Consider the following 136,188-nt stretch of genomic DNA (forward strand, 5'->3'; position numbering starts at 1 on the left):
GTGTACTATGAACGCTAGGCCACCACCGTTGTCTCGCTCGCGGTCCGTTCTGTACACATTGTAGCCGTCCCTGGTAATCAGGGGGGAGCTAGCGTGCAGTTTTGTCTCCTGGACCGCAGCCATCTTGATTCCGAACCGGCTCATGAAGTCGACTATTTCGTCAATCTTGCTCGTAAGTCCGTTGCAGTTTAGTTGCAAAAGCTTGAAGCTTCGCGGGAGAATTATCGTAACTCGGGGGGTGAGGAATGCGTGATGTTGTCTGCGTTGGTCCTACTGTGCGTTCCGCAAAATGGGTTGAGGCCTGATGTTGATGGCCGCGCCACTGGGAGCGGTTGCGGGTGCAGAGCTCTGCAGCAGGGGGCAACGTAGTCACGTGTCCACTCACGGGTAGTGTGCAGGCCGGAGCACCTCCGAAAATGGCACCAGCCACTGCAGAAATTGCATTGGACAGTTGTCAAGTTCCGCGGAACTACGGTCTGACACACGGAGCACACTGTACGGGGGACCAAGAGTTGCTGGTTTGTCCCCGCACGGGGGTAGGAGCAGGGGGGTTGTGGGTTAGAGAGGGAGTTGTGTTTCTCGTGGGGGCTCCTTACCGTTGAGGTGTTGTTGGTGGCGGCAGTGTGATGTGCCGGCACTGAGGGCAGTGTAGCCGTAGAGGCGGGGGCCGACTGTGAGCGGGAGCAACACGTGACCACATGCCTTGTGGACCACTCCCTGTGTGTCTTAAGGCCTGAGCAGGTCTTAAGATGGCACTACCCGTTACACTGGTTACACCTAACCGAGGTGGAGTTCGGGTGGAGCCGTTTGTGGCAAATGCAGCAGTAGAATACCTCTGGTCCGGGGTTGGGTTCGACGCCAGCCCGGAAGAGAAGTATTTGGAGCAAACTAGCTGCAATGTGTTGCTCCTGTGACGAAAGATTGAGGGTACACTAGACAGGGCTAGTATACTGGGGCGGCAGCCCTTGGTCGGGAAAAACCCGAGTCATTCCGGTAACGTAGAACCGGCTGCCATGGGAACAAATAATTGTCACCCATCCTGCATAGAGCACTGGCGCACTGCCTGAATAATGTAGAAAACTTGTTTTCATTGTTGATTTCAAAGATTATTAAAAAAAATCACGTAACCTCAGTCTTTCAAGACTCAAAAAATCCAATGTTTCTGCTGATGCATTTCGGCAGTTATTCTTGGTTTACGTTCCAGCTATGAAGCGGAAAAATGGGCGTTATGGTACACAGATGGCTCCAAATCTAAAGACTTGTCCCTCAGTTACGCAGTTGTCAATACATTTGGTCAAAATGCAAATACTACCAGATTTTGCATCTGCGTTCACCGCAGAAGCGACCGCCCTCCGCAACGCAATCATCATGGTGTTAAAGACCGTTAAATTCCTATGGATACCTGAACACATTGGTATCATGGACAACGAAGCAGCAGATCGTGTCGCAAAATCGACTTACTCAACACCTGTAACAACAAAGAACACAGTCGAAAAAGTACGGAATTCGGTTAATTTCAACCACCATTACACAGCCATAAATCGAGAACTCACGACGCCTACTTATCTAGCAAAAGTTTCAAAAACGCACATTCAAACTTCCATAAGACGCCGCTTAGGTCACATTCTGATGGGTGCAATCAACGCCTTCTAAGAGGCAATCCACCACCAACTTGCCCGCTCTGTTCACATGTTTTGACTTTGAAGCACATTTTTTTCTGAATGCACTGCTCTCGAAGAAACCAGAAACCGTCTTCTCAAACACAATTGGATTGAACTTCTCAAGATACCCAATGAAGTGAACATAATTTCGATCAACAACTTTATCCAAGCTGTTAAAGCAACAATCCAAAATTAGTATTAAAAAAAAAAATTATATGCATTATATTCATATAAGAAAAGCTGATAGTCCTGGCAGCTAATGCTCATTAGTAAATTTTGAGCAAGTTAATTGATTAAATTTTGCTAATAAATTATTATAATACATAATAATAAATTCTTACAATATTTTGCTTTTAAGGAATAATTTTTTAATGTTGGTCTTTTGAAATTACAAACGTTGCGGTTAATAATGGAACACTATTTCATTCAAATGACTTCATCAAAGTATTTTAGTTTACACATTAAAAACAATCAGTAGTTAAAGTTTCAAAGGTTAGATGGCCCACCGTATATTTACGCGAAATCCTTAACTGTCTAACAAAAAAATACTATTTAAAAAAATACTTATAGTCAGTCCACTGTTCGATGTTCATGAATAATAGAAAAAGTTCTTTCTAATAGAGGTAATAACTCGGCAGGCAATGGCAAATCTTCGAGTTATTTCTGCCATACAAGACTTTTCAAAAAACCGGGATAAAACTGTGAGACATACCGTAAAACAACATCAACACATTACCGAAAATGGGAGAAGAAAACTGACCAAACACCTAAACAGCTGCACACGAATTATTCAAATACAATGATAAAATCATATTGAAATCAAGAAACATAACCGGATGTTATCATAAAGATTGGTTTCATTATTTTATTTCTTAATCTTTCTAAATGATTCGCTTTAGTTTTTAAATTTCTGGGCCTGGAAAGCCCTAAAAGGCTAAAAAGATTAGATGCAAACAATTAAGTCTACTTTTAGGCAACTTCGCATAATAGTAAAAGAGGTGTGTAATGGCTAAAGTTTTCTATATATTATATATACCCATTAAAAAGTGTCATCTTAGTAGGTGACGAAATAACCAAAATTATGAAAACATTGAATAATGAAGCCGAGCATCCCGGCACGGTTCTTCCTCTGTGCACCCCCCTGAAGACCTATATGGACTTCTTTTTTGCCATTCACATGAACAGAAGGTATTGCTAAGGTCTTTGAAATTATAGTTGAGTCGATGGAGGGTATGCGGAAGGCCCAAACCACCTTCACTTCGAACAATAAACTGACGGAACAGCAAAGGGCCGAAAAAGTTTTTCAAAATTACAGTTTAGTAAACTGCGATCTGAAAAATTACTCTGAATGAGACCAACAAGTACTGGACCTCGTTCAGTCACAAAACTAGTCTACTCAGCCCATAATGTGTGCGTGTTTTTATCTCCGTGTATACTCGGGCTTTCATTGAGCAGGCAAATATTATAGTACGTAGACCAAGAAGATCTCGTTTTGGGCCAAAACAAATTTGACCAAGGTTTACAGGGACTTTTTACCCCGGGCCCGGAGTTTTCAGAGTGAATTAGACATAATTGGAAAGGGCCCGCATTTGCAATTTTCCCCCGGGGCCCGGATATGCTCTCTACGGCCTGTATATACTTATAAAGTGTTTTTCAGTAAGAGCGCTTCAACTTTTTTTTTTAATAAAATACAAACGGTTTGATTTTTTTAACTAATATATTTTTTATTATCGAGTTTGAACATATACATTTAAGTATGAAATTCGATTTTTTTGCATGACCACCGCGTGCACTTTTTACGAAGTCCAATCGTTGATCCCAATTTTCGACCACTCTTTTGCATAAATCGGCCGACATTCCAGCAATTTCGCGTTCAATATTGGCTCTGAGCTCACAAATCGTCGCCGGCTTGTTACTGTAGACCAATGACTTCACATAACCCCAAAGAAAATAGTCTAGAGGCGTCAAATCACACGAGCACGGCGGCCATTCGACCGGTCCATTTCTGGAAATAATGCGCTCATCGAACTTACTCTTCAACAAATCAATTGTAGCGTGTGCTGTGTGGCTTGTGGCCCCGTCCTGTTGAAACCACATGTCGCCTAAGTCCATACGATTCAATTGCGGCCAAAAATAATCGTTTATCATGTCGCGGTATCGATTTCCATTCACAGTAACGTGGCGATCGTTCTCGTCAACGAAAAAATATGGGCCAATTACGCCGCCGGTATGTAAACCGCACCAAACAGTGATTTTTTCGGGATGCAACGGTGCCTCATGAACCGCGTGTGGATTGCTTTCTGCCCAGTAACGCATATTTTGCTTTTTGACGAAGCCATTGAGCCAAAAGTGAACTTCATCACTGAAGATGATTTTTTGGAAAAAATCTGGATTAAAGTAGCAGCAACAGAACGATTATTTTCATAAAAAATTTGCACGATTTGCAATCGTTGCTCAAGTGTGTAGCGTTCCACGATGAAATGTATACTAATGAAGTTTATAAATGACAAGCGAAAAATAAAAAATATTGCGTCATTCGCCCTCCCTATCGGAAAAAAGTTGAAGCGCACCTATTGAAAAACGCTATATGTATTATAAATATATGTAGAAAAGCGGAAACATTATTATTCGACGAAAAAGATGAATATCGACTCCATGAAAATATTTATTGTTGTCAAAAAGTACTTACGCTTTCCTCTGTTATCGTTTTTTGAAAATAAATACTCGCACTTCAATTCTGCTTTTTCACCCACTTGCACAAAAGTGAGGTTATGTGAAAATTTCATAAAATCATAGACAATTTTTTTGCGTTTTATTATTGCTAAATATATATTTAATGGATTCAAATAGTTTGAATTACTTTATAGTACTTAATTTGAAAATAATATTGAATCAAACCTGCTATCCCAATATGGGCTCTTATGCAGTAAAGAGTGAAAAGCATTTAGTAGCGGTAAAAAGTATATTTCCGTACAAGTATACATTTTTGCAGACCTAAAAATACTCCATAGTCGGAATATTTCAATATATAAACTGCATTTCAATTAATGTTGAAAAAATACCCTTTTCCGACTTTTCTTACAAAATTTCCGCCAGAGATGTAACAAAATAGGGGAATTTTAATGTTTTGTGAGAGGCAAGTTTGTTTTCTTTGCAATCCTACAATTTAAGTAACTCTTGAACAATAAATATCCAAATAAGTGGCCTTTTATGGTTTATCTTAAAAGATGACGTGGGCTTTTGAAGGATTAATAGAGAGCATAACTCTGATAGACTACTTTATAAGCTCGTAAAAAATACGCCCGCTTTTAGCCGATACCGAAATATGTCAACTTAACTGGTAAGTCGATCTGATATTAACAACTAAACATAAATCAGTGACGAACTTTGACTACAGTCTAAATTAAGTTAACGCAACAATTCAATTATCCAGACAAGAACTATCACTCCCAAAAGTTTATGGTGAACATTTTTTAAACAATAATGGCACCAGTTTGTCTTTGGCTACTCTATACGAGGATTAAAACAAGTGTTTAAAATAAAATAATGAAGTATTATTAGGGAAGGGAAGCCCCTCACTTTATTTAAAAGTCTACTGTAAAGATGTAGACAATGCCAACTTTTTTCATAAATATTTGCTTATATTTTATTTAGTAACAATCACTTAAACTACTGTACAACTAAATTTGTGTGATTTTCTGATTTTCTGCTTACTAAGTATTCCACAGCCACAAAAAATAAGGTGATGACGCTCGCCGTAATGAAGTAAAATGCATACACAGTATACTGACCGCGTGTGTTCAAAACAAAACCAGTGTTTGAGACAATTATTATCGTTAGCAGCGTTTGGATTATGAGCGCCAAAAATGTATTAACTCCAAAAACTAATCCAAAACTTTCCTCTTCTAAGTGACGTGCCACCTCGGAGCTGAGTGGAAAAATAATATTTTGTTATCAATAATTAACAAGCAACAACAATTAACGAAATGCACATACCTGGCAACTGTTATGCTAAAGGCATATAATGCTCCAAAAAGAATATAACCAACATAAGAAACATAAATATTAGATGTGCGACAGCAGAGTAAAATTGCACCGCCCTCAAGTGCCGCAAAAATGGATAAGACCAATAAACTCTGCAGTGGTTTCAAACGTCCGGCATGTATATAACCAGCTGCCAAAGCCATCAGCGCCGACAATGCAGTCAATACAGCATCTACAGAACCGTTCCAAGCGATTTCCGAATGCGGTTCAATTTCTATCCACAACACTTGAATATATGAAATGATTTGTAAGTAGCCAGCCAAATTAACTGCATACCAAATACTCCATTGAACCACCTTCAAATTGCTATAGGCGTTGTAGAAATGTGACCAGAGCAACTTAAATGGTTCGGTTGGGGTTATATTTTCACTGATCCCACTTTTAATTGATTTTGTGTCCTGCAAATCCGTTGATGAGGAACCTACAACCGACGTTGACTGTGCATTATCGAAGTAATTCTTTCGGTGAAAATATAAGCTTTTGTCGACTTTTGGCAAAGTGAAGGCCCACAACATGGTAAAAATTTGAGCTGTAAAAATAACAATCAGCTGCAGAGTTTTTTTTTTTTTGACATAAAAACTAACACACTTACTGCTTAATGTTATGTAATTCAAAGATTTATAGGTCATTAGCTTCAAATTAATTAGGATCTGTGCGGAAGAGCCAGCGACTAGCTTGCCCAAAAACATAGCGGCTCGTGTGTGCGCGGTGACCTTGGGATAATATTGTTTATCTACTTTGGCGTAAATATAAGTGTAATAAGCCACTTCAGTGGCCATATAAAGACCGTAGAAAAACTCAAGTGTTTGTAGTGCGGCAATTGATTTGGTCCAGAGCAACATAGAAGACACCACAGTGCCACAAGCACCCATTACAATGATCAAGGGCTTGTATCTGTTCGAGAAGATAAGAGATTTCAATAAGTCGTTTAATTTTCATATTCTTTTGGAAATTACAAAGCCAATATTCGAGCTTGCATACACAAAACACCTGATTGCATACAGTGTGCCACTTAAGTCACCGTACTCTTGTTATATTTGCACAAATCACCCTGTAAATTAAAAAAAAACTTTGATGTAGGCTAATAAAACAATATATTTTCTTCCAAGCTACAAAAGAAAAACACTTACTTTTAATTTTGGTCTTATATTATTCCAACGAATGTAAACATACTCAAATATTTGCGTCAACAAAAGTCTAGGTAGATACTCTTAATTTCCTGTGCTGTCTAGCGACAGCGTTCTTCTTAGAAATAACGAGGATTTTTGAAAAATGTGGGCAGTAATGAGTAAATTCATTATATGATAGTTGGCTGATCGTGGAGAGATCCTGCATCTCTACACAAAAGAGCAAAAATCTTATGCAGAGATAGCTAAGATTATGGGTAGAAGCAAATCCACTATTCAGACTGTCGTTGGGCGAATCAAATACGAAGGGTGTATTAAAAATAACAAAAGATCCGGCCGGCCACCTGCACTTTCCGATCGTGAGAGACGCACAATAAGCATCTGCTGGACAAGGATCCGTTTTGTAGCGCAATGCAGATTGCGTCAGAGTTAGGTCGCAACATTGACAAGGAGGTGCACCCGGAAACAGTCCGTAGAGCGATAGAAACATATAACTTTAGGTCCTACACTCCTCGCAAGAAGCCGCACGTAAATTTAATTAATAGAAGGAAGCGCTTAGAGTTTTCCAAAGCGTATGTGGACAAACCAATTGACTTCTGGCGGAAGGTCATCTTCTCAGATGAGTTGAAGTACAATATTTTTCGCTCAGACGTATGGAGGAGACCAGGTGAAGCTCTAAATCCAAAAAATATCATAAAAACCATAAAACACGGCGGCGGAGGTACAGGGTGGCTGATGAAAGCCGCTACCAAAAAAAAATTGAATAACTTTTTTTCTTTTTAAGTTATCTGTTCCATTTTTGTTTTAATTTGCAGATTGATCTTTAAAATTTATTAAAATGGATAACTGGGACACGCAAACAAGAATTTGGATAGTCCGCCGCTATCACGCACTAGAGTCCGTAGTTTTGGTACAGAGAGAGTACAGGCGGATGTTTGGCGGCGATCCCCCGAGCAGATGGACCATAATGAGACTGGTGAATAATTTTGCTGAGCAAGGAACAGTCGCAAGAAGGCCTTATCATCGAAACCCACCAGTTCGGACGGAGGAAACGATCGCTGCTGTAGCTGCAGCTGTACAAAGCAATCCAAGGGTTTCAACAAGAAGCTTATCTGCTCAACTTGGTGTCAGCCGACAGTCTTTGCAAACAATAATGCACAAAGATTTAGACTTATTTCCCTACAAAATTCAAATGGTTAACAAACTGAATGCAGCAGACTTGCCGATTCGCTTGGAATTTTGCCAGAAGATCCTGCAAATGGTGGAAGAAGACCAAAACAAACTGCCTTTTCATGTCTGATGAGGCCCATTTCGATTTAAACGGCAATGTGAACAAACAAAATTGTCGAATATGGAGTACTTCTAACCCACAGATACTCCACGAGACGGAATTGCATCCTCTTCGCGTGACAGTGTGGTGTGCGGTTTCTTCACGCTGTATTGTCGGGCCTTATTTTTTTGAAGAAAATGGTCACACCGTTACGGTTACTGGAGACCGTTATTTGAAAATGCTGAAAGAATTTTTCTATCCAGAACTACGCCGAAAGAGAGTCCCTCCGTCTCACATAGCCCAGACTGTTATGACAGAGTTGCGACGAAAATTTCCCAATAAACTGATTTCAAGAAACTCCGAATTTCGTTGGCCCCCCAGGTCGCCTGACCTTACTGCACCTGACTTTTTCTTGTGGGGTTTATGTAAACAAGAAGTTTATAAAACAAAGCCAACAAATTTGGATGAACTAAAACAATCCATTCGGGCAATAATTGCGGCTATTCCTGTCGCAACTCTCAAAGCAGCAATGAACAACTTTTTACTAAGATGCCGCACTTGTGTCAACGAGCATGGGGGGCATTTAAATTCAATTATTTTTAAAACTAGTTAAGCTACATTTAATAAAATTTAATGACCTTCAACTTGAAAAAAAATAAATGAATTCCATACACTAAAAAAAAAGTTATTTGAGTTTCTTAATGTAGCAAAATCCATCAGCCACCCTGTATTATGGTTTGGGGTTGCATAGCTGCAACAGGAGTTGGAAATTTGGAATTTATCGATGGAGTGATAGAGCTATACATGTACATTGATATTTTGAAAAACAAAAATATGTAGAGCAGCGCCGAGAAATTGGGAAGAGGTTCCGATTTCTATTTTCAGCAAGGCAACGACTCTAAACACAAAGTAATGAACACCAGGCTGTACCTCGCGTACAACACTCCACACCTTTTGGAGACGCCACCACAGGCCCGGATATCAACCCGATTGAACCCGTGTGGAATATACTGGAAAACAATAAGAAAGCACCACCACAAGCAATAAAAACCTCCTGCGGGAGACATTGCACCAAGAGTGGTGCGCAATGGATCCCAATTACATTGAAAAACTAGTGATGTCAACGCCAAATCGCCTCAGAGAGGTGATTAAGATGAAGGGTTATCCTACTAGATACTAAGTTAAAAGTTGTAATGAAAAGAATGTTCCTTATAGTTAATAAGTTAATATTAGTTGGTAAGAATACGTAGAATTTTGTTGACGCAGATATTGAAGTTCCTTTTGTTTTTAATTAATAATATTACATTAAGTTTGAAATCTTACTATTTTTATTTCATTACTTAAAAGAAAATATATTATTTTGTTAGCCTGCATCAAAGTTTTTTAAATTTAATAAAAATTTACCCAAGTTACAGGGTGATTTGTGCAAATATATTATAACAAGTGCACGGTGACTTAAGTGGCACACTGTAAATATACACGTGATATTCAAAAACTCAAGTGTGCTAGATAAATACAAAATACAACAAATAAATTTTCTGATAAGATGTCTGTGAGCAGCATTTTAGTGTGACAAAACGCCAGATTTTATGACTCCAGCAAATATATACTTAATTTAAAATACATACATATATACATATAGCCGGTTAACTAGACAAGCATTTAATTTGTTTATTTGTATTTTACAAGAATACACTAAATAACTGTCGACTTAACTGTTAATGAGATCTCAAGCAAATTGCAAATTAATAGAATGTAAATATTTGAGGTCACAGCTCAATGTCAACATACTTTTGGTTTTTGTATTTTTTTTATACAATTTTTTGGTATTTTTATTTATAAATAGACATTGCGCAGAAACACAAATGCTGCACCATAAAATTTTGTATAAATTATGAAAAGTTTTTTTTTAGCCGTTTTTGGACTAAACGAAATGTGACTTGTCTGATAATGACATCTCGTATATTTTCAGCCAGAAAATATTTTCAAACAGAATTGAAATTTGCAAGATTATATAGGGGTTTTTTTATAGAGCTTGAGAACGTGAAATTGTGATACAAAATATAAATATTGTTGGAATGCATGTTTTACGTATGCCAAGATCCTTGTGTAAAATTATCTACGTAGTCGAAGGACAAATGCCAACAAGTGGAGAACGACGACGAATCGACATTTCGGCGTCTCCTCCAACACTTCGCGAACAGATTTATGTTTTTCAAAGTAAATTTCCACACTTTGGAAACGTTGTTCTGGCGTCAAACGATTCATGATGACTTGCCAAACCTTGCTGAACAGAATTGAGTAGTGTGAGAATTTTGTAGTTTGTCATACTCAGCCGTCAAACCAGAGTTATCGATAACGATAGTTCTCATGCAGTTAAAAAACACCCTATACTTGAAGTCTCAACTTAGGTTCAACAAACTTTTATTAACGAATTTTTTTATTTGGAAACATAGATTCCAACAAAACGTTGAATTAAATATTGCGCTATGCCTTATACGAATATCTATGCCTTATCATATATTTATATATGTATGTATATGTACATATATGGCAATAAATATAACAGCTTTACTGCTTTGAAAAATACTTGTTTGTCCAGTATATTAGTTAATGAAAAAAAGTAATCTCACCTAAGAAAATCCGTGATGAGAAATATTACCACAAGTGTCGACAGGTACGAGTAGGTTGCAACAGGATAAACTTCACGGCTAAGCTGAAAAATAAATTATTAAAATTTAGTTTATACGATTATATTTTGTATAAATTGCAATATTTTACCTCGTCCTGTGTAAGATTTCGGGTACCACTTAGCAAATACTCCGTTATGTATGACTCGGAAGGACGAATCTCGCGTACGAAGCCACATATGCACAATAGGCATGAAATTCTCAACCACTCCTTCATAATGACGTGCTGTGTTTATGTTGTTTATGTACTTGTATGTAACCGCAAGAGTCCGTTCTGTTAAGATAATACCTAAGCTGCGAGGCCACCGTCGATCACTGAATCAATCGACCGCGTGCGAATGAATAATGAATTGAGCGAGCGGCCGAGTGTGTCGTTTGGAAGGAAATTTGTCATGTGTTAGCGTCCGTAGACGAATACGAAATGTCACATTTTTAGTTATCCGTTAGCAGATATTTATAACTACTTCCCAGAAGTGAAATAATGAGAATATATCCACACTTAGCATTGTTTTTTCTTTAATGCTGACAAAAGATATTAGATAGCAGATATTTATAACTATCAGGTCAGTCCATAAGTTCGTGCGTAATTTACCCATAATTTAACTTTTGTACGATTTTTGCATACACAAAACTATTCGCGGAATATAACGGAACTATTTATATTTTCTTTGATATATTGTGCATTCAACAAGTGATTTTAATCGCGGATAGAAGCACGTGTTGTTAAAAAATAAAATGTAATTTTCGAACGCGTATAAGAGGCATATTTTGTATTTTTTTATAAAAGTGGTAAAAATACAACAACTGCTGCTGCAGAAATAAACACAGTTCACGGAGAGGATGCCGTGAGTGTAAGGACTGCGCAAAAGTGGTTTTCAAAATTCCGAAGTGGTAACTGCGACGTGGAGGATGCCCCGCGCGCTGGTCGTCCTGAAGTCTTTAACTCCGACGCCTTGCTCGAACTCGTGGAAGCTGAGCCAAATTTGGCAGTTGATATGATGGCTCAGAGGTTAAATTCATCGCATGGAACAGTTCACAGGCATCTGGTTCAGTTGGGAAAGGTTTCAAAGTTTTTTTAACCGTATCGTTACTGGTGATGAAAAATGGGTCCTTTACAATAATCCTGTTCGCAAACGCCAATGGTTAGATAAAGATCGATGGCCTTCACCCTAAGAAGATTCTCCTGTCTATTTGGTGGGATTGTTTATTATGAACTTCTGGAACCAAACCAGATGATAACTGCTGATTTTATTATTCCCATCAGCTATCAAACCTGAATGAGGCACTTAACAAAAATCGACCGTCTTTAGACTCAAAGTTTTGTTTCACCACGACAACGCAAGACCTCATACCACAAGGCAAACATTATGCAAGCTGAACGAGCACGGATGGAAGCTAATGCCGCATCCACCATACTCTCCGGATATTGCACCTTGTGATTATCACCTTTTCCGTGGACATCAATCCCATATGAGTAACAAGAACTACTCCTCAAAAGAAGCTATAAATAGGGATGTCGAAGCGTATTTTGGCTCCAAGGACAAACAATTTTTAGAGCAGGGAATTAAAAATTTGCCTAAACGTTGGGAAGACATTGTAAATAATGAAGGAAAATATATTATTGATTAATAAATACTTTAAACATCTTTTTTATTAATTTTACAACCCCCTTTAAAAAACGCACGAACTTATGGACTGACCTGATACTACCCATAAGTGAAATAATTAGAATATATTCACGCTTAGCATTGTTTTTTCTTTAATGCTGATAAAAGTGCAAAAGTAACTGCACCTCATGCAGACCCAGCTCTCTAAAGAAACCTAAGAAACCTTATTATAAAATGTAATATCGAATTTCGAATGCGTATTACCGCCATAATTGTTTGAAACTACAGTAAACGTCGTTTACGGATATCCTCCAACTGTTCATTATTAACGGTCAATCTTCTTCTAAATTAGCTATCGTTAATCTTTTAATCATAGAACCAAACCAAAAACACCGAAATATTCCACCAAAATAATTTCTATGAAGAAAAACCTCTCAAAGCAATATTGACAGCTAATTGTCAATTTTGCAGGTTATCTGGCATATATGAACGGATAGAGTAATTTTGTATTTATTGCTGATTAATACATATGTGAACGTACTTTAAGATGTGTGTTTTGTATGCGCTTCCTTTATTGTGCTCGGCACATATGTATGTGTGTATGCCACTTAAACTTTCTGCGATAGACTCTCCAGTATAGTCGAAATTTGTCAACCTAACTGGTTAGTCGATCTGATATTAACAACTAAGCATAAATCAGTGACGAACTTTGACTACAGTCTAAATTAAGTTACCGCAACAGCTCAATTTTTTATTCAGACAAGAACTATCACTCCCAAAAGTTTATGGTGAACATTTTTTAAACAATAATAGCACCAGTTTGTCTTTGGCTACTCTATACGAGGATTAAAGCAAGTGTTTAAAATAAAATAATGAAGTACTATTAGGGAAGGGAAGCCCCTCACTTTATTTAAAAGTCTACTGTAAAGATGTAAACAATGCCAACTTTTTTCATAAATATTTGCCTATATTTTATTTAGTAACAATCACTTAAACTACTCTACAACTAAATTTGTGCGATTTTCTGATTTTCTGCTTACTAAGTATTCCACAGCCACAAAAAATAAGGTGATGACGCTCGCCGTAATGAAGTAAAATGCATACACAGTATACTGACCGCGTGTGTTCAAAACAAAACCAGTGTTTGAGACAATTATTATCGTTAGCAGCGTTTGGATTACGAGCGCCAAAAATGTATTAACTCCAAAAACTAATCCAAAACTTTCCTCTTCCAAGTGACGTGCCACCTCGGAGCTGAGTGGAAAAATAATATTTTGTTATCAATAATCAACAAGCAACAACAATTAACGAAATGCACATACCTGGCAACTGTTATGCTAAAGGCATATAATGCTCCAAAAAGAATAAAACCAACATAAGAAACATAAATATTAGATGTGCGACAGCAGAGCAAAATTGCACCGCCCTCAAGTGCCGCAAAAATGGATAAGACCAATAAACTCTGCAGTGGTTTCAAACGTCCGGCATGTATATAACCAGCTGCCAAAGCCATCAGCGCCGCCAACGCAGTCAATACAGCATCTACTGCACCGTTCCAAGCGATTTCCGAATGCGGTTCAATTTCTATCCACAACACTTGCATATATGAAATGATTTGCAAGTAGCCAGCCAAATTAACTGCATACCAAATACTCCATTGAACCACCTTCAAATTGCTATAGGCATTGTAGAAATGTGACCAGAGCAACTTAAATGGTTCGGTTGGGGTTATATTTTCACTGATTCCACTTTTAATTGACTTTGTGTCCTGCAAATCCGTTGATGAGGAACCTACAACCGACGTTGACTGTGCATTATCGAAATAATTCTTTCGGTGAAAATATAAGCTTTTGTCGACTTTTGGCAAAGTGAAGGCCCACAACATGGTAAAAATTTGAGCTGTAAAAATAACAATCAGCTGCAGAGTTTTTTTTTTTTTGACATAAAAACTAACACACTTACTGCTTAATGTTATGTAATTCAAAGATTTATAGGTCATTAGTTTCAAATTAATTAGGATCTGTGCGGAAGAGCCACCGACTAGCTTGCCCGAAAACATAGCGGCTCGTGTGTGGGCGGTGACCTTGGGATAATACTGTTTATCTACTTTGGCGTAAATATAAGTGTAATAAGCCACTTCAGTGGCCATATAAAGACCGTAGAAAAACTCAAGTGTTTGTAGTGCGGCAATTGATTTGGTCCAGAGCAACATAGAAAACACCACAGTGCCACAAGCACCCATTACAATGATCAAGGGCTTGTATCTGTTCGAAAAGATAAGAGATTTCAATAAGTCGTTTAATTTTCATATTCCTTTGGAAATTACAAAGCCAAAATTCGCGCTTGCATACACAAAAGATTCAACGTAATATTCAAGTACCGAAGTGTGCTAAATAAATACAAGATACAATAAATTTTCTGATAAGATATCTGTGAACAGCATTGGAGCGTGATAAGACACCAGATTTTATGACTCCAGCAAATATATACTTCATTTAAAATACTGTCTGTATCAGAAAAAAGGAACCGCGATTATTCATGAAGCATAAAAGATATATATTTAAATTTTTTTCATGAAAGTATGTATAAAACTAGGAGTCGAAATTACTAATAAGCCGCGTAATCTTCATCGTTGTCCAGTATAGCCTGGCATCTTCTTCATGCTTTGAACCAGCTCTTCTGCGTAGCTCGTCGACAAACAGGACTAGATTTTGCGAACTTTTTATTTTTTTTTTATTTACCTTTTTAACTTACAATCTGTTAAATTTAAACAATAAGTAATTATTTTTAAAGTAGTATTGGAATTCTTTGTTCTCTAACCAATGCTAGATAAACATTCAATTTTGCTTCAGATTATGGTACATTATATTATTTTCTAAGTGTTATAATTATTACTATTACTAATTATAATTTTTTTTCTTTATTGTTTTGTTAAATTATGAGCTCTGTTGGAGTTAATCGTTTTAATCTTTGTTTTCCCGCTTTCTCCGATTGTGGTAGTTTGCGCATTTGTTCATTTTGATGATTTGTTAGTCGTTTTATATGCCTGATGCTGTATTTTCTAATTGTGTCATCTATTGTGTCGATATTGAGGTCGCTGTGGATCACGTCGTTTGGTATATACCAGCCTGCTTTGGTTATTGTTCGAAGTATTTTAGATTGGGTCCTTTGAATTATTTTAATATTGGATTTTTTTGATGTGCCCCAGATTTCTATCCCATATTTCCAAATGGGTGAGATTATAGATTTATACATATATCACTACTTTGTTGTTAAGGCTTAGTTTTGAATTTTTTGCCAACAGCCAGTACAGTTGTCTGAACTTGTTTTTGATTTCATTTCGCTTGTTTTCTATATGTCGTTTCCAATTTAGTTTTTCATCTATAGTTATGCTGAGGTACTTTGCACTAGGGTGGATTTTTATTTCATTGCTTTTTATTGTTAGCTTGTGTTTCTTAGGCTTTCTATTTGTATAAATTACTTGTACCGTTTTATCTTTCTTGACCTCTATTCCCCATTTATCGAACCATGATACAGTGTCAAACTTGGCGCACGAATTGCTCTATCATGGACTGGCTTTCCGGCAAGATGTGTTTTCATAGTTCCTCACACATTTTCAATGGGGATGGCGTCTGGGGACTGGGAAGGCCAGTCCAATACTGTGACGCCTTTTTTTGTTTTGTTGCTTTTCAATGCGTTTTTCTGAGAGCAGTGGTTTTGATGATGTGGCACGGTAAGATATGTTCGCCTACTTCAGCCGGCGTTCAACGGTGTTGATACTTATATCTATTCCCTTTTTAGCAAGAACTGATCGAGCTTGGTCGTAGTCACAAAGAAGGGTCCCGCTTAAAAAGTTGAACGATCAGTTTATTCTGCTTTTTTGTCGTCACTCGCTTCAAGCCGCGCTCGGAAAAGTGATCAACATTTTTGTACAACTTATACCGCTGATTCCACATCACAACAAACTTTTTTGATTTTTTACTCTCTTTTGCAGCAGCGGCGTAAGATAATTTCGGCCCCTTCGAATGCGTGCGTAAAAATACGGCCTCGAAAAGCTTCGCGTACTTCTCTCTCATTTTTGTTTGATTGCGTTTACGGGAAAAAAGCAGAACAAATATATCTTGAAGTTACACGAAAAAAACCGGTTCTTTTCTTCTAACACAGACTGTACATACATATATACATATGTATACCAGATTAACTAGAATGATTAGTATTTTACAGTGAAAAGTCGATATAACGAATCTGAAGGGAACCAGAAAATTTTTCGTTATATCTATTTATTCGCTATAGGTACTTATTTGTAAAAGCTTGGCAAAAGGAAATTTAAAGAAATCTGAAAGAAAATTCGTTATAAATACTGTTTTTACCTGTTTACATGAAAATAATGATAAAACTGCACTGAAATGGGGTGGATATAAAAAATAAAAAGTTATACATTTTTTCAATTCGATTTTATTAAAATAATTGGCTATTTTTGTTTTTTTTGCGCAGGTTTCGAATGCAGCCATCAATACTTCGCTCAACAGATGCTAAGCTATCGAATGCACTTTTTGGTATAGCTTCCTGTGCCTCAAGAAAAGTTTGGAGCTTTTCAACCATTTGTTTAGCTTCTTTGGCAGTGATAACGTTCTCGACCTCTTCATCCTCCTCAACAATGTCGACTGTATTTCTGTTCAAAACACTATCAACAATGTCATCATCAGTAATAAGACCCGTGGTACTGACGTTATCATCGAAAGTAACAAAATCATCAAATCGTTCATCCAAATTGAAATGGTTTTTAACGACAAGCCATTCTTCGCTGTATTGAATACAATCATTTGTGGTCAAAGTGTTTGGACTGTCGACAAAGCTACATGTCGCAAAACAGTTGGCAATCGTTAGTTATTTTACGTTTTCCCATGCTTTATGGGCCATTTTGATGCCTTGTAGAACGTTGATATTACTCTTGCGCCCCTCTTCAATATCATTGATTAAAATTTTGACCATCTCTTTGCGATAGAATTGCTTGACACTTTTAATTATTCCCGGATCTAGAGGTTGTAGTTTCGATGTTGCGTTTGGCGGCAGAAATTGTAATTTAATAGATTTCAGTGATGTAGGGATTTTGTGCGCCATGCAGTTATCAACGAGCAATAACACTTTGTGGTTAGCCTTAGTCATTTCGTTGTCAAATTGTTCTAAGTAATCCAACCATATTTCAGTAGTCATCCAAGCTTGTTTGTTCGCAAAGCAGTCCACTGGTAAGCTTTTAATATTTTTAAAGCATCTTGGATTAGCCGATTTTCCGATTACCAGCAATTTTCTCTTCTCAGTGCCAGAATTATTTACCGTAAATAAAATTGAGAGTCTTTCCGTGCTTTGTTTTCCGCCGTGGCATTTCTCAGATTTAAGTGCCATTGTTCGATCTGGTGCGCATTTAAAAAATAGCCCAGTTTCGTCTGCATTAAAAATATTGTGGGGCTGATATTCTGCCAACAGACATGGTATAAACAGAACAAACTCCCTATTTTTTAAAATTGTTGAAAGAGTAAATTGGTTAGCAATTTCTTGCTTCGATTTATCAGTTGATCAACGGAATCAATTATTAATTTTTTCTCGTAAATAGAAATTGAATTACGTTTTAATGAACTCATTTTGGCAAAAGGCAAGGCACGAGTGACTACAATTTCACACAGTTTTGTGTACACGTAACATAATTACGGGACTTTCGCTTATTTTGCTTTGTTCTTAGACTAAGAGCTGGCAGCCGCGGAGGTATTACGATACATCTCCGGCTAGAATTTTGAGAAGTGGTTGGGAGAACCATGAAACAGTGCCATTTGCAAGGATTTTGCTCAAAACCCCTGCAAAAAAGACGTCAGACAACTTAAAGTTGCAAAAAAAAGTTGCTAAAAAAATTTTCGTACCTCCGGCTGAAAATTTGTAGGCTTACTGTTTGAAGGTCACAAATGCTGTATATAAATCGTCAGACGTCTAGATCGCTGCAAAAGTAGTGTCAGACGACCCCAAATTTGTAAATTTTTTTTGAAATTTTTTTTTTTTTTTACCTCCGTCTGACGTTCTCACATATTATAGTGGGCACTATTTTAAGTGTATATTTAAATCGTCAGACGGAAATACCGCTGCTAAGTCATCCTACAATATCCGTGAAGCTCCGGTCTGCCTGAATTTTTTTTTTTCGGAATTTATTTTTGTTACCTCCGTCTGACATTTTTACATACTATTGCAAAAAGCATTTCAAGTACACATGTAAATTGTCAGACGAAAATACCGTTGCAAAATACCTCTGCGATATCGCGAACTTCCAGTCCAGATTGCTGAATACAGTTTCATCATTTATTTAACTTATTGAAATACTTTGTTGAGTTACTATACGCAATAAAAGAATATCAATTGAAGGGAAAATTTTACGCATGTGTCGTACATATAAAAAGTAAAAGATTCTTCGTCTGAATAAAATAAAAATGTTGATTTCGGTATATTGTAGAGAATTATTATTGAATAGTTTTCAAGCGAATATCACTTTAAATCAAAGAGCGTATTTGTACTACTGAAGTCAAAGAATTGTACTTGTATTATCACTTATTAAAATGAGTGTAGTTGATGTAGTTTTTTTAATTTCTAAAAGTAAACGGGGTTATTGATTATTAAATAAATTCCGTGCATTTGTTTTTGTGCGCTTAGTAAGTTTGTTTAAGAAAAAAAAAAATATTATGACTAAGTACATGACACAAAAAAAAATAGTTTCATCCCAATCTTATTTGAAGAAAAGTAATTTTTTTTCTATTTTATTTGTAAAAAAAAAATAATTTCATTTCAATCTTATTTTGAAGAGTAGTAGTTTTATTTTAACAAAGTAATTTTATTTCTATTTTGTTTGTAAAAAAAGATAATTTCATTTCAATTTTATTTTGAAAAATGTAATTTCATTTTAATTATATTTAAAAAGAATTTTTAAATAGTAATTTTTTTTTCAGTTCTCGTCATTATCACTGTGAATGTTGCTGGTATCGGAGTCGTTGCATTCATCATCGAACTCGTCGTCTTCGATGATTATATCCTGTTCTTCATCCTCATCGGATGCGTATTGTCTTTCTGCCTCTGCAACATGATCGAAAAAATTAAATAATTAGATTATCATTAGAATTCATGTGATATCGATGATAATGACTAATAATATTAACATACCTAAATTTGTTGGCTGTTGCTGTGTGTCATCGAGAATAATATCATCAATTGCTGACGGCAACTGATCACCTTTAAACCATGTAAAATCATATTTTCCATCCTCGTTAATAAACCATCCATGTTCCTCGGGATGTTTAGTTGATGGATTATTTTGGTCCGCATTTAACCATAATTGCGCAATGTAACTTGTCCGTAGCAAGTGTTGATTTAATTCATCGGCACACAGTGGAAAATTCGACGCGTCAGTGGTGCTAATTTTTTTCTTGAATAACTCGGATTGGTCATGGTGTTTGTAGTTGGCTTCGAACATTACCAGACGACCCTCATTCACTTTCTGCACTCCTTTTATATTGTATATGCTGCAGACGAACTCCTCTATTATTTGGTATGTTGCAGGATCAACATTATTCTCTCCCAGATCTGCGAAGGCTTTCTGGATATTCGGATACTTCTTTAAAACCTTCCACGGTCTGATCTAGGCTTTGCCATAAAAGGCGGGATTATAATCACACCCAGTGAACGCATGTAATCCAGGTAGAGCTTTACAAAGTTGTTCTCCTAAGTTGGCATGTGACTGAGTAACATTGATGTAATGTTGAGAGGCACCAACGCCGACATGCATCCATATTTTCAGTGATTTATCCAATTTATACATATTACCTAATAATATAATCAATACATCCGTATCAGCGCTACGAATTTCAATATTACACGTCATTTGAATTTTTGATACGTGATAAGTGATTTTAGTATCTGCCTCTTCATGCAAAGGACAAGACAAATCCGTGTTGATGCATCGTACAACTTTGTTATTAACAACTTCGAAAGAATAGCATTGATCGAAGTTTATATTCAAAGTTTTGTTTCTGATTAAAGGGATAAACGAATCGTCCGTCCAATAATTAATTAGAAATTCGACCAATGCTTCTTTAAAATTACTACACCTCAGATCTTTGGAAAAATCTGGTGACCTTACTTGATGTGGCCCTGCAATTTCATAACCAGAGGAACTACCTCCACGTAAATCACGTTCGCAGTCCTTGATTGACGGATGAAAATATCTATCAAATACGACGTCCACTCTTTGGGCATCATTGCTTGTCAATGTTCGTAATACTTTTAGCGCGATTTTTCCATAACTAGCGGGGAGGTCTTTCATTAAGTGCAGCATAAAAAATCCATCGAAAATGACGACATCCATGTGTGGTGGTTCGGAATTATCATCTATTTCCTTCATCAACGTTTTCATCAGCGTCGATTTGTCTGTTTTACATATAGTGCCATCAATATGACACAACGACATAGGTATTGGTGTCAAAGGATAGGTTAAAATTTTTGCCAAATCAATTTTTTTCTCCATGGAAATGGAATTTATTAACGGTATTGAATCACTTTCGTCACTAAGTTGACAAATCACACACTTTTTATTAGACGCCATTTTCACATAAACGTTCTCTTTTCCCGACATTTCTACACTAAGCGTGCCCAAGCCTATTTTCCTCTCCCCCTTTCAATATACAAAGCGGGCATAACGGCTAGGCCCTAAGACACATTTGCGTATGTTCGTGACACATACACACACACACACATTTATGGCTACGTATTTATATATTTGACACGATTTCATCGTAATTTCAAATGCGATTTTCGCCTGTTTTTTCCCGCATTCTATATAAAGTATATACTAGCTTGAGATAAGTACTTTGCAACGGTATTTTCGTCTGACAATTTAAATGTGTATTTGAAATGCTTTTTGCAATAGTATGTAAAAATGTCAGACGGAGGTAACAAAAATAAATTCCGAAAAAAAAAAAAAATTCAGGCAGACCGGAACTTCACGGATATTGTAGGATGACTTAGCAGCGGTATTTCCGTCTGACGATTTAAATATACACTTAAAATAGTGCCCACTATAATATGTGAGAACGTCAGACGGAGGTAAAAAAAAAAAAATTTTCGAAAAAAATTTACAAATTTGGGGTCGTCTGACACTACTTTTGCAGCGATCTAGACGTCTGACGATTTATATACAGCATTTGTGACCTTCAAACAGTAAGCCTACAAATTTTCAGCCGGAGGTACGAAAATTTTTTTAGCAACTTTTTTTTGCAACTTTAAGTTGTCTGACGTCGTTTTTGCAGGGGTTTTAAGCAAAATCCTTGCAAATGGCACTGTTTCATGGTTCTCCCAACCACTTCTCAAAATTCTAGCTGGAGGTGTTATCGTAGTACCTCCGCGGCCGCCAGCTCTCCGTCTATCTCACTTTGTTATGCTGAGATTTGGGATAACGGAACTTTAACGGCTTGCCACAAATTTGATTTTGCCTTATTTTATTTTCGTTGTATAAAGGTGTTCGAAAAATTGCTTCGCTGTATAGAGGCTTTCAGACTCAGAAATTCTTCGTTATAACTATAGAGCATTTTTGTATGAAAAACTTCGTAAAAGCGAGGTTTTTTCAAGGGACTTAAAGAAAAATTCGTTATGTTGAGTTTTTCGTTATAACGAAGTTCGTTATATCAAGGTTTCACTGTATTTGTTTATTTGTATTTTACAAGATTATACTAAATAAAATTCGACTTAACTGTTAATGAGATCTCAAGCAAATTGCAAATTAATAGAATGTATTTGAGGTCACAGCTCAATGTCAACATATTTTTGGTTTTTGTATTTTTTTTATAAAATTTTTTGGTATTTTTATTTATAAATATGCATTGCGCAGAAACACAAATGCTGCACCATAAAATTTTGTATAAATTATGAAAAGTTTTTTTAGCAGTTTTTGGACTAAACGAAATGTGACTTGTCTGATAGTGGTATCTCGTATATTTTCAGCCAGAAAATATTTTCAAATAAAAAAATGCAATTTAGCAAGATTGTATAGGAGCTTCAGAACGTGAAATGGTAATACAAAGTAGAAATATTGTTGGAATGCATGTTTTACGTAGGCCAAGATCCTTGTGTAAAATTATCTACGTAGTCGAAGGACAAATGCCAACAAGTGGAGAACGACGACGAATCGACATTTCGGCGTCTCCTCCAACACTTCGCGGACAGATTTATTTTTTTCAAAGTAAATTTCCACACTTTGGAAACGTTGTTCTGGCGTCAAACGATTCATGATGACTTGCCAAACCTTGCGGAACAGAATTGAAAACACAGTTTGTCATATGTCATACACAGCCGTCAAGCCAGAGTTATCGATAACGATAGTTCTCATGCATTCAAAAAACACCCAATATTTGAAGTCTCAACTTAGGTTCAACAAACTTTTATTATTTCACGCGAAATTAAAAACGAAATATTTTATTTGGAAACATAGCTTCCAACAAAATGTTGAATTAAATACTGCGCTATGCCTTATACGAATATCTATGCTTTATCATATATTTATGGTATATACATATGTATGTATATGTACATGTATGGCAATAAATGTAACAGCTTTACTGCTTTGAAAAATACTTGTTTGTCCAGTATATTAGTTAATGAAAAAAAGTAATCTCACCTAAGAAAATCCGTGATGAGAAACATTACCACAAGTGTCGACAGGTACGAGTAGGTTGCAACAGGATAAACTTCACGGCTAAGCTGAAAAATAAATTATTAAAATTTAGTTTATACGATTATATTTGGTATGAATTGCAATATTTTACCTCGTCCTGTGTAAGATTTCGGGCACCACCTAGCAAATACTCCGTTATATATGGCTCGGAAGGACGAATCTCGCGTACGAAGCCACATATGCACAATAGGCACGAAATTCTCAACCACTCCTTCATAATGACGTGCTGTGTTTATGTACTTAGTCCGCAAGAGTCCGTTCTGTTAAGATAATACCTAAGCCGCGAGGCCACTGCCGATCACTGAATCAATCGACCGCGTGTGAATGAATATGAATTGAGCGAACGGCCGAGTGTGTCGTTTTGAAGGAAGTTTCTCATATGTTTGCGTCAATAGACGAATACGAAATGTCACACTTGTATTTATCCGTTAGCAGATATTTATAACTACTTCCCAGAAGTGAAATAATAAGAATATATTCACACTTTAGCATTGTTTTTTCTTTAACGCTGCAAAAGTGCAAAAGTAACTGCTCAGCGATTTTGCGATTTACTTACTTTTAAATTTACTTTACTTTTTACTTTAATTTACTTTTTACTTGACTCAGTACACTTGTGGATTGTGCATGTGCAATGGTGATGAATGCATATCGTCAATACTTAAAATACTCTATCCATCACTTCTATATTAAAATATAATTATATTCATACTTTAATACAAAACATAATATAAGTACTTGAATTATATATTGTTTATTTAGGTGCATACCTACCTGCACACTTCACATCACTTCATAATTTAACAGATGACATGATGTCTGGCTGATAATTGAATGTAGCAACTTCAGCGCTTTAATCAGGTAATTTGTGCTATTATAGAGCGGACGTTGTTTATTATTGTTTAAGATACTTTCGCATTACTTTTTTGATTAAGTCAGAACTTTTCAGTTACCAATTGAAGTGCATTTCTCTTTTTTCCTGCCGTCGCTGCTAATTTGCATTAGATAACAAATGTCAGTGACGGTTGCCAGCTGCATGTACCACATTGCTCTTTGAGTTTTATTCTTACGAAATTGTTTATTTATTCTCGATACTTGGCTAAAAGTAAATTGAAAAAAGTTCTCTCATTTACTCTTCTCACGTGTTTCTCCAGCCCGTTGGTTAGATTCGGCTCCGCTAATTTGTTGTAGAAAGTGTTTTGTTTTATTGCCGAGTAGAGTGTTTTTCTTTTCTTTTCACTTCATATGAAAAGCAGTGTTGCAAACGCTGGCCTTTTACGCTTACCTAAATTCATTAAGTTTTTTGTGACTCACGGAAATTTACTTTGGGATTTGTAACGTACAAAACAACTTTCACAGAGAGCGCCATGCGCACTTCATACTGTATATTATTGTTGTTATAAAGCACTGATAATATCCCTTAAAGGAAAAGCTGCTGCAGTGACAATTTCTGGTTGGATATATGTAAATACGATTCTTTCGAAAAATATTAGACTTGGCTATATTGGGCACAACTGGACACTGTCTTTTGTATCGTTTCCGTGCTTCGTAGAATCCACCTAACCTAATTGAAAAAACCGTATCCCCTAAAGTGGGGAAAATAAGATAATATAAGAAAAGATGACGGCGAGTTTAATTTTATCAATCAGTTCGCGCTTCCAAGAAAAAACTCGTTACGTTTTGATCTACTGATTTGGCTCAATCGATTTTTTACTATTGACCTAGGACAAAAATAATTTATAGTTTGTCGCTTAAGTCTTTCGTTTTTACACTACTTAGTGCTAGTTTTTTAGTACAAGTTTGACTTTGCTGTTCAAATATTCACCGTATTAAACTAGCACTGAAAAATTGGGCCTTAAAGAATCTCTAGCCAATACAGAAAATCGGGGAACAAAGTGTTTACATATTAGATCGTGTTTCATGGCAGTATTTCATTTATAGGCTTATACTGCTTTTTGGATGGGAGAAAATATGACGACCAATCTAGCTTATCTAGTTAATGTATTTATATATATATATATATTTTTTGTATAAATTTGCTCTAAAAAGTCCAAAAGAACCTCTACAAATGGCAACTGTCAGATACGTCCGCAACTGTACGTCCGCCATAAAAAATTACTTATAATACTTTAAGTGGGAACTTTTTTGATGAGCTTGCTTCTACGTTTTTTGTTTTTTTTTTTTTGTGTGCAATAGTTTATCGGCGTTGCTATAGGAATTTTAGGGTATTTGTTTTGCTTTTCTACAGAGTCCTGAATATTTTTACCATTTATATCATTATACATTTCCAAAACATAAAAACCAAAATATATATTTAAGTATTTAATTAAAAACATTAAATATTAAAAAAAACTTAATTATCGGCTTTTTTACTGGCAGCATTTGGTGATACTGCGATAGATTGTAGCATTCATTACAGCAAATACTTTATAATAATTCTCTATTTTCCTCTTAGTGGAAAAGCTTAGACTGTCACTTAGAATTTGTTTATAATGGTTGTTGAAAAATTATAAACTTCTAAAAAGCCTTCGTTGAATAATTAAATTACGAAACTTCCCGCTTCAACACCACATAGTTATGTTTGCGGCGTTGAACTCCCATGTGTACCTAAGTATATACACTTAACAGAGCCTAGTTAACACCAAGGCGAATCTATACAAGGTGTTAACACTAGAGCAGCTGATTTGTTTTTTTTGTATCTTCCGATCCTCATATAAATTATGAACTTTAAGTTTATATATAAGATAAAATCTGGCCGGTCCGATCTTCTAAGCCGCGCACATTTTAGTTAAATTTTATTTCGGATAACTGTTAGTTTTTGGAATCAAACAAACAAACCCATGAACAATGAGAGTTGTCGCTAGTAAAATCAGACAATCAGGAACGAAAATTTAGTCTAAACATATTGTATTATTGTGTTAACTGTGTAAGCTTCCGTCTAAAAATACATTTTTGCGAAACTATGCAGGGAAAACAGACTGGGTAGCGTGTATATAAAGTTCGGCCCCGACCGAATTTAGGCACCATAAATTACCTACACGGAGACCTAACCTAAGATACCCAAAAAACATACCTCCCCAAAGCAAGATCAGAAGATCATGGTTTTGTTTGTGACAAAGCGGAACTTATCGTTGCGTAAAGTTGCAGCAGTTTTAAGGAAAAGTGGTTTTAATGTATCCGAAAACATGGTTCGAGTACGCCTACGTGCAGAAGATCTAAAATTCCTGAGCACATTGAAAAAACCGCTGCTCCCATTATCACACATTGAAAAGAGACTTTTACATGGGCTTAGGCAAATTCGAAGCGGAATTGGGCATGCGTAATGTCCTGTAAATGTTCATGCTTGGGGCTGCTTCTTTCGAAATAAGATTTGGCTATTTGTTTGCGTTTACCGCCATATTGAATGCAGTTTTGATAAATAAAATTATATTAAGTGTGTGAACATTATTGCTGTCAGCTGCGAAGAGAAGACTAGCCAACCTCGGATTTTATAAGACCACGATTTCAAGCATCGAAGCTGAAGGTGTGTAGAGGGGAAACAACAAAACGGAATTGAAATGTTGGATTGGCATTCACAATCGCGCGATGTAAAATTTTTGAGGAATATAGTAGTTAAGAAAAAATCCAGAAGAAAACAAATATGGACGATCAAACAGTAATCAAGGCAAATTCGGCTGATTTGGAGCCAATCAACCTTCACAGCTTGCGCAGAAATTAACACAAAGTATGAAACGAAGATGTGAAGCCATTATAGCTAACGGTGGTGACTATACATTTTATTGAATATATTGAGTATTATAATTATTAAGAGCTCAAAGAATGCAGTTTCTTAGAATCGAATTGTTCAAATAGTTTCTAAGCTATGGCGGTCACGCTTCTATTAGACAGACTGTATATTATATTCTAAGATTTTGTATAGTTGATTAACCGTCAACGTTTTCAGTCACGTTTTGAGTTTCATTCATTTTGCATGGAATGCCAATAATAACAAAATCTGGTTCTTTAAAACGTACATATGCACATGTGTATGTATATGTATGAAGATGTAATTTAAATTGATTTCAAGTGACGCACATTAGACTTAATTGTTCACAGTTTTAGATTTTATTAATTAATATTGATCAGCAGTACTTGACTTTGACTGTGAAAAGCACACACAGGGAAGTCACTGAATATATTATTTCGATATAAGTATAACAGAAATTTTTATCAACTTACCTACATTAACAGTGGCCGTCATAGCTGATTGTATATACCGGCAGAAAGTACCGGGTACGGTTGCCACTGTGAAGATGGAAATATCAAAACGATTTAAAAATTGTTTCTAATAGCGTAATTTAAAAAACTTGATCCCGAATTCATGTCCACAGTGGGGCAATGGTATTCACGCACAAGCAAACTCGGCCACTGCAGCTGAAAAAGGCAGAAAAAGTATTCTAAAGGGTATTTCAAAAGACGCGTCTAGATTTTGTTTTAAAATGTTTTCGAATTTCACTAATTTTTAGTTCTTCTTCTTGATTGGCGCGATAACAACTTACGAGAGTTTGACAGAGTTTAACAAAGCGCGCCAGTCATTTCTTTCTCGTGCTAACCGTCGCCAGTTGCACACATCAAGTAAAGCCAAGTCCCTCTACACCTGATATTTCCAACTCAGAGAAAGCCTTCATCTTCCTCTGCTACCACCAGCTGATACCGCATCGAATACTTTTAAAGCCGGAGCGTTTGTATCCATGATCAATCGAACGACATGACCCAGCCAACAAAGCTGCTGGATATTTGTTCGCTACGCTAAAGCTCATACAGCTCATTGTTCCATCGCCTACGATACTCGCCGTGATCAACGCGCAAAGATCCAAAAATATTCCACAAAAAATTATAGAAATCATTTAAATATCCACTATGATCACGTCTACATACAGGTAGAATCCGCCAAACAGTCCGATTCATAAATGCCTAATTGGTGACAAAGTCGAGATATCGTTTTTGAAGAGTGTTCAGCAACACAGCTAGTCCTTTTTCTATACGCTACAGAGCCAGTTTCTTGACATTTTTTCACCAACCTTTAATTGTCGGCTCACACGGATCATTATTTCCACCAAAAAAATTACAAATTTTGCGATATGTTGCTCTTAAAGAACGACGATTTTCATAATAAGTTTCAATAACTTAAACGCATTGTTCTATCGTGTAAAATTATAAAACTGTCTAGTTGACAAATGCCCAAGATGACATCAGAAAGAGGTACCGTCTAGAAATTATTCATTACCGAAATCTAGGCGTCACTTTTGAAAGACCCTTTCAATTTCTAAAGAAACCCCGTTACTTGTTGCAGTTAAGTAATCCTTTTTCGTCAAATGAAACCCAATATTTTGTATTTTATCAAAAATACCATCATTTATTTGTTTTATCAGATTAGAAAAAAACAAAACAAAAACACTATTTATATACAAAATAATTGACAGCTGTTAATTAGCCAAGCAAGCAAGAGTTATTTAGTTTTATCATGAGGCTAATTGACTAATCGTGATAACGAATTTAAAATCATAACTTTACATATTTTATACGTAGACACATAAGTATATTTGGTATACATTGGAATTGTGTGGCTGCAAAAAAAATTTAATTCAAAAAATCTAAAAGATCGCATTTAGCTGCTTAATGGTTATTTTTCTCTTAGCAAACAACAGATTGTTAGTTAGAATTTAGTTAAAATATATTGAAAATTACAAATCTTTTATTACTTTTATTTTTGTTTTAATTGTTTACTATTATTAACTAAGCATTTCTTTTGCATATTTCTACCTGCTCTCCTTGTAGTTTTTACTTGTTATTTAAATACAATAATAATATTTGGCCACACCCAACAGTCAGCAATTTGGCTTTTTTACGCTTTTTTGTTTTTAATAAAATTCTACTATTTCAATTTTCAGCATAGTCTCTCTGTAATCTCTGACAAGCATCCATCAGATCGTTGATATTTGTACCGTTTTCTCGTTTAGTGTATCGATATCGTGCGTCGTTATTGTTGCGCAATGGGCGTGGCGGTAGGTGTGGGCGCACTCGTAGCACTAACACCATTGGCACCATTCAACTCGTCAACCGAAACGAAAACGACCGCTGCTGAATTAATACAATAGCGTTTACGTGTCGGCTTTGGTCCATCCTCAAAGACGTGGCCCATATGAGCGTTGCAGCGGGCGCAGCGTACTTCTGTGCGTATACGTTCTGGATGTTTAATTAGTAGTAAAATATTACCCCCTTTTTAATTGGATTGTTTTGCACAAGTGGAATATATGCATATATATTTATAAATATATAGTTACGAGATATTATTTTGTATAATTCATTTTAGATAATTGGTGATGGGCAGGTAAAATATACACAAGATATTATTTAGGCACATTCCGTAAGGGAGATGTGTTTTGAACAGTTTTTCAATTAAAAATATGTTTTAGTTAAATTAATTGGCAATTGGATTATAATTGGTTTTAGAGGTTTTTTTTGTTTGGTTACAGGGATATTTCGTTATAGTAATTGTAATTGGTTGTGAAAGCATAGCAGAAGAATTAAAAATAATAATAATAAAAAAAATAAATAAATAAGTGCAAAATCAACAAAAAATGATGTACAAAAAAGTAGACGAAAGAGTAAAAAAAGTGAATATAACCGTACATAAAGTGAATAACAAAAAATAAACATAAACATATATGGAAGTGGCAATGAACAAGGTATATGTATGGGTAAGAACAAAACATAAAAACAGCAGCATATGAAATATGAAACAAAGAGAGAGAACCGGTAGAAATTGAGCGAAGGAAATTAAATCAACAACGAAGCAGTGAGAGCGAAATGTAGAGTCGAGAGCGAAGTTTTGGAGTAAGATATTAACGCAAAAAGTGAAGTGTTAAATTAAAATGTTGAAACAAAAAATCGATGGAAAATTGAAGTAAAAAAAATCAACGAAATGTAGGTGCATAAGGCAATGAGTGAATGATGAAAAAGTTTATTATTTTGTTATAGAATTCGCGCAAAGTTAAATTATGTTTGTGATTTTTTGTTAAATTTATGTTTACATAAGAAAAATATAAGCGATGTTTATTAATATTTAATATATGCATGTAAGCAATTTGTAAATCAATAAAAATACAACAGCGCTTAATGAGAAGACGTGATGGTTAACGGTTGTAAGTGTGTACGTATGCAAATACAGCAGATGTTGCACGAATGATGTATGTTACGGTTTTTGTATGCATTTATGTTTCATTCGATGCGTGAGCAAACATTTTTGTGTTTCATTATTTAATAACAATATGTATGTAAATGTTGTAATGAGTGTTTCAATTCAGACCCCCGTACAGGCACATGTATATAAAAAGCGAAAAAAGAGAGAAATAGAAAAAATATATAAAAAAATTCATTATTTTAAATGTCGTAATTTTATTTATCAACTTTTATATATTTATGTATGTATGAATGCTTTATTAAAATCAGCATTATTTAATTACTTATTGCTAAGCTGCAATTAGTGTGAAACATGCGATTTTGAAAATTGAACAAAAAAATTAAGAAAATTGAAAAAAATGCTGCTTTAGTTAATAATTATTTTGACATACATACGCAGCGACGGTGTCAAAATTTAAGAAATTTAAGCGCATTTCAGCTGCTTTGCAATCAATGGAAAGGACGTAGAGTTCATTAAAAAGCTTAATTACGTTATTCAACTAAGTACATACGAATGTACATACATACATACTCTTACAAACATACATACCAATGCATGTTGCATTGCAAAAGAAATTTAGTTACTAACTACTATGTGTACGTATGTATGCGATTGAGGCATTAAGGAAGCAGACAAACTTTTGATTTGCAAGCAAATTAATCTCAAAATACAACTTCGGCGCAATTCCTTATATTTCCACATTGGAGTTTATAATCACCTACATAAGTCTACTTGGAGTTAATTATAATAATATGCAGAGAAACAAATTTTTTTGTTTTTAGTGTTGCGTTTTGAAGTAAACCAAGCCCGCAGGAGCTCACTCATTTTTCCTAAAAGTTGCCGTATGTAGGACTTCATTAATTTTAATTGAAGGCTGTTTTCTTTAATAAATATTGGGTTGGCAACTAAGTACTTGCGGATTTCACTCATAGATGGCTTGAGTTGAATTTTTAGGTTTGCAGACGTAGTAAAAATATAAAACACATTTTGTTATTTGATAGTTGACAATTCAGCTGTCAATCAGTAAACAAGTTTTTGATCAGTTGCGTAGTTTTCGCTGGGCGTTCGTTGAAAAATCAAATGATCAAAAAATCAAAAGGATCATTTTCGTCATATTTTGCTTTTCTTATGTCCGCAAAGGGAAAATTACATCGCAAGCTCATAAAAAGTTATGATGGTGACGAAGCCTTAAAAGAACGGCAGTGTCAAAATTGGTTTGCTAAATTTCGTTCTGGTGATTTTTCACTCAAAGATGAAAAACGCTCTGGACGCCCAGTTGAAATTGACGACACCCTAATCAAAGCAATAATCGATTCGGATCGTCACAGTACAACACGTGAGATTGCAGAGAAGCTTCATGTATCACATACCTGCATTGAAAATCACTTAAAACAATTTAGCTATGTTCAAAAACTCGATTCATGGATTCCTCACGAACTGAAAGGAACGTATTTAACGCGACGCATTAACAGCTGCGATTTGCTAAAGAAACGTAATGAAAATTATCAATTTTTAAAACGACTGGGAGCAGGCCAGGTGAACCAACTCAAATAACATCAAAAAAGTATTAATATTCTGATTACAAAGGAATTGTCTACTTTGAACTCTATCGAGCGATCAATTTTGATGTCTACATTGAACAACTAATGAAATTAAATAATGCAGTTGAAGAAAAGCTGCCGGAATTGACAAATCGAAAAGGTATTGTATTCCATCATGACAATGCAAGGCCACACACACATTTGGCCACTATGTAAAAATTGTTGGAGCTTGGTTGAAATATTTTGCCACACCCACCATATAGTCCTGACCTTGCACCATCTGATTACTTTTTTTACAAAACTCCTTGAATTGTAAAAATTTCAATTATGATTCAGTTTTTTGCTAATAAAAACCAGAAGTTGTATGAACGTGGGATTATGATGCTGCCTGAAAGATTGCAAAAGGTCATTGATCAAAATGGACAATACTTTCCAGGAGAAAGATATTTAGTTCCATGAAAAAATTGTCTTTAATTTTCTACAAAAAATCCGCAATTACTTAGTTGCCAACCCAATACTTGCCATAACCACTATTAATTCTTCATTTTAGGTGTTTGGCCTTATTTTGTTATATTTCCCTAATCTTATTTGTGGCGTGCGTCTTGATGTTTTTCCACAAATGGAGGTATCAACAGTTTTAAGCCGATGGTTTGCATGAGAAGCTTTTTCATGGCAGAAATTCACTCGAAGGTTTGTCATTGCCTACCTATTAATTTTTGTAGAGAGTTAAAATTGCCATCAGAATAGGCGTTTTTCATAGCTGTAAATTAGCATACTAGAGAAAAAAAAAGTTTATTCCAAAAAGTACCAAAATCCCATGTTATGTACATGGGAAATATATCGTGTTTGGGGCAAGGTTTATTCTGAATATTAAGAGCTGATTTTGATCTGATAATTTTTCTTAGATGGAAAACTAAAAGTTTAGGGGGCGTCGCAAGAAAAATAATCAAATTGGTAAATAACGGACACCCTAGTGTGCATACCCAATGGTAATTCTAAAGGCTCATTTATGCAGATGATTTATTTTAAGCCAGCTTTATGAAGTTACTTAATAACAAAGTTATGCAATTTTATTTATGTTTTTAATTGCGTAATTCCTACTTAAGTTCCCACCTGTTTACCAAAATAAATAATCATAATAACCACTCTGACCACATGAACATTTAGACTTCAAGCAAATCATAACACCATCAAGCGGTAATGCAAATCTAAGTTGAATGTATTAGGTTTTTTGATGTATTCATGTATGAATGGATATGAAGTTGAAAAATACATAGACATAATAAATAATCATATTCAAAAGAAATTATACCAAAAGAGAATATGTCCTTGAGATATGAACGATACATTTTCATAAAATGTATTGCAAAAGATAAACCAAATTGAAAGTAAAAAAAAAATTACTTGTGCTATGCCTGATTTATGCAATTTCTCCTTTGTTTACGGAATGAAGGCAATTGCAGGTAAGCGCAAATCCGGCCATTCGGTGAGTTCAATCAATATAAGCACGCGAGGTTGAATATAAATATATGCTTCAATAGACCTATGCATGTAAATTAATTCAATTTTCTACATAAAATTAAATACACATATACATGTATATTTAAATGTGTATATGTATATACATATATAAACTAAATAATTCAATTAGGGCAGAACCAAATATATTCCTCTTACACTGCACACAAATGTTTACATAAGTTAATCCACCTTACTAACTTTCTTTGCCGTTATCAAAAATACAGTCGCTCTTTTCATTTTACATATATATATATGTATATTGTAAATAACAAGTCATTTTTATGTATAATATCAAATGTGTATGTAGTCTACATATTATTATTAATGAAACAAGAAACTTTAAATTTTTATTACTTCGAGCAAATTGTACACTTTAATTATTTTTTCACGTGTCCTTTTGAGAAGGAAGCAGTTGTGGCGGAGGAACCAGAGGCAATGTTGCTGTTCGCCTTTAGTGGTACAAAATCAATGGACGCCGAATTGATGCAGTATCGCAGATGTTTGGGTGGCGGGCCATCATCGAAAACGTGTCCCATGTGCGCGGAACATTTGGAGCAGCGCACCTCTGTTCGCACCATGCCTAACATTTTCGAAATTACTACTGTTTTTATTCACACGTTTATTTTTGATATGTGTGGGTGTGATTGGTTTTTTCAAAATGTGTGGGTAGGTGTCAGCAAAAAGCGCAAAGTGTAAAAATCAATGCACGAGTAAGTATGTAGTAAAAAAGATAGTTATATTTCATTTCAATTTTTTCGCAATTCGCGTTAAATAAAATAATTCATTTAGATAAAACTCATTTATTGCAGCATTCAAGTTGTTCAGTATTTCGTTTGCGTATACGAACACAAATATGAATTTCGATTATAAAAGTTTGTGTGTTTTGATAACACAAAGATTTTAGAGAATAAGAGATGTTGCGGCGAGTTAAAAAGTATAGAAGGAAAAGAAAACTTTAATTAGGAGCATACCTTGGTATAGTTTGAATAGATACAATACATGTACATACACATGTACACAAATGAACGAACGAACGAACGTACAAACGAACAAAGGATTGGACAAACGCATGAACTAAACTGCAACAATTCTTTTAAAATTTCGCACTTTTATTGAAATTTGGACAAAAGAACAAAACAAAACAAACATACGAGTATATGCACTTACATATATACGCACACGCACAATATGTAGGTAGGTACTTAAGAGTATTTATAGCAAGCTGGATTGTAGTTTTAGATGCAGACACTTTAACACAACGCTCGTTAAAGATTTTCTACTTACACTATTAGTACAAGACAGTGAAAGCTGGCAAATAAAGATATGCATATCTAGGTACACTTACTCATGTTATTACGACAAAGACAAAACAAAAAAATAATAACTTATGAAAAAGCTCTATAAGCGTTAGCAACGGGCTAAGCCCATTTTGTTCGATAGAAATATAAATTAGTGGGAAAACAGTATTTGCATAAACTAAAATGACATAAAAATTAGTAAAATAAACGAATAAGAACTTCTCTGTATTTGACTATTTTCAAAATTCACTATAATTGGCTCATCGCTCTGGTAAAAGTAAAAACAACTGTTCTTGTTCGAGTAGAACCCCTAGTCGCTCAGTTACGTGGAACTGACTGTTGTGGGAAGGCACCACAGTTCACATGAAAACCATTTCGGCATAAGCGGAGAAGATAAAGACCTACCATAATGGCATAGGTTTCTTAGGCAAATCAAAAGTAGAGATATAAAGAGCTTAAAGCCTCATCACATACAAAAAAAAAAGTTTATGTGTATTAATTTTCGGAGCTATTGAAACATCTGACTGCTATTAACTAGTTTTGGATATATTTCGGTTTTTATGATTTACAAAAATTATCTTTTCATCTTTCAGAACACCTGATGCTGTCATTTGCTTAATAAATATACGTATATATACCTATTGTTCTAATCTGAATAGAGCCTCTTCTTTGCCCTTAAATACTTCTGTCTAAGCTAATCTTATCTTCCATCTTCTGATGGTAAAATTTGTAAGATGAATAAATAATAAAAAAAAGATTGGAAACAATTCAGAGAAATGGGTTTTATGCATAAAAAATTACGCAGCTCAAACACAATTTTCAGATTAAAAGATAAACAAAAGGTAAATTTTAAAATCAAACCTATTTAAAAGGCAGATAGTGAGGCTTTGACAACATTATTCTAAGTGAAATATATGATTAATTTTGCTCTATGCGCTTTATTATTTTAGTTACATCTCAGTTTTGTTTTGCCATTTAAAGGATAATAAATGCCGAGATTGAGGAATCAGCGATTTACTTCGGGTCTATATGAGAAGGTTAAATTTTAATTTTTAAATGATATCGGGCGTTTTTTTAAGAACTTGAGTACTTAAAATGATAATACAAAACAGAAATATTACTTTTTTATTGTAATCTGCTAGATAATTTCATGCCACTAATTTCTTTAATATGATATCCGGCATACGTTCGAAGCGACTACGTGTTACATGGTCAGTCCAATTTTCCAATAAGTCTGGCTACTCTGAATCTACTGTTTGCAATAAATCTGGCCGTATGGCCTCACTTGTGGCTTGAATATTGCAATAAACCAACTGTTAAGCGCGCTGTATGACAAGTTGCGCCGTCTTGTTGGAACCAAATGTCGTCGATATTTAGCTCATTCAGAGTCAGCATGGCTCGATAGCGCTCGCCATTCACGGTAACGGCAGCTCCTTCCTCACTTCCAAAGAAGTAAGGACCGATGATGCCGCCAATGCTCTATGAACTTCGCGAATTGATTTGGGGATTTTTTTTTTTTTCAAAGTGCTCGCCAAACATACCGAACAGAAATGTCATCACAATTTGTCATTATCAGCTGTCGAACCATAGTTATCGGTATCGTTAGTTCTCATGCAGTTAAAAAAACACCCGATATTTGAAATTTCTAAGCATACCATTCATAAATTTCTATATTCTATAGATGAGCGTTCTGATATAATTTAAAAAGTACATATGTACATATATGCATAATAGCGAACTATCGAACTTTGACTAGTTTAACACAGGTATTAAAATCATAAAAGCCCTACAATAACTAAGCAAATATTAATGTAACATAGCTCGTTTGCAAAGCATTTAAAACCAATTCTGCAATTATCGAATGCACTATTTGCAATGTGAACTGCATTTGCCACCGATGCGTGCAACCAAATTATGCACAAGTGTGTGCATACATACGTACTCGTGCACGAGAGCACGCTCGCATCTATAGCAACAACAGCAATAGTTGCAGACAAACAGTTAATTACCTTAAGTTGGATTTTTCTTTACCTGGGATACTCGCATCACGATGTAATGTTATTTTGCCCTTATCAAGCACATCATTGAATGCGGGCCAACCGCAACCTGAATCATATTTGGTATCGGAACTGAAGAGGTCCTGCTGGCAAACAATACAACGGTATAAACCCTTTTCATAGTGTTTGTTGTAACAACCTAGCAGATCGTATAAATTGTATTGTATGAAAAAGGACTAAATACAAGAAATTATTCGTCACACACCTGTAAATGGTCGCTCTGTAGCAGCCTCCTGTGTCACTTGATACTGCAGTGGTGTTAGGCGCTTCTTCAACTCTTCCTTATTTACATTTATTTTTTCGGCTTTATTTTCCATTTTCTTCAAACTGTTTGCGGTTTCCTGGTCGTAAGGTTTATCTGTAATTGGAGATAGAAAAGCTCTTTGATAAATAAACAAAATAAGTAAATTACAGTTGTATATAGGTAAATGCATAAACATATGTATTTATCTGTGGGCATGAGGCATAGTAGCTTAAGTCGCGTAGGAGGAGATATGAGTTATTGCATTGGTGGCACAATAGACACTAAGGCGTTGCAATAAAATTATTAGAGTTTACATGGCCAACTTGGCATTACAGTCCGGGGTGGACCAATGCCTCCTCTACAATACGCCTTCATTCTTCTCGGCAGTCCGCTTTCGCTCTATATTTTGAGATTACAGTCCGGGGTGGACCATTGCCTCCTCTACAATACGCCTTCATTCTTCTCGACAGTACGCTTTCGCTCTATGTTGTGAGATTCTCATCTTTCGTATATCGTCGTCTACGTCTTGCAAACATCGTCTCCTTGGACGGCCTCTCCTTCTTGCTCCTTCAGGGTTTGCTTCAAATACTTTTTTGGTCGTTCTTTCGCTGCTCATTTTTAAACTGCATACCACCGTAATCTTTGGGACATTATAAACCGCGTTACATTTCCTCACGCGATTAAAACACTGATCTTGTGGTTCCACTCGTATAGGGCCGAATATTCTTCTAAGGAATTTTACTTTCAAATCGCATCAGTAAATTCACGTCATTAACTTTAAGGACCAATGCTTCACAGCTGTAGGTGAGAACCGGTCTTATTATAATTTTGTACATCTGTAGTTTTTGTTTGATAACAATGAAGACTTCATAAGTGTGATATGGCCAAAGTATGCTCTGTTAGCTGTCTGAATACGGTCTTGTATAGATAAGCCCATATCCTTATTTATGCTGCGTACTACGCCTAAGTATTTAAACTCTTGCATGAACTCAAAAATATAACTTCCGATTCTGATGTGATTATCATGAAAGGATTGTGTCATGTACTTCGTCTTTTCTTCATTTTTATTGAGCCCCCCCTGGTCTTGTAGCGCATGAAAACGTTATGAAGAGTCGGTTCTACGTAACCGGAACGACCCGGATTTATATCCGGCCAATGTGTTTGAATGAATCTTTATGCTGCAACAACAACAACAACAACAACAATAAAGCCGGATTTCATTTCGAATTCGTCAGATATTTTAGAGTTACATATCTTTCATAGAAAAAATGTGTCTTCATCTTATGTGCGCGTGTCATAAAATCATCGTACAACTACATAACTTAAATTGACATGAAGATTCAATAAATATTCATAATTAAATTCATATGATATGTGGAATCTGTATTTAATTGTTTAAAACTATTTCTTTTACTCTTTATTGACATTAATAAAAATGCTTTAAACTTATTTTTTTAATGAATCAAGCTAGGCTGAAAATTAAACTGGCCGCATCTCTAAATTGTAATTTTCGACATAAGGGGTTAGGGGTAGTCAGAATTAAAAAAAAAATTGGATTTCTGTTTTGCATTTTCTTAAGGTATATATATATGTATATAATTGGCGCTTACACCCTTTTTGGATGTTTGGCCGAGCTCCTCCTCCTATTTTTGGTGTGCGTCTTGATGTTGTTCCACAAATGGAGGGGCCTACAGTTTCAAGCCGACTCCGAACGGCAGATGATTTTTATGAGGAGCTTTTTCATGGCAGAACTACACTCGGCGGTTTGCCATTGCCTGCCGAGAGGCGACCGCTATTAGAAAAATGTTTTTCTTAATTTTGGTGTTTCACCGGGATTCGAACCAACGTTATCTCTTGTGAATTCCGAATGGTAGTTACGCACCAACCCATTCAGCTACGGCGGCCGCCTAAATTATAATATCTTAAAAATATTACGTGAAAATTTGAAGTTATTCAACGTTTCGAGTTTTCAAGTTATTCAACAATTAAAAAAGGGCGCTCGGGCGCCCCAGAATCGATAGCAAAACTTTAAGGGGGAACACCACTGTGATTTAAAAAAAAAAAAACATTTTTTTTGCATTTTGCATTTTGATTTTAATTTTTTTATTTTTGTACATGTATTGGCTACAGTCATACATAACTGTTTTTAAAAATTCCAAAAATTAATATTTTTTCAAGCCTTTCGAAAACAAAAAATGGTAAAAACACAAACTCATTTTCAAGCCTGCACCATTTTCTCAGAAAAAAACCATTGATACCTATATAATATTAGATTAAGAATTTTTTTGGTTTTTTGCTTTCAGATGATTTTTCACCGCTGTATCGTGGCCACCAGGTGCATCAGTTTTTTATGTCGTCATTACATTATATTAATATTAATAAAAATTGTAATTTTTAAAATTTTTTAATAAAAAATTGTGTCAGTATAGTTGAATATATGTTAAATTAATTATAATTTGTCCGATCCTCAAATAATCATCCCTACTTATAAAAAAAAATTCATGGAAATCACTTAATTTTCACGCTTTCACAGTGGTGTTTCCCCTTAAATGCGTTTTTCTCAAAACTATGTTTTTTGAATTTGCGATCACTGTAACTTAAAAACCGCTTAGTAGATTTCAATAAAATGTATACTGCTTTTGAAAAACATAAAAAACTCATGCCTGATAGAATATTTTTTTTTTTCAAAAATTTCGATTTTTTTAACACTTAGTTGTCGGTGTTTTTCTCGAAAATCTGAAAATCTGGGGTCGTCATATTGTTAATTTTGAGGAAAATAAAAAAGCTTCGATCAGGCACAATATTATCTATTAATAAAACTAATTTCTTTTGTCCGATTGATTTTAGATGAATCTCCAAAGTCTTGTGATGATCACCGCAAGGGACTTGTGGAGAAACGGGCTCCACACCAATAGCGTTAACTTTTCAATTATTAATTTTTTTCTTAAATTTTGCTAAAGTCAAGTCGAAACGTGATGTATTAATGCTATGTTTTTATTTTTGTAAAATAAAGCAACTAACTAGCAAAAAAAATATTGAAAATCATCATAATTTTTCAGGCCTCTGACTACCCCTAACCTTATAAGCTACTATGCCGCACGTGCACAAGTACTTACATATATGTTTTTAGGCAATATTTTTACAAAAAATTTTAAGGTAAAACGCGCCAATTCAATATAATATAATTTTCATTCTTTATGCGAAACCATTAAGTTATCAAATTACTTAATGGGACAACCATCTAGCTTTTATCAGGTCGGTGTAGTTAAGATAAACTAATCTAAATTTTGATTGCATACAACGTGACAGATGGCAAACTGAACAACAGTCTATACTAAGTATGTAAATACTTAAGCTGATTATAAGTCTGAATGAGTGGACATTTTTTATTCAAAATAAAAAGGCAAGATCTTTTAGAAAATAAATAAATATTATAAGGACTAATATAAGAAGCTCGTTTCTATAAATTAATTCTTCAATGTACATACGTATTTAAAATATATCTATGTGTGTATATATTGTGCATATGTACACATATACACCTCTATGTACATACAACTATGCATAGGAGACTACGCAGTCCAACGATTTCCGATTGTTTACCTCAAAAGCTATCACGCACAGTGATGATGCTGAATAAAAAAAACTATTGCTTTTTTGAGCATCGAAACTTTTAAACAATATGTACTGCCACGATCAATGGCGAATTAATAAAATTAAAAGTTCGGAAGCGAACAATGCTAATACACTTGGGTGAAAACAAGAATCGTGTGGAATTAATGAACATCTGTGTAATTTAATGAACACTCTAAGCTTCCTTAGATCACTACGAAAAAATTTTAATTTAAATGTGAAGAAAAATGTACCCAAAATATTGTCTCTTGTAAAACTAGAGCACTTTCTTAGACATAAAATAAATAAATAGATTTAAATAAAATAAACACTTAGAGATAAAACCTGGAGAATTCGAATAGGAAGCAATAAACTAGACTTATAGTAGATATGGTTTACGAAGATTTTACGTGTAATAATGGCACGTAAATATTAGTATGTATTTTTCATAAGATGCATACAATCGTATTTGCATTCATTAAAATGTACGTACTACATGCATACATAGCCATCCGAACAATGTAAATAATTGTTTGCTTAATATGGCTTTGCTTTTGTAATTCATAGGCACTTGTTTATTTCTTAAATAGCCACCAGTTGAGACATCGAATAGAGCGGAATTTTAAACACTAAAACGAGGCACGCGTAGATTAAATGCTGATACTCGCAATAAATATACGCGCATACATACATACGTGGAAAATTGGGTTTTCCAAACTATTCATGAAAACTTTCACTGCGTTCAACGTTTTTCCGTCCAAATTGAGGTGCAACATCCAAGCGAACTCTTGCTTTATTTATTTGTATATAAAAGCAAATAATGCCTTCAGTACAGGTGGGTTACATCGATTTGGCGGATGGCGCAAGCTGGTATGGCTATGCGTGTGTCCGCCCAGCTAGCCAGCGTTGGATTACTATAAAAAAATCGGCACTACAAACAGCACACAACGTCATCACTTACCCGAGAAGCTTCTTTGATTTATGAACGCAGATGCACCAATAATTGATGCAATTGGTTTCCCGACCGAAAAATGGTTCACATCAGCGCCCTGAAGTATTCTGTATATAACAGTTGCCAACTGAAATCGTGGTGGCGTGATATTACGTATAATAGAAAACATTTCTTAAAAAATTTTGGATATAAAGAAAAATTTGTTTTCAGTGTGCCTTAAAAGGAGATGCGTTAGGTCCACGCTTTCCAATGATTACTTAATCAAGCGTTTGATTGAGAAATGCAAGGCGAAACAGAAAAAGCTTTCCCTATTAGGAAAATTGCGCAGCTTTTCCAAAAACAGACTCGCTAATTTACTCGCACTTTAAACATCAATGAAATGTCAACACAAAGCAATACCTAGATGATATATAAACGATAATTAATACAAAACTATTTTGTTGGTCGCTTTTTCACACGCCCGTTCGCAACGACCTGTCCTTGAGCCATGGCCAACACAGCAACATCATAGCAATAGTGGTCGTTTACAAAAGCAAATTTACTCACCTGTTTCAGCCTTTTATTCACTTTTCGCCAATATGCGTTTAACTTTGCAATCTTGCTGTCTCGCTATTTATATTTTGATATTATTATACGTTCTAAATTTGTACACAACTTCCTAAGGCAAATTTTGCAACCGTTTAGTGTTATGAATTCCACGCCACTCGTTAGAAAACTGACAGCCACAAACGACCAGTTGGCCAAGCAAAGTGGAGAAACAGCATAACTAGTGAAACGTCATACACGGGCGCATTGATTACTAGTGGGCAACGTATGTGAGAAGTTGGCTTTTAAATATGTAATGGTAGTGGTAAGGAGCGGTATAAAAAACCTGAACGCCCCCTGATGATTGCTTAGCCGGAAAATGTAAACAATGGAAAACGAAAAGTTTGTTGACAGAGAAGTCAAAATCAGCTGTTTCATAGGGATGGCATAACACACTATTCGCAAACTCGAATAACTAACCTACGTCGTGCACGCATGTTTGTTTTTATAGAAGTTTTAGTTTCATTTTGATGCATACCAAATAATATTTTTTTGCTTGTAATATATATATTTGTTTTTAATAAATATTAAAAAATAATTATACCCAATTTTCGAGTTACTTTTACTTTGTAACGTGGACAGTTTTATCATGAGCCGAAATTAATATAATTGAAAAACATTTTTTTATAAGCATCACCGTGAATATTAGATGGCACAACACAAACAGCTGACAACGAGCAAGTGAGCCGCTCATGTTTCGCACGTTTGCCATATCCATACCCATATCTTAATACGCGTGAAAAGACAAACACCTGAAGAATTTTCGATGGATCCAAATTTACGCAACGTGAGTACTGTTTGTGTATATAAAATATGTTCTAAGCAGGGAATATCTACTTATTTATTATCGCCATAGCTTAAAGATTTTCTGACGTTGTATAACAAAGTTACTGAATTGTGCTTCTCGAGATGCGTTGAGACCCTCTATGAGAGGGACCTAACCGATAGCGAAGTAAGTAAATAATTGTGAAGTATCTGCAATCCAAAATACTTTTCATAATTTCCCCAGAATACCTGCATAGATCGATGTGTAGTAAAATTTGCGCGTTTTAATCAGAAAATGATGAACGTTTACGTTGAGGTACAATCAGACATAAACCAAAAACGTATACAAGAGCTGGAAGCGAACCAAAAACAACTGAGTCAAGGGCAGACGTCAACGTCGACGACATCTTCTGGAGGGGTATCAACATTGCCAACAGCACCGGCTGGTGCACAAGCGTCTGCATTCTCCTAAAACGAAGAAATATTTTAGCTATATTCACATATGGCAAACTTTCTTTCGAGGAAGCCGCATACCATTAATATAATTAAACATAAGCATGCCGACACGAATTTGTCTCTTGGCACTAATTGGTTTGCCTGCTAGTGGCAAAACGATGTTCAGTAAATGGCTTTTCGAATTACCACAAACAGCTTTCAATGTCATACACATTTGTTATGATGACCATTTTCCACAGCCAACAAATGAAACCTCATCGGAGACCAAATTTGAATTTAAAAAAGAGCGTACCCAAATTTTTTCAATTATAAGGGAACTTATTGATGCATTAAAAAACACCAACAGATTCCCAAACCATCTTAACACAACAGTGAAATCATCTCTACATGCTGACTGCTATGACTTTTTGATCATTTGTGATGACAATAATTACTATCGTAGTATGCGATATAAATTGTATCAGTTATGCAAGCAAACAGAGTGTGCTTATGCGCAAATTTATTTCGAAGGCCACTTGGAAATGGCGTTGCAACGAAATAGTGAACGCCCTGCTGTGGAGCGAGTGTCCCAAAAAACCATTCAACAAATGGCAAAGCGACTGGAGGCACCAGATTCTGCAACGCAAAGGTGGGAATCAAACACCGTTATTTTGAATGAATACACGTACAAAGATTGTAGCGCAATGAAAATTAAAATTTTGGAATTTCTTGGTAAAACGTTTAAAAATACGCTACGCCCATCTCCGGTACAAGAGAAAGCAAAAAATGTGCAGTCACTCGTGCATCAGCTTGATCTGCTATTGCGACGACGAGTTGCTGAAATACTGCACACGGAGCATGCTAATACATTAGAGAGACAAGAAAGGGCTAGGAATTTAAATACTAAACGCAAGGACATTCTGCAAAACTTTAAAACAATAGCCGAAGAGGGAATGAGTGTCGATGAGTTGAATGAATATGCCAATTTGCTTCATTAATATGTATATGTATATTTATTTACATATGTAATTATAAGAGACATGTAGTTATGTAATATCTTTACCCAAATTATAAACATTAATTGATTTAACTGCGAATACAAAACGCTCAAAACTTACCTTATTCACAATTTTCATTTGACTAAAAAAAACCTAAGATTTTTGCATTTTATTGAATAAAAACAAACTCTATAGTTAGTTCAAATATGTTGAGTATTGTTCGTATATATTACATTGGTATGTATCATATTGTATATATGTAAATGTATTGAATATTCAAGACTTTGTTTTTGTGTACAACGGTTTTAGTACATACAAATGCATGTGCAAGTATAATACACGCAAGTCACTCTTACTTGGGCTCAATTTCATAGCAAAATGCACAATTTTTCGAGTGTCTACTTTAAAACCAGACATAAAAAACCAGATAAGATTGATTTAAAGCAAATAATTTCTATAGCGTTTACGCTCGACAGAACAAAGCAAATGCATCTGTGAATTCCCTTCATGAACGGTTATGTTAACAAACACCTAACCACTTAAGGCGGCATGCAATTGCAGAGGTCTACATTGCTAAACGATCCTTAAAGGTATTATTTTGTTTCGTTATTTTTTTTTTCAGTGACAACATATGTAAATGCATTTAACTAGAAACTCACAATATTTCACAAGTTTTATTTTTTTCCAAATAAATATAAATTATATATATAAATGAAATATTTGCTTGCAGGTCTTAAATTTTCTTAATTTTACGTATAAAATTGCTAATTAAGTATGTACAGTGGTGACGACTTTTGTAGGCTGCAAAAAATTTGAATTTATATTTGTGAATATTTAATGTTAACGGGACGCGTCGTTTTGAAGCCAAGGCATTCGAATCAAGACGCTAAAAAAATAGTTTGAAATGTTAGGTAAGTTCACAAATAAAACTGAGAGAGCAGTATTAAATTGCAAATTATCAGAAATTACTATTTATAGGAGATATATACAATATAACCCTAACTTAATTAGCACACTGGCTACCAGGGCATTCAGTGCTATCAGACATTATTATTGAGTAAAGAGTTGCATCACCTCTTTAAGGGAGAGAGTTGTAGATTTACGAAACAGTAGCAATATTCCATACCAAATAGAGACGCTCCAAAACCTTTATCAACGCGATCGATTCGAGGAAGATTATGCGAAAATTAACTTTATAAAAGATTTGGAAGGCGGAAATTGTTGTTAAGCAAATAGCACCTAAGCGCCAGAGATCACATGGCCCATAAGGATTGGAGAGTTTCACAGACAGTTTCAAACTGTGATAAACAGATTTGGTTCAGAGGTCGGCAGTATAACAGGCGTCCAAAAAACAAAGAATTTCACCACAAATACACTTTGCCTACATTAAAGCACACTGGTGGAAGTCTGATGATATGAATGATGAAAAATATAATGCCGTATTATGCTGAAAAAGAAATAACCTTCATTCGGAAATTTTTTCAAGACAATTGTCCAAAGCATACGGCACTCTCCAGACACTTGGTTTTCTCTTAATAGTGCTAATGTTTTCTAGTTGCCATTGTATTCCCGAACTTACCCCGGTTGGAAACATCTGACACCTACTTTAGATGGATAGTTCGTGGAACAAAAACCCACAAGTGGGGGAATTAGAGAGAGTGACTAAAGATATCTCAGGCAAAATCCTAAAAATTAAGTACCTCTATGTCAATCCAATGTAAAGCTTGAATAGATTAAAGATTTTCCCCCAAAATATTAAAGGAATATTAAAGCTTTTTAAAGAAAAATATATAATTTTTTAATCAGTTTTAATTACTCCGCCAGTGTGACTCACATGTTTTTCTTATGTGATTCTTTTGATTTAAAATTCAGCAAATAAAACATCATTGAATTTTCTATTAAATGTACTCTTTTTTGCGTAAGCAACATAATAAAAACAAAAAACCGCATCTATAAACCTCTTTTAATATTATATATACAAGCATAAAAGTACAAAGAAGGAATAGAGGTTGTTAATTAGTTCGCCACCACTGTATGCATGTAGGAGGTTACAATGCAAATTGTCTTTTTCGGTTCATTTACTTTGTCAAATAAAGATATATATATAAATCGGACACAAAATGTAGTTCAATAAAATAAAGTACAGCTTAGCTAGGCTTTTTTTATAGTATATAAGATTTAATTTTTGGAAATATGTATGTGATGCTGGGGAGTTAAGATTTTAGTTTCCTTGAATTTGTTAATACAATTTTCTATAATTTATTATTAAAATATTTGTTTAGCTTCTCATTTCTAAGTCTTGTTGGAAAAAAATGTTGAGTCAAAACATGAGATTCCTTTCACATTTTTTTTTTGTTCGACTTTTTAAATTTCAACATTTGGTAGTCATATTTTCTTTTGTTAATAAAATTTTAATACATAATTATAAAATTGTTCAAATGGCAATGTTTTGGTGTCTGCATTTTCAGTACGCAGCGCTAGTAATAGCAGTTAGAAATACTTAAAAATAATATTGCATTTTTTAACTTAAAAACTGCGACAAATTATTCCGAAGCTTATGTACGAATCTAATTAAAAATCTCATTAATTCATCCAAGGTATTACATGTGCTTTCATTGATTGAAGAACTGGAAGAGCATTTTTATTGTGAACACACTTTTATCTGAAGTTAAAATAAATACGAACACTTTAATTTTTATTTTGAAATATCCTTTTCCATCCAACTGTGCGGCAAAGTAGTTGAAATACTGATGAGCAAGTCTTTTTTTTCGTTACACTAATTTAGTTCTGGAAAAATGCTTTTCAAACAGCACCAACAATTTCCCGATTAATAACAACGTATCTATGCAATTGTTTAATCGGCAAATGCAGTTTTGTACGCTGAATACAATAAAATTATAATTTGTTATTACTTCTTAAGATTTTGTCGTTAAATAATCACTCGTATATTAAATGCATTTTAAATTCGATATTATCTATTACTTTTTGAACGTCAACAGCAAGATATACACACTTCCAATTAAAACTTTGATATAAAAACTTTGAGCACACAAAACGTACAAAATGACTTTTAAGAAAGCACGAATAATATATATTGAAAATATATGTATGTATATACTATTTAAAAAAAAAAATGTTGGCAACGCACCATTCAATCTTTGCTTAATTAACAAACTCACGCAGTCCATCGAGATTTTTGCAGATCAATTTGGCCTTCCAAAGTTTTAGCCAAATATATTATAAATAATTGTATTAATGCAATGCCCAGTGCTATACCAGCTATGGTATATAGATTGCGCTCTGCCCAAACTCTAACAATCTCAATGCAACCACTGGTCCATATACGTTTGCTGGCAGCAGCCACGGAATGCTCTTGAACACCATAACCGCACATAATATTAACCAAGCCCGAACTAATATCAGTTGCATTAATGCAGCAACTGTATGGGACCCCACAGCGTTCCACGGATGGTGATGAGCAATTGAAATACTCATTCTTGCCTGTAAGAATAAAAAAAATGTTTTTCAATTGTAAATCTATTTTGTTTCATATAAAATATGCTTACTCCAGTCTTGATATCCAGAATTGCTCAGTCCACAACACTTAAATTCGAGTTGTGCAAAATCGATAAGATTTTGCAAATCTGGGTCATCTCTATACGAATGTATAATTTTATCAGTAAATTTGTCCTCAAGGAAAGAATTCATATTGTGTGGGAAAACAAATCCCATTATGGCAATAGCTAGCTCCAGTAGGAAGAACATCAGTAAGCACATAGTGTAAAATTTAAGCAAGCAAGTGTTTTCACGCAGTGCACCCAGGCAGCCAGCAAAACTGACCATAGATATAAGTACTCCAGTGAGCATCATTACCAAAGAGATATTGAGTATTACATCGTAAAAAGTTTCCAGACGAACCCAACCCGTAGATTCCCATTTGTCCATAAAAGCATAAAGGCCAATACCGAGCAAAAGACCACCCGATAGCCAAAATATGAAATTTAGCATAAATATCAGATATTTAACGCACGAGCTAACGTAAGTGAAATTTTGCGAAATGCGTGGATGCATGTTACGTATTTCTATACCACTGTAACCACCGCCACCTCCATGGTGACGATAATTACTCATTGCTGTAATGGGATGATTTCTGTTGTCAAAGATTCAAGGCGATCTAGAGATAGTTTTTTAATTGTTTAATTCCCCAGAATGGGAGTAGGGTCACTTTGTTTTAAAACATAATACAATTCTCCCTTAAATAATAATGAACACTGATTTCATTCACAAGCAATTAAACACCCAAAATAATACTTAATTTTTATGCTCCTTTCTATTCCGCTCACAACTTTCAGTTATGAAACTTTATACACATTTTTGAATATATCAAAACGGCTATTTGATATGCTTTTATTTTAAATATATTTCAATTATTTTTTAATCAATTATTCGTAAAATCATTCGCAAAATTCACTTCACAAAGGAAATGGCTCTTCTATCTAACAATCTTTAGATGTATTTTATTTTTTATACCGAGAAACATCGAAACACCTAGCACAGGGTGTTTGAGTATACAAAAGTTTTTTTACTTAGTGTTTGCCAAGGCGAATTTATTACAGGTGACAGCAAACACATATAAGTAAAACCCTACATGTATTTGTTGTTGCGTTTGGTGCAAGCATCATGTCAAAATCAGCAAGCAAATGTAAACATACGAATGTAAACATACCAATACATACAAACAAAGCATATCATTTTGACGTAAGCCATCCCTACGGCGAAAAATTCAGCTGGGTGAATGCTGTCACCTTATTAAATCCACCTTGGTGTTTGCACTGTGTAGTTTTCATTTAATTTGTCTTTTTCATTTCTAATTTCCAACATGAGCTTGTAGGCAATTTTTAGTACAATTTCGAAGTCCACCTTGTCTTTGTCCCAAAAGTTTAGATTGATGTTAGTAGGGTACGATATACTAGGCAGAGGTAGTTTACCTGGGCGGCAGCCCTTGGTCGGGAAAACCCCGAGTCATTCCGGTAACATAGAACTGGCTGCCATGGGAATGATTGATGTTATATATATATATATATAATTGGCGGGTACACCCTTTTTGGGTGTTTATTTGTGGTGTGCGTCTTGATGTTGTTCCACAAATGGAGGGACCTATAGTTTCAAGCCGACTCCGAACGGCAGATATCTTTATGAGGAGCTTTTTCATGGCAGAAATACACTCGGAGGTTTGTCATTGACTGCCGAGGGGCGACCGCTATTAGAAAAATGTTTTTTTTTTCTTAATTTTGGTGTTTTACCGAGATTCGAACCGACGTTCTCTCTGTGAATTGCGAATGGTAGTCACGCACCAACCCATTCGGCTACGGCGACCGCCATGATTGATGTTACTATATTATATTTCCTAGCAGGGCCGTAGAGAGCATATCCGGGCCCCGGGGGAAAATTGCAAATGCGGGCCCTTTCCAATGATGTCTAATTCATATAAATACGTATAATCTCGAGTCCGGGCCCCTCTGAAAACTGCGGGCCCGGGGGAAAAAGTACCCGATCCGCCCCCCCCTCTCGTCGGGCCTGTTTCCTAGCAATGATAATTTTCCTTTCATGAAAATCACATATTCATTCATTGATTATAGCCGTATGAACGTATTTAACAACCGAAGTTTCATTAGTTAATGATTCTCCACCATAAGCGCAACCATTGCTTAATTAGTCACCAGCTTCGGCTCTTATAACATTTGACTATGAAAATACTCCATAACTGTGTTATATAGGTAATTTCAATGTTATCGGAATGATCCGGTGCTAATTTGTGCCCAAGACTATTATAATTTTTTTCACATACCTGTTGTAGGTATGTATGTCACAGCATAGTGAAATAGAGAAAGATTTAGTCATATGCATACCCAGCAGCTTAGAATGATGAGAGAAGTCGATTTAGCCATGTATGTCCTTCCGTCCTACGCACATAATCCTGAATATGGTACTGAAAATGGGGAAATTCCGTCAATAATAACGCTCACCTCCCATATAATGGGAGCTTTCAAGATTGAAAAAAGCACTTATCTCTGTTATAAATGCCGAAAAATTACTAGATTTGATACCAATTATGAACCCAAAAACAAAGTACGATCCCAATAAAATTTCGAAAACTGGAAGCTGCCACACCCACTTTTCAATAAATGTGGGTATCTCGATAAGGACTTAATAAAACTCGTGGGTTTTGCGATTGGTTGTCTTTTGTTGTTGCTTTGTTTCTTTATTTACATTCTGGTGAAAGGTTTGGCAATAAGTACACAAAAACATGTAAATGTTATTGTTGCTCTAGCATCACCACCTTTATTAGATTCGCATTGGCACCCCCAAATCGCAAGAAACAGAACAAATCAGCTGCAATACCGAGGTCACCTTATATGGATTCGTATTGAACACATCCATGCGAATTCGTTTTCATGATATGTGGACCGACGTAATCGATACACTGTTGAAATAAATAAATCGATCCTTTTTCATCCACCGTCATATTTATTTCAACGAACCGACAATTCGTAATGGGCTTTTGAAGAAGCTGGGATAAAATTTACCCAGTCTATAAGATACGCGTCAACGACCTTTGGAATAGATGCACAATTCCACACGGAAATTGAATGACCCGTTCTACTGCAATATAAACAGTATAGTACCGTATTTAAAAATATATAAAAGGGAGCAATGAAGAGAGAAGAGTGTATTGCACTCTGTCCGAGGAAACTGATAAGAGACAATAAAACTGATAGCCGTAGCAAATTACCAAAAATCTAATCGAAACTATAAAAAATTAGAGTCGAAGGTTCGCATATGAGCCATACACAGTCTGCACTATAGCGGTGGCTCGATTAGTTCCCACACGGATTTCAACCTATCAACAAACAATAGTTCTACACTTGAGGCGTTTATATACGAAATGAATTTTCTGCTGCGATTCATAGTGTTTTTACTAGACCCCTCGGGTTTAGGACGTCGTTTACTGATACGTCCTGTGCTCAAGATAGGACACAATGTCTACGACGACCTCAAGAGCAGAGCTGATGAAAAGGTTGGCACACTCAAGGAGTTAGTTTTGCGTGTCGGATTAATTGCATTTGCTGTGGTGTTGATAATTTGGATAGCAGTGTTTATGTATGTCGCCTTTTATTATACATACATGCCGGCTATATCACACACACGCCCAGTTCACATGCAATTCAAGTGAGTAAATATGTTTTAACCTATTGCTTTTAAACAACTAACTTCTCTTTATACCAGATCCTGTTTAGACTCTGCAACACCTTGCACATTTCCGCACGCGCATGTTTCACTTACGAAAAAACAGCAGTTGTTAATGGTAGGTCAGGCATACCGCGTAGTTATGCAAATCGAAATGCCTGAATCGCCGCAAAACTTAGAATTGGGCATGTTCATGGTTTGTGGTGAGATGCGCGATAATAACGCTCTACTACGTGGACAGTCTTGCCGTTCCGCTATGATGCGCTACCGTTCACCTCTCATACGCTCTTTAACCACATGGGCGCTGAGTCCACTTTTTGTGCTTGGCTTGAAAGAAGAATTTCAGCGCGTGGCAGTGGAAATATTTGCACACTATTTAGAAGAGCGACAACATCCAATAACTGACGTCTTCGTAGAAATTCAATCGCAAAAGATACAATTTTACACAGTCTCGTTGTACATAGTCGCTGATTTTACCGGCCTGCGGTACATTATGTACAATTGGCCAATACTTTCGGCTATTGTTGGTAAGATAAATTTTATATTTCAGAGAAAGAAAACATTTTATTTACCAATCTAAATTTCTTATTCTTTAACAGCAATCAGCACCAATTTGTTCTTTATTTTGGTAATATTCCTACTCAGTTGGTATCATTGGTCTGACACAACTTGGTTGCATAATTTGCGCAAAAAATATGGACGCATTACTGAAACTTTACAGAGCAAAGCTAGCAAGGCGATTGAGTCGAAAACTGGCTTCAGGGATGACGAGGATTTAAGTTTCTTGGATGACAAATCCAACGCCTCAGAAATAGATGAGATTGGAGGCAGCAGTGATAGCCGCAGCAGTAGTAAAGAGGAACTGTTGGGTAGTAAGCCAAGCAAGGGCAATGAGGGACAGGAGCTGCATCAGCGTAGTTCCCAAGAATTGTTTTAAGTTATCAAATGTTGTTAAGCTCAAAGAATTTTTGCCGGAGGGATATTGAATATTTAATATTAAATCGAAGGGCACATATAGCTTTACTATTGTTTTAGATAGTTTTAAGCTGAAGTCCACATTCATATGCACACGGTATTGCTATTCCAATATTTCAAAACACATTATAAAACTTAATAATATTAATTGATAATAAATAAACAAATATAAAAAAAAAAAAACACATTATAAAGCTAAAATATACATTTCCACTTATACACATATTATACAATAAATAATACGTTAATTAACAAGAAAATATTATTTAATCTGCATTATAAAAATGACTGGCACAATATATGCGCTTTACACTGGACACAAATTTCACTTGCGCAAATATTAAATATATGTATGTGTAAAATGTATTGTAGAAAAGATCATATTTTATTTTCTTTAGTTCAAAATACAAATATTACTGATGGGAGTAGTATTGTATTTAACAACAAATTATAGGCTTAAACGTGTTTTATTAAATGTATTATAATTTTACAATGGCACGGATGCTTTTGCCGGCATGCATCAAATCAAATGCCTCGTTAATGGCTTCTAAGCCCATAGTGTGCGTAATGAATTCGTCAACCATCAATTCCTTGCTCAAATATTCTTGCACCAGTTTTGGTACGTCTGAGACACTCTTCCAACCACCAAAAGCGGTGCCTTTCCATGTACGACCGACCACTAATTGGAAGGGCCGCGTACTGATCTCCTGCCCAGCTGCTGCAACGCCAATAATAACAGACGTGCCCCATCCTTTGTGTGTCGCTTCCAGTGCGGCACGCATGGTGTTCACATTACCAATACACTCAAAGCTGTAATCGAAACCGCCATCCAAGAGGTCAATAATATAATTCTGAATGGGTCCTTTATCCGCGACTTCTTTGGGATTAATAAAATCGGTAACTCCGAATTTCTTGGCAATTTCGAATTTATCGGAATTGATATCAATGCCGTAGATTTTAGCAGCACCAGCTTTGCGGCAACCCATAGCGGTAGCCAGACCAACAGCGCCTAAGCCCCAAATTCCGCAAATGCTACCCGGTTCCACTTTAGCAGTATTGATTGCAGCACCATAACCTGTAGGGATGCCGCAACCTAAAAGTCCGATCTTGTCAAGTGGGGCCTTTTCGTCAACCTAATGAAACAAAGATTAGATTATGAAGATTTTGAAAATGTACACTATTTAAACGAAATTGTCAACGCACCTTGCAGAGTGAAATATCGGCAACTACGGTGTATTGTGAGAATGTCGATGTGCCCATGAAGTGAAAGAGTTTCTGTCCTTTACAAGTGAAACGCGTAGTGCCATCCGGCAAAACTCCTTGGCCTTGAGTAGAGCGCACCTTTTGGCAGAGATTTGTCTTATTGCTCTTGCAAAATTTGCACTCGTTGCACTGTGGAATGTACAATGGAATAACATGATCACCCTGTTTGAATGCGGTAACACCTTCGCCAACACTTTCTACAACACCTGCGCCTTCATGTCCAAGTATAACAGGAAACACTGAAGAAAATAGAAAAACTTTAATTCTATTCATATAAAAGTAGTAGCAGATATGAATGTACGGAAATTAGAAATGGAGGCGAATTTAAAAGGTCAATTTCAAGAATTTAAAAAATCACTACATATCGTCCCCTTAGTATAACAATAGCCTATGTGCTCATAGGCTATTATTTTTTTATTGAATTTTTGGATTCTCCATCGTCGATTTTATATGTGGTCAAAATTTTGTCAAATTCTAGTTCCACAAAGTGGGTCAAAACGTCAGTCAAAAAATAATAAATATTTACAGACATAACGAGATTTGAGTGAGAGCTACTTTCGACAAAAAGTTTGAAATTCATTTTCTCAAAACATCAAAAAATTTATAGGCTATTTTAATACTAAGGGGACGATATTTAAATGGACTATAAAACTGCATACTCAGACAGTTTAGGGCTAAAAAGCTGAAAATTTTCGTGACAGTTTTTCGAAATTTCCGAAATTTTTACGTGAAGACACCAGAAGGCATAGGCGTTGGAATATATGGCCCCAGAACCAAGCGTTCTGTGCCAATGGGTAGTTTTACGAAGCATCTTCCAAGCATATATGTATGCCATCTGTCTATGTGCAGAGATGAACTTGGACAGAAATTTCCGGAATGAGTGAATTGTCATTCTGAGCTGCAATCAGGCGGCACTCAAGGCTCTGTCATCCTGTAAGGTTAAGTCCCCACTGGTTCTTGAGTGTATCGAAAAACTGATTCTACTAGGAACACACAATCGCATCCCGCTAATTGGGGCCCAGGACACAGGGGTATAATTGGGAATGAAGTAGCGGACGCATTGGCGAGAGGCTGCGGCTCGTCATTAATAGGACCGCCTCGAGTCCTTTCTTGCTATGGAACAGCACACCATCAAGGAGAAGCTTAGGTGTGACGACGTTTGGGATACGCCAGGCGAAATCCTTACTGGGAGGGTACAAGCAAAAGAGGTTTACAAACTCATAACCCCCTCAGGAGACTGCGTAGTCATCTGCACATGATCGGGAAATGGTCCACAGATTCTTTTTGCTATTTCTGCGACTAATCACAGGAGAAAGGCACATACGCTCAATCCAACCCAGCTCTATCTTGAGTTTAATAAGGAAACTGGGTGTGGATGGGTACTGTGATGAATATCGGGCACAAAAGACTATGAGATCGAAGTGCGAACCTGAAGTAATCTAATGTCATATATTGTATATACATATAGTATAAATATATAATTGGCGCGGATCCCCTTTTTGGGTACTTGGTCGAACTCCTCCTCCTATTTGCGGCGAATGTCTTGATGTTGTTCCACAAATTAACTATACTTGTATAAAAAATTTAAAAAAATAGTTGGCTTTAAAGATATTGCGAATATTGGAAAAAGATAAAGGGATTTAATAACGTGAGCACAAGTGTATGTACATATGAGTGTGGTCTACTAACCTCCTTCTGGATCAAATCCACCCAAAGTGTATGCGTCGGTATGACATACACCGGAAGCTACGATCTTAATACGTACTTCATGCGCCTTGGGAGGTGCAACGTCTACGTCTTCGATGACAAGCGGTTTTTTCGCCTCCCATGCAACAGCTGCTTTGCAAGTGATAACCTTGGGATTGCAGAGATAATATGATTATTACACACTTATAATTTACTTAGGAATGTATGCATATGTATGTATATTATATTAACTGGCGCTCGCGTAAATGTATATATAAAGACACACGTTATATGTATATATATATATATATGGCAGGCAATGGCAAACCTCCGAGGGTATTTCTGCCATGAAAAAGCTCCTCTTCTCCGAACGGCAGATATTTTGGCTGGAATTTAGAACAATGCCGATCTTGGAATTTCTGGCAAACTATAATGTTTTTTTTAATGAAACTTGGTGGAGATGTTAGTGAGGTGTTAAGGAACACTCTTTATAACTTTAAATTAATCGGGAAATAATAATTTTTTAATTATTTACATTCAAAATGCCCTTGGGAACATCACTATAATTTGCCACATTACACTCTATATTTTTTAACATTTCACTATAAATCACCAAATATACACTCACACGCGTGTTTGTACCGATTTTTATGCTAATATTCTAATTATATCTATTAAAATTAAATGCAAATTCATTTGCCTATGCAATCACATTCCAATTTTAAGCGCGAACAAGAAGAAGATTGGAATTACAACAGTATGGTGTTGCCGTATGCCTGCAAATGAAAACAAAAATTAAGTACTTGAGTTTAGTGTTAATGATGGGAATGGGGGTTATTGTGCCTGCTTACTACATACACGCATATGACGTTTTAATTTTGGGTTCAATGGTTTTAACACGGAAAGGAGTTTTACGCAAAAATACTGTGAATTGCGTAGCCGGAGTAGGACTGATGAGGGTTATTTTTTTGAAGTGCGGCCGAAGGCCGCCCACGCGAAAAGGAGTTCTACGCAAAAATACTGTGGATTGCGTAGCCGGAGTTGGACTGATGAGGGTTATTTTTTTGAAGCGCGGCCGAAGGCCGCCCACGCAAAAAGAAGTTCTACGCAAAAATACTGTGGATTGCGTAGCCGGAGTTGGACTGATGAGGGTTATTTTTTTGAAGCGCGGCCGAAGGCCGCCCACGCGAAAAGGAGTTCTACGCAAAAATACTGTGGATTGCGTAGCCGGAGTTGGACTGATGAGGGTTATTTTTTTGAAGCGCGGCCGAAGGCCGCCCACGCGAAAAGGAGTTCTACGCAAAAATACTGTGTTAATTAATTTAATTTAATTTTAATTACTTTATTATTTTTTGTGATACGCTTAATATCATTGTTTTTAAGTTTAAATGAGTTGTATGTTTTTATTTTCAAATTCATTTCTCAACTTTAAATTACAGCAAAAAATACTGCAGTTTTACAATGAACCTTCCACTGAACATCCCTGCGTGCGAACTTCGTTTTCATTTCAGGTGTATGGCAACACCAACTTTTCGCTAAATTATAGAACTTTAACATTAAATTACTTAAAAACTATAAGCCTCCGCAGGTTCTGTTTTCAGTTTTAAGATGGGGATACACCCCTCTATCACCCCCTTTTTACCGTTTTTTCCAAAGCGATCGGCATTATACTAAATTCTAGCCGATATTTTTTATGAGGAACTTTTTCATGGCAGAAATACCCTATTAGAAAAAAATTTTTCTTAATTTCTCTTATGCCTTTAGAACAGGACATTTTCTTACTTTCCCTTCAGTTGATGACATTTTCCAGAATAATTTACTGCAGCTTCTAATTTATTCACAATTAAACGAAGTCCTTCAACACAAAGAAAGAATATCACTACAAACAAGACGATTGTTCTACTAACGATAAGTACAAAATTATGCCAATGTATATAAAAATCAATCAGTAAATCTACTCTTCACCGCTTGTTATCTATGACCGGCTGTCAAAAAATGCTCCCAGAAAAGATCACCAAAGATCGCAAAAAAACGTAACAAAAAGTTTAAAAATGTTTGGCAAACGTAGCCATTTCTCAATAAAAGCCAAGAAATTATGTGTTATTTATTCTAAATTTTCTTAATTAAAGATATTATTTGTAGTTTTTTGTTGACATTTTATCGTTTTAAAGGTACCATAAAATACAACATTGTAATATAAGGTTTGTTCATGCTGCAAATAATTTGTAAGAATTGTTACAAACGGCAAGTTTTGGTGTTCATGTATCCAAAAAACTTGCAAAGTAGTGGAAAGTGAGAGAGCAAAGAGACCTTTCATTTTGTGGGGAACTTGCAAGTTTTTACTGGGTAAATTTTTACTTGGAAGAATATGCAAGTGAGAAAAACAGCTGATCGCAAAGTAAAAATAAACATGAATTTAAATTTGCGAAATAGTTCCAAGTTCTAAATTTAAACAAAAATGGTGATTAAAATGGATAATGTAAGTAAATATATTTTAGATAAAATTTATAAAGTTTATTTGAAGTCATTTATTAAATAGGAATCGGGCAATGATATAGAGGTATGTACTTCTTTACCAAAGCCTGCAGTCACCGTTGCTGTAGTTTCCGAAATACAAATCGAAAGCATTGAAGGTATCTTTTGTGTTTTATGCTTGTACTTCTAGATTATTAATTACTTTGGCAATAGGCGGAAAGGAAAATATGAAGGAAGCTGCAACAATGCAATTGCCAATGGAATGTTCTTATCTGCCAGCGATGATGAAATGAAAAAAAAATATTGTGCAAAATAAAATCATGTAATGCTAAGCTTGTTATTTTCCATTTTATTTGCGAGCGACAATGGAGAGTAAAATTTCAAGGCCAAGCAAGGTTTTGGGGATTTTCGTTCCGCGAGAGAGAAAGAAAATATAACGTAGAGGAAAAGGAGAGAGAGATCTATACCTTATATATATCTTAGATACACTTTAGGCTATTTTTCCTGAGTTTTTCCTTGTATTTGCTAATTTCTAGTGAGAAATAACACTGCCTACTTTTTGGCGCTTGTTTGTAGAAAATTTTGGCAAACTTGTAGGTAATATATTTTTGGTGCCTACTTTTTGGCGTTATATTTCCTGGTGCCTACCGTTTGGGGCGTTTTTTGGCCCCAATTTTTTTTTTCTTTACTTTTTGGCGCTTATTTCCGTTTCCTGGCTAGTGCTTGTGCGTACTATAAAATGCATCCGGCGTCGGATTTATTGGTATTGCCTTGCGATAATTTGTGTCGTTGCCGCGGTCCTGGAATAGCTGCGTTTGTGCGGGTGATAAACGCTCGGAGTAGTGCGCGTTGTTGCCACGGTTTATGTCCGGCAATTACCTACACCGGTCGACCCTTCTCCGTTTTTTGCAAATTTTGTCTATTTGTATTTTCTGCAAATATTGTGAATTTATTTAGATATATATTCCAGAGAACGTTTAACGTTCTCTGTATATTCTTTCTCACTCTCTCTCTCTCTCTCTCTCATTCTCTGTCGGATCTCTCCTCTTTCTTTGTCTGACTTGAAAGTTTCACTTTTGTTATGTGTACTACGCTACACGCACTTTTTTTTATTTAATACGAGGTGGCTCATCTGAAATCTTTTATATTTTTTTGTTACTTTTTCCCCGCCAACAATCAGCTGTTCGTAAAACTTGCAAATTGTTCTGGTTTTGCGTTCATGGACTTTTTTGGTAATTTTCTCTTTGAGATCGAATTCTCGCAAATTAAGTTACTGGCAAGTTAATGGATAAGTTGAGCCATCTTGTTGGAACCAAATGTCGTCGATGTTTAGCTGATTAATTTTTGGAAACAAAAATTTAGTCAGTATGGCTAAATAGCACTCACCATTCACCGTAACGGCAATTTCTTCATTTCGAAAGAAATAACGACCGATGATGTCACCAGCGCGAAAAAATTAATTTTTTTAAAAGTATATTTTCACAATTTGGAAGTGTTGTTTTGATGTTAAACGGTGATAACTTGAAAAACCTTACTCAACCGAAATTTCAACACAGCTTGCCATTCTCAGCTGTCAAACCATAGTTATTGCATCGATGGTACTCATGCAGCATGGTTCAATTATTAATAATTGAATCAAATACAGAAGAACTTTTGGCCGTTTTGTCCATTACTCTTCTTGTTACAATCCCTAGAGCTATTGCGGTATGCGCATATTATAGGAAATATTGGCAAAATGTGTACATACAGTAAATATAAAACTGTGGAAACAGTACTTTAGAATTATGATGAAAAATTTGTTGAGAAATGTTCAGCCAGGGTGAGTGTGGGGTAATCCCATCACTACTGTGTAATCTTTGCGGTCAACACGCTCCTCCTTGAAGATGTTGATGTAAATATAATTTGCAATTTCCGGATCAGAACAAATGTTAGCAGCATGAACTTTGCATTGAAACTCAAGATCTGAAAAGCACAAATAAATAACCTTTACATATTCGATTTGCAATGTCTTCTGATGTTTCTCCTGCTGGCGTTATTTTGCTCCCGAGATACAAAAAAATCCTGCTGTTGTAGCAGCACAAACATTCCCCGTGCATATACGAGGAATAAAAAAAAAATAATAAATAATTGGCGCTTACACTTCTGTTAGGTGTTTGGCCGAGCTCCTCCTCCTATTTGTGGTGTGCGTCTTGATGTTGTTCCACAAATGGAGGGTCGTTCCGGTTACGTAGAACCGACTGTCGTGGGAACGAAAAAAAAACCTTCTTGTGATTGATTTACCTGCTGCCTACGGTGAAATGTGGGACATCATTCTCTAAACTGCTCGAGATGAATTCGGTTTTGTTTAGATGTATTTTGCACGTGCACTGAGTTTAGTTTGTAGGAGTTTATACGGAATTTTAGATGGGAGTACCTGTTTTAGGTACTTTCATCAGTATGCTCGTCATACACTCATCTGGTGATTTCTCATCACGTATTTCTGGCTAGCATAAACTCCACTTAACTTAGAAACAGAATAATGCCATCACGGTGTATAGAATATTGTCTGGGCCATTACATGAAATAAATTGTATTGTGGACAAACAGAGCAAAATCTGCTCTAATCCTAGATAAAATAGGCCTTAGATTACTCTGTAGAGCACTTATAGGCCACATTGCGTGCAATAAATATTTCAATACAATACGACTATCTAGCACCAGTTTATGCAGGTTCTGCTGTGACGAAGAGGAGTCCATGGAACACTCAATCACCAATTGTGAAGTATTAGGTCACAGGAGACACCGAATTCTCGGCTCGTACCTACCAGAGGATGAAGACTTACAAATGCTCCCTCCCAAGGAGCTGGTTCCATTCCTCGCAATACTAAATAATTAAAATTAAGGACTTAGGGGTGCCCCATTGATTAATCTGGTCGCAGTGCATTAAGGCCTTAACCAAACTCGTACAACCATTACCATTACAAATACAGTGTGAAGAGTGTCCAACAGGACAATAAACCAAAGCACTCGGCTAAAACTGTTAAGCCATGGTTTAGCGCCAAATATGTCAATGTGGCCGCCGTAACCGAATGGGTTGGTGCGCGACTACCATTCGGAATTCACAGAGGGAACGTCGGTTCGAATCTCGGTGAAAACACCAAAATTAAGAAAAACATTCTTCTAATAGCGGTCGCCCCTCGGCAGGCAATGGCAAACCTCCGAGTGTATTTCTGCCATGAAAAAGCTCCTCATAAAAATATCTGCCGTTCGGAGTCGGCTTAAAACTGTAAGTCCCTCCATTTGTGGAACAACATCAAGACGCACACCACAAATACGAGGAGCAGCTCGGCCAAACACCCAAAAAGGGTGTATGCGCCAATTATATATATATCCCTGCAGTCCGGGGATCTCAACCCAATTGAGAACATTTGGGAGCTGGTCAATAGGCGGTTAGGAGTAGCGTAAGAAATGGTGATGATCTCTTCAATTGATTTCAAGAGGCCTGACAATGAATTCCGATGAAAACCATCTATAACCAGTGACAAAAAGAAATGTATTTACTACAAAATATTAGTTTAACATAATTTTCATTTTGTTTTGAAAAAGTTGAAGTTGTTTTGTCCAGACATTTTTGAGTTTTTCTTAAAAATTGAATTGATTTTGTTTCTAAGTATGCAATTAAATGTGTTTGCAATTTTATTTAATAATAATTCGAAAAATATCATGAGACACTACTAAAAATGTTAGCCGATTTTCAAATTGTCATGGCCACATATTTAATAAAGAAGTCTTAGCCAGGTGCGGGCATTTTTTACACACCAAAAATATTTTTCCGTTATAGGTTGAGGTAAAAACCATTCGTGACTTGATCTAAGATGGATGTAAATTCAAGAAGGAAACATGAAATCATTTACGGCTATAGCATTACAGTACATATATTGTAGTATATGTGAGCAATTACTTAATGAAGATTATATAGAGTTAGCGACATATTTTGTATAGTTTATGATGGCGGCACTACGGGTGGTGCTCCACATGGAGGAATGGTTGGTTGCACATTTGCTAGTGGTGCATTTGCACATGAGGGTAGTGATGTACCAGCTGATACACCGACTGGTGGCAAAATTGTCTGAGCAGTGATCGTAGCGCCGTCTCCAGCAGCTGACGGTACAGCGATGGATGTCGATGATGTGTCTGTGTAAAAAATTATTCCAATTAGTTAACATCAGCTTATTGCGTTTATTTATCCCTTGAAACCTACCCATTGGAGTGGCTATTTGCTGCTGTATAGAAGCCGATGCTGCGACAGGTAAACCAAGCGGTGCTGTTGTAGTTTGTTGTGCATTGCCACCTATAGATGCAGATGTGGCTGTACTTTGATTCGTCGCAGTTGCGCCTTGCGGTCCAACACTGCCTACACCAGTTGATGGCGCTGCATTGGCATTTGTGGTGGTGGCGCCAGTTACTATAGATTGACCGGTTGCAGACGGTAGGTTACCGGTACTTCCGAGAGAGGCATTGGGGTTACTGGCTGGTGGCGCACCGCCTGACGCATTTGATCCAGCTGTTCCTTGCCATTGTTGTTCTTGTTGCAGACGATGGTGGGCTTGCTGACGGGCTCGGAATTCTGCAGCTTTCAGTTGCTCCAAATGGAATTGCTGGCGCTCGGTTATTAGTTGTTGCCGCTGATACTCTAGTCCCTCTCGTTCACGTTCCATTGTTGTTTCTAGCTCTTCGAAATGCCGAAGTTTTATTTCTAATTTTTTCATTTGCGTCTCGACCAGCAAAGCCACTAGCGACTTGATTTTACGTTCCTCCAAAGCAGCCAAGTGCTTGGCTTTAACAGCAGCCGAGGCCAGGGCTGCGGCCGCAGCGGTCTGAACATTCGTTTCATTAAATACTTGTTGCTTTGCGGCCTCAGTATCTTTTGAACTGGTATCTGTGTCATTGGTGTCTTCAGTTTTAATTTCAGCACCATCTGCAGGAGAGGCCAAAATAAATAATTAGTAGGTGGACTTAGTACTTAGAATGGGATATGTGTAATAAGCAGTACTTTTGCAGACATTATCTGATTTCTTTTTGGACTCTGTTTCACTATTTTTCGTCTCGGCCTTATTAGCAACGTCTGAAGTTTTGTTGAATGGTTTGATGTGGAAGATTTTCATATTTAACATGCAAGAAGGTGGATACACGCAAAAGAACATAACAAACGAGAACGATAGGATGATCAGGATACAGGTGTAGGTGAGCAAATACAAAGCCGAAAATAGAAAAAAGGAAATTTTGTATAAGTATATTCCTTGAATTAGATATAACTTTAAACGTGAGGCGTGGAACATATAAATTAGTCTGCACATTTTAGAAAAATAAATAAACCTAAAAGCACAAAGAATAGCGCGTCACCTTTCTTCGAAACATCCCTCATTTCTTCATCTATCGCACCTGTGTTCACTGGCATTGATCCTGGTACTGCACCTACTCCATGAACGTCTTCGTCTTCCTTGTCAGCGCCAGTGCCGGCTATGCCGCTGTTCGCTAGCCCGAAAGATGGATTGAATTTACCACTCGCAGAAGCTTTTTCCACGTTCTTCATATGATTATCCATAATTGTAGCGGGTACTTCGTCCTGAAACAGAAATTCCATGATGTAATTTCTCTTTTCCAGCACAAATAGTTCCAATAAAACCTTTATAGCAGCAAATTCTTCCATTGCAGCTTTTGCAGCTGCCGCGGCTACGCGAGGATCTACTACTGAAGCTAAGAACGCCACTGTCGACATTATAGGATTGCCAGATTTACTAAATGGTATTGGTTGACAACCCAGCGGTCCCAAAAATCCACCATCATCTTCTAGATATGGGTCTTCGATAGGCAATCGAAGAAAATGCAGTATGCACTCGTCTTGGGTGCGTGTTCCTACATGTTCGCAAACCTTATTCCAGTCGTCCTTATGCATTTCGAGGCCCTCGAGCAAAAGCAAAGTTTCCTGATCCGTCCACTCGCGCGTCATGTTAGCTGCGGTTCGATTTTTCATTGCAGCTGGCTTCTTTGCATATTGATCTAGTTTCAAGCCGAATTGCTGGCCAGTGGTTGCACCATTCTCCAAAGCTTCGCTTTTGATACTTATACCGCCAGGTAAGAGTGGCGGTTTATCACCTTCCACCGAACCTTCTTTACCATCTTTAATAACCTTTGGTTTGTCCAAGTCAAGCAAAGCTTTTGCTGCTGATGGCTGTTGTGTTTTTTGTGGATTTAATGGTTGCAAACCAGATGGTGTGTCTGATAATATATGGAAATGAGAAGTAGGCGGTGGACCCATTGGAGTTGGACGCAGCTCAGCGTCTATTTGATAGTTAATTAGACCCCACTGCTCCAAGAACGCGTGGACACGCATTATAGCGCAAACATCACCAGCAAGATTCCTGCGACATGCGGTGCTGGTTAAATACTCAGTGGGATTTAATCTGGCAGAAAATACTATGTTAAAACTATTTTACAATTAATGTATTGATGTCTGTTACCTGTATGTGTCAATCATAAAATTTCGATATGCCATATAGATTTCCGGTGTTTTCGACTTATTTTTGCCATTGAAAAATTCGGACATGGCTCGTTTTTCAATGACATGGATAGAATTGTAGTCAAACCAGGCGGAGTATGACGGCACAATGATGTGGTGCGTCTGTTCGGTAACATTATCCTCCATATCTTCTTTAGCAGAGGAAGAAAATTCCTGAGTATTACTGTTGTCACTTGTTTTGCCAGTTTGTGAATTTTCACCGTCACCGGTGGAAAGAGCTTGCACTGCACTGCCGCCTGTCATCTCATCATCCAAATCCGTCATTGTACCACCTAAGTGATGGTTTAAATTTTATAGTGTTTCAATATATTTATATATTTCCTGATGTTCAAAAATATTGATTTACCTTTAATGGGTATCATATCATTGTCGGCTCGCGACTTTCCGCCAGGAGCTGGACTGGCAGTTGATTGCAGCGACGATGACTTTACAACCTCTTGCACATTTGGCTCTGCTGGAGGATCATCCATATCCCGAGTCAAGTCTTCATCGTCTTCATCATTACGCGCCTTCTTGTGTAATACGGCGGGTGATCGTTTACGCTTACCAGGCTTTGAAGTGTTTGGAGAAGGGGAGCGGCGGCGCTTTTGTTTAGTGGTGGTACCACTAGTACCAGGAACGCGCTTTTTCTCGTCGGCTCCAAACGACATTATATCATCAACGGACATACGGTGCTTGTGCGTTTTCTTTTTGCCTGTTTCATCTACTTCGTAGTCTTCTTCGACCATCCACTCATTATATTGTTCCAGATCTAAAACCCAAGATGCCGACACGAGCCATGGTTCGGCTGGTTGTTCAGGATTCTCAGGCACATATTCCGGTAAATCAAATGAGTTGATAGCCCACGAATCATAAGATTCCGGGAAGTAATACCAATGCAACATTACATGATTTCCTCGTTTAAAAACTGGACGTGCATATTCATCCGGGTGTGGATCAACCACTGGGTAAATAATGTGTGTAGCTTCTTCCTCGTCGGTAACGATCTGTACCCGCCTGGTAATCAAAATATCACGCAGTCTTTGAGCCAATTCTTTGCTTATTTCCGGTCGTATATAAATATAATGAATAGGATAAAGATTTGCCTCAACGAGAGCCGTTTCAATATCAATCAATAACTGGATATTTGGATCTTTACGTGGAGGGTTTTTGCCAACAGAAAAATCAAATTTTTTGCCACGTTGTTCAGCGCGGAATCGAAACATTGCGCTAAAGATGACACATAAGCCACCGCCAGGTTTAAAATCCATGAATAAACGCATCTGCATAAGATATTTTAATAAGATTTATTTTTGCTTTGCATTCATAGCGAGTATACAGAAAATATTTGCAAGTGCTTTTAACCACCCTGTACCCTTGCTACCATTGCTACTTACCGGGATTCGAGTCGCCGGTGGCTCTTGTGCATTTTTGCCTAGTTTGGCTTCCACATACTGCAAAAATTGAATAAGCAATTGCGCAAGCGATTCCTTCGTGATTGTTTCTGTATTATTTGCTAAATACTAATGGGAAAAATAATAGAAAGCAATAGAATCGTTTTCATTTGATTGCTAGGGGAACGCCATTTTTGTACATCGCCGCGTTGTTGTACTTACTTTTTTACAATTCTTCTGTAGCCACAGACGAATTGTTTCAAAACCTTGCAATGATTCCGTGGATTGGAAAAATTCAACATTAGGACTTCCGTCCTTTTTGGGCCCTAGAGTGTTCATTTCTTAATACAAATAACTTGCACTTGGGCTTTCCAATATAGATTTTTAACGATTGAAAAATTATTTTCACGACTCAAAAATAATGCACGCACAGACAACAAAAAAACTACTACAGAAAACAAGCGAGGGAAAAGAAACTACGAATGACAGTGCAAGCACACACTAAAATAGGGTTGCTTTGTTCCAAATAAACTTATCTAAATTAATACTTGTTCCATATGTAATGACAATAAAAGTTTTTCATGAGAATGAAATGGGTTTGAAAAAAATTGAAAAATCTTTAATATACCAATAGAAAGAAGTCTCTGGGCATGCAAATAGTGAGAATATCATATCAGAAATAAGAGGACCTTTTGTGGTGCCTGCAGTGTAGCAGTTTGAAGCAACCCTGTTGTTTGACATTTCATTGGCTATTGAAGGCATCCGTCAACCGTCAACCGTCAACCGAGAACCGAGAACCGACAGCCGAAAGCTGAGCGCAACGCGATGGTGCGCTGCAATAAATCGCCCATCCAATCAAGAAACGCTGACAGTATAAATTTGACCGCTCAGCGAGATGGCTTTCCCAGGAAAAATCAAAAAATCGAAAAAAATAAGTGAAAAAGTGGAAGTGTTTAGTGAAAAGCCAAATGTTAAATTAAAGCGCTCAGAAAATTGTGATAAATTACTATGTGCATTTAATGGTAATTGTTGCGGTAGTAATAGCCTGATAATAAAGTGCTATTGAGCCGCTTTGGTGGTGTGAGAAGCTACAATAAAGGGGTTAGCAAGACGCCACGAATTAATGAAAAATCGAATGCGACCTGAGTTTTTTATCCGACGCCAGCTGAGGCAGCGACCTAAGCAGAATTGTGTGTAGTCGTTGGGAAAGAATTGTATTGCGTTGCGAGGTGGTGGGGTGAAAATTCCGTGTGGGAGAGCATTAAAGACGTTGAAAGTGGACTATTTAGCAATATTATATATTGCATATATACATGAATGTAAAGTTTTATTGAAGTAAAAAGGTTAAGTCAGAACGGAAACAAAGAAATACTTGGAAAGAGACAAGAAGCGAATGTGGAACGTCTCTCTCCGTGGAAGCAGCGCAGCAAAAAAATTCAACGACTGCGCGAATCATACAGCTAGTAAAAGCTTGAGAAAGAGCAGCAGCAGCAAGGTAAGTCACTGACGTCACAGTGGTAGTTAACTATTGCAGTACTGAGAAACTGCATGGCGTGGACAATGCCGGTCAAATTATTATAACACAATTTTATAAACGTAATGAAAGATTTAATGAATTTACCTTTGAGTGCAACTGAGTTAAATTGTGTATGAATGTAGACCGTCACATTCGTTACGTGTGCGTTGCCATATAATATATAAAAGTGGGATAACCCAATTGTACGGCAGGTATTTTTTTCAATTAATTTTATTGTTAAAATTGAAATTTTTTTCGCATAATCATACGTGTGGTAGCACTCGAACAACAACACTTGCATTCACATATTTTGTTTCTTCAATTTTGTGTCAAACTGTCAAAATTTTGATGAAAATATAAACAAACATACTAAACAACCAAGAAGTAGACCACTTTGACAAACAAAACACAAAATCCGCGAAATAAGTTGATCTAGTGCCGCCACCTTGAATGATGCTATGTTATTACGGCACGTAATTCACTCTCTCATTCGTAATTCACTCTCCCATTAGTAATTCACTTCCCTATTACTCTTCGATTTACGTAATTCGCCATACAAAGTTTTGGGGCAAATTAATTCATTTGGTATATAGTTCAGTCTCAATCACCTTTGAATTAAAACAAATCCGTTGTCTTCCCTATTTTTTATTGGAAATTTATCGAAATTATCTGACAAATCAGAATAAAATTATCAAACGTTGATTAATAACCAGAAACAGTTAAATTTTAATAACGGAAGCAAAAAAGATAATGCAAACACCAAATTGCTTTCAGAAGTACTTTGAACTCAAGTTGTGCCTTTTCGTATTTACCTCCACCACCAAGTACACAAATCCTTGCATCTGCAACTCTTGCACAATTTTTAAAAGTCGAAACTGTTTTTTCGGTGTCCCTTCGCCGGCCTACTGTCACTTGCTGGTACTCTTTTTTATTGCTGGAAAATGGAGGAAATAAATTAATACTTTATAAAATACAGTAAATTTTTATTCCGTACACGAATAACCTACCGTCGGACATAGCATAAATTCGCCTTGATTTCTTTCGGTATTCGATTTCGAAAAAGTAGCTTGCATAGCCTGTTGTTGTGGTTATAGATGTGTCGATAAAATTAAATAAAGTACTTTAAGCATCGATACTTTCACCAAGTGTATAAAGCATATAGTGATGCATATTATAATCATACTAAAAACTATAGAAATGCTTAGAGAGTGAAGGAACGGGCAAAACTTTACTACCACGATATATTTGAATGGGGGGCGGAGAGGGAGGGGGCGTGGCACCACCCACCACGCCTATTAGAAAGAGCAAGGTCACACCATTATAGCTGTGAAAGTCCCAACCTCCTAGTGTCCCTATGGAACCCCCAGGAGAAGTTTAAAAATTAGGTTTTTTCCGACCGCATTTGCAGTTTGTACTGAAATACAGTTGAAGAGAAGAGTATACAGCAGTCGTCAACCCAGCAAGCATTTAAATTAGGTTTTATATTTCATAGCACTTATTAAAACGTGGTTTAATCGTAAAAGTTATGAGTGCCGATGGCGAAAATTTAGGTCGAAAATTGACCGATTTTGCATTATTTCACTATTTATAAAAATTTTTTTTTTTTGTAAAAATATTTGGTTTTGTAATATACCTACATGTATATTTGAAATCAAAAAAGCGCCGCAGGCGAAAATTTGGAATAAAAATCGCGCCACATTATAAGCAACTTAGCATTATAAGCAAATATATCGTGGTAGAAAAGGAAAGCACAGCCAAGGAACGATATAGGAATATATGTAATTAAAAAAAGAATTAAGGTAAATAACAATTTCCATGACAGTTTTGAAAATTTAAAAAGATCAAAAGTTAAAGTATATCTAAGTGCAAAAGCGTCCTACATAAACTACATATGTACATAGTTGCAGTATAAAGAAATTATAAACATATTAGTTATGGTTTATAAGCAATGGTTTATAGCAAATGGTTTAAAACTGTATTATGGTCGATTTTTATTTGCTTGGCGATGGTACGACTATTAACATGCCGGCAAACTTCGATTATTCCAGTGCTTCTATCGACATTTTCTTTAACATCAAAAATGCCTGAACGGAATTGGTGAAATCAAAACTGCACCTAATTAGCTGTTACAGTATCGGCACCATAAACACCATTCACAATTTCAGAGGCCATGGATTTCTTTTTTTCTCAAACTATTGTAATATACAGGTCAAAGTGGATGGCCACCTATCCGATGAATATGTGGCTAACTCGGGTGTTCCGCAAGGTTCTCACCTCGGTCCGATTCTTTTCAGCATATTCGTGAATGATATTGGTAACGACTTCAACTCGGAATACCTACTTTTTGCAGACGATCTTAAAGTTTATCGATCAATCACTAGTGTGCTGGATAGTCATCTACTACAACAGGACGTCGATAATCTCTCTGGCTGGTGTGCAAGGAACAAACTGGATCTCAACTTTAAAAAGTGTGCTGTGATGTGCTTCTCGAGATCGCGCACTCCCTTACCTGCAGTGTACACACTCAATGGTGATAAAATAAGGGAGGTGGATGACATCAAAGACCTCGGTGTCACGATTGACACAAAACTAACTTTCCACAAGCATATAGACGGAATAACTCAGAGAGCTTTTAAGATACTCGGTTTTATAACTAGGAATAGCAAGGACTTCAAGAATCCCTACTCCCTGATTTGTCTTTTCAAAACTCAAGTTCTTCCAATACTGGAGTACGGATCCATAATCTGGTCTCCATACACTGAAGCAGGCATTACTAGACTTGAAAGAGTGCAGCGTAAGCTCTGCAAAACCTTAGCCTTCCGACATTCATCATCAACCGCTTCAGCTACAGAAGATATCTACATTCGGTACAACATCAACAGTCTGCGGGCTCGCCGTCGCATAACTGATCTGGCATTCTTCTATAAAGTGGTAAATGGTATTATTGATGCCCCGGAAGTACGCAGCTCCTTCGAGCTTGCCCCGGCTGGTCTCACTCTTAGGAATAGTCGTCTACTGAAAACAGTCGCTTCTTACAAAAGCTACGTCTATCACGGCCCGTGCAATAGAATAGCCATCAGTGTCAACTCACTTCATGGTGTTCTCGACTTCTATGGTGGAACCTACGATACTTTTCTGCGAAATGCCAAAAATATCATCCTATAGATTTTTCTCAAGAACCGTCTGGCCCATTTTCTTTATCATTGTATTACATACCAGCCCTCTATAAGTTCTGTTTCTGTACCCTCTTTTTATTTGTATGTATATTGCCGATTGGCGTTTGTTAAATAAATAAATAAATAAATATAAGTCTCATATTACAAGCGCCGAAGTAAATACATAATGAACATAATTGATAGCTCCAAAAATGAAAAGGATATGTGGGAAAATAGCAAGTGTCTGGTGCTAAAACAAAAAACAAATACTATCAAGGGAGTGATGTTTGATGGTGCAGAAAGCTGTGATATCGCTAATAAATTTAACACCTTATTTCATAAATACTATTGTCAATATACTCCATACAAAATATCGAATATGAAAATGTGTTAACGAGAACTGAAAAAAAATTAAGTTTTTAAATTATGACAAACAATTAAGAGTTTGAAATCAAGGTGAAGGTGGTATCGTTAAATCAGCTGACTTTGTCTTTTTTTCTTTCGCCGTGTCCATGTGGCTGCCAGCCCAGAATGAAACAAGGCGAATTAATTCTTTGTTTTCTACTTTGCCAATACTTTGCTTTGATATTCTAACGTACAAAACATTGTTCTTGGTCTAGTACCACCACCCTTAATGAATACTCCTCCTGAAAATTATTTGGTCATTCAATCACAAAGATTATTAATAATTCACTCAGTTGGCGAATTTCCAACATTGTTTATTTTTTTTTTTATAAAAAAAAGCGTTGCGTTGATAGGGATAAACCCTAAAAAAAAACACTTTTTTCATGAATTTATTGTAGCGAAACGGTTCAAGTCAGTTTATTAAAAGTTGTTGCATATTATAAAGTAACATTTCAAGAATATTAGATAAAATTTTCATGTAAAAATATTGCAAAATGAGCGAATGAGAGCACATTTACGTAGACGTCTTTTCAAAAATACATTTTGCAGTAGTCAGCATATCTCAGCCTAGAATCATCTGAAATCAAAAAAATCGAATAATTTAGTTAAAGTATGAGTTAAACTTCCCCCCAATGTTTATTTTGACGATTTATTTTCATATTCAGCCATTTGGTAGTCGTTTGAAGTAAAAAGTGATTTTTGACGAAAAAATGCCGCCATTTTGTAGGTGTAAAACCACCTTAATATAAAAAAATGGCGAAAAAACGTTGGGGGGAGGTTTTTTATTTTGAGGCGGCTCGGCTTTATGCTCTATAACTTAAAAAGTTTTGCTCGAATTGACTTAAAATTTTAACACGGTATTTTTGAAATGTTTTACTACAATAACATGCAAAAAAAAAAATCGATTTTTATCCCTTACCCCCCCTTAAGTCGTTTTCGTGATTCACATATTTACCCAAAAATGGATATGGCACCGCCGGTTTTTGCTAACATTTTGCGTTCATCGTATTCAAATGAATACTGCTTTCAACAAGACAACGACCGCAGGTATACGGCTCATAAAGTAAAGTTATGGCTTCTCAATTATGGCGCCACGCTATTGCCTACACATCTACAATCGCCAGATTTAATCCCTATTGCAAACCTATGGGCGCTTTTGGAAAGAAATACAAGGAAGCACCAAATTATAAGCAAAGAGGTCTTGAAAGATGTTATATGGGAGGAGTGGAAGAAGATTACTGTCGAAGAGGTTACCAAATGTGTAAACTCTATGCAAAATAGGCTTAGGGAATTGTCGTGGGTACCACTAAAATCGTGCTTATTTATGAGAATTTGAAAATTATTTTTTGTGGAGTCCTATTTACGCGTTTCAAATAAGATCTATTATTTATTTGTTAAATGTTGTGATTTACAGTAAATTATGCGTTTTAAAAAATTGCGTTTAATAAATTTAATTTCGTTATATTAATTAAAAAAGAAAAAAAGTATTGTATATTTCAAAAACTTAAATTTTTTTTCATGTAACTTTCTCACTTACTCACAAAGGAGCGCAGACTTATGACATACATATTTCATGTACAAATGTATATATGTACAAGTATTTGCCGATTTAGTAGTGCAAATATGTATGTAAAACATAATCTTTTCAAACTGTTGATGATATACGATAGTCGACAATATGGCGATTCGATTGTAAACCACATAAAGAAACAGTGTTTTGACGTCATCGTTTTTATAGTATTCTTTGAACCAAGAACGGTAGATTACTAGGTTTGGCCAATCTGCTATGGTGACAAACAAAATTGTGCGAGCAACTTCGGCTGCCACGTCCCCGAGCACTCGGCAGTCGAATTCTGCCCGTTTCACACGTATTCAAACACTCGTCAAATCAGTGGTTCGGACGGTAACGAAGCAACATGAGCGAAGGCTGTGCTAATTGTTTTCGTATATCACTAACACAATCTCAGATTTTTCGTATACAAATTGTTGTCATGACCCCGGTGAATCAGCTGATTCTTTCAAATTCGCTGAGAGCCAGTTAACGGTCTGATATTGGCCATATCTTTTGAACTCTTTCCACCATGGTTTGAATGATCGTCTCTTCAAAGTAGCGGAATGAATGCCCAGGTTGTTTTCTTTTTTGAAAAGTACCGTTATAGGGGAGGTGGTCGTGGTTACTGATCGATTTCGTCCATTTTCAATGCCAAACTAATATAAAATAAAAATTACGTAGTTATTTTGCACAAGGACGACATGGCTGAATCGACTCCTCTCCTCATTCTAAGCATTTTGGTATGTATACATTTCTATATATCTCGATTGTTTTGTGCTGTTAGATACAATGGTTATGTGCACAAAATTATAATATTCTTGGCTGTTTCTCTTGCCTACAAACAGAATAGTTCTGGTGCCAGAAATGCTCTAGTGGGGAACCGCCCATTCACTAATTTTTACAACCTTCATCGTAATTCATTTCGTGTTTTCTCTACTTTTTGAAGTGAAATAAACATGAAAAACTTGCAGTTGTTGCGGCATAGAGGGCATTGGGGCCAAATAACTTCAGCTGATAACGCAATGGCATTTACTACTAATCTTCAATTATACACACTTACTTGATATTTTCTTGCATTGTGTTCCTGCCAGCTTTTTAACTACATGCATACGAAAGTGCGTTCGTTTGCCTTTGTCGTTTTGAGTTATTTTTTGTTGTTGCCATAGTGTTCATTCAAGAATGATAGATTACAAGATTTGGCCATCCCAGCAAAATTGTGAGAGTAACTTTGGCGGCTACAATTGTGCCCGTTCATTTCACACGTTTCTTATGATCTTCAAATCAGTCATTGTTCAGACCATAGATGGCACAATGCGAGACTCTCTTTCTGGCCATGTGCAGCGATCAAATTGGATAAAAATCTCCGCAATGAGTGAATTGCCATTCTGGCGACAGTTAGGCGGCACTCAAGGCACTTTCATCTTTTGAATGGAAGTCCTCATTAGTCCTTGAGTGTATCGGAAAACTAAATTTGGAGTTCACAATCACATCCGGCTCATGTGGTTCCTAGACCACATGAGTATACCTTGAGACGAAGTAGCGAGTGCATAGGCTAGAGAGGTTGTGGTTTCGTTATTAATAGGACCCGAGCCCTTCCATGCCGTGGGACAACACACCATCAAGGGAGGAGTTTAGCAGTGAAGAGCTAAGGCTACGAGATGTATGGTAAGCTGGTACCCTACTATGCTATCTGCATAGGCTTGGTGTATAAACCACTGACTTCTTCCGTTTCTGCGACCAATCCCCGAAATCTGCAACACACTTTCTCGAATGTAATGCTATAGTGAGAAGAAGGATTAAACAGATACGGCCAGATACGGCTGGAGGAAAGGCACATACGGTAAGACTAGCCCAGCTAAGGATGGAGTGCAAACCTTCATTCCCTAAATGTATCTAGGTAAGAGCTCTGTTAAGTTTCAGAAATATTCAGCCAGCTCAAATTGGTCGTAGGAACACCGATCATGCACAACGCAATGGGCGTCCAAATGAGGCCGTAACACTAGAAAACATAAAAAAATCCACAAAATTGTTTTGAATGATCGATAAGTGAGGCAGCGTGAGTTAGTTGACATCGCAGATCAAAAAAAAATCTCGCAGGTAAGAAATTTCGCTTTCGGTTATTGCTGAATCTGAGGCCTACTTTGAGGCAAAAGATAAATCGTTCTACAAAAGTGGTATTGAAATGTTAGAGCGGCGCTGGAATGATTGCGTTGTTCTTGATGGAAATGAGGTTGATAAACAAAGCTAATTTTGAACAAAAAAAAAACGTGTTTTCTTTGTTAGGCCTGGGACTTTTCAGCCCATATGTTAGCATGCTCGACGCAAAGTAAACATCGTGATATGTGCCTCACTAAAGACATCTGCCAGAAGAAATTCGGAACTGTTTTACTTTACCTAATATTATTAAACACAACATATGATGAAAGACTTTACAATGACTGAAGCGAACTACGTAGTGCAAAAACTACATACATACCTGTATGTAAACGTATTTTTAGAATTTATTATTTTTATTGTACATCGGTATTTTATCGCTGACATGTGGGTTTCTCTGTATAATTAGGCCAATCTAATCGATTACCTGATAAAACTGTCTTCCATTCATGAAAAAGGCAATTTCACTATTTTGGTAAATAAGAAAAAGCTTTGTATTCTTTGAAAATGGCTATATGGACGTACATACTATTTTGTTCGGCAGAGAAATTTTAAATGCATTGTTTTTCTAATGGTTTCTTTTTAAAGTTAAGATTTATAAATTTGGCACCTAACACTAACCGATAAAAAACAAAAATAACCATGACATTTTACACTAAACTATGTAAAATTTTCCAGTGGATCCAAATACCATAGTCGCATATTATAAAAGTAGAATGGTTTTAGAGAACGGTTTTTAAAATTTCGGGTTTTTGAGATTTAAAAAAATAAGGCTACTTAATTTTTAATATCGTTGCCATTAATCAACCCATATTTCAGTAAGTAAATTAAAAATAATTAAAAAGCCTTTCAGGAAAATTCAAATTATTTAATTCGGCTGAGAAGTCACGAAAGTTATGGAGGATCAAGGTTTAAGTTTGATCCAAATTTTTACTATTTCGCGTCAGTCCAAATATTAATCGGATGATTACAATGTTGTAAAAGATATAAGGCATCTTCTTTTCGCCACTTCTCTGCTCGCTATCTTTATGCTCGATTAACTTGACGAAAAATTTAATTTATTACCGCTCTATTCCAGCGTTGCCAAGATATGTTCATTTATACCAGTTCCTTAATCTATTCGCCACTGGCTAACGCTTGGTGAAAGGAAGAGGCATATAGTGAGTAAACCTATATTTACTTTTACATTCTACTTTTATATACAGGGTGTTCGGCAGTGGTATTACGTTTTAAATTAAAAGTTTCTCCCAATGGTGAAAAAAGTTCAGAACGTGTGACCCAAGGATGATAGATTTACAAGGTTTGGCCAATAACTATGGTGAAAAAGGAAATCGTGGGGGTAATTTTGGCTGCTACGTCAAAGGGGATTCTGCAGCAGAATTATTCCGGCTTGTTTCACATGTATGGACACATTCGTCTAATCAGTCGTTCAGACGTTAACGAGGCAACGTGGACGAAGACTATTGATTTTCTCCGTATATCACCAACACAATCTCAGTTTTTCCGTATACGAACCGCTGCCATGACTAGAGTTGGGTTTCGGGAATTTCCCGACGGGAATTCTCGAGAAATTCTCGATATTTTTCCATCCCGAATCTCGAGAATTGAAATTTTTAGCATTTCGGGAAATCCCGAATCTCGAGAATGTTTCAAGATTTCTCGAGAAATCCATTTTTTTTTTTTAATTTTTGTTGTCAAATATTAAGAGAAAAAACAATTCTTTCAAAAGTAAAAGAATACACATACATATGATTAATACCTGGAAACACCAAACTGTACCGGCCATTATGTTACAAAGAATCGCACACTACATACTGTTTCGCAGAATCACATACAATTCACACCATAGTTTCAATTGCTATGCGAAAAGCCACAACAGTATAACTGTTCCATTTGTTTGTTTGTTTTTTTTTTGTTTTAGGGTGACTACAGAGTAAATGCTAGATGCGTTGCTATGCTATGTCGAGGGAAAGCACTGTAACATCAAGCTAATGAAGTTTAGTTTTATGTGTTTCTTATATGTAGCAGCAGTTAAGCAATTAGAAATGCTTTGAAAATAGTCAAGCAATTTCAATTTGTTCGCAGACTGCACAGACGACGTTTGTAAATTTATTTTTTGTGGTGAGCGGGTGCATTTCATTTTGTGGTACCTGATTAAGTATAAATTATACACCGTATAATAAAATATTTTGTGGTCCAAATATTACTTATTTTTAAGTTTTGAATTTTGACTGTGAGTACCGGTTATTTACTTCCTTTAAAAAACAAAATTTAAAACAAATTTTGAATTTTTAGCATTAAAAATCGTGAGTTCAGAATACGAATACGACCAAGTATGGCAGCTTTTCAAGCGATTTGACGACGAAGCAACATATTTGAAATGCAATAAAATCATTAAATGCAAGTCATCGTCAACATCTGGACTTCACCGTCACATGGAGAGGATACACAACATGAAGCGAAGGGAACATGAGGCTCCAAAAGAACAGCCACCAGCCAAGAAGACCCGAACTCTTCACAACTTTTTCAATACTTCTTCCTCGCCTGAATCGCTTGAACAAATTGTTGCAAAATTGGCTGCAAAAGATGGAATTCCAATAAACGCGATAACAAAAAGTGAGTTCATTCGTAATAGTATCAGCCGCTTAAGATTTCATCTTCCAAAGTGTCACAAAGCTGTTCTGGGTTTGGTTATGAAGTACTGCACGAAAATAAAAAGCGATTTGAAGATCAAAATTGAAAATTTTAAATCTGCACAGCGTAAGTTCAGCTTGAGGATTGACGAGTGGACAAGCGTGCGAAACCGACGTTACATGAACATCCATATATATTATGACGATGGAGAATCTGACAACCTTGGCCTGGTTCGCATTCAGGAATCATGTCCCGCTGAAAAAGTATATGAGCTCGTAAATGCAAAGCTTTCAGACTTCAATATAAAACTACAGTCCGACATCGTGGCTATTACAAGTGATGGTGCCAGTGTCATGATCAAATTTGGGAGACTATCACCAGCGCATCAACAGATTTGCTACAATCACGGCATACATTTGGCGGTCATGGAGGTAATGTACCAGAAACGAAAAGTCGCAAACAGGATATACGATAGTGACGTAAGCGATGGAGACGATTCGGATGATAGAGGCTCCGATGAAAATGAAAACAATGCAGCCAGTACTTCATTTTCCGACATTAATGCGGAAAACCCTTCAGATGACGAGGACGACAATATCGTATTTGTTGCTGACAAGACGGTCACTATAAAGTCAGCATTTGAAATCGTAAAAAAGGTTCGCAAGATAGTTTTGAAAATCAAGAACTCGCCTGTACGGAATGCCATCTTGCAGAATTATGTTAAAGAGGTCGAGAAGAAAGAGCTTTTCTTGCTGTTGGATTGCAAAACACGTTGGAATAGCCTGGAAACTATGCTGGCCAGATACATTTGCATCAGCAAGCATGTTCGTAAGGCGCTCGACACTCTTAATTTAAATTTTATAGCCACTACTGACGCAGAAGAAAAGTATTGCGAGGATATCATAAATGCTCTTAAACCTATACGTGTTGCTGTAGAAGCACTTAGTCGCCAAAATGTGAATTTTCTTGCTGCGGATTCTATTCTCAAATTTTTGTTCACAAAATTGGAGAATCAGCACACCGAATTGGGCAATGAATTCTTATCCAGCCTAAAAAAAAACTTAACAGCTCGTAGATCTAGCCGTTTGTTATCGTCCTTTAAATATTTACACGATCCAGTTAACAGCTCTAGTGACAAATCTGAATTTTTCCACACCTGTTCTAAAACAGAATTGATAAAAGAAGCCGAAAACTACTTGGTTCGTCTATTTTCTACGAGCATTCAAGAAGACCAAGCAGTGTCTAGTTCTGACGATGATGACGTATTTGCAACCAACAACGTCGATGAAGAAGATATGGCGAAACAGCTTGAAAAATACGTTCAGCAATGCTCAAAACCGAAAGCAGACATTGCGCAACATGCGGCGAACCAGATGTTTTCGTCGCTTAGAAACGAGCTAAAACTATATGAAAAAACTGGAGAGAAAACACAAAATGTTGAAAGACTGATCGGGGCTTTTAACACTGTTAAGCCAACAACGACTCAAAATGAGAGGAATTTTTCTACAGCGGGTAATTTTGTGTCCAAAAAGCATACCCGATTGTCAGACGAAGCCATTGACAGTCTGTGTTTTTTAAAACACCATTTTGGGAAATAATGTTTACAATCACTTTTTTCCCCTATTTTAATAAGTATAATCTTGAATTATTTTTGTTTTGAATTTTTTTGTAATTATTTTTGTTTCACTTTTTTGTTTGCAATAATTGAAATAGTAATATTTTCAAATATTTTTTTATGTAATTTATACTTTAATAAAAATAAATAAAAATAATATTTCATGAAATTCATTGCTCTTACACTGGTTTTAGATATTTTTTTTTAATTTTTTGGAATTTTTCCCGAATTTTCGAGAATTCTCGAGAAATCTCAAAAATTATTTTCGGGAAATCCCGCATCTCGAGAATTGAAATTTTCGTTATTTCGGGAAATCCCGATTCTCGAGATTGGGATTTTCTCGGGAAATACCCAACTCTAGCCATGACCGCTGTTGCGTCAGCCAATCAGTTGATTTCTTTCTTTCAAAGTCGCTAGGAGCCGATTAACGATCTGATTTTGGCCACAGCTTCTGATTTTTTATTGATTTAAAGTTTTTCCGTAATCCCTGAGCGTATGAGTGGGGAGGGAACCACATTAGTTTCAATATTCGTGCGTATTATTAAGCTACGATCATAGATAACTGGATGCGAAGCTTTTTTCCTTGAAAGCGCTGTCAAAATGTGCATTTTTTATAGCATTCGTCAGTAATGCCACACCGGAAGAAACATTGAATGAGTATGATTAAAACAAAAATTGAGAATTTTCAGTTTCCCATATCACCTGGATACACCTACATATTTGTATAGTAAAAATCAAAATTCGTTATTTAAATAAAATTATTGAAAATTGAAACACAAAAGTAAACAAATAATAATAAAGTAATGAACACGAAAAAAACAAAAAAAATTAAGAAAAAGTTTTTTCTAATAGCGGTCGCCCCTCGGCAGGCAATGGCAAACCTCCGAGTGTATTTCTGCCATGAAAAAGCTCCTTATAAAAAATATCTGCCGTTCGGAGTCGGCTTGCAACTGTAGGTCCCTCCATTTGTGGAACAACATCAAGACGCACACCACAAATAGGAGGAGGAGCAGGTGCTCGGCCAAACACCCAAAAAGGGTGTACACGCCAATTATATATATATATATAATGAACACGAAAAAATTAAACTAAAAAAATAAATACATCAAATATTGCAATTTATTAATATAACATAAAAAGGGACTAACACAAAAACAAATTTGTGAAATAATAATAATAATAAGTTAAAGCAAAATAAAAATTATAATAACGATTACTGAAGATAACCTTCAATTTTTTATAACTTTAAAAGTAGTTAAGAAAAGTGTTTGTAATTCAAATTCACCATAAAATATAATATTTACATATTAACATCCATAATCCAACGCTTAGTTTTTAATAGAATTACGTATATAAAAAATATATTTAGCAAAGTGTGATTGTATTTGACAGTGCTCTCATAAAAACATTTTATAACGCAAAAAACATATTTTATTTCAACACAAATAATTATAAATATTAATATCGCGACATTTTTCCATTAACGTAAAAACAAACTGTTTTCGTCAGAAAGAGTTTCGCGTCATATTACCCATGGTCACGATGTCGCAGTGGACGGGTGAACAACGTGCGCTCGCAATCGAATCGTATTTCATGACCAATGATTCATGTGCATCTGACGATACCAAAAGTGTACCCGACGTTACGATCGTAAAATAAAATACGCACTTGTTTTCTTTGTAATAGTTATTGAAATAAACTTTATAATTAGTAATATTTTTTGAATTAAGCGTATACCCTATACTGGATTCCACTTTTACCTCACTTCCCCTTAACATTTTCTTTATCAGTCTTCTGAATTAAAAACTTGTCAAAATGAAACTGGCAAGCTATGTTGACATTTAGTTGATGATCCGTTTGGTTCTTTTGATTTGGGCAAGAAGGATAAGAACCTGCGGCGAATGCGAGAAAGGCTTATAGGCCCATCACAATGAGTCCGTTCCATCCGTTCCGGCAACGAATTTGATTGACAGCAAAATAGATTATGGGTATTTGAATCAAAGGCCGTACGTCATGCCGGGCCGCACAAGAACTGCCAACTTTCTACTTTTGCCCTACGGCAAGTGCGGCGAAAATGACAACTCTTTAAGGCAGCTCGAAAATTTAGTGTATTTTCAGGAATTTTTTTTTACAATAAAAAATTAAAAACTATGTACATACAAAAATGAGAATTTTATTTAATTTTAATAATTTAAAAAACGGCCCTCCCGAAAAATTGGACCTGGGCGGTGTTGTCCATTTTGGCTCTGTTATTTATCTGAAACACAAAAACCAAAAAAATTATTAATCAGTATGACTGTAGCTAAGTCCCGCAACTAGAATATAAAAAAAAATTGACAAAATGGCGCGGTTTTGAATTTGGCACTAAAAATCGGGGTTTTTTTTTTCAGTTATTTAATCAAAAAAGTACGAAATAATTGACATAATAATATTTATGATTCTAGTACGGGTAATAGCCATTGATGTTGTGAACAACATATTAAACTTTCAGACGATTCGGTTGAAACCTTTTTCTTTTTTACAGCACCAGGCTGAAAAAGTCGTTTCGAGATAAATGAGTTTAAAGTTTAAGGTACAGGAGCGCGCGGACCGCTCTCTACCTAGTTAATGAGCTGTAGAAGCTATAATATTGGGAATTTACGCATGAAAATTTCATACTATATTCTTACTATATTTTCGGAATATCGAAAAAACAAAAACTCGATTTTTTGAAATATCTAGACCACCGGGTCCCCTTAAATAACAATTTTGTATCGCGCATATTTTTATCGATGGTGTTTTTTATTAATTCAATTTAAATCCAGAAAATAAATGGAATTTATATGAATTGAGTCAATTAAAATGCATCCTTAACTTTTCGAAAAGAGCTTGAAATGAATGTGCGTCCAGATCTCGAAGTTACAGGGCTCGGCACTCCGGCAAGTGTAACCATAAATTTAGTTTAGAAAATTACTTTTATTCCATTCAAAGTACTAAATGTGTAAAAATAATACAAAATTAACAATCAATGTACTTTTGCTCGATGTGACCACCTTTTGTCTTGACTATGGCCTTGAGACGGTCCAGAAACGAATCGCAAGCTGCCCGAATGTGACTTGCAGATATGTTGGTGTACTCGCAGACAAGGCCTTTTTTCAGCTCCTCGAGACTGGTGAATCTTTTAGTTCGGACTTTGCTCTCCAAACTGGCCCAAAGAGAATAATCCAACGGATTCGCGTCTGGTGAATTTGAAAGCCATTGTGTTGACATTATGAAGTTCGGAACATTGTATTTTAGCCATTCTTGGTTCACTCGAGCTTTCTGAGTTGGTGCCGAGTCCTGTTGAAACGCCCATGGTCTGCCACAGAAAAGTTTGTTTGCCCACGGCTTCAAAGCAACCTCCAGAATACTTTCTCGATAAAAATTCTCATTTACCTTGACGCCATGCTCGATGAAAACGATTGGAGAGCACCCATATGCGGTTACAGCGGCCCAAACTCAAAGGACCCGTTGTGACAGCCCTATTAGTGAAAGAATGCAAGCCGGCTTGTTCAACACTGCAATGGTATCATTTTTTGCTTAACTTTAGTTAAACAAAAATAGAATTGGCCACCGCCATATTGCCGGAGCGTCCTATGAAAAATATTGACTATCCTGAAATAACAAACAGTTTTTTCAACGAGCGACCGCAAATCATTTACTTTGCGCCATTCACCCAAATACTCAGGTTTGTTCTGCAAGTAAAAAATATTTTTTAAAACAAGTTTTACTCATGAAAAGCTCACGTAAATCTTAATTTTTCTGAAATATTTTGTCGAAGGTCGTAAAATATAATAGTTTTTATAATTTCGATGGAAAAGCTCTACCGATTTTTTTTGCATGTAGAGCGATGTAACCGAAAGTACATACATACATTGAATCATTACGAGGAATTGTGTTGCATAAATATAATTCCAGTAATTTTCGACACGTGCCACATTAGTTTTCTCCCAAACAAACTGTGTATATATTTTATTTAGTTCAATTACTGCACTTAATTCATTGTGAAAACAATTCATATGCTTTTGCGGTTAGTTATCTCCTAAAAACTATTTAATGATTTATACTAAGGCAAAGGCTATCATGGCACAATGGCTGAGTTGACAACTAATTTGTATGTACATATATGTTGGATGCTGCATAGATAGAAAGTTGAGAGAACTGGTAGTTTAGTTTGTGTCATTTGGAAAATAATAAAATTTGTATTATATCGGAACTTTATAATTTTAAAATCTCACAATACAGATAATTGAATTTGTATTTAAAAGACAAAATATAATAGTTTTACGTACTTTTTACAATATTGACAATATTTTTCACGTACATTTTTTTATGAAAATTATGGTTTCAAAAGGCAAAATGATATTGTTGCGCAGCTCCTCTGCCAGCACTAACGAAAGGCCCCACTGAAAGGTGTGGTTTTCGGTATTCCACAAATGTCTGCAATGCAGCTCTGGGATTTCACCCAAGCGAAAAGTAGGTACAGCAAATACTGTGGCATTCGTGTGTTCTCTTTTCTGCTTTCTTGCACTGGCTTACTCCTAGTCCTTCCATACTCTTCAAAGTGTGTCTGTTCTGAGGACTAAATCCATCTTATGTTTTCCTCCTTTCATACGCATGTTGCACCCTGAGTGACTTGCTGCTGTACGCATAAATTCTCTGATCTTTTCGTCCTTTGTCATCGTGCTGCCGGCAAAAATATTTCCCCCAAGGTTTTGCGGTTAAACTTTGAGGCAATAGATGGCATCTGATCTGTATGTGTGTTTGCGTGTGTACACCAAAGTTCATTGTATAACAAAAGCTTTATAAATCAAGATTTCAAATTTTGTACAAATTTCACAATAATTTTATGAATTTTAAAAAGAGGCCATTAAAATTTTGAGCTTTTTAATCAGCATCTTTAGATGCATCTTCGGTGTATGCAGTTTAAAACGGAATTTTATATAAATAAAGTGCAAGTTTGAAATCGCACTAAAACCACATTGATTTTTGACAATATTTATTGCTGATGTTGCCGATGTTGAACATTTGCTTCCATATAAAAGATTTTCGAAAATGTGTTTTTCCGTTCGTCCATCTGAAACTTGTAACTCTCATTTCCTACGAGTTAATTTGATTCCAAAAAGCCAACCCAAATTAAATTTTAGTAAAACGTGCGCGGACTTATACAAGATGAAGCCCAAAGTAAACAAGACTGGCGTGATTAAAATGTTTTTGATGGCGCCATCTTTTTAATGAGTTAGTGCGTTGTAACTTCCAAACTGACTTCCAGTGAAAGCTTGGTAACATTCGGTTCAGTGGAAGCGAAGTCATTGCGCCTAAAGTGTCAGTATGTTTGAGTCTTCGGTACAAAAATGAGTTTCGAACAAAGAGCTAATATCGAATTTTGTTTTAAAATCGGTAAAACGTTTATCGAAACATTTGAATTGATGAAAAAAGTTTATGGCGATGATTGTCTATCTCGTGCCAGAGTTCATGAGTGGTTTACACGTTTCAGAGTTGGTTGTGAGGATATAAATGACAATGAACATACGGACCGCCCAAAATCAGTAATCACCGAAAATTCTATGGAAAGAGGCCCCAGACGAGCCACCACGTTTGGAGAAGTCAGAAATCAAGTCGATGCTCATTTGTTTTTACGATTCCAAGGGAATTGTTCACAAGGAGCTCGTCCCAACGAGCCAAAACGTCAATGCAATTTCCTATCTTGGCGTTTTGAAGCGTTTGTCGCACTGCATTCGTCGAATTCGCCCTGAATACCGCGAAGAAGGAAGCAGGCGCTTATTGCATGATAACGCACCGTCTCATCGATCGCTCTTGTGACTGATTTTTTTTACTAAAAATCGTATTTAGACCATCAATCACTCGCCGTATCCGCCTGATATGGTTCCCTGTGACTTCTACCTATTCGGAAAATTGCGTTTGGGCATGAAAGGAAAACGTTTTGTGTCCGTAGAGGCCATCCAAAAGGCTTGTACCGACATCCTGAAGAACATTCCGGATTCCGGCCAATGACCTGAAACACTCTTTCGATCGCGTGGAGGGGACCAGGGGGGACTATTTTGAATAAATAAACTCGAAGTTATCAGAACAAAGCTTCTGTCATTTCTATTTTAGCCCAGTCTTGTTTATTTTGGGTTTCACCTTGTAAGTTCGGTCCAGATTGAATTTAGCCTGCCATTTGTTTAATTTTTTTTGTTTTCTCTTCATTTTTATACATTTTTTTCTCATTGAATATACGCACTGCAGAGGGTTGCATGGAGAATGGAACTCCATTTGAATGCAACAATTACTAATGACGCAATTTTTAAATTTCTTTATTTTATGGTAAATTAAGGCCTTAATTGCATAAATTTACTAATTTTTTTAATTTACTATAATAATTTTGCAATTAAAATGCCCAACAAAAATTCAAAATTGTTGAAAATGCCAGCTCAACCCTGACGATATGAAACTAATATTGAATGATTTAAAAAGTCATAACCGAAATCCAGCGAAATTCCTCATAACCGGACACTCACAGCCGCAGTGTTTTTATTGATAAAAAATTGTCATTTATTTAATATGTTGTACGGATTTATGAATATTTAACAATGTATATTATGAATGCAAACGTACATACGAGTATTATGATTAAATATGTAGATAAAGTACATTGTACAATACCACTTGTTTATTGTTGTTGCTTACTTTGTATATGCCTACATACAAACTCTTATACGAAACACTTTGAAGCTTGCTGATTCTAAAACCGCTATCAATACAACTTGGCTCAAATATATTAATAATACTCGAATCTGCATTTTAAATAAACTAAAATTTTATGATGCGTGCTCAAGGTTGATCATTTTTATGGGGCGCAAGTTTGGGGTGTCGACGAATACGATTATTAAAAAATTATATTTTTGACGCCAAATACTCCGAATCATATGATTCACATCGAAACAGATTTGCTAATGCAATATCTACAATACTTACACTCCGAGCACATTTGTACTTTACTTTATATATATATATATTATATATATAATTGGCGCGTACACCCTTTTTGGGTGTTTGGCTGAGCTCCTGCTCCTCTTCCTATTTGTGGTGTGCGTCTTGATGTTGCTCCTCAAATGAAGGGACCTACGGTTTCAAGCCGACTCCGAACGGCAGATATTTTTATGAGGAGCTGTTTTTCTTAATTTTGGTGTTTTCACCGAGATTTGAACCAACGTTCTCTCTGTGAATTCCGAATGGTAATCACGCACCAACCCATTCGGCTACGGCGGCCGCCGCTGCTTTACTTTGTCTTGCGGTATTTTATGCTGCCTTCCTTGATGAGGATACTGTACGCCTCTGCGCTCATTGGGGAAAAAAGTTGGAGAAGCATTAGTGAGATATGTTAAGTAAGAGACTCCAACTGGCAAGAGGAAATATTTCAAGGGGTTATATACTTTGTGTTGGACTAAAAAATTGAACATTTTTTTATGGTATATTCTAAAATTTAAAAAATCATAAAGATCGGAGCACGTTATACAGACCGTGGAAGCGCGCGACCTTTCTTGGAACGAGAAGTGGAAGTGAAGTCGTTTTTTTTGAAAATAACCGTCGCGGTGATCATTATTTATCAAAAATTATTTGACCGATTTGCATAAACTTTTTTTTAATTATTCGAAGTTACAACCTCGAGAAACTGAACGGTTCACTTTTTATAAATATTTGCATAGTTCGCTGGAATTAATTTTTTTTTGGTAAATAACCGTTCAGATTCACTAAAAACATTTTTCTACAATAACCATTTAATTTTTTTGTTTTCAGTTGAGCTGCTCATGCGCTACCACGATCACCGCAAGCCTCTTCGAAAAAACGGCGTTTCGGGGGAGGGGCGATATCAACAATAAATAATAACATTTTTTTTAATAAAAACACCAAAATGTATTCTTCGAGAGTTACCCTTCAGTATGATATATGCCTCATTTGAATAAAAGTTCTAAAACATATTTAAAAACAATTATGACAATCGTCCATTTTTTTCGGGCTCAGAAGGTATATAACCACTTAAACTAACCTAAATGCGAGACCTTTGAAAAATGAACTTTCTACCGCCTTTACAGTTTGTAACTTGGGTGTCCCTGAGAACATTCAACATGTCATAGGCATCCGACCAGTTTATAAAAATTTTCGTTGAGAGTTTTGTTTTTTTTGGTGAAAAGGTGTTAGTTAATATTAAAATATCGGAAATGGCTGTGATTATAGAGCTTCGTATAAATATTTATCCTGCTGTCTCAAATATAGGGAAATCATTTGATCATATTTATGCGTACTGTAGTTTTAGTAATTTTTGCATTTTATAATAAAACATTTGAACCTGAATCCCTTGAATTAAAAAGGAAGAAAAATGTGCCATTGTGTGCCACGTATTTTAAATCATTCCGACTGACAACATATCAATGTTATAGTCGTACGTTCTACTATTTAGTTATAAGTACAGTAGGTTCTGTTTTTATGCGGCTTTTTTTTATGAGGTTTTGAAATAGTGCGGTTTTTTTTTAAATTACAAAATGCATGTCGACCTATCGGGAATTGTACATATAAACAAGATTCTAAACCAGCTAAGCAAAAATTCATCACAGATTACATCAGAAATGCTAACCCTACAAGTATGAAACCGCCTGCATCACCATCCAGATCAGACGTGTACATTTCCTAAAGTGACGAAAGTGATTTTACGCCAAATCCTAAACGAACGCGCAACATGTGGGTATTGTCTGATTCTATTTCTGACTTAAATTTATTTTTCGATTCTGACGTTTCTTAAATAAAGATATAATTTTCAAAAATACAATATTTTGTTTATGCGATTTTATTTAATTATTTCAGATTCATGGAACGTATCTATAGTTATAATATTGGACTAGTGCCATTTTTTATGCGATTTTATTACATTATTTCAGATTTATGCGGTTTTAGCATTTGAAACGTATCTATAGTTGTACTATAGAACTAGTAGCTTTTTTTATGCTGTTTTTTTATGCTGTTTCTTGCGGAACGTATCTACCGCATAAAAACAGAACCTACTGTACATAAGTACCCATTGTATTGTATGTATATATAAATGTAATTATCTTTTTTAAAACAAAGAACATGAGTACTATATAACTACACTACTACTTTGATGGAAACAATTTTGTGATAGTTGATTGCTTTTGATTTCCAAAATGGCTCCCTATTTTAGATGTGTTGAAAAGCCACAAAGTCAGTTTTGGCAAACAAGTTTTTATGCTTCATCGTATGGTGTCATGGGCTCACTTATTTCTTCATTACATTCTTCATTCTTCTTTCTACTTCGGAATCACTTATGTATGTCCATCATAACGCTTTTTTCTTCAAATTGTATATCTCTGTTTATTGTTGTCTTCAGTGCAGACATTTTGGGCTTTTCGGACAAAACTGTCCAAATCATTCGCCAATTCGAGTCCTTCCTGAAATTTAGGATAGTTTGTCAGTGAAGTGTCGTTTGCTGGATCAGAATCGGGAATGCTTTCAGAAATTTCCGAAAATTTTGCTTTACAGAAGTAGTTTTAAATTGTTGTTGTTTCCACTTTATTCCAAGATGTTTTGATGAAATACACAGCTTGAAGTACATTAATAGAGGTTGACCGCTCCTAGACTGAGCTTGTAGTGTCAATTTTAAATAGCAAACAGTTTAAAAGTAAGCTTCCATAAACAAGTCGTGGATTACACCTCGATGAAGGGGATGTATTTCCGGCGTTGTGTTTGGAGGGGAAAAAGAAGGGTTATTTTAGTCAAGTTTAATTCCCTTTGATGAGAAGCGAAAACGGGAGCATTTTTCATTTTTGTGGTTTCATACTTCTTTTTTGCTTGGGATTTTTTTTAGGTCTGCCCGTTTATGACGGATTTTTTTTAATAAAATGGTTTGAAACATATTGTTCGCGTCCGGTTATCATACGGTCTGGCTATTGGGGATGATATTTTAGGGAAAAATTAAGGGAAAATCTGTGGGCACGAAATTTGTGCGTTTATAAGGACTGTCTGAAAGAGGCATTTTACTGTAATTTAAAAAATCTGATTAAAATACAATTTTTTCTAAATTAAAAGGAAATTATATTGCACAAAAAAATAAAAATAAAAAACAAATAGCTATACGATTTTTAGTGACACATTGTATGAGTGAACATTTTTTATTAATTTTTTTGTTTTAAAACTTTAATTGAAATTTTTGAAATTGAAATTCGAATAGGTCGAGCCAAGGAGCACCAAGAGATTAGGTGGCTCCTAAAACACTCAGGCTACACCCATTGTATTTAGAGCTCTGGAAAGGGGGTAGATCGTGAAGGAGGGAAGGAGAAAAGTATCAGAGAAAGAGATAGGAAAGAATAGAGACAGAGATAAAAGTAGTTAGTCCTGTCAGATTTTTCAGATTCTTTGGCAAATCTGTAAATTTTCTCCAGTTTTAGAGAACGAATATTACTCATTCTCACGCCATCGGAACCCAAAACTCGTAGTCTGGCTCTAGCAAAGGCAGGATACTCACAGAGAAAGTGCTCAGTGCTATCGGCCTCCTCCAAGCACGACAGGCACATCAGGTCCTCAATGATTCCAGTGGTGGTCATATGCTGACCCCATGGGTTGTGCCCTGTAATAATACCGACCATCGACCGAACGCCTTTCCTTCCATGTTTTAGTAGAAAGTTTGACAGTTTTGTCTTCGGACTTATCACAAAACACTTTGCAGTCGCTGATCCAATTCATGGGAGAACCGCTGATCCATGGTTGGCCAATTCATCGGCAATTTCGTTTCCTTGAACACCGGAGTGTCCTGGAACCCATATAAGTACAAGCCTGTTCTCTCTTGCGACAGAATTAAGTTTCTTTATAATTTATTTCTTAATAATAATTTGTAATAATTTAATTCTTAATTTTATCCAGAATGCTCTATTTTGATGATACATAAAAGAAAGTAGGTTTCGATAACATGGCAAAAGGACATATTCTTTATAAATTGTTGTTTTCAAACTTTACACAATTTAATTATTAATTTCAGCCACAGTGCTCTATTTCGACAATAAATTAAAAAAAGGGAAGTTTACAAAAACATAAAAAAAAATCCTGTACGAGTTTTAGTAACCCTCACTGTATGTAAGAACATTTTTTACAAATTGTTGCTTTCAAACTTTACATAATTTAATTTTTAATTCCTTTCAAAGTGCAATATTTTTCAATAATGAGAAATATGTATATAATTTTTCACACTAATTTGTCACTAATATTTAAATATCTACATGTAAGTCATCATCATTATTTATTTACTGAAATATTTATATATATAATAAATGCACACAACAAGTTGCAAGTTTCTTTTCGAGCGTGTGTTTCGAATTTTGCCCATACTTTTTTCGTCTCTTATTAATCATACTTTGTGTGTTTTATTTATCCACTAGCAAACACGGCCCCCTTCGCTGGGCACACTAAAATAGAATAGATATGGTTTAGAACAGAAAATATATGCTTTTCATATTATTTATTTCTTTATTCTTTATTCAAGCGCTTTGGCATTAACAATATTTTTTGTTTTTCTATTTGTTTTTGAGTAAATATAAAATATAAATTGAAAATCAGGAAAAAAGAAGATTGTTTTTAAATTTCAAATCAACGCATATGATCATCCATGAATTTTTCGTTTCAATTTATATGTTTTATTAAGCATTGGAGCTTTTTTAACCATTATCCATTTATATTTTTCAAAAAAAAAAAACGAAAAAAATTTTTTTTCCACGAACACATAATTTCATTCGGATTTCACATTAAATTCTCAAATTTCGTAAGAAATTATTCACTGTTCCAAAATCCACTCCAAAAAAATTCACAAACAATTTTTACATGTTGCACTTACTTTTTCCTTATGGCATCCAAATCAGAAAGAAATATTGACACATTGTAACTCACACTGTCAATTTGACAGTTCAGTTCCGCCCCAAGCGTTAAAAAAGTAAGCGACATTATGGCTGGTTCAAAAGAACGATGTACCCGTTGCCAGTGCTCCGAATTACAACCACATTTTACGAAACCCATTTTCAATAATTACTTAACAATGTGCGTAAGTTTGGTTTAATTCGGTGCAAAGACACGGCGGGTCCACGTTTTGGCATATATTTCGAGACCCTAGTCATCAATAGGTATGAAAATTACCCCGTATTAAAGCACTTATCAACAGCTTTCATTTGATACCCATATTGTACATACACAACCAAAGGTTACCCGGGTCCACGTTTTGACCTATATCCCGAGACCCTAGTCACGTAGCGGCATGAAAAATACTTTGTACTAAAGTAGTCACCAACAGCTTTCATTTGATACCCATATTGTACATACACGTCCGAAGGTTACCCGGGTCCACGGTTTGACCTATATCTCGGGACCCTATCTACCAATAGGTATTCAAACTATACGGAAATCATCTTCAATACCTACTTAACAATGTGTGTAAGTTTGGTTTAATTCGGTTCAAAGACACGGCGAGTCCACGTTTTGGCATATATTTCGAGACCCTAGTCATCAATAGGTATGAAAATTACCCCGTATTAAAGCACTTATCAACAGCTTTCATTTGATACCCATATTGTACATATACAACCAAAGGTTACCCGGGTCCACGTTTTGACCTATATCTCGAGACCCCAGTCACAGAGCGGCATGAAAAATACTCTGGACCAAAGCATTCACCAACAGCTTCCATTTGATACCCATATTGTACATACACAACCAAAGGTTACTCGGGTCCACGTTTTGACCTATATCTCGAGACCCCAGTCACAGAGCGGCATGAAAAATACTCTGGACTAAAGCATTCACCAACAGCTTCCATTTGATACCCATATTGTACATACACATCCGAAGGTTACCCGGGTCCACGTTTTGACCTATATCTCGAGCCCTATTTCCAAAATAAAATATAATCCATGTTACTCGTGGATGATGTAGCTTTCGAATGGTGAAAGAATTTTTAAAATCGGTCCAGTAGTTTTTGAGCCTATTCGTAACAAACAAACAAACAAAGTTTTCCTCTTTATAATATTAGTATAGATAAACATTGTCGTAGCGGTCGCATGCGCCGACTGACTTTCGTATTTATTATATATCTACGTGGATATGGAAATACATATTTACGTATAAATATATATATAATGCTTGTTTTCAAGTGTACAGACATACGTTGGATACCGTTACCGTACCTTTTTACCCTATGGCTTTGTTGTTGAGCTCGTCATTATTGGTGATAATACATTTTCCGTTTACTGAAATTGTGTTCAAAAGGCAAACAAAGAATTAAACAAATATAAGTTCATATGTGTGTGCACAAAAATGTATGTGTGCATGGGCGGGTGGATTTCTTGTAGTTATTTTTATTGTGTTTCCTGTGATAATGTATTTTTTTAATAAAATTCATTTATATATAAGGAGTAATGTAGTTCATTAAATATGCCGTTGTTTATCGCGCACCAACAGACACATACATCCATACATATTTATAAATACTTTCTTGTTTATGCCAAGATATGAGTTTCAAATTGAAATTAGGATAGTATCGAAAAAAATACGTTATCAGAAGCAGTTATATCTGTAGAATTTGCTGAATGGGGGCAGTGCTTCTGTATCTGTTCACCAGGGGCTAAATAGCATATGATGCGATGCCATATTGCCTGATTTCTCGTGGCTGCATTTTGACTTTTTTTATTAGATGGATGGTGCCAAGGCACATTTAACAGGTTGCAGTGGTAGAGCAACAAAACAACGAAAAAAACGAACATTCTGCAAGACTCTCATCATGCCCGTGCTAACGAATGGCGCAGAAGCTTGGACGATGACAATATCCAATGAGGCGCGTCACTTGGAGTGTTTGAGAGAAAGATTCTGCGGAAGATTTTTGGACCTTTGCACGTTGGTGACGGCGAATATCGCGGGCGTTGAAATAGTGAGCTGTAAGAGCTTTACGACGGCATAGACATAGCGCAGCGAATAAAGATCCAGCAGCTTCGTTGATTGGGTCATGTCGTTCCAATAGATACAAACGCTCTGGCTCTGAAAATATTCGATGCGGTACCAGTTGGTGGTAGTAGAGGAAGATCTCCTCTGCGTTGGAAAGATCAGGTGGAGAAGGACTTAACTTCACTTGGTGTGTCCAATTGGTTCCGGTTAACCCGAGAAAAAAACGACTGCCTTGCTTTGATAAACTCGGCCAATCTTGCGTAAGCGCTTATCGCGCCAATCAAGATGAAGAATAATTGGCAATGTATTTTTTTTTTTTGGTTTGGTCTCTAGAATGTAACTTTAACAAAATTTGACAATTTGATAATTTTGATGGATGTGACTTTTTTCAGGATTAAAATAATTTCAGGCTCCTATTATGGTAGTTCTTTAGAAGTCGTCGACTTGGAATCTTCTCAGTTGATTTGTTTTCGCGAGATTAATATTAAAATATGTTGGTCCCAGTTTCATAAAGAGGTGGCATTTAGAGTTCGTCTCAAACACCTTACTTAGAACAATTCAAGAAGAACCCAGTGGTCGCATCCGGTTCTTCCAAGTTTTAAGCTTTGTGCTTCCTGAATCGTTATAGATTTATTCTTAAAAGTATTGTCCATTCAGGTAGCTGGCTACCACTTTTTCCCAATTGTTTTGCTACGAAACGACTTCGCATCTTTTTAAACGGTTCATGAATCGACCCAATTTTTGGCTATTTTGTAAGAACGGAAGTTCTGTATCTAGGGAAGGGAAGGTACCAATCACAGTTGTTTTGAACCTTTTTCAATTTTTATATGATTGGGGCAGGTAACAGCTGCCTCACTATTTGTAAAACCAAGCATTTCCCTTTATTTTTCCAGTGTCGCTAACCTGTCTTTTCAAGAGTTTCAATCCTTTGTCGTTTTCGAATGAATAATTTCGCAAGTAGCGCTCTGGCTGATTCCAAGTTCTTTACTACTGCTCCCATTACATATTGCACTTTTTTTACTACTGCTCCGAGCTATTGACAGTAATAAACGTCTTTATTTTGAGCTTTGGCTTGGCTTTCACTCTGTCTGAAACATAAAATTCGCAAATGAAACTAAACCAAATTAAATGAAAGACGGAACGTTCAGACAAATAGAACATCAGCTATTTTGAAACTTCTCTGGGCTCTGCTCACTCGACGAAAAATTTGCATAAGAAAGTAACAACAAAGTTTTCGATCAAGAGTTGCCGCTAACGAGTATGGTAAACTGGTATAATTCATTATTTTCAATGCTACCAACTCTCTTCCAAGAGAGCTTCATTAGACCGCGTTCATACAGGTAGACTTTTGTTGTTTCTACATTATGAATTCTCTTTTGGTGTTGCTCGTCGTGTTCACACACCTTGCAATTGTTAGTTTTTAGTTTGCAGTCAACAACAGCATTGAGAAGAACGAGAAGTCGAAGGGACTTGACTGAGTACGAGCTCCACAAGTAACGACTTGAAGCAACAAATATTTCCTTGTATTAATGCGGTCTAATTTTTGGCAGCTATTTTCTAGTGCTACCAACACAAGTTTATTTATACCAGCTGCTAAATCTATTCGCTGCTTGCTAACGCGTGGCGAATCGAAGACGGCTATTGTTCCATAAAGTAACTTGGATTTTGCTTATTCTTAACAAGCCGCATTTTGATCTTGCAGATTATAGACAAGAAAAGGAAGCCATCTGCCGTCAACACATATTTACATACACCTGTAAATGAACACTCACATCCGTCGTACATTGTAAAGTAAAGTCTGCGCAGAACCAAAGAACATTCCATCAGTGGCGAAGGCAAAGCAGATGCTTTATGCCGTGTGGAAATTTGAAAAATTAGCAGGCACTAACACACACGCGGATAGATCGACATAAAACGTGCAGACTTGGGCTTGGCAGCAAGAGCAAACCAGAATAAGTTAACGTTGCAGCACAATGACATCTCGGTAAGTAGAGAGAACAGCTTATTACGCACATAATGCATACATTTCAAATATTTCTTTATATACATACATTGCAGCTGCGCAAACTTGGGTACATAGCGCTCGTTTGCTGGAAGAACGTCATAATTCAAAAACCAGTTTTTCCTGCCTAAGTGTGCTACGATCACGTGGTGGTGGGGTGTAAAAAATTCATAGTGGCATCTATTAATATTAGTTTGGGGGAAAAGAAATCCATTATTGTTGTGTAAATGGTTTAAAACTGTTTTACGGCCGATCTTTAGCACCTAGGCGATGCTAAGACTAACTCACATGTCGTCCAACTTAGATTATTTCTGTGATTTTATCGACATTTTCGGCATTTTCGACATTATCGACATTATTTTTAGGATCAAAAATCATTGAGCGGAATCGACGAAAGCAAAATTGCACATAATTAGGTGCTACAGTATCGGCACCATAAACACCATTCAAAATTTCAGCGGCCTGGATTGCATTTTCGCATTTTCGCCATTATTAAGAAAAACTGTAAAATGTATCGACTTTTCTCTTTGTTGACTTTCATTGTTAACACCCTGTAATGCACAGCTAAATGGAACAAACAAAAAAACATACACTCTGTAACTCACAGCTAACTGGAACAAACAAAAAACAGACACCCTGTAACTCACAGCTAACTAGAACAAACAAAAAACAGCAAAGGAATTTTTTTAGTGTGAAATGTCATCTTGACAACTAGCATAAACTTTAAATGGTTTGATCGATATTTTACGAGATATCGATCACTACAGCCATCTACCGAGAAAATAACGGATTTATTTTTCCCCAAACCAATATTATCTTGTTCACAGAAAAGATGTCTTCATTTTTACTTGGAAAGTTATAGGAAATTGAAAATTTTAAATGCGTTTTGCCCGAGTTTTTGATTTTTTGAGTTATGATGGTTTTCCAGCAAACGTGGGGTATATACCATGTGCATGTGTATGTATGTACATACATCACCAATTGTGGTAAAATAATTTTTATAATATCTGAAAAACAATTTTCATCGTTATCACACGTATAATTCCACAAATTTTTATTGAAAAATGCTAGACACTGCCAGCTTTTGTTTGCACTGTTCTGGAGTCTGCTGTCCTTATTCTATTAGTCTATTATTCTATTTTTCTCATTTTATCAAGTCATTCTAATGTCAAACATTGGTTTTCCCCGTCCAATTGTAGGTTGGATCGTCTCTTCATATTGCTCGAGTCTGGCTCATCAGCGGTAACGCGTCGTGCTGCAGCGAAACAAATTGGGGAAGTGCAGAAATTATACCCTCACGAATTGCATGCACTACTCAATCGCTTAATCGGTTACTTGCACAGCACCTCGTGGGATACTCGAATTGCTGCTTCACAAGCCGTCGAGGCGATATTGCAAAATGTACCCGCTTGGAAGCCGGAATTATATGCGGCCATAAAGCGAGAGTCCATTAAAAAGGAGAAGGAGGGGGATAATGACTCGGCGGTGGCTTCTATTACGGGTGGTGGCGGTGAGGAAGATAGTTGTCAGTCGGTGGCCACCAATGCTACAACATCCAGCGAGCACAGTAGTAGTCGAGATGTTCAGCAACAGCAGCAGCGTGAACGTTTGTTATCGTTTGCGGAATTCGATTTGGAGCAAATATTGCATAAAGGCGCACGTCTTATCGGTTCTGAGGGCATTGAATTTGACATGAATGAAGCGGAGGTGGTGACGACGTCTTCGACTGGTGGCAATGCAAATGCAAATGTCACTGCTGCAGAGCGGTTGAGTCGACAGCGAGCGTTGCTCAATGAGAAATTGGGCTTGACGCAGGCATCCAAGTTAGGTGTGAATTTAATGGATATGATAACCGATGAAGATGTAATGTTGACTGGCACCGGTAACACTTACAACGCCAACGAGGAGAAGGTATGGGGAGGTAGTGGCACGTGCTGTCAAATTCAAATAATCATAAAGCTTTATCTTTGTATTAAGTGCGCATTTAAGTACTATCGAATCTGATTCCGAAATTGAAACTACCCATTTACGCAGTCAGATTAAAACTGATTTAAGGCAACCTTGACATTTAGATGTTATGAAAGAAAGGTGTAACTGGCAATTAGTCGCCAGTAGTAGACACTAGATTAGGTTAGATTGAAGCCGTTGTCCACAGCGAGACATGCTCAGGTTCATAGATCAATGGGATATCGCGTGGGGAACTTTTCCTTCTCACCTAAAACCAGTGTGTACGTTTAAAAAATTTTAAAAGATCCCCGATTTCTACAGAACTAAGATCTTCCAATTTATAAGACAACAACAAACGCTCCGGCTTTGAAAGTATTCGATGCGGTACCAGCTGGTGCTAGCAGAGGAAGAGTAAGGCCTCCTCTGCGTTGGAAAGATCAGGTGGAGAAGGAGAAGGTGCGTAATCGTCTCTTCCTTATTCCTGCAGAAGTCATGTGTTTACATACCCATCCTCTCGGCGTGCCTGCTAAGACTGTGCTTACCTCGGTCCAATTAGTTTTATTCCTTCTTTTCCTTGTCGGCGTCCAGTTTTGTTAGCACTTCGTACAAAAATAACAGAAGTGCACAACACAGGTTGTGAATTTAAGTTTAAGTTTCCCATGGTAGCTGGTTTTACGTAGTGGAATAACTCGGGAGTTTTATCCGGCCAAGAGCTACCGCCACAGTAAACTAGCCCTGCTTAGTGCGTCTGCTCCTCACTCCTCGTCTATCGTCACAGGAGCAGCTCTACGCAGCAAGGCTGTTTCAAACACTTTTTCTTAGATCCTGCATCGAGCTTAGCCCTGGACACGAAGTCTATTTCTGCTGCCTTTGCGAAGGAAGGTTCCACTTGCATTCAATTTTGGAAGGATGCAATCGGTGCAACACCCACCACCTTCTCAGGCCTTAAGATTGATGGGGAGTGGCCGCATGCTGCTTTTGCCATAAGGCGCCCTATACTGCACGCAATACGCCGGTGCCTCCCTTAAGCACCTCAATCGGAACCTCTACGGCTCCCGTAGCTCATTAGAGCAGCATCAGTCCCTTTGACTTTCACATTGGTAGATTAATACAAGAAAGTAGATTTATTCAAAAATACTTCCTTTATGTAGTGGATAATTATTATATTTGACCGAAAATAAACAGATATTTAATTTCTCATATGTTTTTCTATCGCCTTGATATCTCTTCGATAGGTGCCCGTTGAGGATATACTCAATATCAAGCCCAATTCAAATCTAATTCCTTCCAATGGGCAACAGCTAAGTTGCCGCGAAATGAATCGTGCCAAGCGTAAAGCGCGACAAAATGTGAATACCACAACGAGCAGCGGTGGTGGTGTCAGTGCGAGCGTCAATAGTCTGAGTCGTAGCAATAGCAGCACCAGCAGCTCTACTGTAACCTGCAAAAATGGCGCCAGTATGGGCGATGAACCGGAACGCAAAAAATTGAAAACAGATGCGCTGCAGCGACAGGAAGTTTTCTATACCTTGAATGGTGAGTGTATATTTCTACTTATTTTTTAATTTTTTACTAATTCGCTTGAGCGGTTTCTAGATCCTGTTCCGGATGCCACTGGCATGTGGGTTGATGCTGTCAATTGGCCTTTGGAAAATTTTTGTGCGCGCTTATATGTCGATCTCTTCAATCCCCGATGGGAAGTACGCCACGGTGCAGCGACAGCGTTGCGTGAGCTTATTAATAATCACGCCAATGGTGCTGGCAAAGTAATTGGTATGAGCCGTGAAGAGATGCACCAACATCATAATCTCTGGATGGAAGATGCTGCCTTACGACTTTTGTGTGTACTCTGCTTGGATCGTTTCGGTGACTTCGTATCCGATCAGGTGGTGGCACCAGTGCGTGAAACATGCGCCCAGGTGTTGGGCACAATCGTCAAGGAAATGCATGCAGAGCAAGTGCATCAGATTGTCAAGCTATTGGTAAAATTGCTGAAGCAAAAGGAATGGGAGGTGCGCCATGGCGGCCTCTTGGGCTTGAAGTATGTTTTTGTGGTACGTGAGGATCTGTTGCCGGTATATGTGCCGCAAACAATAAATGACATATTGCTGGCTTTGTTCGATGCGGTGGACGATGTGGGTGCTGTGGCCGCTTCGACTCTGATACCAATTGCAACGTGGCTACAAAAATTGTTGAATCCAGTTCAGGTGTCGTCGATTGTGAAGATGCTGTGGGATCTGCTGCTAGATCAGGACGAGTTGACGAGCGCATGCAATAGCTTCATGGGACTATTAGCAGCTATATTGTGTTTGCCGAGAGCTGGATTTTGGATACAGTGAGTGTTTTGTGACCTGATTCTCAATTCTATTATATTTCATTTTCGCTTTTAATTCTCTTGAAGAATGGAACCAATGTCTACGCTAGTACCGCGACTCTGGCCTTTCCTCTCGCATAGCACCAGTTCGGTGCGCAAGTCCACTTTACAGACGCTCATAACTCTTACCAACTGTAACCTGAATAAGGAGAAAATTGAAGACATGACGCTTGCTGGTCCCACCACAAGCACACAATTTAGCACGACCGCCAATAATAATGGCAACGTGGACAGTGTGGTAAACCAAGGCACAATAAATGCTGCAAGCTCTGCGATTGGCATTAATTTCGATTCAAAGAAATTGAACTTGAATTTAGGCGTCATCGATTGGCAGTGGAAACTTTTGCAGGACGCCCTACGCTTTATTTACGAACGTATTCTAGTCGAACCTCAGGCAGATATTCAGGAGATGTCAACTGTAGTATGGAGAAATCTTTTGTGCAATGCCGATTTGGGAGCGCTGTTGCATGCGGCTTGTCCGGTCGTGTCGTCGTGGATATGTTTAGCCATGCAGCCTGCACGACTCGCCTTCGATTCATCCATATTAATACACACTTCCACTATACCGCATGGCGCATCAAACTCATCAGCGGATGGAAACTCTGCAGTAGCATCACGTCGACGGTCACAACGCAATGCTGACGATTTGGGCGACAATTCGCTGAGTAGTACAGTACCCCAAAGATATTTCCTAGGAGGCAATGAGGCAACACCACAGGATGTGCGTGAGCGAAATGTGGTGCGTGCGCGTGTAACGGCAGCACGAGTGTTGGGCGCGCTGTCCAAGTATCTGGTGCAGCCGGCACCAGGTGTGCCATACACGCCAAATATGGAGTCGCCCATGGATTGCTATACAAAAGTGTTGTTGGGGCATTTAAATTCACGCTCGGCAGTGCAGCGAATTGTGTGCGGTAAGTTGCAGTTAAAAAATGGCTTTGAAAAATTGCTTAAATCTTCAAGCATAAATCTTAAATCTTCCTTCACAGGTCTGGTCATTGCCTTCTGGGCGCAAATAGATCCCTCCATGCGCTTAGCTGCACCCAAGCTGGCCGAGAAATTGTGCGCATGTGCCATGGAGTATGTCTACTATGACGAGGTAGCCGTTTCATTTACCAGGTAAGCTGCTTGGCGTTAAAAGCAAATCGAGACTACTTTCATTTTTTATATAATTTTGTGCAGACTGCATCAGGAGGCGCATGATCTCATTGCTACGTTAAAACAATACAAAATATCCATAAACGACTTCAACAATGCGCGCGTTCTCACATTAGATCAAATAGAGGCGATTGCAACCACTCTAACCGAGGGTCTTAATCGCTATGCGCTAAAACCAAAGTTACTCGAAACACTCGAGGAGCGCAGACGTGGCTTGCAGAACTCTTTTGCGCAGACCTCGGCTGAACAATGCGCCTATAATATAAGTGCACAAGCGGCATTGGCCGGTGCCATTGTGTGCATGCGCTGCCTGCCGGAGAAACTGAATCCGGTGGTGAAGCCGCTGATGGAGTCAATAAAACGAGAGGAGTGTGAGTTGTTGCAGCAACTTTCAGCGGAATTCCTTGTGCAGCTCATGCATCAAGTGTGTGATAGAAATCCTAGTCCCAATAGTAAAATACTGACTAACTTGTGTACGCTGCTGAAGAGCGATCCTCAGTTTACGCCGAAAATTGTGAGTCAATTTTGACGCTCGATTCAAATTCATTTGCTAATAAAATTTATTTATGTATTTTAAATAATTGTCATATGATTTTCTAGACCATAAGTCCATTGACATTGAAACAGACACGATTGCCTGAGTCCGCGGCAGTGTCAAACAGTTGCGTATATTATGGCATTTTGACTCTAAATTTACAACAAAATAACGCTCAAATAGGTAGCTCGGCGGGTAGCCGTGGTGGTGGCGGTGCTAGTGCTTCTCGTGGGCCAGGCAGGCCGCCACTGAGTGAAGCGAATGCGGCAGCAGAAAATGGCGCCAGCGCTGTGAGTGTGGCGGTAAGTGCATTGAAAATCAAATTTTTTTCAATCTAATAGGCTTTATATTAACTCATTATTACTACCGCAACCTTGCAGGAATTGAAACAGAACCGTATTCAGCGCGTGGGTGCTTCCTGTGCCATAGCGAAGATTTGTTTAAGCTTCAGCATGGAAATATTTTCCAAGATACCGGTTTTCGAACAAATTGTATTTGCTAAAATCGAACATTTCACAAACGCTTATCCAAATATGGAGCTGTTGTCGGCCGTGCCCTTAGATTTGGCGCAAACGAATGACTTAATGACATCCTTGCAGTTGATCGAAATTTCAGCGCCACATTTTATAAACTTTTCTAGCGCAAATTTACCAAAGGAAGGTGTCTTCAATCGCCTGTTTGACTTGCTGCCGCATTTCAGTGTGCTTATCACTCATCCATTAAAGGCGGTAAATAGAGTTACTTTACGCCAATGTGTCTCTATTTTGATGTGCTAAACATACGCGTCTTTTTAGGTCCGTCATATGGTTGCGCGCTGTATTGCCGCACTCGCCACCGCTGACATAATGCACACTATGCACTTTGTGTTGGATGTACTACTCGGCATGCTGGCTGAAATCGACAATGTGATAAAACGTCAGGGCGCCATGGAATCCATCGAACGCGTTGTCGACAAGCTGCAATTGCGCATTGTACCTTATATAGTGCTTCTAGTCGTCCCCTTGTTGGGTAAGCTATCATAGTGCTTGGTAGTATTTCTGTACTAAGTATAATCTTGTAATTTCTTTCGGCTCCTTAAGGTTGTATGAGCGATCCCGATGAATCTGTACGTCTGCTTTCTACGCACTGCTTTGCCACACTAGTCCAACTGATGCCGTTAGATTCGCGTAGCAAGTCGATCAAGAATGAAATTCCCTCCGCTGAGCTGCAACAGCGCAAGATACGCGATCGCGATTTTCTGGACTATCTCTTCACGCCAAAGAGTATACCCGACTATAAAGTGCCAGTGCCACTTTCGGTAGAGCTACGCTCGTACCAACAAGCTGGCGTGAATTGGCTGTGGTTTCTTAATAAATATAATTTGCACGGCATACTTTGCGATGACATGGGTTTGGGTAAGACTCTGCAGACTATTTGCATACTAGCTGGCGATCACCACAAACGGGCTATGGAAAAATCCACATCACTGCCAAGTCTGGTGATTTGCCCACCTACGCTCACAGGTCATTGGGTATATGAAGTGGAAAAATTCCTCGAGAAATCACAAGTTTTGCGTCCATTACATTACGTCGGTTTACCAATCGGACGCGAAAAATTACGTGGCCAAATTGGTCCATGTAATTTGGTTGTGGCCTCATATGACACGATACGGAAGGATATCGATATCTTCAGCATGATTCACTGGAACTATTGCGTACTGGATGAAGGTCACATCATAAAAAACGGCAAAACAAAAAGCTCGAAAGCCATCAAGATGCTCAAAGCTAAACATCGGCTGATACTTTCTGGCACGCCCATTCAAAATAACGTATTGGAGCTGTGGTCACTATTCGACTTTTTGATGCCCGGTTTTCTCGGCACTGAAAAACAATTTATTGCTCGCTACAGTCGCCCTATATTAGCCTCACGCGATTCAAAGAGCTCGTCAAAAGAACAGGAGGCTGGGGTTTTGGCAATGGAGGCTTTGCATCGGCAAGTATTACCATTCCTGCTGCGTCGTGTCAAGGAGGATGTATTGACCGATTTACCACCGAAAATCACACAAGATTTGCTGTGCGAGTTAAGCCCGCTGCAAGAACGTTTATACGAAGACTTTAGTCGCACACATTTGCATTCACATTGGAAGGATTGCTTGGAGAGCATAGCTGATAGTGACAGCATCAGTAAAAAGGCACACATTTTTCATGATTTGCGTTACCTACAGAACGTTTGCAATCACCCGAAATTGGTGCTAACGCCAAAGCATTCGGAATACACAAAGATTACCCAGGAATTGCAGCAACAACAGAGTTCACTGGACGATATAGAGCATTCGGCTAAGTTGCCAGCACTGAAGTGAGTGAGAAACAATAATTAATGTAACTAAGATATTTCTAATCATTATTACTTTTTTGGTTTAGACAACTGCTACTCGACTGCGGCATTGGCGTCCAAACTGAATCGGTCAGTCAACATCGCGCACTAATTTTCTGTCAATTAAAAGCTATGCTGAACATAGTGGAACATGATTTGTTGCGCAAGCATTTGCCAACTGTATCGTATTTGCGTTTAGATGGCAGCGTGGCGGCATCGCTGCGCCAGGATATTGTGAATAACTTTAATACCGATCCAAGCATTGATGTGCTGCTACTTACGACACAGGTAAACTAAAAATAAAAGTAGATTAAATATAGTTTTTCATTACATACATTTTTCTCTCTTTTGTGCGTTAGGTTGGTGGTCTCGGTTTGAATTTGACTGGCGCTGATACAGTAATATTTGTGGAGCATGACTGGAATCCAATGAAGGATCTTCAAGCCATGGACCGTGCACATCGCATCGGCCAGAAAAAAGTCGTCAATGTATACCGGTTGATTACACAAAAAACGCTCGAAGAAAAAATTATGGGGTTGCAAAAATTCAAAATACTCACCGCCAATACCGTTGTTAGTTCGGAAAACGCCTCAATGGACACAATGGGTACGGGACAACTATTCGACTTGTTCAATGCAAATGGCAACGATAAACAGGGCGCAAACGGTGTGCCAGCAGCGCATGGTTGCAGTGGTGGATCCATGTCAATGAATGCGATCATCGAAAATCTGCCAGAGCTGTGGTCGGAGCAGCAGTACGATGAGGAGTACGATGTGACGAATTTCGTGCAAGGTTTAAAGAAGTAAAAGCAAAAATGGCGTGTCATGGTTTTTGTAGACATGAGGTATTCTTCTAAAAGATTCAAGTCAAGTAGAAAACAATGCGTAAAAAATCAATAATTGAAATGCATGGATTCCATATGTGACGCTTCCAGCCATCGACGTAGAGCAACAGCGCTTTTTTGTACTGACACTGGCATTTGAAATCACAACAAACTCAAAGACTTTCTGATTTTTTAGTGTTACCATATCAAATACTATGAAACATTTAGTTTAACGCTACTTTAGCTTTGAAATATGCACTTTTTAATTTATTTTGAAAAGAGATGAAGAGTATGTGAACGACGCCCATACCATTTATACTATACCTGTGTATATGTATTTCCTAAGTTTTACTGTTCCATTTTAAATATAATTTGTAAACGTTTTCCATTCTCTTCTAGTTTCCTTTTTATACTGTGTGACAAACCGTGCACGCTACGTTTGTAGTTTGCAGGGACATTAAATGATTTCATCAATAAATTTCAAAATAATAAAAATTAATTGGAAATTTTATTTAGAAGGGTACGTAGAAATATGGATGTCGTGAGTTATTTAAACAGCACATTTTCGTCTATTCAAAAGCTCACTGTAGCAATTTGGCGTTTTTGCTGACGATTATTTTTTGCCAGCAATGAGATTGATTGGGGCAGCTAACTTCCGGTAGACCCACCTGTTTTTTTTTAAGTAAACGACACACTGGGATAAGCTCCATGCCAATTCATAGACTTTTTTCCACAAACGGAGTTAAAGTTTTTCATTACACTTTGTTTTGTAAGTATTTCGATAAAATAAATTTAACACGATCCCGCTGGCATGTACCACTAGTGGTACATTGAGGCCTGTCCCATTGGATGGCTTGTACCAGAGCCACCAGATGCCGAGAACAACAAATTCGGTCGCCGGCGGGAACGTGTTAAAATGAATTGTTTAATTTAATTTATTCAAGGACCTACTGATTTAAACCGACTCCGAACGGCAAATGGTTTTTATGAGGAGCCTTTTCATGGCAGAAGTTCAGTCGGAGGTTTGCCATTTCCTGCTGGGTGGCGACCGCTATAAGAAAAACAACTTTTTCTTTAATTTTGCAGTTTCAAGTAGTCATGCACCCACCCATTCGGCTAAGCAGCCGCTAAGAAAACTATAAACTTTAGAAGCCTATAACTAAAAATAAAGTAGTAAGAATACGAAAATAGCAAATTCGTAAAAAATAGTGAGTTATTATTATATATACATATACAGGGTGGGCCATATAGCGTTTTGAACCACCTATTTTTTTAGATTTTTCTATAATATTCTAGGAATTTTATTTGTTATGTTTTCTGCTTCTCCGTTATTTGGCTCCACTTCAATATCTTCAGCATCATCGTTGAGGGTCTCATCGGATAACTCTTCATCCGGAAGTTGAACATTATAAAACAAGCAAATGTTGTGCAAAGCTGCACGCACATTAATAATTTGTGTTGCTTTTTTTGGAGAATAGTGAAGAGCTCTTGGCTCGGGTGCACTGCTGCAACTGGTTTTCTGTACTGGACAGTAGGTTCATAAACGCCTCTTTAGATGATCTAAAGTTCTTTAAAAATCTGTAAGGAAATTTCTGTAATATTAAGTACGTCAACACATTTTGAAAATTCTAAACGTACTCAGTGGAAGCCATTTCTAGAGGGGTGGATGCGCCCCTCAACTGTTTTCTACTTCTAGCTAGTTCCGCTAATCTTTCATCGTCCGATAAATCGTCGAACCACAACTCCGTTGTACTCATTTTCACAAAAAATACTTTTTTTAACTTTTAAATATGTTGTTAGCAAAGAATTTCAATACAATCGGTTTTTCTTTTATTTTGATTTCCTGTATCAGCTGAGAAAAAATTATCTATTGTAAATGCGTCGAGCGATCGAAATTCACAATAGTCCTATTCTTCAACGAATGAGCACCATATTACTAAATGAAAATTCGTTCGATCAGCACTTTCGACTACAGTCGAAGATCGAATGTTGCTCATAATAAGGGCCATTATTTTTCATTCATAAATGACAATGTTCAATCTTCAAAAAAAAAAAAAAAGTTTGAAAAAGTATTGATTCGTTTTTTTTTATATATAGATTCAAAAAGCAAATTTTACATGGCCCACAATATACATATATGTATATATATATTATTATAATATATATAATTGGCGCGTACACCCTTTTTTGGTGTTTGGCCGCGCTTCTCCTCCTATTTGTGGCGTGCGTCTTGAATGTTGTTCCACAAATGGAGGGACCTACAAGTTCAAGTCGGTTCCGAACGGCAAATATTTTTTATGAGGAGCTTTTTCATGGCAGAAATGCACTCGAAGATTTACCATTGTTTGCCGAGGGGTGCCCGCTATTAAAAAACAACTTTTTCTCCACTTTGGTGTTTCACTGAGATTCGAACCTACGCTCTCTCTGAATTCCGAATGGTAGTCACGCACAACCCAATCCGCTACGGCGGCCGAAGTAAGTTATTTGCATTATATGGTTTTTGTAGCAGTAGGAACTACATTTTTCTATATAATTAAAATTAAACTGAATAAAAACACTTTCCTTCGACACTTTCTTTCTTGTACGTATATATGTATGTATGTACAATATATTTAGCTTAGTTTTTATCTTTTTTTAATTCCTTTTCTATGAGAAGTGATTTTCTTTTAGAGTAATAATGGGAATGTGGTCTAGAAGTCGGCTTTTGAAAGAAAGTGAGGTGGAATTTTTGATCTGATTTAAATGATGAAATAATTGATTTTTATGACGATGATGGGGTCCTAGACTTTTCAATATACATATGGCGTAGGCTTTCTTTTGACGTTGACTGCACATTCAAAAAAAAAAGTACGTGAACTACTGCAGTATGTAAATTTCAAACCATCACGTTTTTAGATTTGCATAAACTCGGTGCGCATCAACTACTGAGGACTTACTCCATGAATTCGAAGGTTGAAACCTTGAACTGATTCACATTTTTAAGGCGCTCATTGCCGACAAATGCTATATTTTTACACATGCATACAAGTCTGTTCATGAATCAAATAATTTGTAATTGTAATTGTATTGTTACAGTTTCGGTTATCGGTCCAATTAAGGAGAAGAAGATTTGTTACAGTTTATCAAGTTTTGGTGTTCATGTATCCAAAAAACTTGCAAAGTAGGGTAAAGTGAGAGGGCAAAATGACATTTCATTTAGAGGGGAAATTGCAAGTTTTTACTGGGCAAATTTTTACTTGTAAGAATTTGCAAGTGAGAAAAACAGCTGATCGCAAAGTAAAAATAGAATCATGTTTTATTATAAGTATATGAATATACAGAAAATAGCAGGAAAAAAAGAACAGCACTAGCTCAAGACCATCAGCTGGTTTTACAATAAACTAGGATTAATTACAATATTTGCCAACCTTCTATTAAGGGGTTACATGGGTTTCGTCGCTTAAAAAAAGGCTTATTTTCAATTTTTTTTCTATGTAAAAAATGATTTATTTAATTCAATTTTTTTTCTGTCTTACAGATACATATTTAAAGAATAATTTCTGAAATTTTCTAAAAAAAAAAATTAAAACTCCTCCATTGTGACGTCATTTCCGGTGACCCCTCGAAAAAAAGGTGCGTCCGCGTTGTCAGCATAACCCCTGACAGGATCATCAAAAATGAAAAAATAAAAATAAGTGTTTTAGTTAAGACCATAAACTCGGGCTTGAACGAAGGAAAGAAAAAAAAGTAAAAATTGAAATTTTGGCAGACATTTTTCCAAAAAAATGAAAATTTCGGTCAAATTTGCTTGACATTTTTTTTTTTTAAATAGTTGTAATTGAAAAAAAAACAAAATCCTTCGTTCAAGCACGTGTAAATTGTATCTCGAACACCTGTGTAAAATTTCATCAAGATCGGTTGAGTAGTTTTCGAGAACATTGAAAACACGGTTCCGAGAAAAACGCGTTTCAAGTTTTGAGTAACAATAAAAGTGGCTTGGAGCGCACACCTTCCAAAGGCTGTATCTCCGAAACTATTATTCGGATCGTGTTAAAAATGTAGGATAATATTGTTGAGATGTTGTAGAAATAATAGAAATAAATTAATAAGCCAAAAAAAATCGATTTTTGAACCCACGAAACCCATGTAACCCTTTAAGTAAAAATAAACTCGAATTAAAATTTTCGAATGTAGTCAATATTCTAAAGTTATATAAAAGTAGTGAAAACATGTAAATAAATATATTTCAGATGAAATTTATAAAGTTTATTTGAAGTCACATATTAAATAGAAATCGGCCAGTGATATAGAGGTATGTACTTCTTTCCCAAAGCCTCCAATCACCGTTGCTGCAGTTTCCGAAACAGAAATCCAGAGCATTGAAGGTGTTTTTTGTGTGTTTATGCTTGTACTTCTTGGTTATTAATTACTTTGGCAATGGGCAGAAAGGAAAAAATGAAGGAAGCTGCAACAATGCAATTCCTAATGGAATGTTCCTTATCTGCCAGTGATCATGAAATGGAAAAAAATGATTGTGGACAAAATAAAATCATGTGATGCCTAAGCTCGTTATTTCGCATTTCATTTGCTTTGTTCTTTTAATTTCATACGCGGATAGGTTAGGCTAGGTTATACTGGTTGGTCGAAGCTACGCAGGGACAATTTTGGGACATAGCAATACCAGATCAAGAGTCCTTTTTTAATACGAGGTAGCCCAAGGAAATTTTATTTTACTTTTTGAGATTTTTCCCGCTAACAATTTAATCAGCTGTTCGTAAAACTTGCAAATTGTTATTGGTTTTGCGTTTATATACTTTTTTGATATTTGAGAGCGAAGTTACTGGCAAGTTAATGGATAATTTTTACATGAACAGATCTTCTAACGACTTTAAGGTGTTACATACGTCCAGAATTTTCAAAAAATCGATTTATTTTTCGATATTTCGAAAGTACCTATAGTATCTTAAGAATATCTGTGTTCAAAGCGGAGGTGTATACTGTTCAAGAACTGATGAACTTTGTTGTGGAAAACAGATGGAGAGGTTGACCAATATATCGCACCCTAAATACAAAAGGGTCACAACTCAAAATGTCCCTTCTGCTCAAATATGAACGAGACGTTATCAATAAAACGGTCCGCGGATGACATATGGCAAAAATAAATTTTTTGTTTTTTGGTAGGACTGTTATAAGCTTACATGGCAAATTTCAGCGTGATATGTCACATAGTTTGTTTTCTGTACTACTGTAAACAAGTCAAGCTCGAATTTTGAGTTGTGACCCTTTTGTATTTAGGGTGCGATAAGTCCGCAGCAACAGCCAAGCTGCGCTCATGGCCTTAGCCTGCCCTCCACCCACATCAGGGGTAGTCGAGTACGGTAAATCCAGGCTTCCTTCTGCAGTCATCAAGGCCACGGTTAGCAAATGGGTTACTTCAACGCACAAGCGAGCTTGACAGGTTGAGTGAGGCTGCAGATGGACTAAATTGATGTTACCTGTCATGTTCGTTCGACTGTCGCAAACCCTCCTGTCACTAAGCAGAAGGGAGTGCTGGTAGCTGGTTGGACTGATAACGGGGCACTTTCTGTGGGCGAAGCACATGGCATCTCAGATAGTGCACTTTGCCCAGCTTATGAAGAGGGGGATGAGACGGCGGACCACTACCTGTGCGTCTGCCCCGCCTTCGCTCGAATGAGGTTTGAGGTATTTGGTACTGATGTGTTAAGAAGCGACCACCTTGACTCCTTGGCACCACAAGATCTACTCAGATTTCTTCGGAGGTCGGGTAGATTTAAAGATAATGAAAAGGGAATCCGAGTGCAGTACAATGGAGTTAATTGTGTCTGAGTTCTGTACTTGCTAGTTGTTCCGACAAAAAAAAATCTTAAGAATATATTGTGAAATTTTTATGCGGAAATTCCTATTATCATAGCTTCTACAGCCCATTAACTAGGTAGAGAGTAGTCCGCGCGCTCCTGTACCTCAAACTTTAAACTCGTTTTTCTCGAAACTGCTTTTTCTGGCACGGTCTGTGTGATAACTCATACAGTTTTTAATATTTTTTGATGCGGTTCTTTTGGAATATTCGAAAGTGTTTTCTATAGATATGATTTTTGATATTTTTATTAAAAAAATTATAAACATAATTAAAGTGTGACATTTATGACGTAAAACGCATACTTTTCTTAAAATGCCGTAAATTGCAAAATTTCTAAAAATTCAAAAATACGGCTCGGCAGACTATAACTACAATTTTATTTTACAAGAATTTGTTTACTTTTTACAGATCCCTCAACATTTCAAGGAGAAATGATGCAGACCGTGGAGCAACTTGTTTTCATTGTACTTTGGGGCACTTGTTTTTTATATACTAAATTTTGTAAAGAAAAATTAAAATACATTTTTTTTATAAAGTTTAAGTACTAATAAACAATGCACACAATTCCTTTATATTTATTTTTATTGTTATCCCTTCTAAAAACAGTTTTTCTTTTAGCGCATTTTTGGCGCTGCTGGATGTATGTATGTAAGTAACCTCTTAAATTCACTTACACTCATACAAGAAAATGAGCACTGGCAAACGGCATACCGGGAAACATACACATTTGTATTACCCAGAATGGATCTTTTTTTCTCTTGTACGTATTTATGTTGGCATAAATGTTATGATGGCTTCCACGTAATGCGTGCCAGTGTGGGTGTGTGCTTGTGAAATGCGTCTATTGATAAGCCCTCAACATGTTTCATCAGCATCAGCAGCATAGCGGCTACTGATATTGCGATTGGACTCATGAAGTATTGCCTTCAATAAATGCCTATAAAAATGCTTCGCCATAAGACTTGCCGCAATCAAATTTGAGCATTAAAAGCGTAATTGACATACTTAGAAGAAGAAAGAATATAAAAGTGTTTAACATTTCTCAGTTCAATTTATTTTGCGCATATTCCACAGCAATGGCGAGCCGTTTGTTGTTAATTTACTTTGCTTTGTTAGCGTTTGCGTGCACTGGTTCAGTGTGTGGCCACGGCATGATGCTAGATCCACCGGGACGTTCATCGCGTTGGCGCTACAATTCCTCTGCGCCCAAAAACTATGATGATAATGGATTGAATTGTGGTGGCATGACGGTAAGAAAAACCAATATATAGCTGAGGGAGTTAGCAACAAGAATTGACATCTTGGGCAGGCGATATCAAAATAAAAGCAAGTTAATGTGAGTTGATAATGTAGGGTGCCATGGGTTATAGAAGGTAGTTGTCTCCTAATGTTTGTGCTGGATTGTGTGATTCTAGAGAAAACTTGCTACGCACTCAGATAAAGAAATTGAAAATGGCGATGTACGAGTACTTTGTGATATTACTCTCACAGCGGTGGCAACTCCGTCGAAGATGAATATCATAGTTGGATTAAATGAGGGTTGGAATCTCCCTTGCAATCCAAGTGTCTTTGTTTTCTCGTTTTGGCTTCTGCCGATAATTGATCGCCTACGCAATATTTTGGTTAAATGTGTTGTGCGTGTTGTGATGAAAAGGCTGAAGGACAGATACTGACTATTTTCGTGGTACAGGCAACTACAGCTATAAAATGCTATGAACTGCACTACAATATGTTAATACGATCGGAATGATGTGAGTGTCGAAATTTTTATCATACGGCCGTCGTCGTAGCGGAATGGGCCGCCAGCTTTTACAGCAATCATGTTGCAGCTTGAGTGACGCATAAGCACAATGAATTACAGCATTTTAAAAGGTTTACATGAGAATTTCGTTAGCGATTAGGCCATAAAACTGTCTTCCTCAACACATGCCACGGAGTATAACCCACGGTGAAAAAAATTCAGAGGGCGTGGCCAATATCAGACCGTTAACCGGCTCTCAGCGAATTTGAAAGAATCAGCTGATTGGCTGACGTAACTGGGTTCATGTCAGCGGTTCGTTTACGAAAAACTGGGATTGTGTTGGTGATATACGAAAAAAATCAATTCGCTCTTATTGCTACAATGCCAAATGAGCGGCCAGAATTTTGCTGCCGAGTTCCTGGTGACGTGGCAGTCAAAGTTAATCCTTCAATTTCGTTTTTCACTATAGCTGATGGACAAGCCTGGTACTATATGCTACTATAGATCACCCCAGATTGATGAAGAGGTGTCTATAGAACACTTAATCACCAACTGTGAGGCATTAGACCACAGGATACACAGAATCCTAGGCTCGTACCTACTAGAGGAGGAAGACCTACAATTAGACTTAAGGAGCTGGTTCGATTCCTCGGTATACTAAATAATTATAATTAAGCAGCCGATAGCCCTGGTAGCTAGTGCTGTAAATATATTACTTTATAAAATTATAATAATAATATTTATTTATTATTTATTTATATGTAAGAGTAATAGTTATAAATAACCAATTCACTAAAATTTAACAAGAACTCTGGCTACTAAGGCCTTCGGCTCGAGATTCATACTTATAAGACTATTTTAGATAATTTAGAGATAATTTACATTAAGTATTAAAAAACAGACAAAAACTTTGTGTTATTCCGGATGAAAGTAACAATAATTTTAAATATTTAGTTTAGCTAAGATTTGAAATTTAAGGAAAGCGTCAATATTATCTGAATTTGCTACTTTCAGATGGTCAGAGGGTTTGCTGCTGCCAAAAACTGTTGTTCGGATCTGACTTAGGCGAGGGCATTCGTCCAGGAGATGTTGTACGGATAAATCTGGTATATTGCAGTATGAGCATGGCGGCTTCAAGGCTCCATTTAGTGAATGACTATGAGTTGGAATTGAATGTCCGATTCGTAGACGCACAAAAGTTCTGATACCTCTGCAAGGAGAGTCAGATGGGAAAATCGGTTTAGTTCCACGGGGATTATTTAATTTGTAGTAGTGATGATAGGCGGCCCAATCATGCGTGAGTTTTCCGGCTAAATAATTTGACGCATACCTCCGTAGGTCTTTAGGAGTGAAGTGGTTAAAGAAATGTAATGGCTGCATCCGTGCTTTATTTGCACGTTCATCAGCAATTTCGTTGCCTTTGATTCCAGCATGACCAGGAACCCACATAATTTTTATTGTGTCTTTCTTTTCATATATAATATTTCTAATCATATTGATGAGTAACATATCGTTTTTTTGGGTTCTGCAAGGCTTCGATGACGGATTTGCTGTCGCTGCATATTAGATGTTTTTTGCTCGTTTGGGAGGCAAACATTACTGCTTCATGCAGTGCAGCTGCTTCTGCTGTGAAAGCTGAGCAGTATGTAGGCAGTGCACCGACAGAAATTGTGGCACCGTCGCTATTTGTCACAGCAAATGTGACATAATAATAATATAATGAAGTAATTATAATTAAGTAATAGATCAATCTGGTCTCAGTGCATAAAGGTCTTAGCCTAACCCGTACAACCATTGCTATCGTCCCAGCTTTTTTTAATCTCACCCCAATCACCTTTTTTAGTGACACTCTTTTCGATTGTAATGAAGTTTACGATGAGCTAAAGAAACGGAATAATAATAATGCCGGCCAAAATTTCAACAATGATTTACCAAAACCACCTTGAATAGATTCGCCTTGTATGAGATGAAATGTAAATTAAAAATATTTTAGGAAATCTAAGGAAAAACACACCATGGCACACCGAAATTGCGACTACATGCAATCTTTAAAACGCTTATTCTACATGTTATAGAGGTTTCTCGCTTTGCTATCGCTTCCTTCTTTTAGTGACGTGGGTGTTGATGTTGCCACCTCATTTAGATAGGATAAAAACCACGCCCGATGCTAAGACTAAATTTCCGTTCATTGCTCTGACGTTGCAAGCTATAACTCTCATTGACTAGGAGTTTGTTTGATACCAAAAATTAGCAGCCAGCCCAAATAAAATTTTACTCATTTACTTCAGGTACAATGGAATACAAATAATGGTAAGTGCGGACTGTGTGGCGATAATTACGCTTTGCCGACGCCGCGTGCCAACGAGATCGGTGGATATTATGGCGGAGTTGGTGTGATTACAAAAGTTCTTCAAGGCTCCTATACAGCTAGAGTGGGTGTGCGCATCACCACCAATCATTTGGGATACTTCCGTTTCGATATTTGCGATCTGACTGAGTTTGGTGCTGAGTCGGAATACTGCTTCAGCAAGTATCCGTTACGCTTTGTTGATGGTTCCAGTCGACTGTATATAGGAAGCACAGCAGGCTGGATTGATGCAGACGTTATTTTGCCTGAAAATTTGTATTGTGAACATTGTGTGCTGCGTTGGACCTACACGGGCGGTAGGTTTCATGCTGCATGCACTAATATCTGAAATTCTGGGAGTTTAATTAATTATTACTACTATTCTAGGCAATAATTGGGGTCCTTGTGGTAATGGCACAAGCGCGTTGGGCTGTGGGCCACAAGAAACATTCGTCAATTGTGCAGATGTTAGTATTGTTTATCCAGTGACTGGTCGTTTGTACTTGCCATGGTCGATTGAACGTAAAATTGAAGAGCCAGTGAACGCTGAGGTTCCAGAGTTTTACAAGATAATTTGGTTTTATAAAAAAAGATTTGGTAGCTTTTAAAATGAACTGAAATGATAAATTACATCGACTTAAGTTTTATTTTTATAGTAGTAGTAAATTATTGTCAACAAAATGTAATAGGCGTAAGCACATAAGTCTGTTTAAACCCAGAAGGAAATGGTGCAATATCTTGCCTTCATAAGCTATTACAGAACAGCTTCTAAGCAAGTGAAATGCTTATGTCAACAGCACTGCTCACAGAGCGCTTCCAGTGCTCCTTCTCGAGAAGTGAGTAGGCAAGGTGTTACAAAATAAACTGTCGAGCTAACGTTTGTACCTATACACAATTGTCGAAATTTACAGTAGGCGGTACAAACAAAAAAAAGTGACGCGTTCATTTCTGTAAATTTATTAAAAGTGTATTTTTGTGATGAAAAGACGTGCTTCGGAAAGTTAGAAATAACTTAAGTAAAATTTATAATAAAAAGAGTGAGTGTAAATTAAATTAATTAAATGGCCTTGTGCTGAATAGCCGGGAATTTAAATTCGAAATCAGAGCTTTTATATGTGATACACCAGCACGTTCCTTCATGTGTGATACTATGGGTCATAACGATTTAGCAGGCTGCGGTAAATGTTACCAGAGAGGGGAAAGAATTAAAAATGTTAAAACTTTCAAAACTAAATCATCGCTATTAAGAACCGACAATGACTTTAATGAAAGAAAACAACCTTATTTTCACAAAGAGATGTTTAAAAATAATCAAAGCAGTCTACAAACAATTGGCATAAAAATGATCACACAATTTCCGTTGGAGCCCATGAACTTGTTGGACTTAGGCGTTATGAAAAAGATGTTGCACATTCTATTTAATGGGAAAATAGATGTTTCAATCACCACCGACAGAAAGAAAATGTTATCCACTCGGTTATTATCATTAAGTTCATATATATATATTAATATAATTTAATTACATTTATTCATCTTTTTTGTTTAAAATTCATATTTATAAAAAATAAATAAATAAATAAATCATCTATTAAAATACTTATAATTATTAAAATTAAAATAATTTTTTGAAATTATCGTTGCTGTTTAGAAGTAAGATAACATCACATGACAAAGACGGCTTCCTGCAGCCCTTACAAAGTAAGCGAGTAAGAAGGGCATACTGCCAGGCGTTTGTGAAGCGCTTGAAGACAGCTCCTTCTCAAAAGCATTCTCGTACAAACGGTGGCATAATGACTTGCAATAACACCTTCTATAAGATGTTCCGTCGCAAGCGAAAATGCAATGCCTTGCGTTTTGGCTCATTTCATATAAAAAATAATTAAGGAAATCATGGAGATGGTAAGGCCCTCCCGATTCCAAAGAAGAGCTTCTGTAATCGCTTTTCACTCCTTCTTTTTTCTACTGGGAACTAAAATCGGATTTGCTTTTGTCAAAAAATTTTTCTTTTTAATTTTGGTAGACGGTAATATACCTTTTATTAGTACTTCGTGAAGGCACACCCACATTTTTAATAGGAACTAGGATCCAAAATTGTGGACGACGTAGTCAACATCCGATTGTCCCACTATGGCAAAGTAAAGATAGGGAAAGCGGAGCTAAAATATAACTAAGCCAAAGCAGCCGATGGATTGTTGACATTTCTGTTCAGTAAGGTTGGCCAGGCTGTCATGAATCGTTTAAGGGGGTATTCTGGTCTAGACGCCTTAATTTTAGGTATTTTTAAAAATAAGACAAAAAAAATGAAAAACATTTTTACTTTCCATTTTCTTATGGTTTTATTAATGTTGGAAAATGTAAAAAAAAATGAATAAAAAAAAATTAGAAAATCGTGGAATTACAGCCGGCGGAGTGGGGGCTACATAAAAAACGGTGCTCCAACCCTTGTAGTGATCTAAAACAAACAAATTAAAAAAAAATCTTCATTAGTTAGGATATCGCTATCAGATTACGCCAAATCAAAAAAAAAAAATTCACAAAATGGCGTTAACTTGAGAAAAAAAATTTTCTTACCCTCTTTTTTTACCGTTTCAAATACTTCAAACTTCAATTTTTCAAAATCCGAGGCAGACGCGAGAGACAGATGTATAATGAAAAATTCGTATCAAACTTCAAAGCAATCGGTCAAGTAGAAATTGAGATATCATGACGACCATCTCAAAAGAAGTAGTTTTGAGAAAATCGCGTTTGAAGTTTGAGCAACAATTCCAATAGAATAACTTAGATCATAATATTTACTACTCACTCTGGATTAATCGGCGATATATTTCCCAGGTATATATTATAGAAGTATAAAGTATATAATACGTATAGAATAAATAAAGGTTGTGTGGGATACAACAGATTTTCTGGAAAGAACGAGTCCTCAAGTCGTCCGGTAACATCTGCCGTTCATTGTGCGATTCGCTGCACTCGGCCGGCTTAGACGCCACGTCACAAAATCCGCTATATCTCCGAAAATAATTCGAATTTTGAAAAATCCGTGAAAGGGCATATTTTTGAAGGCCTAAACTTTGAAAACAAACAAAAAAGGAAAATCTATTTTTTCAAATGTCTAGACCAGAATACCCCTTAACGCTTGAACAACGCTTTCATTTTGTGAAAATTTACTTTGGAAAAAAAAATTATTTGTTCGCGAAGTTCATAGCACACTGGCGGCATCATCGGTCCTTATTTCTTTCGAAATGTGGATGGGGCTGTCATTACGATGAGTGCCGCAACATGCAGACTGAATGTTTGTTTCCCAAAATTAGTCAGCTAAAGATCGACGGCACTTGGTTCCAACAACACGGCGCAACTTGCCATACAGCGCGCTTAAGCATCGATTTATTGCAATATTGAAGACACCGTTGACACCAGATTTATTGGAAAAAGTAGACAACTATTGTACTGATCGAATGAGCCATGTAACTCGTAGCCACGGCGGACATATGCCGGCTATCATCTTCAAAAAATAAATGCCATGTAAAAATAAAAATATATATCAATATGATAAAAAATAAAATTTAAAAATCATTCCAACAATATTTCCGCTTTGTATTATCATTTTAAGTCCTCACCCGAACAATTGTGAGTAATCCAGTTTTGAACTCAGTTGTAATCTACCACGTGCACACATACATACATGCATGCACCCATTATTAATATTTTACTTGGCCGCGTTTTATTGCACGACATCATTGCAGAAATATGATAATGGATATTAAACGCATTTAGTGTGAATCACGCACACGTCCACCCATTAAATATATCCGCATATTTAACCGATAATATGTGGAGGGCACAGCAATCTGTAGTTAAGGTAATACAAAAAAAAAGAGAATTACTTTCTTCAGAAAGCTCTCCTTTAGTAAAGGATGTTCCAGTAGGGTTGTACCTTTGTATTTTAGATATTCGCCTTCAAGTATTGGTAATAGCACATAAGACCCTCTTACTGGGCTTTCTATGAAAAAGTGATACATTCAAATTGCTGTTTTACTATTCTTGTTGTTGTTATTTCAATGGGAACACCTCAAAGCAAACCCACGTGCATTTAGGCAACGAAAAATATATTGGGTATGGGAAAAAGTTTCCGTCCTCGTAAAAGAGTTGTCGCTGCTGATACTATTTTTGTGTTCGCTCTAGTAATATACTCTTGATTTGAAGGTGCGGAGGTCTCGATCGCAGAAGTTGACATTCGTTTGAAACGTAAAGATCCTTTTTTATTTGACATCAAAAATGTCTACGTTCGTCCCGAAAAAAGAGCATTTGCGGAAAGTCATGCCGCATTATTACCTTTTAAATAAAAGTGCAGCTGAAACGTGTCGCACATTGAGCAATATTTACGGTAATCACGCTCCATCAAATACAACTTGTGATTTCGACGCTTCGGGCACCGAAAAAATTCAAAGATACTCAACTACAACAACTATTGGATGAAGACGTATCTCGAGCATTTGATGATATGTCTAAAGCGTTGGATGTTGACAGATCAACCGTCGGTAAACATTTGCATGCGATGGGAATGGTCCAGAAAGCAGGTAACTGTGTGCCACATTAATTCAAGGAGAGGAATATCGAGAGACGTTTGGTGACGTGTCAGATGCTTCTTGAACGGCAGCGAAAAAAAAAAATCGTGCTTCAAAGATGATGTTGTGCATCTGGTGGGACCAGGAGGGTGTCGATGGTTCTGAACTCCTTAAATCATCTGAAACCATCGCTGACGATCGTTACCGACTGCAGCTAATGCGTTTGAATCGAGCTCTTAAACAAAAGCGGCCGGAATATGACGGTGGACGTGACAAACTGATTTTGCTGCATGACAACCCTAGGCCATACTTTGCGAAATCGGTCCAGAAAAAATTAGAGGGACTAAATTATGAAATCTTGTGCCATCAGCCGTGTTCCCCAGACATTACACCTTCGGATTACCATCTGTTTCGATCAATGCAGTCAGCTCTTATTGGAAAGTGGTTCACTTCTTACGAGAGAAAGGACGGAAACTTATTCCCATACCCAATATATGTAATACCGCTATACAGCACTGAATCAAACTCTTGCATAAATACAATCATCCATTTTTGTTTTAAATAACTTTTTTATAAAAAAAAGATGATGGAAATCTTTATTTTTACCTTTACGCGCTCCATTGCTTGTCTGTTTGTATGCTGCAGCTGTCCTGTTCGCAAGTGTCAAATATTATTGACGTCCGACGCCATTTCAAAGACCATAAATCTTTCAATAGGGTGATTAATTTCGCGCCAGCTTGCAGCTAGCATTTTCAACATGTGCTGCACGGCAAATACGGTAGGTCATTTTTTAGCGTTAAAATTAAACGAATTTTTTCATAGCCAATATAAAGTAAACTTCAAATATTTCTATATGGACTATGCGATAAGAAAAGCACAATTTATGGTTTGATATTTTATTATTTAGTATAGTCTCCCTGAACATCAATACACTTGTCCCAACGAGATTCCAATTTATGAATTTCATCCCTGCAGTGAGAATTTGGAAGGGCTGCAAACTACGTTTCCACAGCAGCTCTACCTCATCATTTATTTGATGAACAACGCTTTCCACGCAAGAGTTTTTTATGTCTAGAAACAGATGAAAGTGGCTAGGAGCCAAATCTGGTGAATATGGGAGATGCTCCAACAATTCAAACTTTAATTCTAGCCATTGGCAAAATGCTCTTGTGACACGGTGTATTATCCTGATGGAAAATAATTCCTATCATCTCCTAGTAAAATTTATGGACACACACACACACTCGTTTCGGAGCCGAAGAACCAGGTTCACACCGCTCTTTAACCTCTTGTTTTGATTTAGGATCATGGTGATAGACCCAAGTCTCATCCATAGTGATGAATCGATGCACAAAATCCACTTTATTCTTTCGGGAGCGCTCCATACGAGATGTCTTCAAAAAGTATCGCGAATTTTGTGTTTTTTTTTCAAAAATTATCTATTTATTCATTCATATCTATTTTGTCCCCTCCAAAGTAGTCCCCATGAGATATTATGCACTTGTGCCAACGTTTTTTTCCAATCTTCGAAGCACTTCAAAAATATTTCTTTTTTTATCTTGTTCAGCTCCTCCTTCGATGCCGTCTTTATCTGGTCAATGTCTCGTTAGCAATGTTCATGTGATGCTGCTTTTGGTCGAAATACCAATACCATTTTCTTTACTTCATCAATTTTTTCGGCTGTTGTTGAAGTGCTCGGGCGTCCGGCACGCTTCACTGAGTCAACATCGGAATGCATCCGCGCACTTAATTTCGTTTTTCACACAAAATTTGATACAGGTTCTTTGATTCATCTTTTTGAATAGGTAAAAATCGAAGACGCGCCGAAACAGGTACAAGCAAAGCAGCTGTCAACAATTAACTGAACATTCAAAATGGCCGAACTCGTCGGCATGAGTGAGAGACGTGAGTACCAACATATCGCCACAAAAATCGAAATTCGAATATACGTAACCTGCGAAAATTCAAAATTCGCGATAACAATAAATTTGAACAAACCTTTTATGTTGTTTGTGTTTTTGTTTCATTGTAAGCGAATGCGGCACCCAATATGCACACAGCTTTCTGAAACCCAATACTTTAGACAAAATACTGCTTACACTGCCCAATGAGATATCCTGTATAGTTTCTACAATTTCTGTTGCTGCTTTTGGACGTCCTTGATGTGGATCGGCTTCAAAGCGTGTATACAACCCACATTTCTACTGTAGGTACTAATTGATGACGAAAAGTCCTTATACACTTTTAACCTTCGTTCATAAATTTCCCCTGTTTTTAAGCCTCCGAAAAATATAAATTCAGTCCCTGCACGCTACTTGAGTGAATTGACAGATTGAAATGAAACTTCAAATACGTTCATATGAAGAGTATACCAACATAACACCCTCTCTTATCAAACCGCAATGATCTTATTATGTACTTTTATTTGTGTAATGCCCCGCATTAATATACCTAAAAGATCTTACTCTTACGAGTATCCAGCTTCTCACGGATTAGGTTGGGATATGTCTGTACGACCAACTCAATAAGCCCTTATAGGTCCATTGTGATACCACAGTGCGATAGGAGAGTTCCATTTATTTTTCTTCGTGGAACCATTTGTGGCTCTTGCGAAACGCAGGATTGGTCCCATTTCCACACCAGACAATTCCGTATGAGAGTTGAAAAAATATTTACCTAGAAAACTTGCTCAACTGTTTCTTCCTCTTCCTCTTCCTCATCTCTACAATTTCTACAATATTCATTGGCGAAAATTGTCATTGCTGCTTCATGTAATTATCCTATAAGGTTCCGGTCTGCGGAACTCAGGAAGGGGCTCCAAAGAAGCCGAGCTGAAGGCTTCCGAATGGGTCACAGGTTGCGGATAGTGAACGGCCCTCAGATATAGGGGCTAGCTGCGAATAACTAATAAGCAGTCCAGGGCAGTCAGCGGATGCCCATCTCGCCGAGAAGCTTCGACAAGACGAGTGGAGCGCCGCCTTCAAATAAGTACCCCTCAAATCCTTTTTCCGCTGGCGTTTGTTCACCTAGATGGTGTGTGAACTTTTCCTCACTGGCAATTGGAGAGACATCACGTTGCTCAACATTATTTATAAAATAGTCGCAACTATTAATTTGGACAGACTTCAACCGGTCGAAATGTCAGTACGCGATGAACAAATAGGCTTCCGTCCCCACCGGTGTTGCGTAGATCAAGCGAATACTCTGAGGATAATTATTGAACAATCCTTAGAATGAAACACCCCACTTTATATGGTGTTCATTGATTTCCAGAAGGTTTTTGAGACCATCAGGTGCACTGTAATATGGTCTTCTCTAAGAAAAAAAGGAGTTCCTACGAAAATGATGCAGATTATAAAGGCACTCTACTGTACTGCAGAGCTAACAGTTCTCCACAATGGTGTCACAAGCACTCCAACAACATCCGGCGCCAAACAGGGCTGCCCACTGTCGAAACTTCTTTGGCGAAGTGATGCAGTATGTTGAAAAAAGGAGCCAAGGCATCACTTGGACGCTATCCCCCGAACTACACGGGTAGTTGCCTACTTTCGAACGGACATTCCGAAATGCAGGCCAAATTAGAGTTTCTAGTCACCGCACGAAACGTTGGTCTGGAAATAAACAGCCAGAAAGCGGTAGCAATGCGAATCAACAATACAAATCCCAACAATATTGTAATCGAGGGAGAAGCGGTGCAGTATGTTGAAAGTTTCTGTTATCTCGGTAGCATAATTTCAACGAACTGTGGAGCTGAAGAAGACGCAGAAAACCGTCTGCGTAAAGCTAGGTCAGCCTTTGGACGGTTACAGCCAATTTGGAAAAATAGACAAATCTCGCAGAAAACTAAAACAAGAGTATTCAACTCATGTGTAAAATCTACATTTTTATATGACAGTGAAACGTGGCTGGTGTCGGGAAGCATTACGCAGAAACTACAAAGCTTCACAAAGAAATGCTTTCTTATAATATGTATACAGAAAGGACAGGGAATCATCTATCTGCTCTGCCAATAGTTGTCCCCAACGATTGTTTGGCAGGCTTGAATGCCAAAGATCGTGATGCGCATTGAAGTCTCCTACAGCCGGATAACTATACCTTGACATTCTAAGGTGCTGTCCCTGCGGTCGAGCCTTCGTCAATGAGACGATACTGCACTGTGTGGTGGACTATGAACGCTAGGCCATTGTCTCGCTCGCGTTCATGTCTGTGCACGTTATAGCTATCCCTGGTAATCAGAGAGGACCTACCGTGCAGCTTTGTTTCTTGGTCCGCAGCTATTAGGATTTTGTGCCGGCTCATAAAGTCAACCATCTCGTCGACCTAACTCGTGAGTCCGTTGCAGTTATATTGAAGAAGCTTAAAGCTTCTAGGTAAGGTAGTAGTAACAGGGGGGTGAGGGACGCGTGAGGTTGCCTATGTTGGGCCTGCTGTGCATTCCGCTGTAGTTGTTGCGGCCTGATGGTGGTGGGCGGCCGCGCCACGCGGGGCGGCAGCGGGTGCAGAACTCTGCAGCAAGGGGCAATGTAGTCAGTTGTCCACTCACGGGTGGTGCGCAGGCCGCAACATCTCCGAAAGTGGCATCAGCCATTGCAAAAATTGCATTTGACTGATGCCAGGTTCCGAGGTATTCTGGTCTGACACACGGAACAGACTGGAGCTGGAGGGAAGGGGATGAATAAGATTTAAATGTTTTGTTGTAGCCCTACGTTCCCAAGTGGAATAATATAAAGGGTGATTTTTTAAGAGCTATAGGAAAGTTTTTCAAAAAACACACGCAAAATTCCGAAAAATGCATGAACTTTTTATTTAAATCGATAGAACAGTCCATATAATTTAATGTTTGAAGATTATTTCATGCAAATGTTGACTGCGACTGCGCTTCAAATGGTCCATCCGCTTAGTCCAATTTTGGCTTACTCTTTCCAATGTTTCGGCCGGTATCTCACATATAAATGCTTTAATGTGGTCTTGCAATGCGTTAATTGAAGCAGGCTTGTCTGAATAGACATATCGCACGATCTGGGTGGCCAATTGCCAGGTCCCGAACATGAAATAAAATGTTCACCGAACTCGCCTCTCAACAAGTCCATTGTTACGCGTGCTGTGTGGCATGTGGCATGTGGCACCGTCTTGCTGAAACCACATGTCATGCAAGTCAAGCTATTGCTCACCATTCACAGTTACGTTACGATTCGCAGCATCTTTGAAGAAGTACGGTCCAATGATACCTCCAGCCCATAAACCGCACCAAACTGTGACCTCTTCTGGAGACATTGGTAGCTCTTGCAATTCTTCTGGCTGATCTTCACTCCAAAATCGACAATTCTGCTTATTTACGTACCCATTGATCCAAAAATGAGCTTCGTCGCTGAACACAATTTTTCGATAAAAAAGTGGATCTACGGCCAACTTTCCAAGAGCCCATTCACCAAAAATTCTGCGTTGCGGTAGGTCGTTCGGCTTCAATTCTTGCACCAGCTGTATTTTGAAAGGCTTCACACCTAAATCCTTTCGCAAAATTTTCCACGTTGTTGAGTAACAGAGGCCCAATTGCTGCGAACGGCGACGAATCGATAGTTGATGGTCATCATTAACACTGGCCGATACAGCTGCGATATTTTCTTCAGTTCGCACTCTACGTAAGCGTGTTGGTGGTTTGATGTCCAATAATGTAATTTTGGTTCTAAATTTAGTCACAATAGCTCGAATAGCCGCTTCAGTGGGTCAATTAAACTGACCAAAAAATGGAAGAAGCGCGCGAAAAACTTTTTTAACAGAACACGCATTTTTATAATAAAATTCAATGATTTGCAAGCGTTGTTCGTTTGTAAGACGATTCATGGCTAAATTATAGACCAAACGAAAGATGTTTGACAGTGAAACAAACCCGTTAGAAATAAAAAAAATCTTTTAAGGTAATGCTTTTGCTAACTGCCTACTAATTATTGAAAATATGTTAAATAAAAATATGTTTTTTAAGAATCAATTTTATATTTAATCATTTTATATTTATAATAATATATATATAAACTTTTTCTTTCTTTTTAATTATCTTTTTTATTTTCTCTCCATTCATTTAGTTATCATATTTAATATTTAATGCTATGCAATATTTGTAATTATGTTTGTTGTGGATGTTGTTCTCATTTTTTCACAATTTTTATCCATAATAGACCTTGTTTTGAATGCAAACTTAAATTTAAAATTTAGATAAAATATTATATGCATAAGTATGTAGGTATATGTATATATATATATATATATATATATATATATATATGTGTGTGTAGGCCTAACAAAATATTTCTGCAAATCTAGACACAATTTTTGGTGATTTAAATACGAAAACACCTCCCAATATCTCTCTATTCGTTTGTTGATGTAAAATGTTCAATGTCTTTTTTTTTGTTTTTTAATTCATTTCAGAAACTTAAGCTTTCGCTACGACAAAATTTTATCAATTGTTGCAACATTGCCTTCAAATGAATATCTTGTATTTTTTCTGCTTCTAATTAATTTTGCATGCTTATTTAAGGTTTTATTAATTTTATTCACTACTTGCACATATTTATGCTCATATGTGTGTATGTATGAATGTATGTATGTTTTTGTATAATGCATTTATAAATAAGAATTTTTGCTAATTCATTTCTTTATTTTCTATGTATTGTTTGGTGAGGTTATGGTTCTTTTAATTTATATACTGCCAGATTTGTTCCACTACCATTCCATTGCCTCCGCCATTTATTCATAACCAATCATATTTTATGTGGTTTCTCCACTTTAGTTATATTGCAGTATTTTCATGTAAGTACGTATGTATGTATGTACGTATCTTTGTTAAGTTCGGTTTGTGCTTTATATTAATGTTAAGTTACATACTACATGCTTGTGTTTATTATGTGTATAAGGAAATAACTTAGACACACTTGGATTTGATGCAAATATTCATACAACTGAGTAAGCTCTACTGTGTAACAAACTTTAAAGCTCATTAAAATGCATTTGTGAAAGCCTTTAGAAAATTGCTCGCTTAACCTAAAATTATTGCCCGTTAAAGCAACGGAAAAAATAATATCACAATGTGAAAAGCTTCAAAGAGCTTTGAAGCACTTTTCATATGAAAGTTCGCTAAATATTTTAAAAGTTTGCTTTATTGAATGTATTTTCTTTTTGTATAAGAAAAATTTAAATAACAAAATATTTACAAATAAGCTATGCTTTTAATGAAAAATAATTATTAATCGTGAAAACAATGTTTAAATAGTTTTTTTCCTCTGAAATTTTCATTACATTACTGCAGTATGTCACTCTGACGAAGAAGCGTCTAATTAGTTGCCTGAATATTTTAAAATTTCGTAAACTTGTTTATGCAAAGTATGTATATGTGTATATATGTAGATAGTATATGCATAACTATGTGTGTACTTTTTTCAAACTCCTTAGAGTCTCACAAATAAATCTGTCTTGTGTCTTGCACACCTCCCTCTTAATTGGCTCAAATAACATATTTTCAGCGCACACTAAATTCTCTAAGTACTTTTCTAAATTTATAAATTTTCATTTCATTGAAACACTTTTTAAAATACATTTTTCGATTTTGTAAAACGATGTATCTAAATATTTGTTTAATTTTCCCACTAAATTTTTGTTTAATTTAAATTTATTTTTATTCCAAGTTTGTTTTTGTTGCATAGATACATACAATATATTTCCACTTACTTTTAAATTAATTACTTTTCCTTAATTTGCTTGTTTTTCTTTTTAATGTCAAGACTATTTTTGTAATACCTGAATTTTAGAATTTTGAGTCCGAAACGCCATTTTGTTCTCCTTCGCTTTTTCTTTTGTTTACGTGTTTTGTGTTGTAGTTTCTTTTGGGTTAAATAATTGCAATTGCCTTTCTTTGACGTATGACGTATGTATGTGTGTGTGCATGTGTGTATGTCGCTTTCGTAATATCCAAAAGGGTTGTTGCCAAAAGTTTTGTATTTTGCTTTGGTTTGGTTGTCTTGTACAGCTCACTTTACAGTTCACGTTTTGTTTAATTCATTTGATCGCTTTGTTGTTGTTTATTTACTAACTAACAGTAAGTTTTAAAAACTTTGTAAATTTTTGTATACTTGAAAGTATACATATATGTATATGTGTGTGTGGATGTGCTTTTTAATTAATTTTTACTCTCTTTGCTTTGCTGTAGTTTTTAATTCTAATTTCATTTGCTGGTACCAAATTCGTTCTGTTCATATTTATCTTATTAATTTACGTAAGTATGTATGTGTAAGCATGTTTATATGTATTCGTTTTTCATAATCAATATTTTATCATAAATTTTATTAGTATTAATTTTATTATTTGCTGCCTTTAATTTTACTTATTTACATTGAAATGTAGTGCATGATTCGTTTCTTCTTGATTTTCCACTAATCAACTACAGGGTGGGCCATATAGCGTTTGCTTTTTGAAGCACCTATTTTTTTGAGAATGGTAACACAAATGGCATGTCAAATGTGTTCATAATTTACTTAAAGGTTTGACATTTACGAAATGGGACGCTACACGCATGAACTAAATTGGGAAATATTTACTATTTCCAAAGTGGTGAGTCTTCTTCTTCTTCCGCGGTTACAGTAAATGGCGAGCGTTACCGTGACATGCTCAACGAGTTCTTGTTTCCAAAAATTTAAGAGGATGGCATGGACGACATTTGGTTTCAACAGGACGGTGCAACTTGTCACACTGCCAAAGTTACACTCGAACTTTTGGCTACCGTTTTTGAATTCCGATATCAATTGGCCGCCTCGGAGCTGTGATTTAAGTCCGTTGGACAATTTTTTGTGGGGAGCCGTTAAGGACAAATGCTATGCGAACCATCCAGAGACGAGTGATGCTTTAAAACTAACTTAAGCAACTTGCCATTCATGAAATTGGAGCCCAAACAATCGAAAATGTGCTTAAAAATTGGGTTGATCGAATGGCCTACTGCAAAGCCAGTCGTGGCAGTCATTTGAACGATATTATTTTTCATTCATAAATGACTACCTATGTTCAATCTTCAAAATAAAAAAAGAATGAAAAAATATTGATTAGTGTTTTTTTATAGCCTATTCAAAAAGCAAATTTTACATGGCCCACCCTATACTTTTCTCGGCCTCCCTCGCTAATTGACGAATGTTGTAATGTTTTTTGTAATTTTTTAAAAACTCAAGTTTTCGGGGTAGACTTGGAACGGATTTTCAAAGTTGAGTTAGTGTAAGAGCTTCACGTGCTGTGAGAAAACGTTAATAAAGGGTGCTTTTTGAGGCACGGAACTTTAAATTGGCTACGGTTTATTTTATTTTATTGTATTTCTTTCAAGAAACCCAGAAAATATGATTTCAAACGGACTACTAAAACTAAAGAATAATGAAAATATATACATAATTAAATCCATTCAGCGGCAGATTAATCACCTACCTTGTCAGAAATCAAATGGATAAACGAAACCAACACAAGACAAGTATTGTCGAGGCCCTATGCTCCCGAGAGGAGTGAACAAGGGGGGAAAATACATAATTAAATTGCAAATCTACATTTAACAAAACTAAACGATAGAATTCAATACAGAAAATAATTGCATTCAAACTGAGAAATTTAGGATGTACAGTGCTGTGCATATGCTAAACAACTCACACCAAGTTTAAATAAACTGACTATTTACTCTGAAAAAAAATAGTCAAACGGTAAGTATTATAATTTTTATTTAAATTAATCTATATTCATTTTTATTTAAATTAATATAATAATTAATTATAAAATGATCAAAATAACAACAACTTCTTTCTCAATTAAATACAACAACAAAACAAAATTAACTCAATTTTAAGCTGTGTATAACTTAAGCAACTGTAAAGAAAACATAGAAGCATATTCCTTTTCTCAAGTAGATAACGATACTTTTCAATTCATTTTGCATTGATTGTTCGCACTTCAATTATATCAAGCCAATTTAGTCGTCTATAGGTTACAATTGTGACAAGACTGTGAAATTAAAACATCCAGAGTTTTAAGTACGATAATAGCTTTAAATCTTATGTTATTTCGCTATACCAGGCTGGCAAAAGTCAATCTGATATTTCCAAATCATTGAAAATTAATAAATCCATGGTTTCTAGATGGATTCATAAATTTAAGAAGTGGCGGGCCTCCACACAAACTATCTTATCGTGACGATATTCAAATTTAATAATTGATTAAAAAACCCATTTATTTCTTGAAAAGAAATACTTAAAACTCTTAATTTGAATGTTTATTCAAGTACAATAGGAAGACATGCAATCAAATTTGGATTAAAAAGTTATAAAGCATGTAGTAAACCAATGTTGACAAAGAAGCATATGAAGAAACGGTTTGTTATTTTTAAGTTGCTAATAGAACAACAATAACATTGCTTTTCTAATTTTTAGTCTTGAATTCGCCAAAAAATATATTGATTGGTTAAAGTTAACCTTTTTAATTCAGACGGTATGCGCACAGTAAGACATCAGAAGGGTAACAGACTAAATCCACGTTATTGTAAGCAGACTGTGAAACATGGTGGAGGTAATGTCATAGTATGGATATGCTTCTCCGGAAAGCGGCTTGGTCCTGTTCATCAAATTGTGGATAAAACGGACCGTTTTATGTATAGGGACATTTTAGAAACGAAAATGCTTGCTTATGTAGGATGGCATATGCCACTTCGTTGGGTGTTTCAGCAGGATAATGATCCGAAACATACATCGAAGTTGGTTAAAGATTGGTTCAATGCGAATAGGATTCAAGTGCTTGATTGGCCGGCACAATCACACGACTTGTAAAACGGCGAATGGGGTCGTATCGATATACGAACAAAAAGGCCTTGTTCAAAGGATTTAAAAAGGCCTTGTTTAAAGCATCCCAAAAGTTATTTTAAGAAATTTAATTGCCCCAATGCCAAAAAGATGTGCTGCAGTCATAAAAAATGCAGGTTCATATACAAAATATTGAAAAGTTGCTTAAGTTATGCACAGCTTAAAATTGAGTTAATTTTGTTTTGTTGTTGTATTTAATTGAGAAAGAAGTTGTTGTTATTTTGATCATTCTATATTTTTTTGTACTCATATAAGTAATAAATAAAAATTATTGTATAATACTTACCGTTTGACTATTTTTTTCAGTGTAAATAGTCAGTTTATTTAAACTTGGTGCAAGTTGCTCAGCATATGACTAGCACTGTATGTATGTAGTTGAGCAAATGAAAATTTGCGCTTAATGTTCTTTGCTATAAGCCTCCTTAAGCCACTAACATACAAATGTAAACTTACATGTAATGTAAATTAACATATTTATTACACGGTCGTGTACAATGCTGAGGAGAAATGTTAACAGAGTTGCATCAAACTTTAGCAAATTTAAAATGCATTCGCACTTTTATTCGAAAATGAAATAAAACTAATGGTCGATAAATACATATATTTGTATATATTTTATAAACATCTCTCATCCGCCCAAAATTGATTTTAAAGTATTTTTTTCGGATATAATTGTATTGTTAAATAAATAAATAAATTTGACCTGAATGCTTCCAATTTATAAGTATAACCGGTAGGAATTTTTAGACTGGATTTGAGTTCGCCTTCTTCAATCAAAAAATCAGTAGTAAATATCACCAAAAAAAGACAAGTTGTTTTTCCAACCCCCATAACTTTTTTGTGCGACTATTTTTAGTTAAACAAAAAGGGCAGTGCCAGAGTGGTACTTCAACCATTTAATTTCATTACTTGGTATTTCCAACTGCAGCTCATATAAAATTAAAATGAAAAATATGTATGTGGCCTTAACTTCTCCGTTTTCTTTCATGCTTAGTTAAATTGATACTCAGATTTTCAGTTAATTGGCGGCTGCATATCAAAATGTTTTCAAATGTTTCCTGACCTTTTTTAATGCACGTTTTGATAGAATTAATATTAAATTTTATAGTTAATCGAAGCACCAAATATTTCTGAGAAAGGTGTGAGATTTTTCAAAAATTTGTGTAGAATATCTTTCAGCTCCGTTCAGCTCTTTACAAATTACAGCAGTTTTAATTAATTTTTGGCATTCGTTCAATTGCGATCGAATTGTTATAGTCCATCAATTCTGCCGATAGCGAGAGGAGTTTGCTATATTTTTTTTTGTTTTTTGACTAAATTAATCAATTTTTAATTTCTATAAATTCCGATGGTGACATTAAAATGTTGACTGTATGATTTGACATTTGTGGTATTCTAATTAATTGGATTATCTCTAGATTTGGTTAATGGATATCTCCAAATTGATTTTTTTAGCGCACATTTACTGTTTATTACTTACATATTTGTGACTTTGTTCAAGTCTTGTGTTGTATATTTTTTTATTTTATTTAATAAAATTTATTTGTTCTTTCTTCCGCTCGTACTTGCATCCTTTCGCTTGGCACATTTTCTTGAGTTTCTCTAGATTGGTTTGGAAATGTGTAGGTATACTACTACGTGTGTGTGTTTGTATGTATGTGTGTACTACTGTGTATGACTGTGTGCAAAAACACTAAATTACCGTTAGGATGGGGCTTTCATATTTGATTTGATTTGACAACTTAAAACATACATTTATACTAACGGCTCTTACCACATTTCGGCATTAATCGCTCGAGCTTCGAAGCAAGTCTAACGGAGGATAATTTTTAAACAGGTTTAAATTTGCATTGACAACGAGCAAAACTAGGTTAGGTTAGGTAAAATTAAATGAAAAACTAAATGAAATTGAAAAAGAAGTGAGAAAACTAATAAGTTATGTAAGTTAGCGTTAAAAAAACTTTTTTGTTGAAGACCCTTTATAGAATCCGGCGAAAGGGACATGCTTTTGAGTTTTTTTTCAGCGATGCAGGTACTGTTGGTTTATTCAATCAATTTCCATCTAATAATGCAACTTTGAACATTATTTTTCTAAATTTTCATTGAAAACCATGAAATGCGGCCTGGAGCAAAGAACGCTCAAATACTCAATTGGCAATACCCGATCGTCTGCTAATTTTGGCAGAATAATCTTGAGATACGAGCATTATGCATTTATTTAAGGAGTTGGGGGTAATCAGAATTTTCAAAAAATACCATTTTTTTGCATTTACTTATTCAACAATTAACAAAGGGCGTTCGGGCGCTCCGAAGCTCGATAGCTTAACTTTAAATGCGTTTTTTTCAAAACTATGTTTTTTGAAATGATCACTGTAACTTAAAAACTGCTTGGTAGATTTCAATAAAATTTATACTGCTTTTGAAAAACATAAAAAACTCGTGCCTGAGCGAAAGATTTTTTGTTTTTCAAAATTTCGATTTTTTAAACAATTAATTGTAGAATAAAAAAACAAAAAACATAATTGCGTGGTAAATGAGGTCTATTTCACCGCGAAATTAAAGTAGATATATTGGCTAATTGTTTTTAAATTAGGTCCTAGTGCAGGACATTATACGCAAGCCTTTCGTGGTAGTAATGGGAAGCCAACTCAAAATTTGTATATGAAAGCAAAAGTTATTTTTCCGTCTGGCGTTATTCTTCTTAATTGGCGCGATAACATCTTAAGCGGTTTTTAACGCGCACCAGTCGTTTCTTTCTCATGCTAACCGGCGCCAGTTGGGCACACCAACTGAAGCCAAGTTCTTCTCCTCCTGATCTTTTCAATGCAGAGGAGGCCATCCTCTTTCTTTGCTACCACCAGCTGATATCAATTTGAATACTTTTAGAGCCGGAGCGTTTGTGTCTGTTCGGACGACATACACAGCTTATCGTTCCATCGCCTACGATATTCCCGTCGCGAACGTGCAAAGACCTAAAAATCTTATACACAATCTTTCTTTTAAACACTTCAAGTGACACCTCATTGGATATTGTCATCGTCTACGCTTCTGCGTCATACGTTAGGACGGGCTTGATGAGAGCCTTATAGAGTGTTAGTTTTGTTCGTCGAAAGAGGACTTTACTGCTCAGTTGCCTACTTAGTCCAAAGTAGCACTTGTTGGCACGAGAGATTCTACGTTAGATTTCCAGGCTGACATTGTTATCGGCGTTAATGCTGATTCCTAAATAAACGAAGTCTTTTACAACGAAATCACAACTGTCAATAGCGACGTGCGTGTCGATACGCGAGTGCACCGACTGTTTGTTTGATGACAGGAGATACTTCGTTTTGTACTCGTTCACCACCAGACCCATTCGTTTTGCTTCTTTATCCAGTTTGGAAAAGGCAGAACAGAACAGCGCGGTCGTTAAGGCTGAAGATCGAATGATTCTTTTTCAAAAATTTCGTTTTTTTAATCAATTAATTGACGGTTTTTTTCTCGAAAATCTGAAAAAGTTTCCTGAGCCCGCCATATTGTTAATTTTGAAAAAAAAAAAGAACAAGTTTTGATCAGGCGCATGATTAACTATTAATAAAACCAATTTCTCTTGTCCGATTGATTTTAGATGAATCTCCAAGGGCTTGTGATGATCACCGCAAGCTATTTCTAGAGAAACGGGCTGCACACAAACAGCGATAACTTTTACAATTATTAATTTTTTTTTTAAATTTTGCTAAAGCCAAGTCGAAACATGATGTATTAATGCTATGCTTTTATTTTTGTGAAATAAAGCAATTGACTAGCAAAACAAAAAGTATTGAAAATCATAATTTTTTCGGATCTCTGACTACCCCTAACCCCTTAATTACAAAGGTAAAAGTTAATAACCAACTAAGCCAAGTGCTTACGAGTTTCTCAGCGCAAAATATTTTTTAGAAAAACTCAATTTGCGGCATTTGAGTGCATAGTACAGTGTAGAAAAACACAATTTGACATTACCAAAAAATGGAAAATTAAAAGCAAAAGTGAATGGAAAAATTTAGTTATTAAATAAAAACAACAAATTCAATTATTTTTTTCGGCATAAAATCAAAATTTATTTAACATTCTAAAATCATATATATATTTATATACGAATTTGTGTATGTACTCATTTGTTTTTATGTGTGTGTGTGTGTGTTTATGTAAGGGCATAAAAAAGATTAAACATTTAGCATTGTTTTATTACTTAGCTTCGATACTACAGATACACTAGTATATTTGTGTGTGTGTATTCACATTTCTAGATAATACAATTTCTTTGCTTTTTCAAATTATCATAAAAAAACTATATATAGACATTTATATATATGTATATGTAAATATTATTTAACAATATTTTAGTTGACATTAGTATTTGAGACTTTAATGTAGTTTACAAAATAAAAATTTGCAAAAGTAACTAATTTTTAAAGGGCGAAGATTTTTAAAAAAAATGAAGATAACTAAAATACATTTTAGCTTAACTAGAATACAAAATTAAAAAAAAAGACTTCTCATCTACGCTTACTACATTTACATATTCTAACTGCATATGTATGAAAGTGTGTATGTATGTATTATTTTAGAAATATTTTTAATAATGCATAACCATAAATAAAATTTGCCATACAGTCTTAAATGCATACAAATGAAATTTTATTTATTAGAAAAAAAAAACAAAATCGAAAATCGGGAAGTTGCAAGCAGATAAAAGTTACGCAATTTCCGACTAAAGGCTAGCTGTGTTTAGTTCTAATTTTCTTTTTTTCTTTTTCAAATAAAAAAATGCATGCAGGCGAAACTGGTTAATCGGCAATTTTGCGCGCAACCTTGACAAAGGTTTGGTTGGTGCCGATTTCAGTAGCAATTTTATGAAATTTTAGGAAAATCTACGGTAGTGACTTCTAAAATTTATTAAAGTACACAACAACACAACTTTTGGTCACAAAAACCATATTTTTACTTTTAATGCTCAATATTTCTGTCTGGTTTTATTGCTTCATACAACGTAGTAGAGTTAAATATTGTTGCATGTTTGTACATATGTGCATATGTATGTAGGTATGTAATAAAAAGGTAAAAACAAAACAATATTTTAAATATTGCAGTATTACGTATGGAAGACGACATTCGCTCACATTCCTATTCGCTCATCCATGCGTGTTTCTAGGTGTGTGTGTGTGTGCGTGTATTTCCCTCACTCCATTTCTACACATCTTTCTAGCTCGTGGCTATGTGAGCGCCAAAAAATTTGCGAATTAAAGCACATTTTTCAAAATTTGACATGACAATTTTTAAACCTACAAACGCAGCCTGCTTGGTTCTACCAATTTGTATGATATATTTTTTAAATATTTATTCTAAAATTTTCTTTTGCAAAATTCAAGCAAATAGCACAAGATTTCCAAAAGTACTAACTACCAAAGGTTTTTAATTGCATGAGACTTAAAGCTAAAAAAAAAAATATTTATTATAAAATTTAAGGCGCCAATAACTTCAAATTAACTGCTTAAATACAAGTTGCAATTAAAAATATGTATGTATGTATGGTTTATGTATATATGTATATATATATGCTCCATGTGCTCACAATTCAATTCATTTAAAATTACGCGTATTTTTTGTATTTTCCGACCTAAAACGAAATGCAAGCAGTTTTTTCGTTTTTTCGCGGGTGCAATTAAAAGAGTTGTTAAAATCATAAATATAATTCAATAAAATTCTGATTAAAATTACAAAGAATAAAAACTAGTATGCAAGTATGCAGTATGAGAGAACATTAAAGTAGGGAATAAAATTTAAAAGTTGGGCGGCTCGCAAACGGTGCGCGTAAGTTGAGGCCAATAGGAATTTGTTGGTATTTTTTTTAACAGATTAAAAACATTTAAAGATACAATAAATTTAATTTAAAAATGGCTATGCATGTAGGCGTTTTGTTTAAACAGATTTGCGGATTTTTTGCAAGTGCGTGAGTGAAATCAATTTCTATGCAGTCCTATGCTGCATTTCGCTCGCACATGGAATTGAAAAAATCAACGCAAGCAACTGCAACGTTTTGCCTTTCAAAATCAATTATTCTTACTATTATTATTTGTATAGTATATATACAATATAATCCCAACTTAATTAGCACACAGGCGACTGGGGCCCACGGTGCTTAAAATCAATAAAAGTGCGCCTGGAGTGTGACAACACAATTAAAAAAAGTAAAAATACTTTGCGCCAATGCTGTTTAAAAACGTCTATAAATTAGCATCATTCACTACAGCCATCTACCGAGAAAATAAAAATTAAAAACCAATATTTGATGGATGCTGCTGTCGCAGCCAGTTAAAGTTGAAAAAAAGTGTTAAATAATATTTAAAGCATAATTAGTGACGCTAATAGAATATTTTCGATGTAGCAGCAGACAATAATGGATTTATGTGCCTATGCTGACTTACAAAACTGCAATTTCACAGCGCTTCTACTTTTAAACTTTATCTGTGGAATTTTGTTAAAAAAAAATGTTATTTTTTACCTTCAAATGCATAAATCCCCTCATTTTTCATTGCGCACTAAACATTTTAATACATTTTGCTTCAACTGCAGTCAAGATTTGTGAATAGTTTCAATAT

At 36.4% G+C, this 136,188-nt stretch overlaps 11 protein-coding genes across 18 annotated transcripts; 5 read left to right on the top strand and 6 right to left on the bottom strand.

The window, feature by feature from the left end:
• Positions 1–5,213: 5,213 nt before the first annotated feature.
• LOC129253247 (thiamine transporter 1-like) lies at positions 5,214–23,494 on the bottom strand. Of its 2 annotated transcripts, XM_054891544.1 has the most exons (6): positions 23,431–23,494; positions 10,884–11,081; positions 10,736–10,818; positions 6,298–6,599; positions 5,658–6,234; positions 5,214–5,589 (listed from the first exon to the last, which is right to left on the bottom strand). In XM_054891544.1, exons 2-6 carry the CDS (start codon positions 11,007–11,009, stop codon positions 5,331–5,333), a joined length of 1,347 nt encoding a protein of 448 aa, XP_054747519.1. In that variant the 5' UTR covers positions 11,010–11,081; positions 23,431–23,494; the 3' UTR covers positions 5,214–5,330. The 2 variants fall into 2 exon arrangements, with proteins under 2 accessions (XP_054747519.1, XP_054747520.1); XM_054891545.1 differs by lacking the exon at positions 23,431–23,494 and having other exon boundaries at positions 10,884–12,598.
• LOC129253246 (thiamine transporter 1-like) lies at positions 13,278–23,437 on the bottom strand. Its single transcript, XM_054891543.1, has 5 exons — positions 23,247–23,437; positions 23,099–23,181; positions 14,362–14,663; positions 13,722–14,298; positions 13,278–13,653 (listed from the first exon to the last, which is right to left on the bottom strand). The coding sequence occupies exons 1-5, from the start codon at positions 23,370–23,372 to the stop codon at positions 13,395–13,397; spliced, it is 1,347 nt and encodes a 448-aa protein (XP_054747518.1). The 5' UTR covers positions 23,373–23,437; the 3' UTR covers positions 13,278–13,394.
• Positions 23,495–28,519: 5,025 nt separating the features above from the next.
• On the bottom strand, positions 28,520–42,054 carry LOC129253148 (methionine-R-sulfoxide reductase B1). Of its 4 annotated transcripts, none has more exons than XM_054891413.1 (4): positions 41,609–42,011; positions 36,997–37,149; positions 36,766–36,930; positions 28,520–29,410 (listed from the first exon to the last, which is right to left on the bottom strand). In XM_054891413.1, exons 1-4 carry the CDS (start codon positions 41,766–41,768, stop codon positions 29,172–29,174), a joined length of 717 nt encoding a protein of 238 aa, XP_054747388.1. In that variant the 5' UTR covers positions 41,769–42,011; the 3' UTR covers positions 28,520–29,171. The 4 variants fall into 4 exon arrangements, with proteins under 4 accessions (XP_054747388.1, XP_054747390.1, XP_054747389.1 ...); XM_054891415.1 differs by having other exon boundaries at positions 28,520–29,377; positions 41,609–42,000; XM_054891414.1 differs by lacking the exon at positions 28,520–29,410 and adding an exon at positions 33,667–34,037 and having other exon boundaries at positions 41,609–42,054.
• Positions 42,055–42,716: 662 nt separating this feature from the next.
• Positions 42,717–43,545, top strand: LOC129253150 (mitochondrial import inner membrane translocase subunit Tim10B). The gene is made up of 3 exons (XM_054891418.1): positions 42,717–42,971; positions 43,041–43,136; positions 43,194–43,545. The coding sequence occupies exons 1-3, from the start codon at positions 42,951–42,953 to the stop codon at positions 43,419–43,421; spliced, it is 345 nt and encodes a 114-aa protein (XP_054747393.1). The 5' UTR covers positions 42,717–42,950; the 3' UTR covers positions 43,422–43,545.
• On the top strand, positions 43,495–44,501 carry LOC129253152 (L-seryl-tRNA(Sec) kinase). Its single transcript, XM_054891419.1, has one exon. The coding sequence runs from the start codon at positions 43,507–43,509 to the stop codon at positions 44,380–44,382; it is 876 nt and encodes a 291-aa protein (XP_054747394.1). The 5' UTR covers positions 43,495–43,506; the 3' UTR covers positions 44,383–44,501.
• Positions 44,502–45,518: 1,017 nt separating this feature from the next.
• On the bottom strand, positions 45,519–48,879 carry LOC129253149 (tetraspanin-33). The gene is made up of 2 exons (XM_054891417.1): positions 47,949–48,879; positions 45,519–47,883 (listed from the first exon to the last, which is right to left on the bottom strand). The coding sequence occupies exons 1-2, from the start codon at positions 48,511–48,513 to the stop codon at positions 47,558–47,560; spliced, it is 891 nt and encodes a 296-aa protein (XP_054747392.1). The 5' UTR covers positions 48,514–48,879; the 3' UTR covers positions 45,519–47,557.
• Positions 48,880–50,786: 1,907 nt separating this feature from the next.
• LOC129246938 (seipin) lies at positions 50,787–52,743 on the top strand. Its single transcript, XM_054885698.1, has 3 exons — positions 50,787–51,612; positions 51,670–52,157; positions 52,230–52,743. Exons 1-3 carry the CDS (start codon positions 51,329–51,331, stop codon positions 52,565–52,567), a joined length of 1,110 nt encoding a protein of 369 aa, XP_054741673.1. The 5' UTR covers positions 50,787–51,328; the 3' UTR covers positions 52,568–52,743.
• A 226-nt stretch (positions 52,744–52,969) lies between these two features.
• On the bottom strand, positions 52,970–57,601 carry LOC129246946 (alcohol dehydrogenase class-3). The gene is made up of 4 exons (XM_054885712.1): positions 57,337–57,601; positions 55,558–55,723; positions 53,809–54,107; positions 52,970–53,738 (listed from the first exon to the last, which is right to left on the bottom strand). The coding sequence occupies exons 1-4, from the start codon at positions 57,355–57,357 to the stop codon at positions 53,085–53,087; spliced, it is 1,140 nt and encodes a 379-aa protein (XP_054741687.1). The 5' UTR covers positions 57,358–57,601; the 3' UTR covers positions 52,970–53,084.
• A 4,065-nt stretch (positions 57,602–61,666) lies between these two features.
• On the bottom strand, positions 61,667–66,413 carry LOC129246375 (SWI/SNF complex subunit SMARCC2). 4 transcript variants are annotated; one of them, XM_054885153.1, is made up of 9 exons: positions 66,184–66,413; positions 65,965–66,090; positions 64,935–65,850; positions 64,530–64,860; positions 63,695–64,472; positions 63,451–63,634; positions 63,062–63,133; positions 62,270–62,986; positions 61,667–62,202 (listed from the first exon to the last, which is right to left on the bottom strand). In XM_054885153.1, exons 1-9 carry the CDS (start codon positions 66,298–66,300, stop codon positions 62,012–62,014), a joined length of 3,432 nt encoding a protein of 1,143 aa, XP_054741128.1. In that variant the 5' UTR covers positions 66,301–66,413; the 3' UTR covers positions 61,667–62,011. The 4 variants fall into 4 exon arrangements, with proteins under 4 accessions (XP_054741128.1, XP_054741119.1, XP_054741146.1 ...); XM_054885144.1 differs by having other exon boundaries at positions 63,412–63,634; XM_054885171.1 differs by lacking the exon at positions 63,062–63,133.
• A 357-nt stretch (positions 66,414–66,770) lies between these two features.
• On the top strand, positions 66,771–104,686 carry LOC129241188 (TATA-binding protein-associated factor 172). Its single transcript, XM_054877400.1, has 14 exons — positions 66,771–67,456; positions 94,702–94,983; positions 96,201–96,912; positions 98,184–98,484; positions 98,545–99,283; positions 99,350–100,233; positions 100,309–100,438; positions 100,502–100,991; positions 101,078–101,314; positions 101,393–101,740; positions 101,807–102,020; positions 102,092–103,346; positions 103,412–103,652; positions 103,724–104,686. The coding sequence occupies exons 2-14, from the start codon at positions 94,973–94,975 to the stop codon at positions 104,168–104,170; spliced, it is 6,009 nt and encodes a 2,002-aa protein (XP_054733375.1). The 5' UTR covers positions 66,771–67,456; positions 94,702–94,972; the 3' UTR covers positions 104,171–104,686.
• Positions 104,687–111,120: 6,434 nt separating this feature from the next.
• Positions 111,121–114,740, top strand: LOC129236003 (uncharacterized). The gene is made up of 3 exons (XM_054870128.1): positions 111,121–111,294; positions 114,074–114,449; positions 114,520–114,740. The coding sequence occupies exons 1-3, from the start codon at positions 111,121–111,123 to the stop codon at positions 114,738–114,740; spliced, it is 771 nt and encodes a 256-aa protein (XP_054726103.1).
• Positions 114,741–136,188: the final 21,448 nt, after the last annotated feature.

Source organism: Anastrepha obliqua, chromosome 1 (assembly GCF_027943255.1).
Source record: "Anastrepha obliqua isolate idAnaObli1 chromosome 1, idAnaObli1_1.0, whole genome shotgun sequence".
In the NCBI taxonomy this organism is placed as follows: domain Eukaryota; kingdom Metazoa; phylum Arthropoda; class Insecta; order Diptera; family Tephritidae; genus Anastrepha; species Anastrepha obliqua.

What these genes read in the sequence shown, in the direction of transcription:
- LOC129253247 (XM_054891544.1), bottom strand. Translation starts at nt 11,009, where the DNA reads ATGAAGGAGTGGTTGAGAATTTCATGCCTATTGTGCATATGTGGCTTC. An exon ending in CTCATCACGGATTTTCTTAG is followed by an intron (nt 6,600 to 10,735) that starts GTGAGATTACTT and finishes CTTCTCGAACAG; the next exon opens with ATACAAGCCCTTGATCATTG. An exon ending in TTTAGCATAACAGTTGCCAG is followed by an intron (nt 5,590 to 5,657) that starts GTATGTGCATTT and finishes TTTTCCACTCAG; the next exon opens with CTCCGAGGTGGCACGTCACT.
- LOC129253246 (XM_054891543.1), bottom strand. Translation starts at nt 23,372, where the DNA reads ATGAAGGAGTGGTTGAGAATTTCGTGCCTATTGTGCATATGTGGCTTC. An exon ending in CTCATCACGGATTTTCTTAG is followed by an intron (nt 14,664 to 23,098) that starts GTGAGATTACTT and finishes CTTTTCGAACAG; the next exon opens with ATACAAGCCCTTGATCATTG. An exon ending in GAATTACATAACATTAAGCA is followed by an intron (nt 14,299 to 14,361) that starts GTAAGTGTGTTA and finishes TTATTTTTACAG; the next exon opens with CTCAAATTTTTACCATGTTG.
- LOC129253148 (XM_054891413.1), bottom strand. Translation starts at nt 41,768, where the DNA reads ATGTTTTCTATTATACGTAATATCACGCCACCACGATTTCAGTTGGCA. An exon ending in TACAGAGCGACCATTTACAG is followed by an intron (nt 36,931 to 36,996) that starts GTGTGTGACGAA and finishes ACGATCTGCTAG; the next exon opens with GTTGTTACAACAAACACTAT. An exon ending in TCGTGATGCGAGTATCCCAG is followed by an intron (nt 29,411 to 36,765) that starts GTAAAGAAAAAT and finishes CCAATTAAAAAG; the next exon opens with GGGGTAATATTTTACTACTA.
- LOC129253150 (XM_054891418.1), top strand. Translation starts at nt 42,951, where the DNA reads ATGGATCCAAATTTACGCAAC. An exon ending in TGGATCCAAATTTACGCAAC is followed by an intron (nt 42,972 to 43,040) that starts GTGAGTACTGTT and finishes TTATCGCCATAG; the next exon opens with CTTAAAGATTTTCTGACGTT. An exon ending in GGGACCTAACCGATAGCGAA is followed by an intron (nt 43,137 to 43,193) that starts GTAAGTAAATAA and finishes TAATTTCCCCAG; the next exon opens with AATACCTGCATAGATCGATG.
- LOC129253152 (XM_054891419.1), top strand. Translation starts at nt 43,507, where the DNA reads ATGCCGACACGAATTTGTCTCTTGGCACTAATTGGTTTGCCTGCTAGT.
- LOC129253149 (XM_054891417.1), bottom strand. Translation starts at nt 48,513, where the DNA reads ATGAGTAATTATCGTCACCATGGAGGTGGCGGTGGTTACAGTGGTATA. An exon ending in TTCTGGATATCAAGACTGGA is followed by an intron (nt 47,884 to 47,948) that starts GTAAGCATATTT and finishes TTATTCTTACAG; the next exon opens with GCAAGAATGAGTATTTCAAT.
- LOC129246938 (XM_054885698.1), top strand. Translation starts at nt 51,329, where the DNA reads ATGAATTTTCTGCTGCGATTCATAGTGTTTTTACTAGACCCCTCGGGT. An exon ending in CCAGTTCACATGCAATTCAA is followed by an intron (nt 51,613 to 51,669) that starts GTGAGTAAATAT and finishes TCTTTATACCAG; the next exon opens with ATCCTGTTTAGACTCTGCAA. An exon ending in AATACTTTCGGCTATTGTTG is followed by an intron (nt 52,158 to 52,229) that starts GTAAGATAAATT and finishes ATTCTTTAACAG; the next exon opens with CAATCAGCACCAATTTGTTC.
- LOC129246946 (XM_054885712.1), bottom strand. Translation starts at nt 57,357, where the DNA reads ATGTCATCAACTGAAGGGAAA. An exon ending in TGGATTTGATCCAGAAGGAG is followed by an intron (nt 54,108 to 55,557) that starts GTTAGTAGACCA and finishes TATTTTCTTCAG; the next exon opens with TGTTTCCTGTTATACTTGGA. An exon ending in CCGATATTTCACTCTGCAAG is followed by an intron (nt 53,739 to 53,808) that starts GTGCGTTGACAA and finishes TTGTTTCATTAG; the next exon opens with GTTGACGAAAAGGCCCCACT.
- LOC129246375 (XM_054885144.1), bottom strand. Translation starts at nt 66,300, where the DNA reads ATGAACACTCTAGGGCCCAAAAAGGACGGAAGTCCTAATGTTGAATTT. An exon ending in CACCGGCGACTCGAATCCCG is followed by an intron (nt 65,851 to 65,964) that starts GTAAGTAGCAAT and finishes TATCTTATGCAG; the next exon opens with ATGCGTTTATTCATGGATTT. An exon ending in GAGGGATGTTTCGAAGAAAG is followed by an intron (nt 63,134 to 63,411) that starts GTGACGCGCTAT and finishes ACAAAACTTCAG; the next exon opens with ACGTTGCTAATAAGGCCGAG.
- LOC129241188 (XM_054877400.1), top strand. An exon ending in ACAACGCCAACGAGGAGAAG is followed by an intron (nt 96,913 to 98,183) that starts GTATGGGGAGGT and finishes TCTCTTCGATAG; the next exon opens with GTGCCCGTTGAGGATATACT. An exon ending in TCACTCATCCATTAAAGGCG is followed by an intron (nt 101,741 to 101,806) that starts GTAAATAGAGTT and finishes GCGTCTTTTTAG; the next exon opens with GTCCGTCATATGGTTGCGCG.
- LOC129236003 (XM_054870128.1), top strand. Translation starts at nt 111,121, where the DNA reads ATGGCGAGCCGTTTGTTGTTAATTTACTTTGCTTTGTTAGCGTTTGCG. An exon ending in TGAATTGTGGTGGCATGACG is followed by an intron (nt 111,295 to 114,073) that starts GTAAGAAAAACC and finishes CATTTACTTCAG; the next exon opens with GTACAATGGAATACAAATAA. An exon ending in GCGTTGGACCTACACGGGCG is followed by an intron (nt 114,450 to 114,519) that starts GTAGGTTTCATG and finishes CTACTATTCTAG; the next exon opens with GCAATAATTGGGGTCCTTGT.